The sequence below is a fragment of the Pan paniscus genome, chromosome 10, assembly GCF_029289425.2.
Source record: "Pan paniscus chromosome 10, NHGRI_mPanPan1-v2.0_pri, whole genome shotgun sequence".
NCBI lineage: Eukaryota > Metazoa > Chordata > Mammalia > Primates > Hominidae > Pan > Pan paniscus.
Window position 1 is genome coordinate 10,926,356 of NC_073259.2, and position 135,823 is coordinate 11,062,178.

The 135,823-nt window shown below is 44.5% G+C and overlaps 1 protein-coding gene across 1 annotated transcript; it reads left to right on the forward strand.

Annotated features, from left to right (window-relative positions):
• Nucleotides 1–55,820: 55,820 nt before the first annotated feature.
• On the forward strand, nt 55,821–120,124 carry NTF3 (neurotrophin 3). Its single transcript, XM_003820329.5, has 2 exons — nt 55,821–56,130; nt 119,019–120,124. The coding sequence occupies exons 1-2, from the start codon at nt 56,113–56,115 to the stop codon at nt 119,811–119,813; spliced, it is 813 nt and encodes a 270-aa protein (XP_003820377.1). The 5' UTR covers nt 55,821–56,112; the 3' UTR covers nt 119,814–120,124.
• The last annotated feature ends 15,699 nt before the right edge of the window (nt 120,125–135,823 follow it).

Genomic DNA, 135,823 nt, shown 5'->3' on the forward strand with positions numbered 1-135,823 from the left:
GGTGATTGTGTGCAAACCACAATGAACACAACCGTTGAAAGAATGAAAAGTTCAGCACAAACTTCAGCATGGAAGAAATATAATCCCAGAACAGAATCAAAACACTTGTGCTTCACGCTATTGAAACATTTACTAAGAGCTGGAACAAAATTTTAAAAATAGTTTAAAGACCAGGCTGGGCACAGTGGCTCACGCCTGTAATCCCAGCACACTGGGAGGCCAAGGCCGGTGGATCATCTGAGGTCAGGAGTTTGAGACCAGCCTGACCAGTATGTTGAAACCCCTTCTCTACTAAAAATACAAAAATTAGCTGGGTGTGGTGGCAGCTGGTGGCAGTAATCCCAGCTACTCAAGACGCTGAGGCTGGAAAATTGCTTGAACCTGGGAGATGGAGGTTGCAGTGAGCCAAGGTCATGCCACTGTACTCCAGCATAGGCAACAGAGTGAGACTCCATCTCAAAAAAATAAATAAATAAAATAGTTTAAAGACCAGATGACAAAACAATGAAATGAGATGTTTGCAAATTAGGGCAAAATTTGAGGCGGAAAAAAATAATACTATCATGGAACAATAAATAAATAAGACGCAGCAAGGAAAAGAACAATTTTAGCCAAAAATCAAAGTACTAACACAGAAAACGCTCAAGATAATTCTAGCAAATACGGAAGAAAAATACAAAGTTTGAAAATCAGTTGGAATATAATCAATGTGGAGAAGAGAAAGACAATTGAACATATGACTAATGTATATTATTGATTTTCCGGAAGTAAGGAATTCAACAAATATGCCAGAGAAAGATTACATATATAATATATATATAATAGGGGGAATTTTCCCTGAAATAAAGGAATCAAACATTTGATTGATTTGAAACTTTCTTGAAACCTGAGACAACAGATTTAAGTGTGGACAACAACAAAACCTGGTGACATCTGTGAGGAGGGGTTGGTGGTGTAAAGAGACAAGTGTAACCCAATGCCACCCAGCATCCCCGATACCCACAGAGCCATGTGCATCTGAAGCTTTGTGCAAGGCTGTGCGGAACATCCAGGCTGGAGAGGAGACAGACCGCAACTTGGACTTGGCAATGAGTGGGGGTGCAGATGAAAGAGGAAAACACCAGTTCCAACTCTCAAGATCATCACCAGTTCATGGAATTTTGTCACTCTTTCTCTTGCAAGTGACATAAACCCAACCCAACATGGCTTAAGTAAACGTATGAATTTATTGGCTCACGAAGCAAAACTTCAGGAGAGGTTTTGGCTTCAGGCCCAGTGGCTCCAGGTGCTCAAACAATATCTGTCTCTATCCCTCAGCCCTGCGGTCTTCTGTGTAGGCCCCATTCTCAGGCAAGGTTTCCCCACATGATGGAGATAAGAAGTTCACCTACTAGTAGTACAGGCTTTGGATCAAAAGTTCTGGATTTGAGGCTAGGAAGGTTTAATTCTCAAATCAGCCAGAGCTGAATCACAGCCCTGAAGGAGATGGGGTCAGCTGTGAGAGTGGGAGAGAGATGGTACCTAAAGAATACCAAAGTGTTCAAAGAAGAAAGGGAAGTAGATGTTGAGAGACCAAAAACAATACAGGTCCACAACACTGAAGAATAGGACACACGCATACACACTCACGGTTACACAGTTTCTCATACACCTAAAACTATAACATACAAAGAACTACACATTAATATGATACAGAACAATCACCCAAGGCTTAAGAGAAAGAGGAAAAAAGAACCATCATTCAAGTGGAAAAGATTCCGACACCTAAAGTTTCCATATATCCACCACCACTACTATCATCACTGTTAATAGAACAAGTTAAATCTCTTTGTGTTGCAATGGGCACCATGCTAATAGGATGCACTAGAGACAGTTTCCTCCCTTTAAAGACTCACCCTATAAAACAGGCAGAGCATGGAAGATCAGGTATAAACAAGTAGAGAGCAGATAGAAAGTCATGGAGCTAATATGCTCATACACTCATAGAACATTGAACCATTCCCTCTACAGGTATTCACGTTGTACCAGCTGAGTGCCAGTACTGCATGCTCTGGGGATTCCATCCCTGCCCCTATGGAAGAGGGGTCAACTTTTCCAAAACATCATCTTCTAGAGGAAGAAGCTGAAGCCCAGCACGGAAAAGTAACATAACGAAGATCTCAGCAGAATGACGGTCATCTGAGCATCTACACTCTGGGGTTGCAAAAAGAACAAGAACGTAGGGGTCAATGGACCTGAGTTCCAGGCCTGGCTCTGTCACCAGCTGACTGCTAGAAGCCCACCCACCTCCACCTTCTCTAGATCACATGTTTTATGGCCGCCTCAAAGGCGTGAAGCAGGTGAGTCGTGCTGCCTCTGCCGACATCTGCTTTGTGAGCCTGGGAGTATTTCACGGAGATGTTTCTCTCGACAGGTTTATGGCTGGTCTTGGCTCAGTGCCTTGAAAACACTGATCATGTGATGAAACGAGAATGTCATGCTGCGGGCCATCAATAAACCACACTGGCGTTCCCGCTCCCACCCCGACACCACTCCACCCATGCAATATTCCTCCCCTTCAGCCTCCTCCCTCCCCACCTCCCAAAGATATCCAGACCAGACCAACTCATTAGGAAGTGACATCCACCAGGATTCTTGGCCCCAGTCAAAAGAGGGGCCAGAGCTTGTCTGTTGCTTGCGGATACTTTTCTGTTTTGTGTTAAACGTTTGAGTTTGGAAATGAGCAAGAGCTATGTCTAAGGGAAACCAGACAGCTTGTTTGAAAATCCACTAAATGGCCATCGGAGGATCATGCCAGATCCTAGAACAAAGTCTCAGTTATTGCCTGAAAGCATAAACTTTCAGGCAAGGCATCTTCTCCATGCTCCTCAGCATCTGCAGAGTAGCAGACACTTGAAAGAGATGTGTCCTCTGGATCCCACGTCAGATGATACATCTTGGGATTTCCCTACCTGGGGGAAGAGTGGGTTTTCCTGAGGAAATTGCAAGTGGGCCTGAGTTTCTAGAGTGTGAGGTGAAATGGATGCCACTGTACTGAATTCTGACCAAAACTCTGGAAAGATGCTGCGAAGGAACTCAGCTTCCACTGAAAGGGTCAGTGAAGGCTTCAAGGACAGTATCACAGCACTTTCCTATCACTTCTATAAAAATCACATCCACTTTTCCCCACCAACTTGCCCATTCTCCTTGTCTGGGACACAGGCCCTGGTACTTTACATTCAGGTCATTTCCAAGGGATAGAGAGAAATAGACAGAGGCTGAAAGAGTGATGGGGCCGGGAGACGCTGAGATCATTCAACTGCCAACGCCATTCTGAACTAAGACTTTTTTTTTTTTTTTTTTTTTTTTTTTTTTGAGATGGAGTCTCACTCTGTCACCCAGGCTGGAGTGCAGTGGCATGATCTCGGCTCACTGCAAGCTCTGCCTCCTGGGTTCACACCATTCTCCTGCCTCAGCCTCCCAAGTAGCTGGGACTACAGGCGCCCGCCACCAAAGACTTTCTTAAACTACACTCTCTCCCTGCCAAGAAAATGGGTATCATGTCCTTCATAACCCATCCTGAAAAAATGAAACCGACATGATGGCAGAGTGGTATGAAAAAGACTCTGAATTTGGAAATGAGGGACAAGAGCTCAACTGCCAACTCTCTTTATTCCCCCTGGGACATTGGGCAACTTAATCTACTTCTCAGTGAGTTGATCTGTCACTTGGGGCTAATAATACAACTTCTTACGACTACTTTTTAAAGCAAACAAAATAATATATTTGAGAGAATGCTTTATTAATTGCAAAACACTGCCCAAATTTCAGTCGTTATTATTTCCTGTCTGTCTATTTTCCATCTATCTGCATCCTGTTGACGTAACAAGGTAGCTATCTTCCATATGGTCTGTCTCCCATTTAGATTGTAAGCCTTTTGAAGGAGGGCTGGTATTTACTTTTGCATAATTGGTACTCAATAAAAGTTTTTGAATGAATTAGTGGAGAAGGAATGATGGGCAGTCATGGGTTCCTGCCCTCGACCTGTTGTTCCCAGCACCTGGGAGCACTGCTCCATGTGTCTGTGTCAGCTCAGGCCTGGCTGCCCTGGGTCAGCCCTAGGGCACCAACTGGACAGGGCCAGGCTTGGCTAGAGTCCAGCAGAATGCCTTTGCCCTGACTGCCCACCTGTTCTGTGACTGAAGCCAGCACTAAACTTAGCCATGGTGACTCATGGATATAGGGCTGCCCCAGGCCTCACAAGTCATCCTAACAACCCACCTGGCTGCAGTCAGCTACTCTCTCCCTCCCTCCCCCATCATCCCTGGGAAACGTGGCCCAGTCAGCCCTGGGCCAGGCCCTGGGGAGCAGGGCTAGAAGGCGGAGCTCACAGGGGCAGCACCCCCATGTAGACACTCTATTCCCCCAAGTCATGGTGCCAAAAGCAGAGGTGCTCACAAAAGTCATGGCGCAAACGCTCAGAGGCTCCTGCGGGGAATCACTTCTCATGGGAATGGTGGTGCTGATTAGTCACAGTGAAAAGGGGAGGGGACGGCATATGGGGCATGACGGAAATACTTAGTAAGGGCTGTACAGTTGTTCGTCCAGTGTTTCAGTTCTGCATTCAATGCATCTTCTCCGTGCTCCTCAGCATCTGCAGGGTGGCAGAGCAAAATCTCAAACAAAGAGAGGCCACGACTCCTTAAGTCAGAAACTAGACATTTATTCTGGTTCAATTCACTGCCAAGTGAAGTGGAGCTTCACCACTTCATACACTCACATGAGCCGCACAAAGAGGAGCTGGCAAGTGGTCTAGCCTGGGTGCAAGCAATAAGAGGGTTCATCAGGAGCAGAGAATTTAAAAATAATGACAAAATGAATGAATTTTTGGCCTGCCTTTTATTATCACAATGAGCTAAAAATCCTAAAGATGTCAGTGATAAAACAATCCTTCCCTCTGGGGTGGACGGCTCCCTCAGCTCTCTAGCCCACGTTGATATGCCACTGAACCACACTTTTCACTAATTCATGCTTTCTTTAATACATTCAGCCAGTTGGTTATTCATACAGCAAACATTTCTGGAGCATATTCTATGGGAAAGACATTGTGCTCTAAGCTGCGGAAACAGACATGACCCACTCTCTCTGGACATCCATCGGCAGCTCAGTCTCACTTCTCCAGGCTGTTGCCCCTCCCTTGCACTGTTTTGCCCTGAATTCTCCAAGCCAGAACTGACTCTGAGCTGTTACACACTTATCTGGAGAATGAAGGAGAGCATAAGAGATTACAGTACAGAAGAGGAAAACCAAACCTTGGTTTGGATGATTGCAGCTGCTTGGGCACACCAACCATGCTCCTTCCAGGGAGACCTTGACCAGATGCTGACTTCCTGCAGATGGTGTACCCCTCTTCCCTGCCCTCATTCCTGAGCCCTGGACTCAAACCCCCTCCTCTGTGATGTGGCCAGTGAAAGCAAAAACGATTGACAGTATAATAATTTTTTCCTCTCTGGACAACCTATGCTGTATGATTCAGTTCCTCACTGTCATCACCTTTCCATTCCAGAATACTCTTTGAGCTTTATCTTTTTATATATATATATATAACCAAAGGTATAGTAAAGAGTTTTTTGCAATAGAAACACAGCCTTGGTGGGACTTCCCCAGACCTCTGCTGTCACGTCTCTAAGAGGAGCAGTTCTTAGAATTTCTTTGTGTATGGACCTCTTAGCAGTCTGGTGAAATCTATGGACTCGAAAAAGTCTCCTTAAGTGCACAAAATAAAATGAAGGAGATTAAAAAGAATACCGGTTTTTAAAAGATACAGTTGTCAACATAAGAAAGAAACAATTTTGTGATCAATAATAATTGTGCTATTTTATAACACATTAAATATTAATAAAAAGCTGTATTAGTCAGGGTTGTCTTAGAGGGACAGAACTAACAGGATATATACACACACACACACACACGCATATATGAGTTTATTAAGTATTAATTTATATAATCACAAGGTCCCACCCACAATAGGCTGTCTGCAAGCTGAGGAGCAAGGAGAGCCAGTCCAAGTCCCAAAACTGAAGAACCTGGAGTCCAATATTTGAGGGCAGGAAGCATCCAGCATGGGAGAAAGATGTAGCCTGAGAGCCTAGGCCCATCTCTCCTTTTCACATTTTTCTGCTGCTTTATATTTGCTGGAAGCTCATTAGGTTTTGCCCACCAGATTAAGGGTAGATCTGCCTTCCCCAGCCCACTGACTCAAACGTTAATCTCTCTTGGCAACACCCACACAGACATGCCCAGGATTAATATTCTGTATCCTTCAATCCGATCCAGTTGACACTCAGTATTAGCCATCACACATGCTCTACAGGCAGGTCTAATAATCACTACGATTTTGAAGTAGGGAAGAGTTCCAACTATTTGCAAAATCTGTAACATACATAATAAAAATATAGTATTGATTACACTGTCACAGGGAAGTTGCTCATTCTACCTTGGCCTTCTGCCTATTTCATAAATGCTAAATTTCAATTAGAGTTTAGTGAAAACAAAAATGTTGTTTTTACCAACCTAAGTTCACCGATCCCCTGAATTAGTCAGAAAAGATTAGGAACTTCTACCCTAGAGCAGTGGGCACTAAACGTGGGCCGCTTTTAGGATGCCATTTTTTAGTGGAAACTGCTGCATGTGTAAGGGCAAGGATGGAGGTAAGCGAGGGGCCAGGTGTCCTGGACAGCCTGGATCCCATAGATCTGCTCTCTGCCCTTCTCTGCCTGTCCCCGCAGCACCCGGACTTGTTTGCCACAAGCTTCCTAATGGGTTCAGGCAATGGAGGTCCTTGGAGAAACAAGAATGGAGAATATCTTCCCCACTAGCGGAGTCTTTCCAGTTTGAGAGGACTCACTGGGCTCTGGTAGCACCCTTTTCCAGAATCAACCCACAGATTTAGAGTCAGAAAACTCAGGTGGAGTTCCAGCAATGAACTGGATAGGTGGCCCCGGCACTAATCTCAAGTTCCTCATCTAGAAAACAGGCACAACAACCTCTGTCCCACCTATTTGCAGGTGTCTTCTGAGGATTAGTTTAGTGCACAAACACAAACGTTATTGTAAAGAAGTCAGGCAAATACAAGCGGCAAAGGCAGGAGATAGTGCTAGCCCTTGTGCAGTAGAAAGGCCTCTCTCTCTCCAGGGAGAGGGGAAAGCTACAACATAAATAGACTGGCCTACAACATAAATAGACTGGCCTTCTCACATCTCTTCTTTGTCTCTGGTGGAGCTGCAGGTGCAATGAAGAAATTGCGCACAAGAACAAGCTACGGTCTGTCCTCTATGCTGATGTTGGCAGCCTGCTTCTGCAGAACATGCTTAACTGGCTATCTGAGGACCAGAGGGGAAGACAGCCGACCCCACCACTTCTGAGACCCTATCTTGCAGCCTTATGAAAGGAGAAGTTATGCTTAATTCTTGGGGAAACAAAGGAATGGCTACACCAGTAAGTTAGCCTTACCATTGACTTGGAACTCTGAGAAGTGGAGATGGGGACGACAGTAATGGGGACAGATGAACAATGTCTCTTGCTTTAGGTTCAGCAGTCAGAGACCCAGGCACCAAGCGAGAAGGAACTCAGCCTACTGAAATAACTTCTTAGGTCAATTCCTGGATCCAGTATTTCCTCAGTGCCATCCATTCTACAGTCCAGATTAATCCTCCCTAAAAACCTTTCCAACATGCCACTGAAGTACTCTAATTGGCTCCTCCTGATATCCTATCAAAATGGGCTTCTAATTCGACCTAACTTATTTTACAGAAGAAGCTGAGGTCCAGAGAAGGGATAAGATGTGTCCAACGTCATTGTGGCTGTCAGTACAAATGAAGTCTAGACTCTTTAGTCTTAGATTCAAACTTCAACTATTTCTGCCTTCCCATCGAACTTAAACAATGCACTGCAGTCAATCTACTCTCTTTACCACCTCATTTGTCAACACAATGTAGCTATCCTGTAGGCCTTCTATTTTTCATCCCCTTATAGGGTGGTGAGTTGAATTAAAGTACATCTCCCCAAGCAGGCATTTTTTACAATAGGAATAGAAGGAGCAGTAGCAATGGCGATCCCTGGAAATCGTCTGTCCAGCCCCTTGGTGTCTCACCATGCTTTGTGGATGAACAGTGCATGGGAGCAATTCAGAATGACCTTAGGGAAGAAAATGTCAAAAGAAGAAAAAAAAATGCAGCTGACCAAAGACCATAGGAAGTCACTTGGTAACAGGCAACAACAGGTGTAGGAACAAATATTTCCTTTCTGAGTCAAAGAAAACTTTTTATGGGGCATCTGGGTTTAATAACAATGGCGTGTTTCTGCATGATGGAGCTGGGACTTTCTATTTTCTTAATTTTCTCCAGATGTTACACACTACACACACACACACACACACACTTAGATAATCAAAGCAGTTGTATGGTTCAGGGTTGACCCTTGGATACTAACGTGCATTGCACATCCATAGTAATCATGCAACAGCAGGAGGTTCTGAATATTCAAGGCATTGCTATCTGCAAGTTCACTGGCTAAAGCAGTGGCAGAACTATTATCATTCAAGATTTACAGGGCCCACTGCCTGGCAATGGGAGAGATGATTGTCTATAATGTAAAGAAGAATTCACCTTTGAAAAACTTCAATTCTAGAGCACAAGCCAATTAGAAGAGTGAAATACTGGATCCTATCTCCCCTAGGAAGAACTGACCTTTGCACACCCATGAGTACTGCTGTGACTCTACATCGCACATGTTTCTCCCGTCCATCTCTCTTTGGAGTGCATGTGCAGTCCTCGCGGGGACACTGGGCCTGCTTCTGTCTGTATCCCATGCTCAGTACCATGCTTCATGTAGTAGGTACTCTAAAAGTGCTGCTTAAATGAATGAGCAGAAACTTTAGTAACTCCATGGCTGATTATCTGGAACTATTTTCTTTCTAATAATCTTTGGGATCAGTTTTCTAATAGTCTTTGGCATCTTTTTTTAATTAATTTGTCTCCTGGTAGGGGAAACATGAACAAAGAAAACCTAAACTCAGTCTATTGGTTCACAAATCTCATCAAAAGTTATAAGGGGCAGGAACTGCCCATGGTTATATGACCCTACAGTTATGAGATTGCTGGTGAGTTTTAGGTTTACAGTTTACCTCCTCTCTTCCTCTACAGGAAACACGCAGATAATTATGTGTTTTCTACTGGGACACTGCCTCCAAGGTGAACAGATATTCAAATAGATTGATAATTCGTTTATGTCAAAAATCTCTTCAACTAAAAATTCTGATAAACAGAATAGTCACAGAACCAAGTTTTGTTTAGTCCTGTGATGTAAGAAGCAGTATTCAGAAGAATGCCACTTGGTAATAATAAGACCTTTCTAAATCACCAAAGAAGTCTTTAGCCATTTCATGTAATTTTACTATCACACATTCTTATTTGCTCTTACAATTCTTTAACTAGACTGGGCACAGTGGCTCACTCCCATAGTCCCAGCACTTTGGGAGGCCAAGGTGGTCAGATCTTTAAGCCCAGGAGTTCAAGACCAGCCTGGGCAATATGGTGAAACCCGATCTCTACAAAAAATACAAAAATTAGCCAGGCATGGTGGTGTGCACCTGTAATCCCAGCTACTGGGGAGGCTGAGGTGGGAGCATTGCTTGAGCCCAGGAGGTCCAGGTTGCAGTGAGCCATGGTTGTACCACTGCACTCCAGCCTGAGTGAGAGTGAGACCCTGCCTCAAGAAATAAAAAATAAAAATAAAAGATGAATAAACTGTCTCTTAATGGTATAATATAGATAGAGGCATCTAACACTGTGGCTGACACATGATAATTGTTCAACAAATGATTGTAAAAACAAACCCTTGGGGACAAATGGCAGCATTTATACCGATTGATTAATGGTTCTCATTTTTGCAATAATCCAAATACCCTGGAGGGTTTTTTAAGGCATCTCCTGCTAGCTCCCACCCGCAGCATTTCTCATGCAGTAGGCCACGGTTGGAGCCCAAGATTTTACGTTTCTAATAAGTTCCCAGGTGATGCTGAAGCAGCTGAGTTTGTGCCCACACTTCCGAACATGGCTGTTGACTTTTCTTTCCTATCTAAAACCCCCTCCACCTTTGGCTCATTGGTGGAGACTGCTACCGATTGCCTATCCAATATCAACTGCCCCTTTTCCTTACTAATAGACTCTGATTTTCTTCTAGGCAGCAATGCAAACACTGTATTTCCCAGCCTCACTGCTGTGAAATGCAATCAATAATTCAGATGCAGGAGTTGTTTGATGGGACTTATAGGAGAATCCCTAAAGGCACTGCAAAATGGTAACACAAGTTATTTTGCCCTTTCTCCTTCTTCCATTTATGGTAATGTGGGCATGATGGTTGGAGGTACAGCAGTCATCTTGGATCATGAGGCTCTACATGAAAGATCATGGAACAGAAACACAGAACGAGCCAGGATCCTTAATGACAAAATGGGGCAGACTTGCCAGCCCGTCGATTCTTTACCTCAGATTTTTCCTATGTTAAAAAAAAAAAAAAGCTCAAAAATTTTAAACCACTGTTATTTTGTTTTTACATTTTCTACAGAAAACCTAATCATATGTGATTTAGCTTCTAATGCATTGTAGCGTTCTTTTTGTCCTCTGGCTTCTCAAATTACTCCTCTCTGTCCCTCCTCCCCTTCCTCCTCCTCCTTTTCCTCCTTCTTCTCCTTCTGTCCTTCTTCTTTTTAACTTTTTTTTCTTTTTTCTGCCTTTGAAAACACATCTTCTCCAGGGATTTGACCTAATCATTCTTCTTTTCTCTACTCCATCTTCCCTCTTTTCTCTCCAAACTTGTTCTTGACAATCTCAGCCAGCTTCACAGCTCCAGCTATAACCTTTATTTGAGGACTCCCAAATTTGAATCTGTAATCTTTCATTTGCAGAGAAAATGCTGCAACTGTGCATCCTCACCCAGGTATCCTAATGGACCAGCACCTGCAAGGTTTCCAAACTGAATTTCTGATCTTCCCTACAAAATCAACTACTTTTCTTCTGTTTCTCAATAGACCACCTTACTTTTTATTTCACAACATGGAAACTTCCAAGTCATCTTGAACTTTGCCTTCTCCCTTGGCTTGATAAATGATCAATTACAAACTTATCTGTAATTGATTACCCAATTTAATATCTATAATAGAAAACTCTCCTCTCCATCCCAACTTTGATTTTTGCAGCTCAGGTATTTGTCATATTCTGGGCCAGTGAAATAGCCTTATACCTGTTCTTTCTCCCTCACTTCCACCATTTTATGTGTGTCTGTCTGTGAGTGTGGGTGAAGTACTACTGTAATCAGATTCAACCCCCATGCAGCCACAGTAATACACCAAATACAGCCTGCTATCTGACACCAACATAGCTTTCCAAATATAATTTCCACTGCTTCTCATCATACGCTTTTTCTCAACTTCATTCATCCCATACTGATATGGTTTGGATCTGTGTCTTCACCAAATTCTCATGTTCAGTTGTAATCCCCAGTGTTTGGAGGTGAGGTCTGGTAGGAGATGATTGGATCATGGAGGTGGTCTCTAATGGTTTAACACCATGCCCCTTGGTGCTATCATCATGATAGTGAGCTCTCATGAGATCTGGTTTTTTGCAAGTGTGTGGCACCTGCCACCATGTCCGCTTTGGCCATGTAAGACTTGCCTGCTTTCCCTTCACCTTCCGCCATGATTGAAAGCTTCCTGAGGCCTCCCTAGAAGCCACTATGCTTACTGTACAGCCTGAAGAACCATGAGCAAATAAACCTCTTGTCTTTATTCAGGTATTTCTTTATAGCACTGCAAGAACAGACTAGCACATATATGATTTACTTCTTTTAGTATTTGACCTATAATTCCCATTTGCTAAGTCGTTCATGCAGTTTCATTTGCCAGTAATCCCTACTACTTCCCACTTCCTCGTGCCTGAATCCTACCTATTCTTTAGGCTCAAAAAAATGCCATCTCAAGACTCTACAAAGCCTTTCATGAGCTCTTGAGCTGAAAGTTCTCTCTCCATGCTTTCAAATCCTCTGTCATTGTACATGTATATCTTAAGGCACTAACTTTTTCCTTCCTATTGTAGTAATCAGGATACATACTTTATCTTGTGAATTAAACCTGTCTTGTTCACCTGTGGGTCCTTCAGATGATAGGTTCTCAGTAAACATATTTGAAGTGAGTAAACACTATTTTTAGTTGTTGAGTGCATGAATAAATACATACGTATTAGATGTTAGAGTGTTCCATATAATCTATCCTCTCACCACCATGGTGACTACACACTCCACATCCACCTTCCAGCCTCCATTACTTTGGACAGAATTGGCAATGAAAAGTGAAGAAAACAAGAAGGCAAGAAAACTCAGGCTTATGTCAATATATTCCTTTCTTGAAAAATACGTAAAACAGAAAAGAAAAGGTTAAGTTTAAATGGAACTTTGATGGGTAAGAAAAGGATTGTGAACGTTTTTTGCTGCAGGAAAGATATTTTTGCTCCTTTAAAAATATTAAGAATCTCATTGAAAGGGGTCAAATGTACCTTGTTTGAGCGTCCAACAATAGGGGCTTTCTATTCACAGCACATTTCATACTTGCTCTATTGCAACCCAACTGTTTTTCAGTAAAGCCATGTGCCTTGATTATATTATCACTGCCTTTTGAAGACTCTCCTGAGGCTTTTTTTGAGAGCAAAACCCCTTTCAGTTTCACTCCAACATGCAGGAGAAAAGGTAAGTGATGTGAATTCCATGTTGGGGTCATTAATATCACGTGCTGCACTGAGTGGGACTTCACATCCCACTCAGGGACTTCCCTTGGCTGTGTGGACAGAGGGCTGCACCCCTGCCTGACAATCTCCAGCCCCAGAGACCATACAGGCAGGTCCCAATCCTCCTCCTAGCAGCACAGACAGTCAGATGTGGGGGAAGAGCACAGTTACAGGATTCTTGGTCATTTACTGAGCCTGTAATATCCTATTTATTTCACCAAGATGTGGTCAATACACTCCTCTAGTTCTCTTATCTCAGTTTTCTCATCTGGAATATAACCTGCATGGAGAATCCTTGTTTTCCATTCCATAGAGTATGATACAAATTATGAGGATTTAACTTACTTTTTTTCCAGTTGAGTCACCATCTGAGATACTTCTGCCACCTCAAAAGCCACAAAGAGGGTGTGGTTCATCCCTATTAGATGACCCATTAGGGATGAGGGTCATGTCAGGGGTATTCCTTTATTTTGTTATTTCTGTAAATATTCCCTTGCCTTCCTCCAACTGAATGTGCTGTGGGTCTCAATGAAGCAGCTCCCTACCGGAAGGGTCTGGTCACTCTCATTGGCTTTAGGAGAAGGGATGGGAAGCAGAAATCATTTTCCAACCTTCACCATTCTAGACCAATGACTGTACACCCAGGATAGTCTGCAGAAAGCTATTAAACTGATCATTTTTCAGTTATTTTCTAAGCATCTATTAGCCCCTGGCCTTGCTACCTTCTCCTCTAGGTATCTCCCAAAGAAGTGAGGCATCCCATGCACAATTCCTCTTTTCTCTTCTCTCCAACTTGCTGTGGCTCTCTCCCTTTAAAGCCTCCTCCCTTTCGTGTCTCACCTCCCTTTTCTTGCCTAGGATGTGCCATCTTCCCAGTGATGAACCCCCATCCCTTCAGGCTTCCTATGCCTGAAACATCCACTTAAAATCCCAGTGACTTTGTCTAATTCCTCCACTTCTGTTGCTTCAGTAAAAAGGAGGAACACCTTCTAATCTCAGTGCTGGCCAACTCAAAATGGTGAGATGGGTGAGGTGGGGATGGAGTTCTGGACTCCGTCCAGAGTATGGGGGTCAGAGGAAGAGAAATTGGGCCAAAGCAGGCTTTACTCTGGACTGTGCCCATTTTTCTCCAGAAATAATCTGAAACCAGTACATTATACTTTCATGAGAATTAATATCATTCTGAAGACCTCTGTCTGGTCTTCATGAGAAATTTGTATTCCTTTTATTTAATTTCAATTCTTGCAAGATAATAATCCTCATCTTATTATGTTAAAGGAGTATTTGCCCCTTCCCTACCCTGTGCTTTATTCCAGTTTCATCACATTTGCTGGCAGGCAATGGTGCCTTGCCCAAATCAATTTTATTGAACACGTCATGGTCCTTCCCCAATTGTGATAGGGAAGCGGGGGCATCCCCTCAACTATTCACATGTAAAACGCAGCTCTGAGCTCCAGGAAGGTGATGGATTTTAAACCTATAATGCATCCATCAGCATTGTTAACGAGCACCCAGATGATGGTCAGGTTGCCCACACGTGCACTGTGCTGTGAGTACTGATGGGATGGGCTTCCCCAGTCATGTCACCGAGACTCAACCCCTGAGTCTCAGAGGGGATGGAGGAGAGTGCAGAGGTTTGCTGCCATGACACACTTCATGAAGAATGTATTTTCCAACCGTCACCATTTCAGGCCAATGATCGTACACCCAAGAGAGCTTGTGGAAAGCTACTAAACCGATCATCACTCAGTCATTATCTAACAGTCTGTTAAGACTCACCATGTGCCAGAACATATTAAAGTGCCTTCATGGGCAGTGCAGACAGGGAGAGGCACTGGGTAGTCTTCCTGTCACAGAGGGATATGGGGTTCTGTTCAAAGTAGGAACAAACTTTATTTCCTCGATGTTATCAAGAGCCTCACCACTGACGGTTCAGGTATGTTTATCTTTCCTTGGCTCTTTGTCCTGAGACACCTTGTTGAATGCTTTCTGGGCTTTAGACTGTGAAGAGGCAGCCAGGCTGGGATGATGAGAGCACTGGATTGCAGGTTTGGATCAAGGCTGTGGCCCTGGCCCTGCCACTAGCATGTTACTCTTAGGCCACATCTCTTTACCTTTCTGGACCTCTGTTGTAACCAAGGTGCTTACATTCCTTCAATACATATCAAGAGCCAAACCCAAGGACCACAGAATTCCACTCCCAAGATTTTATTCTACAGAATGTTTTTCTCAGCCTCATCATTACTGATTGACATTTTGAATCGGACAGTTCTCTGTTGTGGGAGAGGTCTTCTGCCTTGTAGAATGCTTAAAAGCATCTCCGGCCTCTACCTATTAGATGCCAATAGCAACACCTCCTCCAAACTTAAGACAATCAAAGTCCCCAGACATTGCCAAATATCCCCTGCAGGGCTACATCATCCACAGTGGAGAACCATTGTCCTAGGGTATCAAAGGAAAGATGGTTGTATCTGCAATTAGGTCTGTGGCAGCATTGCATGAAAACAATTTGCATTAATAGCAGGAAAAGAGTTAATAGAATTATGATACCTTCATTTGATGGCATACCCTATAGTCATTAAAGATAAAAATAAGAAATTGCATATAAACAAAATTCATATATTAAATTATCTTATATATATAAGCAGAACATTACAACAGTGCAGCTGTGTAAAAATACTCTGGGTTGTAAAATCTGAGGATTGGAAAGAACCTTAAAGGTTAACTTACCAAACAACCTATTTTCTGATCCCCAGGTCCCTTAGGAGATGTTTTCACTAAGGGGGCATATATCTCCTGCCTAAACCCCTCTATATTCATTGCCTGTGGCTGCCACAAGAAATCACCACCAACTTGACAGTTTAAAACAACAGAATTGTTTTTCTTCCCATAGTTCTGGAAGCTAGAAGTCTTCAGAAGCCACGCTCCGTCTGAAGGCTCTAAGGGAGAATTCTTCCTTGACTCCTACACCTTCTAGTAGCTCCTGAAATTCCTTGGTTTATGGCAGCATCACTCCAGTCTCTTCCTCTGTTTTCACATGGCTTCCTTCTCTGTTTCTGTGTCTCAAATCTTCCTCTCCTCATTCTTATAAGGTCGTCAGTCATTGGATTTAGGGCCCTCCCTAAATCCAGGATTATGTCATCTCCATATCTTGAACTTAATCACATCTGCAAACACCCTGTTTCCAAATAAGGTCACATTCACAGCTACGGGGGAGTTAGGATGTGGACATATCTTTTGGATAAGGGAGTCTCAGTTCAATCCGCAACATAGGCTGTTGTTGATGATTAACTTCATTCCTGAGGCTGCATCTTCTACTCTTGGGCAGCTTTGAAGCAGAATGTTCTTCACGTTGCATAGACATCCTTCCATATGCATAATTATTACACATCTGAAGAAATGTCAGTAATTGGAGTGGTTGGGTAGAGAGATTGAAATAGCTTGTTTTTATTTAGATATACATTTTTTTCCAGCTAAAAGTAAAAACCTGCTTTATCTTTCCTCACAGGATTAAGTCACATAGTACATGTGAAAGAGCTTTGTAAATTTTGGGCCGCAAAACCAATATAGGGAATCTCATTGATGATGACATCTTCATTTGGCAGATGTGTATCTGTTTGGTGTATAATACCTGAGAAGCCTCTCTTTAAGCCCAGGCTTGGAGCACCTGCAAAGGAGGATCATTAAAAATATACATTTTTTGGAAGATGAGATTTGCTATTTTAAAAATATTATTAAGTAATAATTTCTACTTTTAAAAAGTCATCATAAAAATCAAAATTGGTGAATTTACTTTTAACTACTATTATTATTATTATTATTATTATTATTATTGGAATGAAGACTTTCCAGCAGGCATTTTTCCACGTTTTCACCAACCACTTTTCACTGCTTAAGGCTTCGAAGAGCCCTCTCCCAGTCAGGGGGATGCAATGATCAAAGCAGTCTGTTCTTATGAACAAATCAATCAAGAGTCACCCCAGCTTCCCATCACACAGGGACCAATAACTTTTTTCCTGTCCATTCATTCTTCTTTCACTTCCTTTTATTTGTCTTTCTCTGCCTTTCCCCCAGTCCTATTCCCTCATCAATTTCTTTCACTCTCTTTCTCCTCTTCTTCCTTCCTCTCCTCTTCTCCCCATTCCCCTTCTCTGCTCCAATTTCTGTCCTGTTCTTCTCCCACTTCCCAGCAAACAGGTGTCAGACATCTGAGTCAAGCACAGAAAAGCAGCTCCTCAAAGTTATAACAGGTAGGGCTGGTTCAACATCTCACTTGGAACCTTCAGAGCCTCAGAAATACTCCCAGATCCCTCTCCTGACACATAAAGCACATTCATGCTAACGCGTGCCTCCTTCTCCACCCCCCAGACCCACCCAGTGACTACTTCCCAGGGGTCTTGAGGTGCCTCCTGCCCTGTGGCTGTACGGAGGGCAGCACTGGAACCTCGGGTTCAGGGCCTGTGTGGGTGGTTCACTTATGTAAGACATCAGCTGCCCTGAAAGAGAACTGGTGAGCCCTGAAAGTGGCTGGCAAGGCCAATCTTCAGGCCTCAGCAGCTCAGCATTCACAAGTGTTGCACCAGCCAGCCAGGGACACCTGGAATACGGGAGAGTTGCCCCCTTCACTCTCTTAAGGCCGGTAACCAAAATTTTCTTATTGGCCAAGTTTATTCAAACATTCTTCTTCCCTTGCAGACATGTGACTGTAGACATTTGCTAAAGGTCTTTTAAGTTAAAGGTCTCTTACCACTGGGTGCAGGGTCAAAATTTGGGTAACAGGAAATTGGTCTTGACAGTCAGAAGAAACGTTGCTATGACTCTTCTAGATAGTCTGGGACCAGGAGCTGTTTCAGATGTTAAGGAAATCCCAGCCTCCCTCATCTGCACTTCCCCAACACACACACCACTGGAACCTCTGGACCACCAGCTGGAAGTCTAGTTCGAGTATTACTGTGAACCTCTGGAAGTCTAGTTCCACACTGCTGGAACCTCTGAATCACCAACTAGAAGTCCAATTCCAATATTACTGTGAACCCACAAGATAACTCTTCAGATGTGGGACCTCATTTCCCCATTATAGAGGACAAGCACCATCCCTTCTTTCTCCTTCCCTTGAAAATAAGCCCATAAGAAGACAGCAAGTTACAAGAAGACAATAGAACCATGGATGGTGGAGCACTAGAAGATGCCTTGGCCACACAGCATAAGAATTCTGCGAGTGACAGGAGGGAGCATGGCTCAGAGCCTCCGGTTTCCATGTAATTTTCACCAAGCTCGCTATAGCTGAATAGTGGCCCCATAAGATATGTAAACTCAGTCCCTGTGAATGTGACTTTAATTACCAAAATGGTCTTTATAGACACATTAAGGTTAAGGATGTGAGTGTGAGACCATCCTGGATTAGGATGGGCCTCAATTCCATTGGCAGGTGTCCTTACGAGAGAAGAAAGAGGCAGGTCCATAAGGTATGGTCATGTGAAGACAGGGGCAGAGACTGGTGTTATGCTGCCACAAATCAAGGTGTTCCTGAAGCCACCAGAAGCTGGAAAAAGCAGAAGGAGGAAACCTTGATTTCAGACTTCTGGCTTCTAGAACTGTAAGAGAATACATTTCTGTCATTTTAAACCACTGACTTTGTGGTCATTCATTATGGAAGCCACGGGACACTAATACACTCATTAAGAAAATATGACCTATCGGCAGACAATTTCTGTATTACTAAAACACCCCAACTCTTGTCACAGAAACACACAGGTTTTGGAGTCAGAGAGACCTGGGTTTGAATCTCACCTCTACCACCTTTCAACAGAATGTCCTTGGGCAAGCTGTATAGCCTCACAGCCTCTTCTTGCCTAAAGAAAGGAGAATGTAAGACCATCCTTCCCAGGGGGTTCTGGAGAGCAGATGTGGTGAGGCCCAGAGTCTGGTTTATGGCAGGCTTTGATGAAACGCTGGTATACAGCTGGCATGGAAGAAATGCTGGCTTTCTTCACCCTCCCTCTCAACTTCCTCTTCTCTTCCCCCCTTCACAAAATACTCTGGTGGTTCTTCCTAGAGATCTATAAAATCACATCCAAACTTTGTAGCAAACGTAGAAGACCGTTCACATTTTGCCCACCACTCACCCATTTTCCTTTTGAATCAAATTTCCATCAATGTTCCTCTAAAAACCTGTACTTTAGGTACTTCCTTATCCCAGAACCAGCCTTCTACATACTGATCCTAAATCTTTAGCCCTGCTCCCCACCCATGCCCATTCGACACCCCCCTGCACCTCCCTCGAGCATCCTTCCTGCGTCATGTCTGTTTCTGTTAGGGCACTGAGCCATCCAGATTCAGCCACAGAGCACCAGGATTAGGATGATAAAATGATCTGTTTTCAGGGTCCTTGATCCCTTCACTCCTTCTTATGCCTTCCTTTCCTATCCCCTGACTTGCTTTTCCCCAGTATTAACTAGCTCCCAACACCCTCCCTCTCCACTCCCCACAACTCATTCACACTGTGGTATAAAACAATGGCAACAGCCTAAAATATTGCCTTCCAAAGAGGACTCAAAATCCTAAACCTAAATAATGAATTGAATGCATCATCAAACTTGGAAACACAGGGCCTTTCCAATGGCACCCAGCCATCCTGCCATCCAGGTGTGTCTGCCCTTAGGCAGGTGAGGCAGCCCTCCCCCACCAACCAACCAGTCCCACTGTTGCTGCCTGGCTTATCTGCCTGACTCTGAGATTTGAACACCACTGGGTCTTGTCTCCCTGACTCCTGGTCTTCTTCCCCACCCAGCCTTCTTCCTCATGTTTCTTCCTGCTACTTCATGTTCTAATTGCTCTCAGGAGTGGGGGACCGGGGGTCATCCATCTTGCTCACTGGGTATTCAATTAGAGCCGACTCAGCGCCCATCTTCTTCCCTCCGCCCTCCCTCCCTCCCCCAGATGTCGCCCTTCAGGAAGCAATATATAACACCCTCCTTCGACGGCAGCCTGCTGGCCACCCGCCATTTCCAGCCTGAGTCCCCATTAACTACGCCAAGGCAAATGAATAAATAAATCTCTAAGGAGGGAAAGAAAGAGGAAGAAGTGCCGGTTCAGAGCTAATGAAGGTCACCTCCCAGCCAGGCCTCCCATTCCCCCTTCTACGAATTGGAGCCCAGGACTGAGGAGGCAGCTTCCTCCTCAGACAAGAATCCTGCACGTGTCTGTTAGCCTGTGAATGTGTGTCCTGGGTCAGTTCCAGGAACACACCATATTATCACAGCTTTACTGTTAACTGCTTAGCTTAATTTGTTCTGCACACGTAATGACAGCTTAGGAGCAGAAAGGTACCGTGGTTCCTGTTGAGACAGACAATGCCTACTCAGATGACCAGTAAAATAATGTGCAGTATTAGTGGGGCACTGAATCAGTGGTCACTGAGGGCTTGATAGATGCGGCAGTATTACCATCGTGTCAGGGATGGGAAAACTGTCTCACCCAAGATCCGAGATGATGGTGGAGCTCGATCTACTCATTCCTATTTGAATTTTCATTTATTGACAATATTTCCCAGAAAAGGGGACATACACAGCTGGGAATGTTTGGCTTTGTGCCAGAAGGTGCATGAAACCATAGTATACATGAGATACTTCTTGGATGGTCAATTTTACTTGATTATAAGTAACGAGATAATTTCATATTAACAATGGTAATATGTTAGATTGATATATGATGTAATATATTCATATACATACATATGTTATGAAATAGAAAAAATGCTCATGTTAGCTTTCATGATTAAGCAGATGACATCACAGTAATTTCTAGCTTGTTTTCTCTTTAACACTGGTTCCCACGGGGACACTATCACTCTCCCCTGATTTAGCAATGGCTCTTGATAGGTGCAGTTTGAGATGCTCTGTTCCCAGCATCCCCAGGTTGATCTGATGAACTGACTCTAACCAAAGGATCCACCACCTCATGTAGGATTTGTCATTGAGCCCTTGCAACATGTGAGTAGAATGTTCACCCAGAGCAGGCCCAGCCTAAATCTGTTGTCTTTTAGCCACTGTACTTGTTGAAATCTTTACTAAGCCCCTTGCTTATCACCTTGATTCATTACTTCATTTTTTTTATTAATTTGTTTTTAATTTTTGGGGGACAGAGTCTCGTTCTGTCACCCAGGCTGGAGTGCAGTGGCACGATCTTGGCTCACTGCAACCTTGGCCTCCCAGGTTCAAGCCATTCTCCTGCCTCAGCCTCCCAAGTAGCTGGAATTACAGGCATGCACCACCAAACCCAGCTAAATTTTGTATTTTTAGTAGAGTTGGGGGTTTCACCATGTTGGCCAGGCTGGTCTCGAACTCCTAACCTCAAGTGATCTGCCTGCCTTGGCCTCCCATAGTGCTGGAATTATTACAGGCATGAGCCACCACACCCAGCCCAATCCATCACTTTAAACTGGTCCTTTTCCCTAATTCAAGCCACCATCATTTCTTCTTGAACTATTGCCAACAGATCCCTAACTTTTATTTCCTTTTCACCCTCGCATTTCCCCTATCTCCTTTCCATACATCAACAAGAAAGATCCTACTAAAATATAAATGGATGGTTTCACTCCTGAAAATGTCCCATTGCTGTGAGATAAAAATGAAACTCCTTCATACAGCCTCCAAGGCCCTAGGCGGCCTACCACTGCCTTTCAAATATCCTCAGCTCCTCCTGGCTTCCTCCACCCACTAAGCTCCAGCTAGTCTCTCTCTTTATGATGCCTTGAACATGCCAAGTCCCTCCTGCCCCAAGGCCTTTGCAGAGGCTGTGCCCTCTGCCTGGAGACCCCCTCCCATACTCTTTTCATGCCTCTTTTTCATATTTTATAGCATAGCTAAGAAGCTACTTCTTTTCAAAAAATATATTTTTAACATCATTTTAATAGCACTACTTTCAACTCACTGAGAAGAAATATGATCTGTACTAGTTATGACATCTAAATTATACACAAATTTTAATAAAGGCACATTTTAAAATATTTAGTATACAAAAATAACTCAAAAACAGTGGTTGTGAAACTTTGTTCCCTGGAGCCCTAATTCTTCTGAAAAGTCTTCCCAGATCACTCAATTTAAAAGAAGTGCCGTTTTCAGTTGTTTTTTTAGATGGATTTTTCCATATAGCAATTAGTAGTTGTGGGATTATTATTATTATTAGCAGTAGTAGTAGTTGTTGTTAGATATTTAATGTCCAACTTCATCTCTAGTTTATAAGCTCCTTGAGGACAAAGATCATGTCTATTCTGCTCAGCATTGAATACGCAATGATTAGCCTAGGACCTGCCACCTCAAGGGTGCCAAACATTGTTTTGCTTTATGAATAAATGAGTAAATGAATGAACTGTCTATAAATGCCACTTTGGATTGCATGGGTTTAGTCAGTGGGACGGCAATTCTGATTCCTTTTCTAGATTAAGTCTATTTAACCGTGGAAGAACAGCAGTCAATGGATATTTTCTTTCTTTGAGTTTTGTAGGTTACCCAAGCCACCCTGTTAAACAGGAATTATTAGTTTTGAATTCAGATTTTAAATAATAAGTAAATATAGCGTGAAAATTAAGACTGTGGGCTTCGGAGTTAGCTAGATTGGAATACCAGTCTTGATTCTGTCACTTACTAGCTGTGTGAGCCAAGCCTCAGCTTTCCTATGCGTAAAGCAGGACTAATAATAGTACACCAGTTACAGGGTTTTTTGAGCATTAAATAAAACAGTATTCCTAAACTACTTAGCACCGCATTTGGCCTTCAGTATGTGGTCAATGAAGATACACTATTCTTATTTTTCTTATTAGGCTCAGAGCAGTACCTGTTTTTTCAACCATCGTGCTAGAGACTGCTAACTGCTCCCTAGGATTTACTTTCTTTCTTTTAGTTGTATAATCAACACCACTATCCCACCACCCACTGTCAGCACACACACAAAAGTTAGCTGGACACATTCCCACATAGTTACAGACTATATTTCTCAGGATTTGCACATAGACATAGTCCACGACTCGAAGTTCTTGCCAATGGAATGTAAGAACAAGAAAGGTGCAATTTCTATGTCACTTGGTTAAAGGCAACTGCTTGTCTTCACTTCTTATTTAAAAGAGAGACTTACTCAAGACCAAGTTTCTATCATGCAGAGGAGGACAACCCCTGAGGGAATGAGGGAGACACAACGTGAAAGAAATCTGGGCCCCTCTACGACCTCAAGGAGCAAAGCTGCCGTGCTCTTCTGAGCCGCTCGCCTCTGGACTGCTATAAAGTAGAGAAAACACTTTATCTTATACAAAAGATTATATCTCAGGTTGTCTTGTTATTGCAAATGCTGCAATTTTTATGGCCTCTTCTTGAGAGTCTTAGGAAAAAAACTGATTGCATCAGTATTAGAATCACAATTCTCTCACTCAAATTCTCTCACACGGTATGGTGTTAAGGAATGTGTGAAAAGTGAAAAGTAGTGGCTGTTCTCTGTGATGTCAGCTTTGTAAAATGAAAATATGCATCCACTTTACTATCTCATCCTAAACCCATCAATCAGACACCAGTCCCCACTCTATCGCAGTAACCACAAGACTTTGGCCAAGTCATTCTAATTTCTGAGTCTCAGTTTCCACATCTTTAAGAATGGGTAATGTATTACCCTGCCAACCTTACAGACCTATGAGTATCATATAAAGTAAGCAGTAAACTGGAATGTGCCATGCACTGAGGAATGCTGCTGATGCTTTTCACCTCATTCCTTGGCTCCAGTACTCAGCAACTCTGAGGGAGTCTACTCACCATGTGTCCTAGCTGGGCTGGGGTGGCCCTTCTGGTTAGAGGAATAGGCAGATGTTTGTCTCTCAGTAAAGGAGATCATCCGTGCTTTGCACACTTGCCTTTCTTCTAGCTATTTAAGCTTTTTCTGATGCAGATGCCACCCTGGAGCATACCTTACTGTGAGCTTGTGAAGTGGCTCCTAGAACATATTTTCCGGCTAAGGTAGAAGATGTTTCCTGGGGAGGACACCAGAACAGGAGAAATAAAGTCATAGAAAAAAACAGTTCCTGGACCGGGAACCCAGGCCCAGCCCTGACACTGAGTCTCTCTGCTCCCATGGACCAGGCACTTTTTCTCTCCAAACCTGTAATCTAGAAAGTTTCTTTTCTAGTTCTAAAAATCTGTGATTCTAGGTACTGTGAAAACAAAAAATAAGGAAGTAAAGGTAAAGAAAATGGAGTGAAATTCTAATAGATGGGAATTCATTCATTCACTTACCCATTTATTCATTCATTCTTCCTTTGTATCTTTTAGCAAGATGTCATGGAGCCCCTATTAAATGAGAAGCAGGGACTGCTCACTCTCCCAGACAAGGGGGTGAGGAAAAAGGATCACTATTTGCTAGCACCAAGTAAAGCCCACCGTTGTCCACTGTGCAGTTAATTCGGACCAGTGCAGGTAGCCAGATGACAGACTGAGAGCTGGATTCACAGGTTCCATTCACTCATCTCTATCTTTCAATGTGACCCTGAAGCAAGAGAGGCTAAAATAAGAGCAATAGGGAAAATCAGCCCTGTTTAAAAATAAATGATGAATACAAACCTCACACCATATTGGATTCCAAAGACCACAGAACTGCCATGCCAGAACCAAAAAGATAAGGCAGCAACATATACAGGATAGAGCTTGAACTAGAAATCTGGGTTGTTGCCCGTGATCTGTCACCAACGACAACATTGGTGTAGCTCTGATCAAGGTACCTTCCATCTCTGAGTCTTAGTCTCCTGTTCTTTAAAGTCTGGCCTGAGCTTAAACTGGATTTTCTCCAAGGCCTCTTCCAGGTCTAATGTTACATGATTGGTCGCTGATATTATTCCATAAGGTAGTATTCCCTTCTAAAAACAGCAAAACACAAATTCCTCAAAGCCAAAGGCAACACCTTTGTTTCCTTTGCATGGCTGATTAAATTAATGCAAACCAAGCAGGCTTTCACCGGAGAGCCTGGGAAATTGCCGGATATTTGGGGAAGATTACTGAGGTTAGTGCACAGTTGTCTTTGGCTAAGATGTGCAGTCCTTCAGAGTTTTCTTGGAGTTTTGATTAAGCATAAAATAGAGAAGCTCAAGCTATGTAGACAACAGGCCTGAGTTTTTCTCTAACCAAAAATGCTTCTCAAGAAGGGCTCTTTTATCACTTGCTATAAGGGAGGTATATTTATTCTTTGAATCATTTTTTATATCTCCATTCCATTCTTTGTGGTCGCATAAAGCACACACATCTATTTACAGCCCTTCAAGGTAAGTACAATCGTCCCCCTTTTATAGATGAGGAAAATAGGACTAACAGACATGAGCTAATTGGCCCAAACTAGAAAATTGAAATCCAGGTCTTACTGATTCAAAAGCCTGAGCTTTTCCACAAAATCAATGGTTCCCAAGTAATTCATTCTAAAACTAATGCTTGAGACACATATGAATTTGGAGGAACCTTAGGAATCCCTGTATTAGCCACACAAAAGAATAGCAGGGCTTCCTGGGCCCATGGAAGAAGGTGACAAAGAATAAAGGTGGAATATAATGTCCGTGCTACATCACATATGACATGCTCTGACTTAGGACGCTTAAAATTGGGAGCCTAATTTTTGGTCTTGCTTCTCTAGCCCATTATTTCTAAAAATAACACATTTTTACTTTTCTATATTTCACAGGATATGGCAGAGTCTCCTTGAGAAAAACAAAGCAAAGATGCTTTGCAAGTAAATATATGCTGAATGAATGAATTACCGCAAGTTATTCATTCTCTGTTCATTAATTAATGTTGCTTCATTCATCAGCTGCATTGTCCAATTTACTTTAGCAGACCGGCTGTCATCAACTCCAGAGAGCTTATGAAGGGTTGAGATAATTAGTCTCAATACCCTTAAGGAGGAAGTGGAGGTACAGTCTTGCTCTCTTGAAGAATTGCACACTAAGAAACCACAAACCAGCATCTAAGTGAGTTATTGACTGAATATGAAATGATCAGATTGATGCATACTTAAATGTTGCAACTGCATAGATCTAGAAGAGAATGTGTTTTCCAAAGTAGATGGGATGTTCCTTTTGCCATGCTAAAGATGTAGGTCTAATCAGTCTTCTCTCTGAACTCTTAGCGAGATGGAAATTCTGCAGCAGGCTGCCTGCCGCCCGATGTGCCCAGCAGAGCCAGCTTAAAATACAGGAAACACCTGTGGTATATTCTAAGAGGGCCCCTTCCCCTTAAAATAATCTCTTTCCCATTAGCCTCTGGCAATACTTGGCATGCTGCCATTCATTTCTTGTGCCGATAATTGTTTTTTTCCTGGAATGGGAGCAATTGACATGACAAGAACTGAGATGGGGCAGTTCTGATACAACTGACAAAGAATTAGCAGTACAGAGCATGAGACCCTGCATAAAGACAAATGTGAGTGAAGACACCCTTGTCAGACAAGTGAAAGTTTGGCAGCCCATTGAGCCTGGTGTGCTATCAAGAAAAGAGTAAAGAATGGAGAATTACTTGTGTGCACACATGCATGTATGTGCACAGGGAAGGAGGCTATTTGAGAGAAGTTCCCCAGCCAGGCTGCCCAACAGAGCTTTAGGAGGGCCAGTCATTGTTACCATCTTCCCTGTGGTCTGCTCTACTTCTATATTTCCTCTTCCCCCAACCCTTTGTAGAATTTATTCAAAGCGTGTTAAATAGATCTCGGAATCGCTGAGCAAGCTAGCAAACCAGCCTCCCTAAGCAGGCAGCCTCAAATGATGGCTGGGCTGCCAGTGCTTAAACAGAAGTGAAGTCAAGAGGCCTTGATTCCATTCTGGCTCTGTCAGTAGTGGGGAATGGCCTTAATTTCTCTCCAGTTCTATCATTCAGTGTTTGACCTTCTAAGTTCCCTGGGAGCATCACAATTCACTGTTTTCCCCTGTGTCTTAAAGTTGCAGACTGAGCCAGGTTGGCAGGCTCTTCACCCACAATCAACCAAGGTTGTGTACAGAGAGCTAGTCAAGGGGTGTGTGTGTGTGTGTGTGTGCATGTATGAACAGGGTGGGGGTAGGGAAGAAAAGCTTAATATCCATCTTTCATTCATATAGTACACAAACATTTATAGAACCCTATTGGGCATCAGACACTAAGCTGGACAGTGATATCTTAAAACAAAAGCTCTGTGAATATATTTTTTAAATATCCAGGAGTATAAGTTAGAGGAGCCCACAAGATTATGCACGTGAAAATGGGATAAGAATGTAGGTGAAGGAACATTACAACAGGTAGTGTGAAACGGGAAAGTTAACCCCAGAAAACAATCTGAAAATGTTGTGGTTTGAGGAGAAAGAGAGGGAAAAGGTCACCCTGGGCATAATTTGGCTCCAAGATAAATTTTCCCTCTAGTAGAAGTTGGCTAAGGAAAAAGCAGCAGAGTCCTCACTCTTCCCCTAAAAATGGGCTGGGATCTTTACCCAAAGCACTATTATGCATTCGAACATTCTATTACTATATTTATATGGGAAAGAGAGAAAACAATTCACAGCCACCACCCGCCCCCACCCCAGTTCTTTTTCTTGCTGCTCTCCATTTGTCTTTGTTGCTGGCATATTATTTCACTAGAGAAGAATGTCCTATTTTGAGGGATAGAAGATGGTATGTGGGGTGGAGGTTATACTAATAAATTTGACATGAAAAAAAGGAGACCACCTCTAACTTCTTCATGATAAAGGAAAACCAAGCCCACACTCCTGAAACTCACTGTCATCTCAACGTGATAGGGAGAACTTCAGGAGAGAAGGGAGCTCTTCAGAGGGTAGCTCAGCATATGCCAGGCTGGTGGGGATGCACAGCAATGCCTTGAACCCCCTAGGATTTTATTAGTGCCCTACACTCTCAGGAATTTCCTAGATCTCCTCTATGGCTAGATGCCTCCTTTTACTCAGAATGTGTTACCTACATCCAACTCCCCTTGGATAATGCCAGTCCCAGATACCCTGTGTCATTGAATACACACTTATTGATTATCTTCTGTTCCAAGAAACTCCAAATGCTAAGAACTTAAAGATGAATAAAATTTTCCCTCTTGCTAGACTATTCATTTGCTAGGACAGCCGTAACAACACACTGTAGACTGTGTGACTTAGACAATAGAAATTTATTTCTCACAATTCTGCAGGGGAGAAGCCGTAGCGCAAGGTGTCAGCAGGTTTCGTCTCTTCTGAGGCCTCTCTCCTTGGCTTGCAGATGGCCTCCTTCTCGCTGTGTCCTCACGTGGCCTTTTTTCTCCATGTGCGTGCATCCGTCGTGTCTCTCTGTGAGTTCAAATTTCCTCTTCTTATAAAGACACTAATTAGACTGGATTAGGGACCATTCTAAGGGCTAATTTTAACTTAGTCACCTCTTTAAAGGCACTTTCTCCAAATGCAGTCACTTTCTGAACTACTATGGGTTAGGACTTCAACATATAAATTTGGGGGAGACACAGTTCAGCCCAGAACAGCAAGTCATCTCCCTTTACTGATGATAAAACAGGCATCTTAATCCAACTCACATGAAAAAAAGCCTCAATTTGTTTAAAGGTCCAACAAGCTGAATCACAGTTGAAGCACTTTTGGTCACACTAGGTACTTCCTACAAGTCTGATGACTTGACCTTCTCTCAGGTGTATGGGGAAACCTCTACAATTTCAGGTTCTGTAGAGGTTTAACATGCAAAGAGAATTCTAGGCAGAGGGAACAGATGAAGCAAAAGCACAGGCATGGGAAGATCCTAGTGAAAAAGTTGTGTGTGTAAGGTGTTGTCTTATGGGGGAGGGTTAGGAGAGGAGAGAAAAGGTGGGTTGGACCTGGAGTCTAAAAGGCTGGACATATGTGCTAAGGATCTGGATTTCATCCTACAGGCCTCCAGTGGCAAGTAGTCCTTTTTAAAGGCATATGATTGTAGGTGGCTGTGTGAAGAATGGACCAGAGAAGGCAGAGACTCGGGGATTCCACTTACGAAATGACTGCAGAGGTTTGGGGCATTGTGGAACAGTGAGGAAGCCACAGGGTCGGGGGTAGAGGTTGCCCTCACCGCAAAGGCTTGGGGCATCCCAAAAAGACTTCCAATGCCCTTTTAATCTCTCGGAACAGATAAATGCCAGTCAAGTCAGACTCAAGGGAAGGTCATTGGCCAGACCCTTTTTGTGAATGCCAGCACAATGCCATTGGTTTCCCTTGTACTTGAACTGAAACCATACTGAGGGAAGAAAGGAATGACATCAGAAGCTCCCGGAAGATATGTGGGGAAACTTGGTGGCCATGTTAGCTGTTGGATAACTTAATTAATTCTTAGAAAAGTGAGCTATAGCTTCTCTTTCTCATTACGTATTCTTGGAAGAAAAACATGTGCCTTCTGCTAACTATCTGGTGTGTCCAGTTCTGAATGTCAAGACCAAGTCCTGAAAATGGGTACTGGGGACGACTTAAGAGGTGAGTCAAGGTGGGTCTCACCCGCTGGATCAGAGGGGGCTTCTCCACCACTGGGAGCAAAAACCTGTCTTCTACAGATGGCAGAGCAGAGAATGTTCCCAGTTCAAGAAGGCCCACTTAACTTGATTTTTTTTCTTAAAGCTTTTCATTCCCTCACTCAGCATTTGTCAAGCACCTTGTATGTGTCAAGCTGATGATAGGCATTGATGCTACACAGGTGGTTATAACCTGGTCCAGCAAAATCTCTTGCTATCTGGTAGGGACCAGGCAAATACAAATGGATGAGTTAAAGTACTGCATAATAGATACCTCATTGGAACTATGAACCAATGACTCCAGAGAAAGAGCCACACCTGACTGCCTGTCATCTTCTGACAGAGGATGTCATGTTGTATGTGGTGTGATCATCTACCAAGATCCTAGGACAAATTATATGGCTCATTGACCTGCACGGGTACCTGGAACTTCAGCTCAAACATTTACGATAACCAAGCATCCAAAAGCTATGAAAACACAGAACTGGCAGCCAATCCATTAAATCACTCAAACATCTATTAACTAGCAATTGTATAAAATTTGCTGGATTTGAGCACTGTAAGGGTATAGAAGGGCAAATGAAGATCAATAACGGGAGAGGAAAGAGAAGAGTAAAACAGTTTGTATCTGTTGATGACCAGGCATCATGTTAAGTATTTCATATATATCATTTAATTCTGAAAGGATCTTTTTGTAAGTTAAGTTAATTCTGAAAGGATCTTTTTGTAAGTTAAGAAGCTGAGGTGACATGAGTTGCTCAAGTTCACACAGACAGCAAGGGGTGAGCCATTGCAATGCAAAGCCCATGTCCAATTCCTCACTCCTTGCTACTCTAGCAAGAGTTCTGGGGGTAAGTTTTGTAAGGAGAGAAAGAGAAGAGAGAAAATCCTTGACAGTAAGTGAAGCAAAAGCCTGGATATCTGAATGGGAGGAGACACCGTTGCAGAGCCCATCCGTCCTGATTTTCCCAGAGGCACGGGAGCAGAGCACGTCCCCACTGCACCTAAGCACGCGGAAAGATGCCCACAGATTGCTGCATTTGTATTTTTACTGAGCCAGCATTGAGGAATTCCACAGACACATATGTTGTGTACATACATGGGCTATCACTTTTTAGGTGGATGTACGTGTTAGGATTATCGAAATAAGCATGCATTTAAAAGAATGATTTGAATTTGTACCTTTCTGTCATCATGAAAATTCTCAGTTAATGGATGTAATAAAGTCAGTCACTATTCTGTGTAAAGCATGATGACATTTTTGGATCTTGGCATCAAATCAGGAAACTCATTTTAGAATAGGATATATAGGCCAAAAGACTACAGAAATCTTATGGTTTCCTCTGGCTAATCTCTATCAAGTTCTTACAAAGTGCCAAGACACTATGGGAAGAACTTTGTACATGATTTTACTTCGGCTTCACAGCAAACTCTAAAAGTAGGTAACATGGATCATCCCGATTTTACAGACGAGAAAATCAAAGATCAGAAAGATTAAGTGACTAGATCAAGGCCAGCTGTTTCTATGCACTTTAACATATTAGCTCATTTAATACTCATAACACCTCTATGAGGTAGGTACTATTATTGTAAGCATGCTCTGCATTTTACAGACAAGGAAACAGAAACACAGAGAAACCCAAGATCACCCAGCTGCTAAGGCCTTGAGCTGCTCTTTGTCCCTGTGCTGGATTTGACCCACAGAGCCCAGCTCTTAACTACCAGCCTCTCTCATCTCTTTGATAAGCCACAGTTCTCCCCTCCTTGATGCTACCTCAGAGAGAGATATGACTTCCCTGCAGAATCCATCTTCATCCTGTGAGTGTAAAAAGACCCTTGAGCACGTCCCTTGGGTAATAAAGCAGCTAGCTTCCACAGCTTTTTTTCAGCTGCTGCTAAAATGCTTTTAAAGGAACTACTCAATAAATTGGGCTAATTTCAGTGGTGTTTATTTATCATTCTAATGGGGTGGTGCTCTGGGTATAATTATGTACAAGATAAACTGTCCAGTAGAGAGAAAAGGAAACTCCTGCACTCATAGCCAAGACAGGGAGATGAAACTCTGCCCTGAGACTCATGGGGACCCTTTCATTCATTGGTTGTGAGAGACTGCAGGCTTTAAGGACCTCTGCCAATTCCATCTCTCCCTACCTCCAACACATCTGACCAGTGCGGTTCCCCGGGATTCACTTTCTCCAAATGGAATCTAGATTTCTTCCAGTGCAGTCTCAGGTTGCATTTGCTTCTGCACAGAAGCCTCTCCATCTTTGCCTCTGTCTGCATTCCACTGAACCTCTGCTCACTCCTGCAGAACTGCTCACTGTTAAGCCACATCACTGCATCCTTAATCTGGCCGCATGGTCTTTTGAATCTAAACACAAGACTTGAAGTTTTTGTCTTTTTCTTTCATTTTTAATTTGATATTGCTAACTTTTACCCAGCTTTACAAATCTCCAACTTCTGAATGTTATTTCTATCATTTATTATATGAACAAATATTTCCAAGAATGGAGAAATCCAAGTCATTGATGAAAAGTGTGGAACGTGGATGCAGCTCTCTGTAAATTTCCCTTGTGACCTGACTACAGGTTGACTTCAACCTACTGAGACAGTCAAATTCCCTATTGGCCAGTGCAGCTTCTGTGACATGTTTTCAGTGAATGCTTCCTAGACCCTAGAGACCATCACTTTCCAGTCTAAAAATTCAGAATCACCAATTCAATGATCTATTCTAAAATATAGGCATAAATTAGTAGTGTTTGTAACTTTTTCTCATTATAAATGGCCTCAGCATATTTAAATATTTTATAGATACTACATATTCTAATATTCAATGTTTTATAATATTCTAGAATATTAAATAATATTTAATATTGAATTCTAGAATATTCCATTTAATCTATAGTATCCCAAAGTCATCTTTCTCTCCTGTTTTGGAAACTAAAACATTTGGCCATATCCAATATTTAATCCATTTTTCATGATATTTCAAAGATTATAAACAATTGTCTAAGATCATAAATGATAATTCACTTAGTGGTTTAGTAGAGCCAGGAGATTTGAATTTAGAAAGTGCCTCGTGTCCTCTTGACTCCGCCTATTCTCCCATGGAGGCCACCAGTAGAAAAATTTGGAATCTATTTATTGCACCATAGACACACCCGTGAAAACCCCCCTCACTATCTGTTTGTCAAGAGATCAGAAAGTTCTAGTTATTCACTCAAGATCACAGGACAAAGAACAGGAAAGATGTCTCCTGAGGTCAGCTGGCAATATCATGTAGTCACAGCATGTCTCCAACACATTCTTCATCTCAGAACTTGAAACCGACTGGCAAATTAAAAAGGACTGTAAGATTTTAGAACCTGAAGGAATTCAGAGATTATCTAGATAGCGCCCTCATCTTGCTGATAAAAAAAATGAATCTCACACAAGGAAAGTGGCTTAATGAGTATTACATATTGTATCCATGATGGAGACAATTTTAAAACCTCTGTCTTCTGATCCTAGTCCTGGGCTCTTTCCATTTTACTGGATTACTTTTCTAAACCCTGAATGGCATATCAGATGAAACAGTTATCAATGGTGCAACGGATTTGGGCTAAACAATAACACAATTTTGAACAATTTTATTCAAGAGCACTATTTAAGTAAGGAACCAGAAATAGAAGAAAACACAATTCTCATAGATATTGCTTAGAACGGTCCCTATACCCTCCTCTCTGACATTCCCTTCACCCATCCTAGTTCTTCAACATAGTAATAACTGCAATTCGTGAAGCACTCATTTTATGGCAGGTGCTGTTTCAAAGTACTTTAGCATACTAATTCATTCAATACTCACAAAACCTTATAAAACAGGTACTAGTATTATCATCATCGTATTTATTTTATAGATGTGTAAACAGAGTCACAGAAGAGTTCAGTAATTCCTCTAAATTTGCATAGCTGCTAAAATGATTTGAACCCAAAGTAGCACTCCAGAATTTGTGTTCTTCACTGTTAGGCAAAACTCTCTCTCCTGCTCACATATGGCTCTTGGGGGACATCATCCAGACAGGCATCTCTAATCAGGATAACCGCCTCTTTTCAACAGCCTGTACCTTCCTTTCCTGCCCTAGTCAATCTGATAAACTGATATGTGTTAATGAGCACAAATGAGCTACCCGTATGAGTTGATATCTTTTTATCAGGGGACTTCTGGAGACAATGCCTTTGCATGAACTTAATTCAACAAACATTTTTCAACTACAGGCTCCATAAAGGATATATTAAAGATGTTCTCAAGAAAGTCAACTTTGCCCTTCCCATCACATGATGATATCATCTGCCTGGTGTGTGGTGAATAATTAATTACACTGTGCCTGAGACACACAATATACCTTGAGATCACCTCTTCCCTCCTAATCCTTCAGCTGAAGCAATTAAATATTAAGACATTGCAGAGCTCATAGCTTTGTGGTGCCCACATTGCAGGCACACTACCAAGGGCCTCACAACTTTTATCCTATTTAATCATCACAGCAATTTATTTTACAGATGAGGAAACATCGGCTCAGAGAAGCAATTACATGCTATTAAAGATCTTGCCCAAGTTCTCCAGCTGGAAACTGGCTTAAAAATGTTAAGATTCCAAACAAGTTTGTTTGGTTCTATAGCCGTTGTTTTCCCTTTTTTTCCTCTTTTTTTTTTTTTAAATCATCCTATGTTCTCTCACATCTATTAGCCCATTTCAGGATAGAGGTCATCCAAGAGGGAGTGTGGGAGGTATTTTGTGGGAGCAGGATGGGGTTATACGCTAAAGCCACCAAGCTTTATTGGAAATCAACTGGAATGAAGGCTAGATTTAGAGATGGGAGACATGTAACATTATTTGAAACTTCTCCTGCTTGTGAAGTTAGAGGGTTTGGACAAGATGCTTTCTAAACTGTGATATGGCCCTAAGGGCAACATGTGAGGAGCAGGAGATAACTAGAGTCAGGACAGGCTCTCTTTGTCCCCAGCCTAACTGGACACCAAAAAGATGCAGAAAAAAACATGGGCTATGTAGAACATAAGTTGCTAGAAGGTCAATATTTCCCAAATGTTTGATTTTTGCAAACCACATAGTGATTTTCCCAAATAAGCATATCTCTGGGAAAATAGGCATCTTTCTGGGCTATGCAGAACATAACTTGCTAGAAGTCCGATATTTCCCAAACTTATGTCCTTTGCAAACCACATAGTGGTTTTCCCAGATATACATATCTCCCGTTTTACTTAATTAAAGGAACATTTTCTTTTATTAACAAATTGTTGAAGTCTAATAGTCATGCAGAGAGGTACCCCAATCACAAATGTATTACTTGGTAAATCTTCAAAAAGTAAACATTCCTATGTAACTATCACCCAGATCAAGAAATGAGTACCAGTACCCGAGAAGTCCTTATTCTACCTCCCTCTAAACACCTCTTTTCTCCTCTTCAAAGGTAATCACTGTCATAACTTCAAAAACCACAGACTAGTTTGGCTTCTTATAGAAATTTATTAAAAATGAAATTGTATATATGTATATCTTTGCATGCATATATATATACACACACATACTTGTATGTATACATATTTCTGTTTTTAATATGTGTATATATGCATGTGTGTATATGTACATGTATATATGCGTGTTTGTATATACACACACATATATACACACACACATAGATATGTATTATATATAATATAGGGTCTCACTATGTGGTGCAGGCTGGAGTGCAGTGGCCACCGTAATCATAGTGCACTGTAGCCTCAAAGCCCTGGCCTCAAATGATCGCCCTACCTCAGCTTCCTGAGTAGCTAGGACTACAGGCATGTGCCACCACACCTGGCTTTTTTAAGTTAGATATTATGTAATCTTTTGTGCCTGGCTTTTCTGTTTCAACATATTGGTAGTCGGATTTATCTAAGTTTGTTGCATGCAGCAGTAATTCATTAACTCATTTGCTGTAGAGTATTCCATTGTATGAATACACTGCAATGTATTCATTCATTCTACAGTTGAGAGCGTTTAGATTTTTTCCGAAATACTGCTACTACAAACATTTTTTGCATATTTTTTGTGTGGAAGTATAACATATTTCTGTTGAGAATATATTTTGGAAGGGATTGCTGTGTCAAAGATAAGTGTATGTTCAGCTTTAATAAATACTGATAAAATAGTTTTCTAAAATGCTGTGCCAATTTATATTCACACCAGTAGTGCATGACAGTTCCAGTTGCTCTACATCTTTATCAACACTTGCTATTGTCAGTCTTTTTATTTTTAGCCATTCTGATTTGGGTGCAAGTGTATTGCATTGTAGTTTTAATTTGCATTCCCATTTTGGCTATTGAGGTAGAGCAGCTTTATATTTAGATAATTCTATTTAGTGAAGTGCTGGTTCAAGTCTTTTGCCCACCCCCTTTTTTTTGCTGGATCATCTTACTTTTTTCTGATTTATTTGTAGTAGTTATTTATATGCTCTGGACACAAGCCCTTGGTTTATAACATGTATTGCAAATAGCTTCTCTCACTTTGGGAATTACTCTTTCACTTTCTTAATGGTAGGTACCTTTATATAAACATCTTTAAGTTAATACAGTCCAGTTTGTCAATCTTTTTATGTTTAGTGCTTTCCTTTTATCCTAAGAAATATTCTCTTATCTCAGGGTCATAAGTAAATTTTCCCAATATGTTATATATGCTTTATTATTTTACCTCTTACATTTAGGTTTACCATTCACCTGTAGTTAGTTTCTGTATATAGGGTGAGGTAGGAGCAAGATTCATATTTTTTCACGTGGGATATATACTTTACTCAACCCAATTTAGTTTAAAAATGTATCCTTTCCCCTTTCTCTGCAGAGTCGTAAGTGCCCACATACTATGTGTTTGCTCTGGATTCCTTACACTGGTCCATTAGTCTATTAGCCTATTCTTGTGCAAATGCCACAGTCTTAATCAATGTAGCTTCATATTGATGCAGAATATCGGGTAGTGAAAGTCACATAACTTTGCTATTTTACAAGATAGACTTGGCTTAACTTGGTGGTTTTCAGAATAAATTTAATAGTATAAATTTTAGAATCGGCTCATCAATTTCATACCTCAATGCACATACACATACAAAAACCTTCCTGTGATTTTTGTTTGGCATTGTAATGAATGCATAAATCAGTTTGGGAAGAACTGACGTATTTAAGATATTGAGTCTTCCAATTTATGAACATGTTGTATCTCTTATTTATCTTCTTTGATTTCTTTAAATAATACTTTGTACTCTTCCAGGTAGAGGTGCTGTACTTCATTAACATTATTCTTAGATACAAAATGTTTTTATTCTGTTGAAATGGCATATTTTTAGATTTAATTTTCTAATCATTTGCTGCTAATAAATAAAGCTGATTTTTGTGTGATTACTTTGTATGCAGTGATCTTACTAAATTCACTCTCTAAATACATTATCAGGAGATTCTTTTGACAGCTTTATATCCATGAATAATGGCAAGATTATTTCTTCCTTTTCAACCAATTTATCATATAGGTTGGTGCAAAAGTAATTGCGGGTTTTGCCATTATTTTTAATTACTTTTGCACCAACTAATATTTCATTTATTTTGCCTTTTCATCCTGACTAGGATCTCTAGGTTAGCCGATGTCCTTGTCTTGTTACCGTTCTCAAGACAAAAGCTCCCAATACTTCATCTTTAAGTAAGATGTTTGCTGTAGGTTTGTAGGTGTTGTGTGGGAGGTGGTATGTATGTGTGTGTGTGTGTGTGTGTGTGAGAGAGAGAGAGTAGATAGACTTTATCAGACTTGGGAGACTTTTTTCTGTTTTTAATTTGCTGAGTTTGCTAGTTTTATCATAAATGAGAATTGAATTTCACCAAATAATTTTTCTGCATCTATTAAGATGATCATATGCTTGCTTTCTTTTGTGCTCTTCATGTGCTGAATTAAACTGATTTTTTCAATGTTCAATCAATCATGCATTTCTGGAATAAACACAAATTGAACATTATTTTATTCTTTCTTGTGTCTCGGATTTTGCCTACTAATAATGAAAAATTTTGCAACTACATTTATAAGAGAGACTGGTATGTAATTTTCTCTTCTTGTATGTTTTACAGGTTTTAGCTTCATAAATAATTTGGAATGTATTCCCTCATTTTATTCCCTAATAGACTGTGTGTAAGGCTGATGTTATTTCTTCATTAAATACTTACAAGAATTCATTGGGGAAGTTATCTAGGCTAGGGAATTTATTTCAAGAGGATTTTAATTACAGACTCAATTTCCTTAAAAGTAATTTATGTCATTTTTAAGAATTAATGGTTGTTTTCTAGGAATTTGTACACTTTATACACATTTTTAAATATGATATAATTTTGTTCCCAGTATCCTTTTATATATCCTTATTTAAAGTCTTTAGGATCTGTGATTCCCCTTTTTTTATTCCTGATATTGTTAATTTGTGCCTTCTATATTTTTATTGATTAGCATTGCCAAGATCAATTATATTTAATATCAATTATATTAGTCATTTATAAAGACATCTGAAAAATGTTAAAATTTGTGAATTCCTCTATGCTGTTTGTTTTCTCTTTCGTTAATTTCTGCTCTTCTGTGCAGTGTTTCCTTACTGTTGTTTTCTTTGCATTCAATAAGTTCTTTATTTGCTAAATTTTTTTGTGTGATGAGGACAGACTCTTGCTCTATTGCCCAGACTGGAATGCTGTGACATGATCATCACTCACTGCAACCTTGAACTCCTGAGTCCGAGCAATCCTCCCACCTCAGCCTCCCAAAGTGCTAGGATTACACTGTGCCTGGCCAACTTGCTAACTTTTTGAGATGGTATTTAGTTAAATAATTTTTAGCTTTTATTTTTTTCTAATATATACATTCAAGGACATACCATTTTCTTTAATCATGGTTTTAGTTGTATGTCACAAGTTTTTTTTATATCATATTTCATTATCACCCAGTATGAAATGTTATTTACCTTGTAATTCTTTAACTTATGCATTATATAAAAATGTATTGCTTAATATCCAAACACTTAGGAATTTGATTGCTTAGTTTAACTCAACTGTAGTCAAATTAAATATTTTATATGATTTTAAACTGTAGAAAAGTTTTGATGCTTGCTTTATGAACCAGTGTGCAGTCAGTTCTATTAATTGTCACTTGTGCACTTGAAAATGATTGTGAGATTCTATATTAGTCAGCTTGGGCTGCCATAACAAAGTACCATAGACTGGGTGGCTTAAGAAACAGAAATTTATTTTCTCACAGTTCTGGAGACTCAAAGTCTCAGATCAGGGTGCCAGCATGGTCAGGTTTTGGGGAGAGTGTTCTTGTTTGCTCACATAGCCGAGAGAGAGAGCGAGAGTGAGACAGCAAGAGAGAGCGAGAGTGAGAGAGCGAGCAAGAGAGAAAGGAGTGCGAGGTCTCTGTTGTCTCTTCTTACAAGGGCACTAATACGGTTCCAAGGGCCCCCCCTCATAAGGTCATCTAAACATAATGTCTCCATCAGTCCACTTTTTGCTGCTAGAACAAAATATCACAGACTTGGTAATTTATGTAGACAAGAAGTTAATTTGGTTTATGATTCTGGAAGCTTGGAAATCCAAGAGCAGGCACCAGTATCTGGTGAGGATCATTCCATGGCAGAAAAGCAACACCTAGCAAGCAAGCCTAAGTTATCTTTTCATCAGAAATCCATTCCTGTGATAACTATTTCACTCCCAGGATAACAGCATTAATCCATCCCTGAGGGAGGAGCTCTCATGAGCTAATCACCTTTTAATGGATCCACTTCCCAATACTATTACAATGACAATTAAATATCAACGTGAGTTTTGGTGGGAAAATTCAAACCATAGCCCCTAATTAACTCCCAAAGGCCTCATCTCCAAGTACCATCACATTGGGTGTTAGGAATTCAACATATGAATTTGAGGGCACCTTAGGTTAGTCCATAGAAGTTGCAGTATTTTAAATATTTGTCATCAATAAGTTCAACTTTATTTATCATATTGTACAAATATTTTATAATGTTATTAATTTTTTTCTACTTGATCTGTTAGTTACAGAGAAGTGTATATTAAAATCCCCCACTATCATTAGGGATTTTCCTATTCTTGAATGTGTGTCTATTATATCATATATGTAAAATGTATGCATGTTACTAGGTAGATGCATATTTAGATTTTAAGTGTATTGAAACTTATTGTTATTAAATAGTCTTCATTTCTAGTAATGAGATTTGTCTTACTATTGATTTTACCTGTTATCAGTATAGTTGTACCACCTTTTTAAATTTATGTTTTAATGGTATATGTTTTACAAACCTCTTGCCTTCAACCTTTCTTTATGTAATGACCATGTAGTAGTCTTTTTAAAAACTCAGTTTGTATGCTTTAATTGAGTTATTTAATTACTTTATTTCTTTATATTTATTCATTAATATATACATAACTAATATGTTTGGGTTTAATTCTCTACTACTTTATTATTGATTTTGTATGTGCTTCATCTGTACCATATTCAATTCTCACTCTTTTCTGGCCTTCTGTGGAATTAATTAATATTTTCTCATCTCCCACATTAGCATCTTAAATAAACATTCTTTTACCATTTATTTTGTGGTTATCACAGAGACTACAACATGCTACCTTGAATTTTTTAAGTCTACTATATATTAGTATTTTTATTACTTCCCAAAGAATGAAAGGTCCTTAGACTCCTTTTCCTACTTACAAATTACTGCCTTTTGTGCTATTTCTGTCATTAATTAATTCTACAATATATTTAGTGATTTTGTAAAGTTAATATTCATGCATATTTGCCACATATTTAACCTTTCTGTTGCTTTCTGTTGCTTTATTTCTCATTTCCATACTTTTATATTAAATTATTTTTCTTATGCAGGAATAACTCTTTGTAATATTTCCTTTAGTGCACATCTTCCAATAAAAGTTACCTCAAATTTTAATGATCTGAAAATAACTTTATTTGAGATATTTTTAAAGAACATTTTACTGGATGAAGAATTTGAAATTAACAGTTATTTTCTTTTGCACTTTGACATTCTCTTGTCTTTTGACTTCCACAATTTCTGTTAAAAAGTCATTAGTCTTCTTGCAATTGAAAGTAATGTGTTTTTTTCCCTCTGGTAATTTTTTTTTTTGGTTTTGTCTTTATTTTCAGCAGATTTATTGTGACTCATCAGATTTAGTGTGGTTTTCTATCTATTTATCCTGTTTCAGGCATGCTGAGCTTCTTGAAAATCTGGGTTAGTATCTTTCATCGATTTTCAAAAATTCTTCACATTATCTCTTCACTGATTGCTACTCATTATTCTCTCCCTTTTTTCCTGGAATGCTAATTATATATGTATTATAACTTTTTTATGTATCATATGTCTCACATTCTTTTATGCATTTTCCATTATTTTTCACTCCACATTTCTGCCTAGATATTTTCTACTAATCTATCTTCCGGCCTACTAATCTCTTCAGTTGCATTTAACCTGAATTCTTAAGTTTGTTGTAGGTTTTTAGTTCTAACATTTACATTTGAGTCTTTTAAATATATTGTTAGTCTTTCATGAAATTATTCCTTTTGCTATGTATATATTGAACATAGTGATTAGTTATTTAAAAGTCTGTGTCTAATAACTTCAATATATGGATATTCTTGGATTTTCTTTCTATTGTCTGATTTTTTTCATTTGTTTCTCAATCATTTGGACATATTTCCTCATAATTTATTATTGAATGATGGAGATACTGTATGGAGCATTGTACAAATAACTTGATGCATGGTATACTCTTTCTCCATCTTTCCTTTTCTTCTGTCAGGCTAAGAAAAAATCATCTTAAACCTATTGATTGAGTTGATTGAAAATTTTTTTTTATTATTGCAAAAGTGATTCTATTTTTGGTTCTCTCTTACTCCTAAGAAGTAGCCATTTGATTGTTTGCAGCCAAACAATCCAAATGGAAAGCCCTTCTGCCTCAGTGAATCTTGAGATCCAATTTTTGTCTCTGAAGCCTGGAAAGATTACTAAAAGTTCATCTCCATTTTTTATCCTCTCAGCTTCCACTTACAAATCAGCATATGCCTCAATAGGAACATGGAGCTGAAGATCAGTCTCACTCCTCTGTACTTCCCCTTTTCTCTGGGATCTTATCCTCACTTATTCATGCTGCTATGGATGAATTACTTCAAAAGTATGTTTTCCTTTTTACTCACCATTTTATTATGGGAACTTTCAGATATAAAAAATAGGTTAAAGTGTGTTACAGTGAACAGCCTTATACCCACAGATCAGATTCTATAATTTAAATTTCATCCTGATTGACTTATTATATGTCTCTCCCTCTATCTGTCCCTCTGTCCATCTGTCAATTAATCTTACTTTTTGATGAATTTCAAAATACATTAAGGACATGAGGACATTCCCTTTTAAATCTTTCAGCCTGCATTTCATTAACTAGTGTTTTACATTGCTTTACAAATATTTTTCATTAGATACAAAATTTAAATAAACAATTTGCATGAATCTTAAATGAACATAGACAGACAAGGGTATACGCTGTACAATCCAAACCTCTATCATTCTAGGAAGTCCCCTAGTGCTTCTTTCCCATTATTCCTCACTCCTGCCCCATCCCCACAGAGGCAACTGTTATTATAATTTTTTGTACAATAGGTTAGTTTTGCCTGTTGTAAAACTTCATAAAATGGAATCACATAAAATGTATAATTTTTTGTAAGTCTTCTTTAACTCAACATAACATTTTTGAAGTTCATCCATAGTACTCTATGTATCCATAGTTTATTCCTATTTCATTTTAAGGAATATTCTATTATACAAATACACGACAGCTTGTTTACTCATTCTCCTTTGAGGGATACCTGAGATATTTGTATCCTTTGCCCTGTTTCTGATCTTAGGGGCAATGAATTCAACATTTCACTAGTAAATATTATGTCAGTTTTATGGATGCTTTTTATCAGATTGCACCTTTTATCAGATTGTGGAAGTTCCCTTTGCATCCTGCTTTGCTCTGTGTGTGTGTGTGTGTGTATCATGAATAGGTACTGAATATTATCAAATGCTTTTCCTGAATCTATTGAAAAGATTCTATGATTTTTCACCCTTATCCTATCAATAGGGTGAACTACATTGATTGATTTTCAATGTTAACTGACTGCGTTGCTGGGATAAACCCAACTTGGTCTATATATATATGTATATTCTATTCATGATATTCATGAATATTTTGTGATACAGTTCGGTTGTGTCCCCTCCCAAATCTCATCTTGAATTGTAGCTTCCATAATCCCTATATGTGGTGGAAGGGACCTAGTGGGAGGTAATTGAATAATGGAGGTGGGATTTTCTCATGCTGTTCCCATGATAGTGAATAAGTCTCATGAGATCTGATGGTTTTATAAATGGGAGTTCCCCTGCACATGCTCTCATGCCTGTTGCCATGTAAGACGTGACTATGCTCCTCATTCAACTTCCACCATGATTGTGAGGCCTCCCCAGCCATGTGGAACTGTGAGTCAATTAAACCTCTTTCCTTTATAAATTACCCAGTCAGTCTCAGGTATGTCTTTATTAGCATTGTGAGAACAGACAAATATAGAATTTCAGCATTTGTTTATAAAGATGTTGGTCTGCAACTTTATTTTTTACTTATTTTTCTTAAGGAGAGTAATGTCTTTGTCTCTTTGCCAGGTTTTGGTATTAGGATTATACTCGCCACATATAACAACATGGGAGTTGTTTCAAGACTAATGCTATTTCTTCCTTAAATTTTTGGCAGAATTCAACAGTGAAAACATCTTTTTCTACTGTTCAATTAATGGGAAAATTTTTGATGATAAATTAGTTTTTTCTAATAGATAAAGGCTATTCAGATTTTCTACTTGATCATGCATAAGTGTAAGTTGTATTTTTCAAATTATGCTTCCATTCCACCTAATTTGTCAAATTTCTTGCCTGAAATTTTTCATGAAAGTCCTGTTTTCCTTTTAACCTCTGTAGGATCTGAGGTTTTAGATCTTTTATTGCTAAGTTTTTTCTCCTTCATATTTGTAGACCAGTCTAGCTAGGAGACTATCAATTTTGTTGATCTATCTAAAGAACAAATTTTAGTTCCTATTTTCTATTTCATTAATTTCATATCTTTGTTATTTCTTTGCTCTACTTGCTTTTGGTTTGCTCTGTTCTTTTATATTTATAAGCATTGAAAGCTAAAACTTTTCCTCTAAGCACTGCTTTAGCTGGATCACATAGATTTTTCTTTTCTTTTTTTGTGGAGACAGGGTCTCACCACATGGCCCAGGCTGGTCTTGAACTCTGACCTCAAGCAGTCATCCCACCTCGACCTCTCAAAGCTCTAGGATTACAGGCATGAGCTACCATGCTTCACCTGAATCCCATAGATTTAGATATACTGTATTTTCATTATCATACAGGTCAGGATATTTTCTAATTTCCTATGTGAATTCTTCTTTCACCTATGTAATGCCTAAATGTGTTGTTTAATTTCCAATTACGTTGGGATTTCTGGATCTCTTGTTCTCATTGATATGTAATTTAACTCCATTGTAGTCAGAGAATATACTCTGTGTGATTTCATTTTTTCAATGTACTGGGGCTTGTTTTGTGGCCCAGCATATGGTCTATCTTGGTAAATATATACCAGGGGTCCTTGATAATAAAGTGTATGCCACATTTAATTACTATTCTACAAATAGTGATTAAGTCAAGGTGGTCAATAGTGTTGTCTTTACCTTAACTGATATTTTGATTATTTTTTTCTACTAACTTCCTAAAGAGAGCTATTAAAATGTCAAGCTTTATTGTAAATTGTCTATTTCTCCTTCTATATCTGTAAGTTTTTGTTCTCTCATGTGGTACCAACTGTGGTCTGCCCTCAAGCTAAAAAATATTTTTAAAGCAATAAAATCATCTCTATACCCCTCCCTGCTTTGAAAAGCCAACTCCCCTCCAGAACCTGCCTGCATTTGTTCACTTTTGGGCCCCAGCATATACTTTTTGTTTGAAAGAGAATTGGTCTAGAAGAGCTCACTCAGCTGTACTATAAGTGGAACCTTTGCATGGTTTTTAAAGATATTGTTTCCAGGCTGAGCATGATGACTCACACCTGTAATCCCAGCACTTTGGGAGGCTGAGGGGCATATTACTTGAGCTCATGAGTTCAAGAGCAGCCTGAAAAATATGGAAATACAAAAAAATTAGCTGGATGCGGTGGCATGCACCTGGGGAACCAGCTACTCAGGAGGCTGAAGTGGGAGGATCACTTGAGCCCAGGAGGTTGAGGATGCAGAGAGCCACGATTGCATCACTGGACTCCAGCCTGGGTGACACAGGGAGACCCTGTCTCAAAAATTTTTTTTCTAGCTTTTTAAGGCGTTTCTGTTGGAAGAATTGATATATTACAAATTGGCCTGTATAAAAGTAAGAATCCCTAATAAATATATTTTTAAATGAATTTTTGTATCTCCATAAATAAACTTGATAAAGTAAAACAAATTAAATACAACTATTAAAATGTAAAATGCTTATCCATGTACCACCAAAAATAGTTTTCCATGTCAGTGGCAGAAACATTATGCTTTGGGAAAGTACATACTTGCTAAAGTGACCAGATCACTGATATGTGCAATCTCATGTTTGGAAGGAATCTTGACTACCACCTATCCAAATCTGAAACCCCTAAACAACAATGTTTCAAAGTGGTCTCATACCTAAGCTCATCCAGTGACAGAGAACAGCTCCTCAGCTGTGGAGGCAAAGGATTCTATTTTTGGAAATTCTGTATATCAGAACCATCAACTTTGTCTTAACTTGAAATCTGCACCCCTGTAAATTCCATCCATCAATCCTAGCTTTACTCCTTGGAATCTTGCAGATTAGTCACACTTTCCATTTACTTCATGACCCTATAGATACCTGGATCTTTTCTACTCCGATTTGATTTGGATGTTCCTAGGCTCCTGGGATCCACAATGCTAATGCTAGATATTGGTGTCAGTTTGTTTATGAAAAAGTAATTAGCAGGTAGATACAAGAGTTAAGAATTTATCCCAGGACTTACTGATAGCTTTATCACAGGAAAATTAAAATTAAAAGTTCTGGGGGCCAGGCGCAGTGACTCACGCCTATAATCCCAGCACTTTGGGAGGCCAAGGCGGCCAGATCACTTGAGGCCAGGAGTTTGAGACTAGCCCGGCTAACGTGGCAAAACTTCATCTCTACAAAGAAAGAAAAGAAGAAAAATACAAAAAATTAGTCGGGCATGGTGGTGCACGCCTGTAATCCCAGCTACTCGGGAGACTAAGGCACGAGAATATCTTTAATCCAGGAGGTGGAGGGTGCAGTGAGCCAAGATCATGCCACTGCACTCCAATGTGGGCAACAGAGTGAGATGAATCCGTCTCAAAAAAAAAAAAAAGTTATATCAAAGAAACATTTCCTCAGCAAAATAGATCCTTTCATTATCTTTACTACAAAGCAAAGAAGATAAAAAAGCAAGAAAGATATGGAGAAAAAAGATTTCCTCAGTTGGGAACCTTAAAAGGTCATCTATAATAATATTATTGAAAAAGAGATAGAGTTCATCTATTTAATCCTGTTTCTTCAGAAAAGACCAACCTTATGTCATCAGAAATAAGAAAGTAGTAATTACACTTTTTAAAACTGTCTTTTAATCTCACCTGTGATTAAAATTCTTTTCTAGCTCCTACTAAAACCTTGCCTTCTTCATTTTAAGTTAATTTTCCCTTGTGTGACCAGTTGTTCACAACAGGAACAAAATAAAGGAAATATTAAAATACACTGAAATAAGAAAGAGAGGAAAGAAGAAATGGAAGGGAGGAATTGGAGGGAAATGAAACGCTTCCAGAAGGAAAGCAGATGTGCCTATTTCTTGGGGGCTGTATGAACACAGTAGACAAACAGCAGCATCCTGGGAATCAGGTGAGTGGGCTCCACACTCTCACTGATGAGTCTGATTGTCTGTGTGGTCTCTGGCAGGTGTGCTCATTTTCCTGGGTTACAATTACGTCCTCTGTAAAATGAGGGGATTGACTAGGGGAATCTGAGTTACCCCCCATTGAACGCATGTCATTCATTCATTGCGTCTACCTGGCAGCTAGTCTGTTTTCCAACTTGAGATATGGGGTGTGGACCAGAGTTCACACTGGGCATCTCCTACCAGTTGTGATTTCATTCTCAACTTAACCACAGACTCCTTTCTAACCATGGGCAAAATCATTGTTTTTAGTTCATTAATTTCTTATGTCTAGAAGGTTATCTGCAACTTTCTTGTGCACCTCTTTTATTTGCTTTATTTTTAAGGTATCCATACAGTCAGTTAGGAGAGATGAACGTAGGTGGAAAGATAATAGTTGTCATCATTTGTAAAGTTATTCTCTCTACTCACTCCAATGGAACTAATTTCTAGCTTTTGGACTCATTGTTGAAAACTTCTGATGAAAATTATTTTATATAGTGAGAAAAGGACCAATGGAATTTTCTAATCTTTGTTTGGAGGCAGAGGCAGATATGCTGGAGTAGTAAAATGCAAATCCGGGCTGGGCGCAGTGGCTCCCGCCTGTAATCCCAGGACTTTGGGAGGCCGAGGCGGGCGGATCACGAAGTCAGGAGATCGAGACCATCCTGGCTAACACGGTGAAACCCCGTCTCTACTAAAAATACAAAAAATTAGCCGGGCCTGGTGGTGGGCGCCTGTAGTCCCAGCTACTGGGGAGGCTGAGGCAGGAGAATGGCGTGAACCCGGGAGGCGGAGCTTGCAGTGAGCAGAGATAGCGCCATTGCACTCCAGCTGGGGCGGCAGAGAGAGACTCCATCTCAAAAAAAAAAAGCAAATCCGATGCCCATAGATACTATCTTGACAGCAGCTCCAGATTTTAAAACTCATTCAATGGCAGGTTTTGAACGCTGGCTTGCCTTTGGAGTCTGAGGTCTAAATGACAGTTAAGTCTATGTCTGTGTTAAAGGAAGAGACATCTGCATGAGTAGACATTTGTGCCTGGATGGGATTCAAATGAAACATAGGTAACAGAACATCAATTGCCCATAATGTTCTAATCCAACATCCTGTAGTTTCTGAGCAGGCATTTACAGAGTTAATACTTACTAGAGACTCAAGGCTCAACTTTTTTCCTGTATATCTTGATATTGCAAACCCTGGTAGTTTTAATTAGCGGCCTTTTAATCTCTGGAGCAAAGCCAATGGCCTGTTCCCTTGGACAAATTTCTTAACAACCTGGCACTGAGTGGCTTTGTCTGCTTGTGGGAGCTCTCGTACCCAAGGCTGTCATAAAGAGTTACATAGGTTATGTCTGCATGAAGGAACCAGCTGAAGAGATGGGTGGGTGTTGGAATCAGTTCTTCTTCCATGTGCCAAGTGAGTGTCCTGGTGTGAGCTACATTCACCTAGAAAGGTGTGCACACCTAGGGCACACAAAGGCCTATGGTTTCACCTGATCCTATCCTACTTTCAGTCTCCATTTCCTTCCTCGTTTCATGCCCTAGGACAACCTGGGGTCCAGGAGGGCTGGCTCTGTGGGTATTGCAACCTTCCTACTGCAGGTCTTGGCACTGGACTAAGGAACAAGAGACCTGCCTCATGTCTGAGCTCCTCTGTGTAATCTTAGGCAAGTTGCTTATCTCCTCCTATGACTCAGTTTCTTCATATGTATAAAGAGAAAAATGTCACTCTATCAAGGTTAGATGGTGCAGAGGGACAGACAGCTGGGGTTCAAACCTCTGTTTGCCACCCATTCACTACCTATGTATCCTTGGCCAAGTTATATAAACTTTTTATACCTCGATTTTCTTAATCTGTAAAGTGGAGCTAATAATAGCACCTACCTATATATCATGAGTCCTTACAAAAAAGCCTACAAAGTAGGTGCCATTATTATTTCCACTTGACATATTTAATAAATTGAAGCCTAGGAGAAGATACGTAACTTGCCTAAGATCACACAGAGGAGCTCAGACATGAACCAGGTTTCTGCCTCTTAGTCTAGTGCTAAAACCAGTGCATGTGTGCATGTGTGCATGCTTGTATAGCTACAGACATAGATATGTATGCTGGCATGGATAATACAGATATAGGTATAGATATAGATATCTATATGTACGTGTGTGTGTGTTGGTTTATGTATATATATGTATATGTATCTGTATGCACACACATATGTGTTTGCATGTGTGTGTATAGATACCTTTATATATACATATACACACACATGCACATGTTGCTTAAAACAGTGCCTGGCCTATAATGCTAAGATTATTAAGTACCCAGTGCTCAGTAAGTACTCAATAAATGTTACCTATTGCTATTATCTGTAGAGAAAGTTTCCACGTGCTAACGTTCCCTCTCTCCTGTGCTGGGAGTTTGTGGTTTGAACAGACGAGAGCCCAGCATGGGCACCCTTGGCTTTTTGAGCATTATTTGCATTCTGAACTGGGGCCTGACGACAGCCTGCTTTCAGGGTGGGGACAGGAGCAGAACCGTCAGCGAACTGACTGGTAAATATAGCAAATCATCCGATGGGTTGGCTGCATGGGGTGTGTCTGTCTGTATATGTTTGTGTGTGTTGGAGATAGTAGTGGTATGTAAGCTTATTTTAACTGGAACTCATATTTTCTAGCCCCTCCAAGAACTAATACCTCTTTTTAATGTTTCATGGGAACACTGGACAGAGGGTCTTTAAAGTAAAAACTCAGTGACTCATTCTCTTTCTTCAGTTTTTCTGAACTGCTGAGTAGAGAGAGGAATATTTTCAAGGAAACACGAGGAGATTAGGATGAACCTTCTTTGCCCCGCACCCCACCTCACCTGCTTTGTACCTATCAGTGGAAGGTGAGGGCTGGTCTTGGGGGCAGGAAGATGGATGAAGTGACATTTGCAGGATCCCCTGGGGGCAGGTGTATAGGAGGTGAGTACTCGAGGGGCATTTCATCACGCATTGCTCTTAGGCACGGCTAGCCTGGATGGGTCTCAATTAGGAGTAAGGAGACCTAGGTTCCCATCCTGCTTGGTCTCAAATCCCTGCAAAGGCTGCACCTTGAGTTGCTAGGCATTTACTTCCCAGACATTCCCTGCCCCTTACTACCAGTAAAAGTGGTAAATGCAGGGTGTGGCCAGAATGCTTTTCTAATCCCTAGTGCCACTCCAAGTCCCCCTACAGAGTTAAAGCCTAAAATGACTTCAAACCCAATGGAAGACATTGTGTGATGGAAACAGTTCTAGTTTTCCAGTTGGCTTTCTAGCCATGAATTTGTGTCCTGTGTCCTTTCTCCAGCAGGTCAGGGAAAGTGCAAAAGGCAGGCTTTACTCTACATTGACTGCCCAGTGCTAATGGGTAGGAGCACGTCAGCCATGGGACTCGCAGGGAAACTTGCCACACTTTGAATATAGGAGTCACCTGGCTGTGTCTTGTAACCAGTTGGAGACTTCACTCACAGATGTCACTCTGGGGCTACTGAAAATAGAAGAAATCAGATAATACAAAATTTCTAACTGTATTCACATTAGTGTGTTCTTTGTTTTCTTATTTATATTCACAGTCATGAAAGAAAATGAGGTTAAGTACCTTTACACATGGTAAAACCAAGAAACTGAAAAGTTTAGTTACTTCCCTGAGTTCACAAAACAGTGACAAGACTCTGGATCTCGTTTCCCTATCTCCCTGTCTCTAACCCAGGATAATTCTCTGGATTGCATTGCGTGTCAGAATTTCTCTGTTCCTACAGTGTAAATTTCAGCCTTAAGCTCCACCTACAACTTGCCATTTTCGTCCAAAGCATTCAAGATGTTCTTTTGCATCCAGACCCTCCTCCAAATGAAGAAAGCTGCAGCGAAAATGCCACTGAGTTGAGGGGTTGCAAACCAAACCTCCATTCCCATAATTCAATTCTCAGGCCCCAGCCTTCTGCTAAGGCTAACAGATCCGCTCCAAAATTTTAAGAGTCCACAGTGATCAAAAGCATCTGTATATTCTGAAACATGCAAATCAACCCTGTTTTTCACATTCATCTCAACATTTGGTGGAGGGCACAAGAGTCAGCTGGCTGCTGAGTGGACGCAGCTTAGCAGATGAATGGAAGGGTCAAATCCCTCTCAAGATTTGTAGAACTGGATCTGAAATATGAAATGCCAGCATACGTGATGAGAGGGATAGTCTATCGAGTATTTTATCATCCAAAGATGGAATTAATGGCTATGCCATATCTGTGTCAGACCCCGGCAGTAAAACTTTATGGGTTCTTCCCCGTGAAATATTTTGTTTATGTCACGTGGGTCTCATCGGATGTTTTTTTCTCTTTTCTTCACTTCCCCTCCCCACCCTTTTCCCTGCCCTCTTTGTCTCCTGAGACCTATTCCCTTTGGAAATGCATTAGTTACCTAGGAAACCTTAATGTCATTTTTTTATGAGTGGAGTTTGGTGCAGCATAAAGTTAATTTATAGGGTGGTTAGGAATTCATGTCATGACTGGTGAAATAGGAGACTTTATTATGATTTCTACATCCACCTGTGTGGTAGGAATACATACCTTCCCTCTATCATTACGGGTAATTTCTTGAAACATAATTATGAATATGTATGCCATGTCACAAAATAAGTTGATTCACCGTTGTTCAATGCAATTCATTATATTGTTCAATGTAAGCCCTAGAACATAATTAGCAATAACAACAAACCAATAATATACAAGGCAATCTGTTAAGAGTTGAAGGATATGGTGGAATTTCCTTTTAAATGATGAGGTGGTTCTGGGTGAAAGGCAGAGAATGAATAAGACGAGATTTTGAAATCCTTCAATTCTGTCTTTCATGCACGTTGAGGTCCACGTTGGGAAGCTATATAAATTCTAAATATGTCCACTACTTCATTCTGCTGATTTATTTCTGTATTTGTCCAAAGGGGAAAATATACATCCATAAAATTACATTGATGAAATGTGTAGTGGCATACAAATAATAATACACAGGCCATCCCAGAGCTAAGCTTCTTTCTAAAGATAGCTCATTCCTCCAGTGGTGTGACAGTGTTTCCTGTGTAAGGACTAGCAGATTGGGACTGGCATTCACATTGTGCCAGGCACTGTGTTGAATGTTTTAAATTAATTAGTTCCTTTGGTCCTCATATTACTTCTATGAGATTGGTGTTGTCTTCACCAATTGCAGATGGGTTCTAAGAAGTTAAGAAACCTGTACAAAAGCACATGGCTACTGAGTGGAGAAGGTAGAGGGGAACCTGCTTTTCTCAGGCACCAAAATCTACTCTGGCAGTAAATTCTAGGTCGTGGTCTGTTATTATGTTTTTGTTTTTGTTTTTTGTTATTCTGAGTTTCCTCAGTTATTAAATGCGGAGTGGGGGACATAGGGGCTGATAGAAGTTTATCTCTGATGTCTGTATTCTGTGTAGAGAGATCAATGCTAGTCCTTAGAGCAAAGCTGTGCTTTCTTAAAATGACAGAAATTTGGGGGAAGACCTGGGCTTGTTAAATAAACATAAACAAGCCACTCAGTTTCTGTGGACAAGTGCATGCAAATTGAAAGAAAAGAATAATGTCTCACAGGTGACTCCAGGTCATCTGAGAGGAATTGCTATATGGCTTGACAGCCTGTAGCTCTTGGTGAATAATGCTGTTGCCAGTATATAGTAACGGGTGGGCAGCCAGGAATCTTTCAAGTGCGGAGGCACAAAGGTAGCATGAAGCCGCCTTTCCTGACCCTTAAGCTCCCAGTCCCTGTGCAAACACCTTTTGCATTCACTTTAATTGTTTGAAAAACGAAGACTTCCAGACTCCATCAGCTCTAGCAGCTGTCTGGGTGGATGGGGGCGGGGATGGAGGGGGTAGGGCAAGACCTCCCCACAGCGCCCTCCAGCAGCAGAAGATGCAACTTGCAAATACTTCAGGATCAGTGAGAAGTGTGGTGTTTATTTTAGTAACCTCAAAAGAGAGAAAAAGAAAAGCAGTGGAAGAGGACAGACATTCAAGGCTAGCTACGTGATCATGGGGAAAAAAAACAAGCTTGTCTTTGACACGGAAAGGGTCCTTGGAGGCCATTCGGTCCACTTCTCTCATTTCCTGGGTCAACATGTCACAATGAATTAACCGCATACTGCCACTTCACAAGACCCCCTCCCTCACCGCACGCTGAGCCCCCACCACCAGCATTCAGTCCACTGAGCTCAAACATAGGGAGATAAGTGCTGTTTTCACAAGATAAAGGCAAAATTCAATCCCACGTTGCCGTTTTGTTTCTGTTCAGTGTTCCAACCACAGAGTGGTGCTATTGCAAAAGATAAGGGTAACCAGAAGGCACGCTCTGGAAATTTGCTTTAGGAGAGAGTTTTAAAGGGGGTTTTCAAAAACAAGATCTGATTCCTGCTCTCAGAAATCACTTCCAGGAGTCAGGGCCTTACTCTCAGATGCAGCAGGGAGAAGAAGAAAGTTCAGCAACCTAAAAATACAGTCGACAGATGGACAGCCAAAGTCATGGCCACGAAGTCAACTTGGAGAGGAGCACCTACCTAGAGAATCCTAAAAGATCTCATCCTGGATGCTTCCTTAACCAGGCCTATGTACAGGGCACAAGCTCGCAGCCAGCTTACTTTCCAGTCCTGATCTTTGCTTTTGCTATCCATACCAATGGTATTTCTATAGAAAAGAAAAATCTCTATTTAGAAACACGGATTTACTTAGAAGTCGCAATATTCTAGTTTAAAAATGGCTCTACATAGTAGAGAATGATCTTTTTATTCTGTCTTCTTAAAAATACACCTTTCTAATTCCTTTTTTCTTCCCATCTTCTTCATTCAGCACCTTGCCACTCCCTTGGAAGCCACAACAGAGAGCTGGGGGGTCAGTCCCTAGTCTTAGAGGGAAGAGATCTTTAGGTCTGAAGTCTAAAGAAAAACAGTAAAGGAAAAGGCAGTTGGCGGTGCTCAAGGTAGACTGTCTCAAAGAGGTCTTCTACTCGGAAAAGGGCTGAGGCTCTCCCTTTGGGAAGCCAATCCTTCTGAGAAAAAGTGCATCTTTCACCCTCTGCCCCGGTCTGGGTCTCTCCCTCTTCCTCCCTCCTTCCCTCAGTCCCTCCTCCCCTCTCTCCACAAAGACACAGCACATATTTGGCAAGATTAAGGTGTCACCTCTCATATTACAAGGCCTGTTGATTGCAAGCAAAGACAGACCCACCAGCTTAGGACAAAACCCCTTGGAGTTGGAAATAATACAAACTCTTTCTGGGATCCCCGAAAGTCCTGGCAAAATGACGCGGCCAGCCAGTGCAAGGCATCTGCAGAACAAATCCAAGTCCTAAACGCACTGCTTGCTGCCTTTTCTTCTCCTTCCTTTCTTCTGATTTTTCAAGTTTGTTTGCCCCCCTTCCCCTCCTCCCTCCAGACTGCCAGGGACCTGGGAGCTGCCTGCAGATCAGCCCGCACATGTATTTAACCCCTTCCCTGCTGCAGCAGGAGCCAACCACCTCTTTCCTTGCAATCTTCAGGTTCCCAGAGGACCTGGAGCTTGAGAAAAGAACTCTGCCAGTGGATCTGAAACTGGGGCCTGAATCCCTCCTTTGACCAGGGCGAGAAGCTGGAGGAGGGGGGCAAGTGCGGGAAGTGGGGGAGGGCAGGGAGGCGGGCCAGATGAGAGGGAGAAAAGCAGAACCCGACAGAGCACGCCCAATCCAAACCTTCATGGTGCTGTGTGGCGGGGTGGAGGGAACGACTCGGCAGCCTCTTCTGGCCCTGAGGAAGACGTCGATATTTTGGCACGAGGGGAGCCACTGAAGGACGACCCTACCCTTGCGAGGGACCGCAGGAGGTGACGCCCCTGGGCCTCGGTGGGCGCTTCTGGCGGTTTTCGATGTGGCAACCCCCATCAGCCAGGATAATGATGAGGCAGGTACAATCTATCTAGTACGCAGCCCCAGACTCCCCCCTCCCTTCCCACCTCCCCATCCAACCCCCCAGCTACTCTCTGCGGCCGGTTGGTCCTGAACTGGTGGGTGCAGTTCCGATGTTTAACCAAATTCTCAAGCAATTTCAAGGTATTTGGATTTTTTGAACCTGGGCCCTAACCGAAACACGGAACGGCTTGCTTATTAGACACCTCGGACGACAGGGCAGGGAGGAAACGGGATACTCGCTGCCCTTCCCAGTCGCGCGTGAGTCAAAAGGTCCTGGCAGGAGATGATGTGAGGAGCGGCTGAAGTGGCAGGGAGGAAGGGATGAGGGGCTTGGAGCGGAGGTCCACCACGCAAGGACTCGGGAAGGGGGCAAGAGGGCAAAACTCTGCTCCCGGGCTCTCGATTTCTCGTTGATCACTAGGTGGTATTTTTCCCCCCTTCTCTCGATGGCAAATGGGCGAAATCAAGATGACTTAACTTGGTAAATTTAGAGAGAACGGCTCGGAGCAAGTGAGGTCTAACGGGCAGCTAAAATTATCTCCAAATAAGAGATTTTGACCCCCTCCCCCTATCCTCTCCTCGAATGAATCCACCGGTGGGGAAGTGAGCGTCATTACTTTCGGGGCGCCACGAAGAGGTTTGTTTGTTGCTCGCCTTTCCTGCTTCTCGCGCTGTCCCCGCATGCAGACTGGTGGGTGCTGGGCGAGTGATTAGCTGCAGGGCCCCATCCTAGTTTGGAAGGAAGGGGTTTAGAAGTTGGAGGATGGGTGAAATGGGAGGCTGCGATCCATCTCCCTCTCCCTTCCACACTCAAGCTCCCGCAAACACGCGCGCGCACACACAGCCCCTCCCTAGTCCCTCGGACCACCCGCCCCCACGCCCCTCTACCTTGACCTCCCTTGACCGCCGACACAGCGTCCTGGGTGCGGGTCCCCGGGAGCGGCGAGTTCGCCGGGGAGCGATTGTCCTTGGGCGTGTTCGTGCTGTGGGGTGGGGGGAGGAGTGGCGGGTGGGCTTGGTAGGGGGTGGGGAGAGATCTGGAGCTGGAAGGGTCTAAGGTTTGGAGGAGGAGTTTACGCCTCAGACCTGATCCTCCTGAGGAAAAAGGCAGGAAAAGGCCCTAATGCCTTGTAAAGAAAATCTTGAAAGAAAAAAGATCAAAAAGAAAAATTTCAAGAAAAAGAACAACTAAGAAAGGCTGAAGACACTAACATGTAACCTGTTACGATACATTTAATGTTTCGTTTTTTCCTGGATCTCCAAAAGGGAACTCAGGGGTGGGGGTTACTGAAGAATACTACAGATTTGGAAGTTTTTGTTGCTGTTGTTGTTTGGTTTGGTTTTGTTTTTCAAGAGGGGCCAGGAGAAATGACCCCTTCCCCGCCACGGGTCCCGAAGTGAGGTCGGAGGGGCTCTGGGGCGCGGGCGTGCGCGGCGCGGCGCGGGCTGGCGGGGGAGGGCGGCGCGGCGCGGAAGGGGTTAAGGCGCTGAGCGCGGAGCCATCTGGCCGGGTTGGCTGGTTATAACCGCGCAGATTCTGTTCACGGGACTCAGAGTTGAAGCTCCTCTCCCTTCCGAACAGCTCCGCGCACCGCCCCGCGACGCAGCCCGGCGCAACTACTTTCTTCTCTCTCCTTTCTTTCTTCCTCTCCTTTTTCCCCTGCTGGGTAGTGGCTGCGGCGGGGTGGGGGAGACTTTGAATGACCGAGCTCGCGTCCACCTTTCTCTTCATGTCGACGTCCCTGGAAACGGCCACACGGATGCCATGGTTACTTTTGCCACGGTAAGGGGAGGCGGCGGGCACCTTGGGTGGGCAGGTTTGGGGATGGGGGTCCACGTGGGGAGGGATTTTCCAGTGGACTGGTGCGGGGGGCCCCAGATCCGCATCCCGCCCCACCCCCATCGCGCCGCGCTCACTCACTTTCCCGGGCTTGTGTCTTCCCCAAAGTTTGCGCTGGGATCTGCTCAGGCCGAAGCGCAACCGCAGCCACCCCCCTACACACACACACACACACACACACACACACACGGACACGGACACCCTTCTCCACCTCCTCCCCTCTTGTCCCTCGGCTGCCCAAGAAGCTTCCCTCAATCTGGGAAAGTGATCAGGTTTAAGGGACCTGGATTGGAAAGGGTAGGGGCAGGCGAGGGGAAATGGGGACGACGAAAGAGCAGGAAAGAGATTCAACAGAATCAACCACCCACCACCCCCAACCGACCCGCCTGCTCCTCCGAGAAAGCTCCTAGCGCATCCTATAACAAAAGGGGGTGGCAGACAGAACTCCGGGCGGGGAGGTGCCGCGGCAGCTCCCCTGCACACGCCCTGCACTCTGCCGGCCGCTGAGCCTGATTCTCAGCTCGCCCCAGCACCACTCTGGCCCGGGCGTGGGCTGGGGGGAGGGGACGCGCAGCTCAGGACCCGGAACCTCGCGTTCCAGTTTTGGGAGTTGGGACTCACTGCCGCGCGCCGCGTACCTGCGTTGGAGTTCCCCGAAAGGGTTTTTTCAGAAAAGACCTCGCGCCCCGGGCTCCTCTTGGCCAGCGCCCACCCGGTGGCCACCCCACCCTGGGCCTTTGCGCAGATGTTGGAGCTCCGTACGCAGCCCGCACATCTGGGACCCCTCCGGGGAGCGGCGGGCACCCGGGCCCGGCCATCCCCGGGGATCTCCTTGCGGTATCGTCCAGCCTGTTCTCGGACTTTGAGCGGTGGCGTGGGAGGCCGGGAGACCTGGGCACCCGCGCAGCCAGCCAGATCGGAGTTTAAAGGTCCCACGACGGACCGAACTGCCCCATTGCCCCAGAGCTGTACTCAGTGGTGGATGCTCCTCATGAAATTTGGGACGCTTGGGAGTTGAAGGTTAGGGACAGGAGGGGCGAGGGGCGAGGGCCGAGGGCATGGGATGGGGGAGTAGGATTCTGCTTGTTGCTCTCCGCGGGAGTGGGTGCGCGTCCAGGAGGCGCTGCTTCTTTGCGGGAGTTTGGCTGCTGCGTTCATTCGTCGTCTGCGCTTCAGATGCACGGCACTGAGACCCCTGCGTCCGACGGTGTCGGGGCTGTGGACTAGAAAGGATCCCTTTTGCTGGCATCGAGGCTGGGGTGGGATTGCCGGTGGGGGAAACACCGAAAAGATCGTCTGGCCTCGGCCTCTGGCGGCGGGCGGCGGGTTCTGAGTCCGAACGGAGGTTGCTCCCGGGAGCGCCGGGCTCAGAGCTGGAGAGCTCGGGAGACTGTGCGCCTGTGGACTTGTTTATGTGTGTGAAGAGGTGGGGGCGGGGGCCTGCTGAGAGGGGAGGGGAGCCTGGAAGGGGTGGGTGTTTCTCCTGGAGCCTGATGTTTGTAACTCAGCTGATTATGGAGTGCACTGAGCGACCTGCTTTTTAAATAAAGAGGTGCCCGCTCCTACCCCGCAAAACAGCGAGCGAGGAGAACGTGGAAGCGCTCTGTCCTAAACGTCAGGATGGGAGAAAGTTGTAACATAGAGGAGACTTTTCCAGCGGTCCTGTTTTCACAACACTCAGAAGTTCTCCAGCATACTCAGCCTGCCTCCCGCCTGCCCTCAATTCCTTTCTGACATGTCACACAAAGAAAGCTGAGAGGTAGAATGTGGAGGATAAACTCCAACCCCCTCTGCCTTGGGCGCAAACACGCAGACTTAGGTATCGTGTTAGGAGGTAAGGGGGTTGGAAAATAATGCAGGCTCCGGTAGACAGTGTTGAAGGGAGATAGAAAGTCTGGGGTATTTCCCCTAGGGAGAGTGTGTGGGATTTTGTGTTGGTGAGGACTGGAGTGTAGCTGGACTTAGAGGGTTTGGTTGTGTGTGAATGGGATATGCTTATCTATGGAGTGAGATTGTGACCATTGAGTGAGTGGTCAGGGAGGGATGGGGATGTTTTTCCAAAGTGTGTGTGTGTGTGTGTGTGTGTGTGTGTGTGTAGGGGAAGGTGGCAAAAAAGCTGGAGTCCTATCCCTCTTTGGTGCCTGGGAGGTGTGTGTTTCTGGGGAGTCTGTCGGATGGGCATCTGTGTGCTTAGCGGGAGACAAGAGCTTGCAGGAACATAGGTGTAGCTAATGCGAAATCTGTGCCTATGAAGGGTGTCAGAGCAGGAGGAGAGGTGCAGCCTGTTGAAGACAGATGGCTTGTGCATGCCTGCACAAACACATGGAGTGGGTGTGGTGTAGGAGGGCGGCTGTGTGTGTGAGGGAAAGGTGGATGCATGTGAAAGGTTGGGCGCCTGAGGATTACCAAAGGGATGTGTGTGGGGGGTGGGGAAAGATTATCTGAGGAGCACCGGGTTTGAACTTCATGAGGGTGCACTGGGAAATTTGGCTGGAATGGTACTAGGGCATGTAGGGGGTAGAAAAGTGTGAGCTCAGATCCTCTTTATGGAAAGACAAAGCATTTGCAGGGAAGGACACCGGGTTGGAGTTGGTGTTTGCCTCCCCCCTCCTTCCTCCCCAGAGAGAAGAGAATTGGAGGAGGCTTAGAATGAGGGATGTACATTTAAGGGGAAAAGTCCTTGTGCATTGGCACTGGGTGGGAACAGGAAGAGATGTGTGCATAAGACTGAAGTAAGTAGAGGAATGCACTATCCGTGCCTGGTGTCAGGGATGCATGTTGTATAATGTTTTGTAATGGGTTTCTTATGTAATAGGAGAATTCACTATCACCAGTTCATATTGATAATCAATTAAAGCTAATGGAGTGCCTACTGGATGCTCAGCCCATTGCTGGGTACTGGGGCATGGCACACTGCCCTGGAAAAATTCCTTCTCCAGGCTCAGTAAAACTGACGCAATTTTGCCAGAAATAGACAGAGCTCGACGCTTGTTGAGGTTTCTTCAAGGTCTATAATTCAGTTTCTAGAGATGTTTATGGATCTTGGGGGCCAAAGGGAAGCTGACTTGAAATATATCTCTGGTTTTGTAAAAAGTGGGGCATAAAGAGAGGGATGATGTAGACTTTTGTGTATTGGGTAGGGAGCTGGGCGGTGTTGTTGTTTCTTGTGTGGGGTGTGGGCTGGGAATTGGAGGGTGCTGCACTTCAGGTCAGAATGCAGGTCCAGATCCCTTTGAGGATTGAGTTTCTAAGAGTACACAGAGCCTCCTTCATAGCTGGAATGACACTTGTTATGTGGAGCTGGAGAATGGTGAAGTCATGATCAGGGAAGAGATGGACTGGGAGCGTTTGTTCATCTTTGATGTTTTCTGGGCTACGAGTGTAAAGCTAACCTGAGTGTGTGTTGGGGGGGTGGGTGTGCGTGCAGGTGCGTGCACATGCACTTTGGCCTGGAGTAACGTAACTGGGAGAAAACTAGCGAGGTGGATAGGAGGGGTGGATATTCTGGCTCTTGTGAAGGGGGTGCCAGTATGTGTTTTTGCAGGAATTCTGTGTGTCTGGGGAAGGATAAAAATTGTCTTGGATACTCAGATGTGCATCTTTAGCGAAAAAAGGTGTACACAAAAGAAGGGCCGTAGACTTTGGGGAATGAGACAAAGGTGTCGTTGATCGGGTCCATACCCTGAGATGACTAGTGAGGCAACTGGATAGGAACAGAGTGAAGGCTGTGCTTTTGTGATGCACACATCTGCCTGTCTGGAGCAGACGATGGGGATCCCCATTTGATTAGGTTCTGACCACCGTTGGGCATATGTTTGGGAGGACTTTATTTGACTCATGACATTTTTGAATTCATGAAGTTACAGCTGTGCCATTTTAAGGGTCTACCTTATTTTTGAGAGGGAAACTCATCTGTGTAAGAGATAGTTTATATAGGGCTTGACTATTGGTCAGAAGATCCGGGGCAGATATTTCTGAGGGCAGGGTGGTGAAGTGCAAGACTGGATTGGGAATGTCTTAGTTCTAGTCCAGTTCTACCACTTGGGAAAAGTGTGACTTTGGGGACCTTTTTAATCTCTATAACTCTTCTGTTTCTCTTTTTGTAAAGGGGCAATATAATGACTCAAGGAGGAGGAAAGTTCACTCCTCTTTTCCCCCATCAAAACTTGGTGTGTTTAGTTGTATACAGCTATACAAAGATGAAATGTAATTAAATACAGGTACTAGCACGTATGTAGGTCATGGTGAAAATAGGATCTGGACCCCTTTCTCTTTACAATGCAACTTAATCAGTAATCATGATGCCCACAGCATCTCTACTGCCCACTCGTTGTGTAAATAAAACTTTTTATAACTGCCTCAGTTTACTCATCCAGAAGCTGGAGGCAGCCAAGCCTAGATTATAGATGATGGAAATCTTTAAGATCTTTGAGCTATTCAGAGGAAAGGTAGTCTAAGAATCAATGTTATTAATGATCAGAGACAGACATTTCTTTATTTTTTAACATCAGCTATGCAGACCACAGCACCAAAAGAAATGTGACTTGGAGAACAGCAAAAATAATAATTGCCCTTGACATAGGCACCATTTGAATAAAAGAAGAGCAAAGTCTAGCCTGCCTGGTAAGAGGAAAGCCTGGGCTTTGGGTCTTTGAAATTCTTTGTGCCCAGTGCAGCAAGTTGGGTACAGCCACTTTCCCCAGAGATGAAGATGGAGACGTAGAGGGGCATGGAAACACACTGAAACCTCCGATTCCTCCCAGAAGTCAGTACATGCTGTCAACTCCTGGCTCAGAGTCAGGCTCCCATCCTTGAGTTCAGTGGCCATAAATAGTCAGGAGCTAAGCTATTTCCAAGAGGCACTAAACTAATTCTGTTGCTTTTCTTGGCGAGATTGGGCCAATTAAGTTGATTGGAAGAGGTCACTGCTGATGGGTCTCACATTCCCCAGGCGGGACAGGCCAGCAGAGTTTAATTACATAACATTTCCCATCTCTTCACTTCCACTCCCAGATATATCAGATGTTCAGGCCTCTCCTCTTTCCCTACATTCAGGATGCCTGACGGAGCAGGCGGCTTCTGCTACAAGCTTCTCCAGACCTTTTCCCGAGCAGTTACAGCACTCCCACCCCAACTGGAGGGAATGTAAGTCTGTGCATTGCCTGGAAGTGAGAGAGGGGATGCAGGCTGACACAGAAGATCTTTAGAGCCCACCACCCTGCCTCAAGCCTCACCCGCTGCTGTTTTACTCTTTAACGAGGCAGGCAGTTTCTGGCGTTGGGGATGTTGAACTAATGACCGTTGCTAGGGTTTTAGATTTAGTTTTATTTAAAATTGAGTTTGTTGGAAAAGGACCAAATCTTGTACTGGAGACAAGCCTAAGCCCCGTGTGGTGCTGCTGATAAGGTCTGTGGATGTACTTTGTGCGTGGACAGGCGTGTGTGGAGTAAGAGGAGAGCACAGGATGTGCGTGCGTGCGTGCTGGGGGACATGTGAGCGTAGGAGCTGCCCTGGGTAGACAGGGGGCATTTGTAGAGCTTATGTTATGGGTGGCAGGTATCTGGATGCTTGGCTCAGATTGGATTGTCATTGGATTGCTTCTTACAGGTGGGCCAGCCTGAGAAAAAAGTTGAGGACACCTTCCTTCAGATCGTTTTTATATGGGCATGTTGAACTTTGAAGTATGACGCCAGTGTAGATATTACCTCATTCTTGCCTGGATGGATTTCTAACAAGATTGAGGCTGGACAAAAAAAAAAAAGTCTTTCAGAGGACTCATTTTAGAACCTGTGAGAACATATGTAGATGGCCCCAGAGCGTTACAGTATTTTTTGTTGTTGTTAATAGTTTTCCATAACTCAGTCTTTTGTTTTACCTAAAAATACTGAGAGGCTAGAGGTTGCACACACCCCCACATGGTCAGAATGCATTTGCTCTTCATGTCCTCATCTGTGCCATGGTCCTTCTCAAATAGGATTAATTGGGAACTACGGAGAGCTTGCTGCAGCTTTGGTTGTCCTCACAGGACAAACCTATGACTGACCGTGATGTCATTGAAACAGAACAGATTTTGACGTGAAATTTCGTGTGGTCTGTTGTGATTGCTCACTTTTTAGTAACATCTCCAGAGAAGACATTTGTTGAGCCCCATTTATTTTGTGGGTTTGTTCAGTCAGAGATTTTTTGGAAGATTTAAGGTTCTCCAACATTCAAGGCCAGAGATTTTGGAGGAAACAGTAGCTAACAAGAGCCCAGGCCAGGGTGACCTTCAGTAGCCTGAGGCAGCAGGTAGCTGCCTGACTTAGAAGTGAAGGACCAGGTTCAGTGACTGGGCTCTGTCACTAATTAGCTGCTACTGTGTGACCCTGGACATTCTCTCTAGGACATGACTTTGCCATCTGTAAATGAAGGGCTTGAACTAGAAGATCTCCCAGTCCCAGTCCAGCCCTGCCACTGTAGGATTCCACAGTAGCCACATCCTCCTACCTAATCAGTGCTAATTACCTCACTTGGAGTGCACCCTGGCACGCCCTTAACGAGCTCCTGTTTTTATCTTTGGGGAATGGCTGAGTCAAAGGCAGAAAGGCGTGCAAAAAATTTGCCAGAGTGTTTCCTTTTGGCCAAGAATGCTCTAAACATTGGCTTAGCCTACACAGGGTGTGCAGAGCTGAAAGGGGTGGGATTTGGCTTTCTGGTAGGTCTGATGCTAATCATTCAGCTTCCCAGTGAATGTCTTTCAGTGGCAATGTCTCTGACCAAGGTAAGCATCCATCTTTAAGATGATGGATGATGATGATGATGACAGTTAATATTTGAGTACTTACTGGGTGCCAGGCATTTTTACAGCTATTACATGGCATTATCTCAGTACTCAAAATAATCTCATTTACAGATGGGGGTACTGAGGTTATGTGAGGTTAAGGGGTATGCTGATGTTCTTGGCTTTCCAGCCTGAAGTCTGTGGCATCCCAAGCCCATCACCTGCTAGTCAGATTCTGTTTTTTATGTTCTGTGATGTCATCCAGATGGGAGCTGGGTCCATCTTCTTCTGCAAAGTTGGTCACCCCATAGGGTAACCTGCTCCCCGCCCCCGGAAGCCTCCTTGTCATGTGCAAGACAAATGTTTAGGTTTTCTAGCCACCTGCTGGCAAGCATGTGTCAGATCTGTCTCAGCTTCCATTGGCCCTCTCCCTTTACCTCTTGTTCTGTTGACAAGGGAATCTGCCCTTACAGAATACGGATATTGATTTAAGCCACAATTGCCTCCTTGTAAACTCTATAAAATTGGAGCTGGACATCTGGTTTTGATCCACACGCCCACGAGAGGTGGTAGGTCCCAGCATTCTTGAGTCCTGGAATTGCACAGAATCAAAGTGAAAAAGAATATGAATGGAGAGCATGAGGTATCTTTAGAATTTGGAAGATGGCTTTCTTTGATAGGCTAGGGAACTCACACCATTTAGACTGGGGCCAAAGTTAAGGTAGGTTTCTTGCTGGGAGGTTGGGGGGCAGGGGTCACTGCTAAAGACTGAGGTCCCCAGGTTGTGTTTGATGCAGAGCAGAGCAGCTGTAGAGCCCTCCAGCTGAGGATTTGCCACTGCACACCATTCTCTGGGCAGTACCAGAAGTAGAGAAGCCAAACAGGTTCTTGGGGTGGATGTTGCCCTGTTTGAAGATTGTGACTAAAGGCTCATTCCTTCTTCCTCCGCTGATTTCCCCACCATCACTACCACATATACATCATCAAGACAGTTAAGGACAGGTGACTTTGTTCTGTTGCTTAAAGATATTTGCATGTACAAATCAATGTTGAACACTAACCTAATGCCTATTATACCATAGGTACTCAAAAATTATATATTTACTTTGCTTAAAATAACTTTTCAAGTGTAGGGTGATAATTTTTTTCTTTATATGGAGTATATAGCCTTTTAAAAACTGATAGCCAGGTTCTTGCAATTTACTTCCCCCTTCCCTCTGTTTCTAGATCTAAGACCCCAGCATTTAAAAATATCCTTCTCTGGCTCTAAGTGATCCCTCAGGGAGTTTGTTTCGAGTTCTCAGTCTGAGATTAGTTTCATCCCACGTCTAGAGGACCTGCTTCTAATGGTTCATAAGGTACTTCCACTGGGTTCAAGAGGAAGACACAGCTCTAGAAATCACCTGCTTTCCCAACAGGTGTGTCCCATGGTGGGGAAGAAGCCCAGTCCTCCTAACACCCACCTGGCTACCTTAAATAGCTTGCCACAGTCTCCCTGCAGAGAGCCCAGACTAGCTGTGTGACTTTAAGCAAATCACTTTCCCTCCGTGGGCCTCTTTTCCTGGAAAAGGGAGGAGTTGGACTCACTAGAGGGTCACAAGGACCCTACCAGCGTGACAGATCACATCTTCCATGACTCCGCTGCTCCCTCGGCCCCACACTGTGGCCCATGCCTGGGATTTTCAGGTAACCCTGCTGGCCTAGAGGACTTACATAGAGTGATTTGGAGGGGGTGGAGGAGGAAATTAAGTTATGTGATGCCAGATAAGTCATTGAACATATGGATGAGTGCATGTTTATGAAGCACTGAAGAAACAAGCTTGCCAGATTCGTGGTGGATCTTGGATTGGAAGTTGGGAGTATGCGAGAGGTTTATGTGGGATTAAAGTTGTCTGTGGGTAGCTGAATTCAATAAGCTAAATCAGAGAGATCCCAAACTCTGCAGAGAGATCAGACCCCGCCTCTAACTCCAACAGAGGCTAACTACAATTTTGGGAAGTCCCCGAGCCACACTAGGTCTCACTTCCTCATCTATTAAGAGCTACTGACTTTGATTATCTCTAAGGTCTTTCTTGACTTATCATTAATTAAATTGTGAGAATTGGGAGCTAGTAGAAAAATCTGGACAAATGCGCGGATGGAGAAGGGGATACCTCAAATGGCCTAAATATAGAGGGAAATGTTCTGTACAACTGATACGTTTATTCTTGAATCGGAGATAGCATTGGAGGATATATTCTGTAGAAATATTGTGCTTCAAATGCTTACCCCTCCATCATCATCAATGATATTAAAATCCTCCTTCACATATTTGCTTAACCTGGGAAGCCTCCCTGCATTTCCCCAGAGAGCCTGGGGCTCCCTTCCCAGCCTCCTGATGCCACTTAGCAGCCTGTGTTTAATTTGCATTCCTAGAATATGAACTTCACAGAGAAAGGGATCTGTTGTTTTCATTTTTGTGTCCCCCACCTTGAATAGCGACAGCCACAGGAATGTGTTGAGTGAATGAATGCGTGACCGGTCATTGTGAGCTCAGAATGTGCAGTAGCGATTTGACAGTGCCAGGAACTTGGCTCAGAGAGGCAGTGCACCTTGCCAGGGCTTCAAAACAGTGTTACCTTTATCCCCCTTTTGGCCTGTCCCAAGGCTAAGGTCATGAATGCTCAGTGCTTGGTGGCCAGAAAAGGCTGTTCTTACTCCCTTTTAGAGACCTTTCTTCCCCACGTCTTAGCCTGCTTAGTTCTCCTGCAAATTGGGGCTCTTGGTCACAGGGAATTGGGTGTCATTGCATACGCATTAGGATAACTCCTCGTTAGACACTCGGAAAGCAACTCAAAACACACGTGTACAGATTATTCATTAAGCATTCTGTTGGTGGTCACGTGCTAAATGTTGGGGAAGATGCAGAGATGAATGTAGTGCTGCTGGCCTTGGGGTCTGGAAACCGGTGAAGGAGGCAGTCAGGTTACAATCATAGTGCTCCAGGGAGAACAAGGGAAGCAAGGAAGATGGAATACAGGGTTCCCACTTCAGGTGTTGTTTTTTAGCACAAACCATGATTGAGAATCCTCTTGGCTCAGGAGCAAGCTGGAGGGTCCAGGAATGGTCTCCACTTCCACATGACAGTGGTTTTCTTGTCCCTGAATTCCCAGGGCTAGGGTGATGGATGCTCAGAGACCATTGTGATGGGAGCCCTTGGTCCTTGTGGGGAGAGTCGGGGGAACACGCATGTTGTACAGGTGTTGGGGCTTGGGGAGGTGTAGGTGTGCATGCTCACCAGGGTACTTCTCAGAAGTATCCCTGCTCGTGGCATGGTGGGGGTGAGTCCACCTCAGGCCCCTAAGCTGTGCTTCTACTTCCTTTCTAATTATACAGCATGTATTGTCTCTGTGACCACTTCTGACACAGGAACAGACTGCCATCTACTGTCCACTTCTGTCCTGAGTCCCTCCTGCTCAAGGAGGCATTTATTTTTTCTCATCCTGTTTTTAATAGATCCGGACACCAGGAGAAACAGACATGGAGTCCTATTTAGTAATTTTTTTAGAATTTAGAAGGGAGCCTTTAAAAAACATAGCACATCTGTCAGATGGTTTCCGTATCTGTTTACAAAGTATTATTGTAAGGGGCCACTCTGCTGCCACTGAGTCTTGCTAGCCGCTGTGCAAGGTGCCGTGTGGGATACCAAGAGATACAAAGCAAGGCCTTACCTTCAACAGCCTTGCAGTCTACTTGGGAATACAGGGTAGATTTGCAGAGAAGCAGACTATAGGACGTGGCAGTAGATATTTGGTAAGAGGCATCTGGGTGGTAGGGACTACAGAGGTTTTGGGAGTTTGGAGGAAGGAGGAGCCCTTATAGGCTGGGGGATTTGGGAAAGACCAATATGGGTCTCCTTTTAGCAATCCCAGTGTTTAGGAAGAGGCTTCTAAGAGCTGCGCGATGTTGTGGGACAGGCTATGAACTGGAAACTCAGAAACCTGGAGGGCCTGAGGTCTAGTCCAGCTTCTGGCAGTCCTGCCCTGTGACCCAGTGCCTTGGGTTCCGCATCCTCAAAGCAAGGCTGTTGGTCTTCTTGTCATGTAAGGGCCCCCCCATCCCCGACCCTGCATCATGTACCACTCCTGGATGCAGTGGGAGGTGGTTTCCTGGTTTCCAGCTTGTCAAGAGCAATAGAGTCAATTGGATCCCATGCAGGAAGGATACCTGGATGCAGGGCCCTGTGCTGATGACCCCACATGCAGCAGGAGAGAGAGAATTTCCCCAGGGGAGTTTTGGGTGCTGTTAAAATACAAATGGGGGAAATGTTCCATGCAACCTCTGCATGCTACTCCTCTCCAGAGCTTTCCTGGACTTTCCTTCCAAAAATATATGTGCATGGTGCTTTGCGTCCAAGATAGCTACCCCAAAAGAAATTGTATTAGTATTCTAGCATTGTTCATAGCTCAAATCTAAGATTCCTTCACATTAGAAATCATTCCATGATTGTTTTTATGGAGGTTTTCTTTGAGTATTTGAGACTTTTGGTAGCTGTGGATTAAAATGAGGAAAAGATTGTTTTCTATAACTCTTTTACTCCTTGTCTCTTTTTCTCTGTCTTTCTTAGCATTTCAACCACCACCAAGGAAACCTCCAGTGTATTTATTGCATATTCTTGCCTTTTGATGTGTGTGTGTGCATGAGAGAGAGAGAAAAAAAAAAGACAGGGAGAGAGGAGAGGCAAGAGAGAGAGTACAAGAGAGAAAGATATTTTAGACTGTGGTCTATTAGCATGCCTAGGAAATCAAGTTGAATTTGGATTGGGTTACAGGTTGAGAGACCTCAGCTCGTCACTGTAATCCTCTGACATTTCCCTTTTACTTTTTGGCTCTTGTCTGAATCAAGAATACATCTTCCCATTCCCTCTTCCACGTTTACATCTTCTTTTGGGGCAGCTGTATAAAGTTACTGTCTGTCTACAGCAAGTCTCCTTAGTTCTTTTGGGGACTGCTCGACAGAGGCACAGTCAAGGATAGAGCCATTAGAGACGGTCAGCTTTTGGACAAAGACAAAAAAATATGTTGAGGAATAGGAGTAAGTTTCCAATTGTCGATTATGTGTTTTCCTGTGGTATGCTGATGTCTGTGACTGTTGTCCACAGAAAGAGAGCGTGAGCAGGGGCTGGGACAGAGATAAAAGGGAGATTCTCCCCAAACCAACAAATGTGGAGAGAGAGCAGGAGTCCCCAGCAACAGATATGGAGCCAAACAACCCTGGGAAGTAACTAGGAAACTTCCTGGTGACCTGAGATGTGTTTTGTAATCACTGGTGAAAGTAGGAGGAGATGGGGTAGAGGAGAGTTACAGGTAGAGAAGTTCCGTGGGAGGAGACCCCAAGGTGAGAGAAAGCAGGGACTTAAAGAACTGAAAGAAGCCCAGGGAGGGGATGAACAGAGAACATCCCACCTATCCCATATCCAGTGTGGTGGAGAGGTGGGCGGGAGCCAACTGGGAGCTTACTTTTTTTTTCCCAGGCGCATGGGAACTATGGAAAACTCTGAGGGCACAATTAAGCTTTTGTTTTTAAAAAGATCCCTCCGGCTGCAATGTGGCTCTGAATAAAGAGTTGTTCAATGAAGAAAGGAATGGCTGATGGTTGGATTGATGGAAGAATTAATGAATGAGCAAACGAATGAATGAGATGCAGAGGGAACGCAGCAAGCCTGATTTGATCTCTGGTTACTTTGAGCAGCAGTGGCTCCAGGGGCGAATATCTCAGCCTGGGAGGCCAGGGAGTAATGCATTGATTAGAATGTCTCTGGACACATGGATTAAAATATCTGATATTTTAGGGTGGTTGATAGTGGGGAGGACTTCTGAAACTTTTTCCCTGTTCTATGCATTTCCACCCTAATTTGATTTCATTCCGGATCAAAAAAGAAGATGGCTTTTGAAATTACATCCCAGAAAATCTGAAACTGTGGCAATGACTTGCTCCAGAGAGGGCTGCTTGCATGGAAGACCTTTTCATAGGCTCATCGTGGAATAGGGACAGATGATAAAGTTTCTTGGGCATATGAAGGGGTCCCAGATTTCTGGACGTCAGATCCACCCATAGATGATTCCTGTGGATTAAATGATGTGTGTGTGTGTGTGTGTGTGTGTGTGTGTGTGTGTGTGTTTAAAGTTTTAAAGTCTCCTGAAAATTACCAAGTGCTACTGAACATTTTTTTTGTCAGTAGTGGATATCTGGATAATTTCTTTCAAGGCCACATTGCTTAGCATGTATAAGGAAAGTGTGTGCGGCAGAGACCCAGATGGACAGCCGGCATGCCATCCAGTTGCTTGGGGAGTGGGAATACTCCTTGGCAAAGCCAAAGGGAGCCAAAGAGGACCTCTAGTGTCTTTGCTCTCCCATGTCCTGACTATTCCAATCTCACTTTGCATTTTGAGATCTTTTAACTTTTGCTAACAGTGATTGCTCAGGATGTCATTCAGGCCAATTAAATTTGAATGTCTAGGGTTGGGACAGAAGCTCACGAGGTGAATGCAATGTGCAGCCACGTTGAGAACCACTAGCTGACACTGCTAATCTACTCTGCTCTCCTCCCTGCCTTTTGGCGGCTTTGCCATGATATCTGTCCCATCCTCACCTCAGTTTACTGAGAACTCCTCACTTAGTTAAGGAAGTTCTTCTAAGGATGTTCAACTAATTTGGGCTAAGGCCTCCTATCCCCTAAAAATCCAGCATTTGCTAGAGAAATTGGACGCTAGGAGGATAAGACAGGTTCTTAGTAGATTCTAAAACACTCACCATCTCTCATCTGCTGAAGGGTGTATTGAGGATGAATGATGGGGAACAGCAGGGAGAAAGACCAGCATCCATAGGGCAGTAACAAGGTGCAGACACCTATTTATATGTGTCATCGTAGTTCCCCTGACAGCTCCCAGAACCAGATATTATACCAGGCAGATATACCAGGCTTACAGGCACCTATTTATTTGTGTCATCTCCTTAGTTCCCCCAACAACTCACAGAGGCAGATATTATACCAGGCTTGAGGGCACAACAACTCACAGAGGCAGATATTATACCAGACTTGAGGGCGCAGTTTGCATAATGCATTCATAATGCAAAGTGGTTTGTGATCTTGGAATGATCAGACTTCCTACACTGGTTCTCCCCAGTAATTTGCATATCAGCCAGATACCCTCCTCTAGGGTTAGCTATGATCAGGGCTGCTGATTTCTGGCACTGATGGCTCAATGGGAAGGAAAGCGCCTATCCCCTCTGTTCTGTGGGATTCAGCAATCTTGGGCTGGTCCTTCCAGGAGGCCCAACCTGAGGACATGCTTTAACCAACAGGCCTTTATATTGAGAAAATAGTAGTTCTCTTCCTTGCCATTTCCCTGTTAGGAAGCCATGGCTTGCAGGACAGCCAGGGAGTAGAGGTTCAGAGAAGGAGGCTAAAAAAATCAAGACCCGAAAAAGTTAAGTTTCCAACCATATATTCCCAAATTGTAGAGTGGACCATATGGAATCATTGCAATCCCTGGGTTTCTCATTTACAACTTTTGCAAAAGATATTACTATGTATGCTGTCAGGCATGCTGGAGCCGGATGTCTAGCACCCATTGCTAAGTGCATGCTTCGGTAAGAGCTTTGGACTTGGGATTCTCCAGACTGCTGAGTGACCTACGTGTAGTTTAGCAACATAATGCTTGGAATGAGCCATGCCGACCTGATGTGAGAACCGGATGGTAGCTGAAGAGAGCAGGCCAGGTAGTGAGACAACCATGATCTGCAGAGGTGGGCAGCGGGGTGGAGACAGGCTTCTTCTGCACCAAGTACTGCTACCTGAACTGTACATCACGGAGACAAGCCCTGCCGAGAGCAGTGGAAGCAGGAAAACACAGGCCTATCTCTATGTCTATCATGTAAGTAAGTCTCTCTTGGCTATGCGTACCTGCCACCATCACCCCATCCCACCCCAAATATACAGCATCACCTTCAGCTATAGCTTTTGGTTTTTGATTAAGGGACAGTAATATTTCCAGGAGGGAGAAGAGTGATGAACAGAAGCATTTATGTATGGACACTGGGCAATTTATTGTTTTTCAAAGTCTAATCTAGAACATGTTTGCAAGAAAGCGTGAATTGAGTAAAAAGTTTACTATCGTGTTAAGGACTGTTAGGTACAATGACTGAAGGAGGAGTTAAGAGTGATCCTTCAATAATTCCCCTGTGGGATTATGCACATTTAAGGAAAAATGTTCTTCAGGCTATTTCTGCCTTAAAGCTAGGCATCATTACAACGAAATAGAGAACTAACCTTTAAGCAGGAGGAACCAAGTTCTAGTTCTATTTCTGTCAATCACTGTACGCACAACCTCTCAAAGCCTTAGTTTCCTCTTTGCAAAGTGGGATAATAAACCCTACCTACTTAACACAATGTGGGGTTTCAGGTGAGATGATGCATAGGATCGTGCTTGGCAAGCTGTAAATCTGTAAATTACAAATATATATTATGGTTTCAACTGGTACATTCCTAAGCGAATAGCACATTGCTCTGTTGGGAAGACGGCTCTTCTCCAAGTCAGGCTGGGATAATGTTCCCTGACAAGACACTGCCATACCTAGGTGTTCCCGAAACATTGTTTCTGGGAACCTTGAGGAAGCACCATAAGACATGGGAAGAAATGTTACAGCGCTGGCTTGAAAGAATAACAATGTATCTGTCTACTTATTTCTGATAATGTCATCTTGGGATAAGAGACTCAGGGTAGCTTAGTGAGGGACATGGGCATGCACTGCACAGTAAAAATGGTGTCCAGGAAACCTGGGTTTATTTCAGTATGGGTTGCCCACACTTCTGCCAACCCAGTCACCTACTTCGCCCCCGGCTGCTCTTGATGAACTCTCTGCACACACTTGCACCTGTATCTGTGAAACAGAGCTCCTCCTCTTACATGAGAATGGATCTGGTTGCAAATCTAATAGATTCCCCTACCACAATGTCCCCTGCCTTTTTTGTTTACTTCATTTATGAAAATACCCTTGAAACATCCATATTCCCATTTTGTAGATATGGTGCTTTATGTCTTTGAGATTATTAAATACTCACGCTCCTTTCTGATTGCTGTTTTCACCTCTTCTTTAGGCTTGGGCTTTTCTATTGGTGGAATTTGCTGTTCCTTTTCATGGTGCTGGCTTTCCTGAGTTGGGTGGTTGCTAATTCTTATTGCCAGTTTGTCTTCTGTGACAGATTCTCCGACATGCCTCGGATGTGGCTTCCGTGCTTGGCTTTAGCTTTTTATCTGGGCTCTCGTGTCCTGAATGTTTACCTTCTTTCAGGAATTTCTCACAGCTTCTAGCCAATGAAAGTCCCCCTTCTTATTGTCAAACCCAGACAGTTATAATTTTATTTTAAATGTACTTTTTGTTACATTGTTTTGGGAGTAGGGCTGGAAGGACTTGCTAGTGGATGAGTGGTGGAAAGTGAGAGAAAGAAAGATACGATGGAAGAAGGAGCAATCAAAGCCCCAGAAGGAAGCTATCCCATTGTTCTTGGATTCCTAAGCCTGCCAGAAAGAGCTGACTTACTTTACAGTTTCTGAGAGAACTATGTGTGCTATTACTAGAAGCACAAGAGAAAGAAAAATAGAATGTTCAGCATGCTTCATTTATCTAATGTGAAAAATGAACTCTGCCCAGTGACTTAATGGGCATAAACTCTGTTTCTAAAAAAGCCACTCATTCGGCAACGCACTTCTGAGTTCTTGATATGGTAAGGTATTGTGTTCTGTGCTGGACAGGAATACAAAAATGCATGGTTCCTCACCTCCAAGAACTTATAGTACATGTAGGGAAATAAGACAACCCCTACTGAATATCACTCAAGATGGAAATGACTAGGGCCATGGAATGTAACACACAGAGGGTACCTGGAGTTCCTAAGACTTCTGATGGATGATTGAGGAGAGCTCTGGATCAGGTAAGCAATTTGAAGGGATAGGGATAGCACAGACAGCACAGGGGTGGAAACAAGCGTGGAGTGTCGAGAACTTGACCAGTACGCCTGAAAGGGAGGGAGTATACACAGAGCATTAATAGGAGCTCTGTCTCGAGGCAGCTTCCCTCAGCCCCTCCCAGGACATCGAGGTTTTGGGAGAAAGAGCCTATTGCTCACTCTCATGGCTCTTCTCCTTTTTCTCTGCTTTCAGTTTGTTCTTTGAACTTTTTGGAAACTTCCCCTGTTCTTTGTTTAACACTGTGCTTCATCTCTTGGGGTTCTACGTTTTGCAGGTTGTAGTGCTTGAGAACCAGCCTTCCCAAACGATTTCTCTGAATTTAGTATTTGGTATGGGTTTTGCTATTTTGCTGCCATCCCAGCCCTAGCAAAGAAACGACTTACCCAGAGTATGGACAGGGCTTCAGAGAAAACCCCTAACATTCCTGACTCCTGAGTTTACAGAGCTCTGCCAAACCTGGCCTTGCGGGAGTAAGAAAAGTGCTAACAAGCCATCCTCTTTGGTGTCAAGTGCAGACAAATCACTTAGCCCCTCTGAGGTCCTCCAGTAGTAAGCTACTGGTTTGTGAAACCCCAGGATAATCCATCTGATTTCAGTCCTGCATTTAGTCACTTAGAACATTCTCGCACATGCATTTGCTGGCTCATGTACATACGAATATACACATATCTCTCTTTGTGCCCTTTCTTAGCCTCTGATGATTTCTTCTCCTCCAGGAGGCAGGAATCCAAGGCTTATAAACCATGACTTCTGGGAAGTTTTTTCTTCCGCTTAACCAGGGTATCATTGTTTTTTCTGCCTTCCCCTGGAGAATCATTGGCCACTGGCCTAGTGGTTGGGGCAAGGATCAGAGGTAGCTTGCATTCTGGGGTTTGTCCCCAAAGCCTCGGTTGGACTCTGCATTGGGGTCTGTATTCGGGCTCCACTCCAGTACCTTAACTAATCTCTTGACTCCCAGATGGTCCAAAATACGTGGATTTAGAAGAGCAACAGACAGCTGTTCCTCTGGGCCTCTCCAAGAACACAGTTTGGTGTCTAGACCACCTTAGAGAAACATGGCAGAGGAAATCATGGTGGAGCAGCATGGAAACAGGTGAAACCCAGACTTAGTACCTTGTTAAATTCCATCCTGGAGTGGAGATACCAGAGGAGCAGATATTACCTTTATTAAGTGATAGAAATGTTTGGGGATTTCTCTGACTTCTTGTAGGGTTGGATAAACCCTAAAGTGAAGAGAATTTTGCTCCTTGTTTTAGCCATTAGGAAACTCAAGACCCTGCTACAGTGCTATTGGTTTAATTTTTCCCTATCACATTGCCTCTGCAACTTCTGAATGGTTGCAGCCATTTCTTAAAATTTCCCTGCATTGTCACTCAGACAACAAGAATAGATTTGGCCTTCTTCTTCTCAAAATAATGGTCATGATTAATAGTTATTGGACTGGGAACGGTGCTCAGCCCTCTGTACGTGATCTCAGGAATCCTCACAGTACTCAATGAAATAGCAATTTTATTATCTCATTTTTGCAGACAAAGCAACTGAAACTTCCACACATTTTCTACATTGCACCTAAGATCATCTGAGAAACTATGTTGTACTTATTTTTATAATGTATGATCTGATTTTTCTATTATAATGTAAATTCTATGAGGACAGGACTTTTTGTATCCTTGCTTCGTTGCTGTATCTCCAGCACCTGGACTATTGCATGGCACCTGGTAGTTACTTAGTAAAGGTTTTTCAAATGACTGAGTAACTCATCCAAGGTTAAATGTCTAGGAAGTGGTGGCACCAAGCTTAGGACGACTCTTTTCTGATTCCAGAGTCCAGACAGCCCTAACCACTATCCCACACTACCTTCTTGTTTATTTTTAAATCATTTTCCTTCTCTTCAATCCCTCTCCAGTGCCTTACACCTTCTTGCTGTAATTTTAAGCATGGCTGCAGTAAGCTACCTCAAGTTTCTCATCTGTAAAATGGGGATAATATAATGAACTACCTTATGGGATTGTACCCCTCTGCATGGTAGCCTCATCCTACTGTGCCTCCTAACCACAGCCTTTAAATCAGCAGGTATAGTTAATATATTTAGTTCTTTTAATCTAATCTGAAACACAAAGCATTTGCTTCCTTAATTCAAGATTTTTGGCTTTGCCTAGACTAAGCTTAAAACCAAAGAAGTACTGCAGAACTGACTGAGGCTGCCAGAAGTACCACACTCTTTCACCCAGCCAGTGGGAAGTGGAAAGATGACAGCTAAGTCTTTGGGGGTCCTTCTAGAAGTAGTGATGACACACAGCATTCTTTCTGATTATGAAGTAAATATCTGTTCTAATGTATGTTCAACATAGAGAGTTAAGAAAATGGGGAAAGAATAAAGAGTAAAACAATGACCAGAAATACCATCAATACCCTTTGACATTGTTTCTCTGTGTATTTACAGAAGTAGATATCTGTTCTAATGTATGTTAAACATAGAGAGTTAAGAAAATGGGGAAAGAAAAGAGCAAAACAATGACCAGAAATACCATCAATACCCTTTGACATTCTTTCTCTGTGTGTGCGTGTGTTTGTGTGTCTTTGTTTCTGTGTCTGTATATGTGTATTTCCTTTATTTTTGTTTTTTTACTTTAATGTAATTTGTAGAGACAGGGTCTTACTTTGTCTTCTAGACTCGCGTGCGGTGGCGTGGCAATCATGGTTCACTGCAACCTCCAATTTCTGGGTTCAAGCGATCCTCTTACCTCAGCCTCCTGTGTAGTTAGGACTGCAGGCATGCATCACCATTCCTGGCTAATTTTTCAATTTTTGTGAAGACCGGCTCTCACTATGTTACTCAGGATGGTCTCAAACTCCTGGCCCGAAGCAATCCTATCACCTCAGCCTCCCAAAGTGCTGGGATTACAGGTGTGAGCGACCATGCCCAGCTCCCTTTTATAAATAAGGGGCTCACCATACAACATAAACAGTTTTTACCTGGCATTTTCCAGTCATTATTGCATTGTACGTATCTCCCCATGTCTTTTTTTTTTTTTTCACGGAGTCTCACTCTCTTGCCGGGCTGGAGTGCAGTGGCGCAATCTCAGCTCACTGCAACCTCCGCCTCCCGGGTTCAAGTGATTCTCCTGCCTCAGCCTCCCGAGTAGCTGGGACTACAGGTGCCCGCCACCACGCCCAGCTAATTTTTGTATTTTTAGTAGAGACGGGGTTTCACCATGTCAGCCCAGGATGGTCTCGATCTCTTGACCTCGTGATCCACCTGCCTCGGCTTCCCAAAGTGCTGGAATGACAGGCGTGAGCCACCGCGCCTGGCCCTCTCCATGTCTTTAATTATTCTTGCATAAGATGACTTTTCACTGCATAATATTCCATCACGTACCACTCTTTAACCATTTTGCTTCTGTGGCACATTTTCATTTTGGTCACACTTTTTATACTACAGTTGCCATCCTTTTACATACATTTGAATACACATATCTGGCTATTCTCTCAGAATAGATTTCCAGACGTTACCTTTCCAAGCTTGAAGATGTTAACATTTTAAAGAAAGATGGTTATTCTTGAAAGCCCTGACAACTCTGAGTGGGGAGCCGGGGCTGATGGTTACCACAGGATAGCGGAAAGGCACACTGGCTGGCCTGTGTGTACTCACGCATCCCCCCACCTAGGGCAGCCTTGGGAAGAGCACTCAGGATTATGAGAAAGACTGTCACCTCCCCTTTGCTTCATTAGCTGATCCTCTAAGCATATGTGCTTTCTTGGTCTAATTTTCGGATTGGTCTTCTCCTATTTTCTCTTCCTACTCCCCACCCCGACCTTACAGCTAAGTGCACATCTCATGTAGTACAGTGGGAAAGAACCGTAAGGCAGAAGCCGGGCTGACTTGGCTGTGAATCCCAGCTCCATCACTTGCTGGCCAGGTGACTGAGTAAGATCCTTTACACATCCATCATCCTCAAGTTTCTCATCTGTAAAATGGGGATAATAATGTAACTGCCTTATGGTATTATATAAGGATTGTATGACCGAACACATGTAGAATGCTTAGAACAATGCCTGGCATATATGGAGCATTTAATACATGGTGTATTAAATTAATTTTGAAAAGAATAAATTAATAACAATGATGAACATTTTTGATACCTATTTTCCTATTGTTTTGACTCTCAAAGCCAGTTGCAAGCATATTTAGCACTGTGATGTATGTGTGACTTACTGCAAAGACTTTTTTCCAGTCCCTGATACCAGCTCTCTCTTCACCTTCAGTGTTTCCTACCCTCCTGCCTCCCCTTCCCTAAGAATATTGCTGTTTCACAGAGTGTAGGCTTTCCTCTGGCTTCCAGATCTGCCCACATACGCACACTTCTCTTTCCCATCCCTGTTGGACTCTTTCTCCTTATCAGTTTATTTGTTCCAGTTGGGAAGAACTGGAACCTGGTCGGCAACTTTTCCAGTTGGCTTTATCTGTGCGCTGCATTGTAAAACTGTTCTCTCTTGCTTAGAAATCTCTTTGATCCATGTTTAGCTGTATTTATTCTTCCAACAGATGTTTTGGGTAATGAGAGGATTTTCTTCTCGCATTTGCCTAGTCTCATGCTCCTTCATGCTTCCCACTTGTTCAGGATCTTTTTGCCAGCTGACCACAGACAGGGGCCATCTGTCGTGAAGGTCTCCCTGGCCCAGCAGACCAGGAATGGCCCAGCAACCAAGACTTAGTGAAGGGCTTAGTGAGGGGGAGGTGGGAGGAAGATGTTGGAGAACTGTGTAGGGCAGAGTTTGAGTTTCCCAGACACATTCCAGGAGCTCTTTTGATCCAAGGTATACATGATTTGGCTTGTGCTCTGTGGCAGGTTAACAAAAACACAACCTTCCATTGTCTCCTGTAGACAACAGAGTGAGGCCCTTGGGCATGGCAGGTAGCCTAAGACTACCCCTGAGAGTTGGGAAGTGTATGAGTCTCCTGGGGCTGCCATAACAAAGCACCACAAACTGGGTGGCTTAGCACAACAGAAATGTATTGCCTCACAGTTCTGGAGGCCAGAAGTCCAAGATCAAGGTTGCGGTCAGGGCCGTGTTTCATCTGAAGGCCCAGGGAAGCAGCTGCCCCATGCCTTCTCCTAGCCTCTGGTAGCCTCTGGCATTTCTTGGCTTATAGATGCATCTGTCAAATCCTGTGTCTTCATATGGCTTTCTCCTTTGTCTCACACTGTCTTCCCTCTGTGCATGTCTGTGTTCAGATGTCCCTTTTTATAAGGATGTCAGCCCAATTGGATTAAGTTCTACCCTAATAATCTCATTTTAACTTGGTTACCTCTGTAAAGACCGTATTTCCAAATAAGGTCATGTTCTCAAGTACTAAGGGGTTAGGACTCCAGCATATCTTGGTGGTAGACACAATTCAACCCATAATGGGAAGGAAAGATGTCGGGCACCTGTAACTCCTCCAAACACCCACAGAGTGCAGGGTGAGCTGTGTGCTAACACATAGTCAGTTCTCTTTGGGGTGAGGAGGCCTAGGGGCAGGGCCCCCATGTGGGGTCTCTGTCCACACCAGCAACAATAACAACCAGGGAGGAAAGCATCTCATTTTCCTTGGCTCAATTCAGCTTTTTATGTTTTTAGCACAATGCCTGCCTTGCTCTTACAACAATTTGGGAATCTCTGGGAGCTGTGCATGGAAAGCAAGGAGGACAGCGGCAAGGAAAAGGGGGAGTAGATGGAGGGTCTTGGAAAGCAGAGGGCCTAGGAAGGCAGAGAGGACAGGAAAGTATAGCGAGCAGAGCGGCACATTGGTGGGGAGGTGCAGAAGGCTGCTTGGCAGCCAGGAGTTCTTGCCCTGGCCCTGCCATGAGGCTGCATGTCTGTGGCCTAGGTATTTACCTTCTCCAGGCCTCAGTTTCTCTGTAGGCAAGATTGGGAGGTGGATGGGTGCTCTCTAGGATCCCTTTCTGGCCAGAATATCATTCTCAGCAGGAGCCTAACGTGTGGAGCAAATGGGAGCACTGAGCTCCGGCCTCCTGCAGTGAGCACAGCCCCTGTTCTTGTGGAAACATCTTCCAATGGGGCTGTCCTGCCCACAGGGTCATGCGGCACGCATCTGCTGCCTGCCTGCGCTCTTGAAACAGCCTCCACTGCTCCCCTCCCAGATCCTGTCTCTCTGCACACGCAAGCGTGCTACTCCTTTTCATGATCCCCATTAGTATTCTTTGACGATGGCATACATCTGTCTTCGATCGTTGTCAGCTCTGGGAGGCTTATGCCAAGCTTCTTGAGCATAACCCATGACTGCCTGGGTTAGGTGTTGTGAGCTGTCCAGGAGGCAGGAGGACGATGCATGCAAGTCAGGGCTTAGGGCAGAAGTGCCTGGGCCTGGCCTCCCCTTGGACTCCAGGAGTCCTGTCCTAACAGAGCCCACAGCCCCCTATCCATCTGGCCTCTGTAACCCCTCCCCAACACACACACACCACACACACACACACACACACACACACACACAGCCCCTGTGATTGAAGGGGCCCCAATTCCTGTTCATATCCTCCAGGATAGCCCACCTGCACCCTCGACAGTGAGAGACAAAGGTCTATTGCCTGTGTAGATGAGTGCTGGGGACAATGGAAAGGAGGTGTGGCTCAGAGAAGTTCATGTCTTGCTCGGGGCACACAGCAGCTGATCGGGAACATGCTGCTGACTCCAAGATGCTGCCTTGCAGGGAGCTGGCTCTATCCTTCTTTTGGCTGAAGTGCCTTTCATGGGTGGTGAGGGATGCACAGGGAGAAGTGTCAGGAGTGAGGGTCAGTGGTTAGAATCAGGCAGTCCACATAGTCTGAGAAAGCAAGACATTCTCTGGCAGGCTGGGGGTCATGATCGTCCACCCCAGCCCAGATAACCCTCACAGCTGTGTGGGCCACTAGAGAACAAGCAGGGCATGTTTGGGGCAGGAGAGGCAAATGTTTGCTTGTCTGTGACTTCTTCCTCCATGCATGTCCGGACCTCCAGTCAATGGTGGGCTGTCAGTCGTCAGCTGAGGTTGAGCTTTCGCTGAGGTTGAGCTTTCCTTAGCAGGAGCACTGGTCACTTGGGCTGGGATGGTTCTTAGTAGTACAGGATGCACTGCAAGCTTTAAATGCGAGTGGCATCATCCCCTTCCGGTCACCATGGCAACCAGAAACACCTTGACACGTTTCCAAATGCCCTTTAGTAGGGCAGTGACAGCCCTTTTGAGAATCACAGAGAATCGCATTGATTGATGAGTGAAAAATAAATGGATGGTAGCCTCCTTTTGTGATTTTTGCAGCGGCCTTTAGCTTCCTTTACTCACCCCAGAAATCAGTGGGACCCTGGGAGCCGTGTACCCCTCAGACCCAGTTGGAACCCAGTCAAGAATATTTAATCCATCCCCACTTGTGGGGCCAACGGCACCTAACCACCTCAGGCACGGTGGACCTGGCTCCTCAGAGAGCTCTAGGGACAGAGGAGAGAAAGGGTCTGCATTCTGTTTGCAGCCCTGATTGTGAGCTCTGGGGGTCCTCTTCCACCCCCACCCCCACCCCCAGCCCCTGGAGCAGGCACTCGGGGTCAGAGCTCTGCTGAGTGTCTGGCTCTGGGAGGGGAGGTTTGTGTAAGATTCCCTCCCACGGTTCAGCACAGATGGGATGACAAGGACCAGATTCTGTTTCTGGGCTCTGATATTTGCCAAGGCTTTTACCAGGCTTCCTGGAATAGACAGGGAAGCAGAGCAAGCTCCCGTAGGTCAAGTGATTTGGGCCCGAGTTGACCCAGAGTCCCTAAATGACTGCTGTGTAGCTACCATGAGTGTGCTGAGTGGCCCGCAGTGGCAGGTATGAGAGAGGTGCTGAGGGAGGCAGGGGGCCTGCAGAGCGGCCTCCCATCTCCACTGCCCGTCCCCAGGTCCACAGGTTCACAGAGCAGACATGGTCTGTGCCTGGGTTTGCTCACCCACAAGAGGAAGAACATAACATCTCGCTCCTTTTGCTGCACAGGATAAAACGAGAACAAAGAGGAAATAGGAAGTGTTTTGCATTCCAGAAAGAGCAGCAACTGTATAAAGTCATGCATATTAGGATTTGAGGTATGCATGGTCAGAAGTTAGAAACTAACCGAATCTTGTCATTGCCAGGAAGTTTCGGGGTTCTGTGACTGGTGGCCACTGATGTTCCTGTGTTCCTCCATTCCAGCTCCTACCTTGACTGTGTCCTCCTCTTCACACCTAACTTCTTTAGTGAAGGCTCCATTTCCTCATTTCCTGTTCAATGCTTAAACCCCTTGCAATCTGGCTTCTACCATCGCCTTATCACAGACCCTTCTCTGGCTTTGCCTTGCCTGGCCCTTCCATGATGTCTTCTTTCTTGAAACCCTCTTTCCTTGGTAGGATACCACGGCATCCTGGTTTTTGTCCTACCTCTGTGGCTGTTTCTGCATGCTTTCCTTAGCTGACTTTTGCTCCTTTATCTGACCTGGGCTCTCCTCTCTCCATACACTCTCCATAGCCTATTCTAAGTGTCCCAGGTCTCTTATATCTTATATCTCAAATGCACAATTACTTTGTGTTAGCTTCAGACCCATATATCCAGCTTCCCTATAGATACCCCAAATGACTTTGTAGGCTCCTAAACTCAGTGTATGCTAAACTGAATAGGGGCTCCTTTTGTGCCCCAAACTTTCCCAACTCCAGTGAGTCTTCTCCATTGCCTTTCACCTTAATAAATGGAACCACCTGCGACTCTAGTGTGTGGTCCAGAGACTTGGAAGTCACCTCAGCTTGTCTCTCTGTCATCCGCAGGATCGGGCAGCCTCCAAGTCCTCATCATTCTAACTCTCATAATGCCTCTGGAGTTTGTCCAGATCTCCTCGTCACCACTGCCACTACGCTAATCAAAACCACCATCGTCTCTTGCCATCCTCCATACTTTGCAAAGCTAATTGGGTCATTTTTCTACTTGAAATCTTATAACGGCTCTCCAGTGCCTCTGAGTCCTTGTTTTTTCAACACTGTTCACACTCTCCCCACCTCTCTCTCACTCATACCCCATGCACCAGCCATCCTGGGTTTTGCTGTTTTTGTTTCCCAGAATGCACAATGCACCTTCTGGCCTCTGAGCCACAGCACCTGGGTATTTGCTCCCACTACTGCAGCTCTCCTCTTCCCTGCCACCACGCCTTTCTTGCCTGACTGTTAGTATGCAGCAGTGGCCACTTGAGCATGACCGCCTCTGGGAGGCTGTCCCTAGTCCTCTGTCGCATTCTGGGGCTCCCTATCACACACTCCCATTGCATGCTGCAGCATCCTCAGCACCCAGCATTCCTTATTGTAGTTCCTGATTCAACACCTTTCTCAGGAGACTCTGGACTTCTTGAAGGCAGGAACAATTCCCACTTGTTCCTAGTAGCATTCCAAACCACACGTGACAGTGTCTGGCTTATAATAAGCAGCCAATAAAAAGTTGATGAATGAATGAATAAGTGAAAACAAAAGGTGTTTGCCTAGCAGAAATCTGGAATAAGATCAAAGATCAGAGCTGGGATTAAGGAAAAAACTTCCTTGGGGTGGCACTATGAATTCCCAGAACAGGTGACTAACACTCATTCACTTTGGCAAATGTTTATCCCATGCCACGCAACCAGGCAAAAAGTTGAATGAGGTTTAATCCCTTCCCACACGGAGCTTATTCCTTCTTTGGAAGTCCTTTAAACAAGCTCTGAAATGATTTTGGCAGGTAGACAAACTGGTCCTCATTTCTCTGTGACCAGTAAGTAGGGAAAGCAAGCACACATACACACACACACACACGTGCACACGCACACTGACAGACAACCTTGCTCACTCACATAGGCATGCCCAAACCCTTCTTCTATTTTATAGGATGGTAACGCATTCTTTAGTTTAGACTCTTGACGTGCCATGGAAAATCCCACTCGCCCTAGAACTGGGGGCCAGGCAGGTTTGACTGTAACAATGAAGCCTGGAGCTTACTCTTTGCTGATTGGCTTTCCTTTCTGTCTCCATTTTTCCCCTGGTGAGCACTGCAGTTGTGTTCTCCTTCCTCCCAAAGGTAATGCCTGGTTTGGCTCACTAAAACCTGTTCTTTCTATACTGAGAGCTCATCTTCTCTTCCTCTTCTGGATTCTCAAATGAGATGACGTCAGACGATGGAGGCCAACCACACCCTTCCTCCTTGACCCTGATAAAGTTTCTTGGAAACCCCTATACTCAGAGGCAGCCAATTCTTGCCAGCAGAAGAGTGAGAAGAGGGCTTGGGAAGCTCAAGGCTCAGTGTCTGTCCCCAGGTCCCCAGTTAAAGACACATCTGTCCTTCACTCTCAAAGATGTTGCCATTGCTCCCCTGCTAGAGTGACACACTGCACTCCCTCCTTCCCTTCACACCCCAGCAAGAGGCTATTTCCCAGGGGTCTTATAAGCAGATTTCATCTTCTCTTGTGCTGTTTTCTTATTTCAATTATCTTCAGGGAGGAACGTGCATATTGCATCATTGCCTGGCTGTGAAATTTCATTTCCATTTCTTTACACCTGCAGTTGCAATACGAGAGAGAAAAGGCCAGAGCTTAGCGGATGTCCTAGACGCAGGTTATCAAGGTGCTGTGGCTGTTGTTTCCCGGAAAAGGCCTTGGTCCCAGAGCACATTTTATCAGCAGGACCTTTGAGGGGCTGCGTTCCTTCAATTGTTTTCTCTTTGGGGTCTCTGGTCTCCAGTTCTTTCTTCTCTAGCATGTGAGATCTGTGCTTTTGATTCATGCCTTTAAGTCTGACGTCGAAAAAATATCTGATTTGCCATTCCAGATGCTTGTCCTCATTTGCAAATTGTCCTAAAGGGCCAGATTGTCCTCTGGCCTTTTCCCTTTTCCTGGTCCCACCTCACCACCCTCCCACTGGGGCTTCACAGAGGCAGAGCTAGTCTTCTTTCATTTTTTAAAATTAATAGTCTTCAATTTTTAGAACAGTTTTAAGTTTGCAGAAAAATTAACCAGCTATTACAGAGTTACCATATAACTCCTCCTCCTCACTCCCCAGTTTTCTCCATTATTAGCATGTTGCATTAGTGCAGTACATTTGTTGCAGTTAATAAGCAAATATTAGCCCATCATTATTAACTCATCTATAGTTTACATTAAGGTTTATTCTTTGTGTTATACAGTTTTATGGGTTATGACAAATGCATAATGTTATGTATCCACCATTATAGCATACAGAATAGTTTCACTGCCCTAAAACTCTCCTGTGCTCCACCTGCCCATCCCTCCTCCCTCCTCTGCCACCAATCCCTGGCAGCCACCAGTCTTTTGACTGCCTAGAGTATCACCTTTTTCAGAATATCACAGTAGTTGGAATAATACAGTGCGTAGTCTTTTCAGACTGGCTCCTTTCACTTAGCAATATGCATTTTAAGTTTCTTCCATGGAAACTTTGCTTTCATCCTTTTATCACCACAAGGCCAGTCATCCAAGGAATTTCTCCATCTCTGTCTGTTCCTTTCTAGTTCTATGTGTGCCACTGCTTGGCATAGAATAGGTATCCATTTAATGAACATTCCCTTTCACCACCTGGGACACCTTCCCAGGGATAACAAAAATAAAACCAGCTAGGTCAATAGCAGAGCCCCCATCCCAGATTTAACCTCATTCTCCCCTCTTTCCACAATAAACTGGATCAGAACCAGCAGCTCTGTAAGACTGCATTTCTTTCCCTTAATACCAGGCCCCAGAGAGCATTTGATTCCTTGGCAGAGAGGTGTAGGCTTAATTAATTTTTCTACTTTTTTCTTTGAACATCTTGGAACACACACACACACATTCGCATTTATGCACAATTGGGTGTATGAGAATTTTAATGGCAGGTGGTGTTAGCAGTTCTTTTCCTCCTGATACAGATCAGGGTTTTTCCATCTGGGCCTTTTAGCAGGGCCTATGAATATTGACTTTCTAACCACTTGGTTTTGGGTGGAGTGTGCAGAGTGGGATTGGGGGGGAAGGTTCAAGGGAGAACTATACTTATGTATAAATCACATGTGAAGGGAGTTTTGAAGTCATTATTGCTTCAGGATGTGCGAACCATAATTATTTTTTAAGGTCTTGATTTGCCCAATGAGCATTTCCCAGGGTTGCTGCTCCAAGCATGACGTCTGTGCTGTCAGGAGGTGCAGCATAGTCTGATTCGAGTTTAATCGCTTTAAAGGAGGCCCTGGGTAGGATCTGGTCTCTAGGTTCTCAGCTGTGGTCAGTCCTCCATGCAGCAAAACATCCAGATGACTTAGATGATTAAGACAGCAGACTTAAAGTGAAGAAGAGATTTTTTCCCTTATTCTTTCCTTTTATTATTAGTTTTTAAATGGTTGACTACATGGGCTGTTGGTCATTCTCCATGTTCTCTGTGCTCTCCTCAGCTCTCTGCTCAAAACAGGCTGCACCGGCCTGCCTAAACCCTGAAAGCAGCCTCTCAGCTGACTACTTTCTGCCTTTTGACCCCCAAGCCAATCCCCATCTCCTTACCACCCTCCCACCATGTCCTCATACACCTGCCTCTCCTTGACTTCATTCTTCATGCTCCATCAGCAACAGCCCTCTGTCAATAATGATTGTCCCAGGGAAGCGTATTCAAGGGTCATATAAAATGTGCCCTCTCTATGTGTTGAGAAGGTTTTCTGTCCCCAAAGGAGCTCTCTGGATAATGAGGAAGGTTGAACTGGGGCAGCCTACAGGAAGAAGCCCTTAGAAGGGAAACCTGTGGCATAAACCATGCTGATCCACGACTCTTATTTTGGAATAGCTATTTAAAAAGAAATGTGAGACTTGGAAAAGAAAACTAGAGAATGTTGAAAATGTCCAAGGGTTATGTGTATGATGTGTATGGGGAAATTTTAAAAGAATGTGGTAGAAAACTGAATTTGTGGTAAAATGTTGTCACAGGACAGCCTGTTCTTTCATTGAATTATGTCTTAGTGCAGGGATGACAAATAAATACAGCAACTGTGCTGCCATTCTCACATCTTTTCCTACAGTAGTCATCACTAATCAATTACAACATTCTTTTCCACCATCATGCCTTTGCCTACAGCAGACATCACTAGTCAATCACAGCACTCTCTCTCATTGAGTTTCAAAGGTTTTTTAATCCTCCACATAGGTCTCTAAGTAGCTATATACCAATTACTTTGATTTAGAACTTGGATTACCAATTTGCCATCTCTAGTTTAATGGGAAGAACATTAGGATTAGAGTCAGAATACCTGAATTCAAGTTACTGACCTACTACTTAATAATAATTAATTTTAATAATTCTCTAACCTCAGCTTTCTCCTCTATAATAAGAAATAATGCTTACCACAGAGGCTCGAGGTAAGGATTAAGTAAGATAACATATAACATGTAAGATAATTTGTGTGATGGTTCCTAGAATAGTACTTGGTGCATTGTAAGCACCCAGCAAGTGATAGCCAAGTATGAATTTGCAGCAGCATGGACACATCATGCCACACCCCAGCTACGGAACAATAGATAGGATTCCATTCACCTTTGCTTCTTTTAACATCCTCAGTGAAGGCAGATGGAGAACAGCTGGACCCTCTAATTCTACCTGACTTTAACTTCACATTCTTAAGATGCTTATTAAATCTCTCTTTCCTGAACTAATATAATGCTTCCTTGTTACCCTGGAAGGACAGAGTTAGCACCCATGTATTATGACATGATGGATGTTCTTTTTGCGCACACTGCATGCATAGCCATGTGCCAAGGCCAGGCCTGCCTTAGCTTTTTGGTTCTCCAGAGCAGCTTCACTGTGACTGAAGAGAGCCAGGGAAGACGTCTTGGTAGAGCTCTTTATATGACTCTTTTCAGAATGTTTCTCACTGATGGAGATGACAGAAAGCTAGGATGATTTGCAGGCAGGAGGACGGGCTTCTTTGGAAAAGGTTTCACCATAGATTACCTCAATCCAGGGTTGGAAGACTGGAAAGTGGTCTGCAGGGCATCCCAGGGGATGCCTTCTTCAAGACAATATTAGACTAGCATTGGACCCTGCCTCCAGACTAGTAAAGGGTTATTTTCAGAGCAGCAACACCAGAGAACATGTTTTGAGCAAATCAAATCCTTAAAATCATGATTTCATACATCCTGAGATATTAGTGACTTCAAAATGCCTTTCTCAAATTATACATATAGTGCCTTCTGAATCAACTATCTTTTTTCTGTCCAACAGTATAAACATAATCTCTGCCCTCACACAGCTTAGAAACTGTCATGAGAGGTAAACAAATACACAAACGACAAGGTAAAATAGAAGAGCTACAAAAGAGATCATGAAAATATCCAGGGAGTTCGAAGGTGGCAGATAACAAAAGGCTTCGTGGAGGAGGTAGCCTTTGTGGCATTTGAGATCAGTCCTGCAGCAGGGTTATAGGTGGATAGGCAGAGATGGTTGGGGGTGAGCGGTAGGAGGCACAGACAGAAGGAACCACAAGAATGAGGATATGGAGAAAAAGAGCACTGAAGGGTGCAAATTATTAAGGATGGATTTATGTAAAGGATGTGGCCTAAGAAGAAGGACTCTTCTTTATGATGAAATTAGGTTTTAGAGGCAGAAGTTTGGTGCTTCCCGGTACTAAAATGACCCCAGTATGGTGTCTGCAGAATACTTAGATAACTGCATAGATGGTTCGGCCTTCTTTCCATTATACCACACTACTGGGTTACCAACTTGCTGTGTGACCTTAGATAAGCAACTGCCTCTCTCTGGGCCTCAGTTTTCATATCTATGAAATTAGGAGGTTGAATTATGTCTTGGCATAATAATGAAAGAAATAAGTGATTTATTTTTATTTCTTTATCATTCCTCTTTGAAATGGGAGTGGGAATAAAGTGGTATTTGTTTCCACCTGAAAATAAAAGCCAGGGGGCCAATTCTGGACTTGGCTTGAGCTGTGCTTTGTCTGTTTTTCTGCACTGGCCCAGTACCCTTTACACTGGTGTAACTAACTCCCTGGAAAGGGATGCAGGTAGACAGCGTGACTGTTCCTTCCTATCTGAGAGGCCCCAACAGATTCTATACTGCAGGACCACCAACTTGGAATTTCAGCTCAGTTCAGCAAACACTTTTGACTGGTTCGTGTGCTAGACATTGTGCTGGGCTTATGTGGGGTAGAGATGCCTGCCAATCCAAGGCTAACAGGAAGACAGGGAAGTGGTTTCCAGACCTGATGCTTATCAGAGTCACTGTGGAAGAACTTTTTAGAATGCAGACAGCCCCCAACTTAACAGTGGTTGGACTTTCAATTTTTCAACTTTATAATGGTGCAAAAGTGACGGGCATTCAGTATGCTTCTCAACGTACAATGAGGTTATGTGAAATAAACCCATCATTAATTGAAGATACTGTCAATCAAAAATGTACTTTTGACTTACAGTGTTTTCAACTTAGGAGGGGTCATAGGTTGAGGAGCATCTCCACAGATTCCTGAGCCCCATCCCTTGATGATGATGATCCAGTGAGCCTGGGTGGGGCCTGAGAATCTGCATACTAACTGCTGAAGGTGAGTGTGATGCAGGGCCAAGCTTCAGAACCTCTGATCCAGAGAAGATTCTGTGTCATCACGGCTCAGGGTGACCATGTTCTCTCTTACTTGCACTTACATGAATTCATATGAATTCAGTATTACATGAGTAAATTATGATTATATGAATTTATTGAGTATCCTATGTGCTTGATATAGGTGTTTACATCCCAGGGTTGGGGGGTAGAGATGAAGAATATAAGCCGGACTATGTTAAGATCTTCACTTCTCAGCACCTGAACAACTGGCAGCCTCATTAGGAAGGCAAGTCATTCACAGGTGAAATGACATCATTGTCGTCTTCTTCATTCTTCTCTTCAGCATCCATTTAAGACTCACATTTTATCACCAGAGACTGAAAAGAGCCACCTAAGGCAGGCAGGTCAGGTGGTGTTATCTCTTTATTTCCAGATGTGGAGGCTGAGGCTCAGAGAGGTGAATCCATATGTCCAAGCTCACATCTCCTGCCCTCAGTCCAGGGCTTCTCCCCACTTCATGGGAGAAGCATCCTCCTTCCCAGAGCAGTAGGTTCTGGAGCTGGGAGAGGCCACTGTGGGCTGGATTGTTGGGGACAGCTTCAGGGAGAGCCCGATTCAAGGCAATAGAGAACTTTGGCTGCAGGCTGTTGCCTAGAATAGGGCAGCTGACACACCTTTGATCTGGAATGATTCCTGCTGCTGAGAATGAGGTTTTTTATATCTGGATTCTCAGGTAGTAACACCACGACAACGTGTGTTTGTGTTATTTCATCTGCACAGCATTCACGTGTAGCGGAGAGAAGGTAGTTTATTCCCCAGAAGTTTACCAGTGGGAAATTGAGGTCAAAGGTAGGACTTTCCTAAATGAAGAGAACTACTATTTATTGGATGCCTCCCATCTGCCAAGCAGTGTGCACAGCAGGCATATATCATGAAATGCCTCATTTATTCCTCATAACTGTAGCCTGATTTTACATTCCGCAAACCTGAGGCTTACAGAAATCATGTGGCTCGCACTCAGACTGCTGATGGCCACGCAAGGCTTTGAGCTTCTCTGATTTCCAGGCCCCCATCCCCACCACACTGTGCTGTCCAGCTCACCTGGTGGAACTGGATCCTCTGAGTTCCAGGCCAGGGATCCTACTGAGCTCTTCCATCAGGGAAACCATAGCAGTAGCAGCTCCACCAAGGACTTGGCATCTATCTTACTGCAGCATCCGTGCCTGTCTAATGGAACCATGTACCAGGAGTAGCTACCCAGGAAACATTTCCACCAGAAACTTCTCTTTATAGCTCCCCATCGAGCCTCAGAGAGCTGATAGGAATTGCTCAAGACCACCCAACTTGTAAGTGGTAGAGCTGGGACTAAAAGGCAAGTCCCCCAACTTTCAGCCTCACTCGTGCCCAATGTGTCTCAGCCTCCCTGAAGAATATCAGACCAAGATGGCCAGAAAAGGAACCTGCAAGGGATGTGTGGGCGTCATGCAGCCCTTGGCACAGTCTTCAGGCTGAGCTGCCTCCAGCTTGTCATCTCATCAGAGCTTTACATCCATCCTTGGGAGAGGCCAGCTCCATGACCTCTCAGTGTCATTTAGGAACTTCTTCCTAAACGGCTAACCCAAGTCTGTCCGCTGCATCCTACAGTGAGATGCACTGTGGTGAGAGCAGCTATTGGCATTCTGCTTACGTGCTGTTTCCAGAGGTAAACTCAGTATAAATGGAACTACAGCCTGTCCCATTTTGTACAGTCGAGGTCTAAAACCAGCCTGCAAGGATAATGCTATAAAAATGTCCTGCCAGCCCCAAGGGTGTCTTCTACAACAAGTTCTTGTTCCCTCATAATTCTTCTGACAAATTCTTCTTTTGATCCAGACTTTCCTAGCCATCATTTCATTCCAGAAGTGGCATGTGTGTGCAAACACTCATGCTTGAGGGCGGGACAAGCAAAGGGATAAGAGGGGAAATGGGAACTCGAAATCTGCTCAAATGTGGTAAAGAAATATATCCAGAAAGTACTGCCTACTCACCAAAATACTATTTGCTTTTTATATTCTTTCCTGAGTAGAATTTCCTGTTCAAACTTGAAAATGAAAATTCCTCCACTTCAAAATGAACAGGCAAGAAATGCTGTAGGCTGGGTTTCCCGGGGAGGGGGGACTGACAGCCATCTGCCCTGAGACTGACTGTCAAATCTGAACTCTGTGTACTTGTTAGTGTTGTTTATGGGAGGGGTGAGGGAAGGGAGGAAGCAACAGGGACCTGCTAACCCTATGAATTCTCCCTCATACCCTTAAAAAGTCGGGTGCTTGGCCGGGTGCAGTGGCTCACGCCTGTAATTCCAACACTTGGGAGGCCAGGGCGGTTGGATCACAAGGTCAGGAGTTCAAGACCAGCCTGGCCAAGATGGTGAAACCCCGTCTCTACTAAAAGTACAAAAATTAGCCAGGCGTAGTGGCAGGCGCCGGTAATCCCAGCTACTCGGGAGGCTGAGGCAGAGAATTGCTTGAACCCAGGAAGTGAAGGTTGCAATGAGCCGAGATCATGCCACTGCACTCCAACCTGTGCAACAGAGCGAGACTCCGTCTCAAAAAAAAAAAAAAAAAAAGCCGGGGGCTTGCCAAGCTCGCTTTTTGGGGCAATGGGAGGGAAATTTTAAGAGCTGATTTCTGTGATCTTTATCAGACCTCTTCTTCTGTCCTGCCCACAGGTCAGTGATGGGAATGATAGCATTGCATTAAAAGAGAAGTGATTCCCCAGATGTGGACATCTTAGTGCCTGGGAGGCAGACGTCTTTAGAGTGCTTGGTGTTCCTCCCCATATCTAACTTACCTGTTCTTAGGACATATTCCCTTGAGTGTCTTTTATTATTTCGTTGATTGATTAAGGGTTACAAATTTGTTACAAAAGCAGCAGAAATTTTGAAAGATAAAACAGGTAGAAACTGTTATTTAATTGGAGGCACAAAAGCCAGTTCCAGCTTGAGCATTAACTGGCTGTGTGGCTTGGGCAGCTCCCCTGCACTTTTGGGACCATGGTTTCTTCAGCTCTAAAGTGAAAGCTGAGAGTTCCTCTGAATGCTAAAATCTTGCTTCTCTGTGATTATTGTTTTTTAAATGCCGCTGTCATTTCAAAACACATACATGGGGATCCCCCAGGTGAGTGTGGCCTCATGCTGTATCTGAGAGATTTAGTCATGCCACTCAGAAAGGCTGTGCTTCCTACAGCTGCCAGTGGCTTTGGCTAGCTCACGAGGGTGGGATTCTGAATGTGCCAGTTTCTTCTCCAAGGGATCGGCCAAATGCCAGATGTTTCCATCTCCTCCTCTCACCCCTCCTCACATGGCTGTGTCTAAAGAGATTCTTTTGATGCATCCTGTTAGACCTGTCCATTAATCTTACCTCTTTCAAACCTACACATGATGAACGCCCATCCTTGAATTCCGACAAAGATGAGGTATGTTTCACTGTTCAATTTCCAAATCGGAGTGAATGTATTTCCCAGTACTGCAGCACAGACACATCAGCCCTCCTCAGCTGCCTGTCCTGTTCTCCTCCCTCCTTCCCTTTGTGCCATCAGCGTCTCCCCTGGATTTATCGTGCTGTACTCCTTGGACACCCTTGAAAGTGGAGAGAGAATAATTCTCATTCCCTTTCCCCAAACTCTGTCCTGAAGCACCACTCCCCACCTCCCTACCATGCCTGCCCTTCCACCCCCCACATTTTCCCTCTGATGAGATTTCCTCTCTGAGGGAATATTTTGGTCCTGTTCTCTGTTCCCAAACAAATTCCCCAGGTCCTTTAAATCTGGTTTCAATCAACATAATCACAGTCTGTTCGATGCTATCAACTCTGCCTTGATTTGGTTGTGTGATTCATGCTGTGTCCTCCACCTCCTCAGGCTGTTTTATATATACACACTTAAGTGCTCATATATATGTGTATATATTACACAGGATGTATGGATATGATGTATTGAAAGAGAGAGATGTTTTCCACCGTGCCTGTAATTACTTTTTATCTTCCTCCAAATCAGTATCTTAATGCATATCACCTAAACTGGATTCATTTTGAGAACACTAGGGCCTTTTTTTTACTTTTCAAGAACAGCTATCTAATTCTGGGCCAAAAACTAGTTATCAAATGAGGGCAGGTAATGGAGTTGTATCCAGCGAGGGGGCATTTGCTTCTCCATATGATACACTCCTCACCAGTACCAAGGCGTTTTCTCTTCAGTCTTCATGCCTATGCTGTTACAAGTCCTTTCTCCTATTTGAAAGAAAAGATACGAGGCAGCCCAGGGAAAGCTCTGATGGAGGCTATAAAGACAATATGGTTGTAAACTAAAAAATGGTAGCTTAGAGCTTAATGGTAGCCTCTCAGGACACTCACCACACACTGAATTCTACCAGCCTGACGCCGATGCTGCCCCGCTTATGCTGGGATGTAGTGACACAGGACACTCTGCTGGGGGATAGGGATGATCTCCCCCCACCAAGTGGGTCATCAACACTCATCACTCAGAGGGGAGGCGGGATACCACCTTGAACAGAGAAAGCGGCTGGACATGGTGGCTCACACCTGTAGTCCCAGCACCTTGGGAGCCCGAGGCAGGTGGATCGCTTTAGCCCAGGAGTAAGAGACCAGCCTGGGCAACATGGCAAAACCCCATCTTCATTAAAAATAGAAACATTAGCCTGGCTTGGGGTTGCACACCTATAGTCCCAGCTACTCGGGAGGCTGAGGTGGGAGGATCGCTTGAGCCTAGGGGGTCGAGGCTGCAGTGAGCCGTGATTGTGCCATTGAACTCCTGCCTAGGAGACAGAGTGAGATCCTGTCTCAAAAAAAAAAAAAAAAAAAAAAAAAAAAAGAGGAAGAAGTTGCTGAATCCGTCTTATAAATCTGTAACAGAAAATTATGGCAAGTTGTGGCTTTTAATTGCCAGAGCTGGGCACTTAAGAGAGAAAAGGGTTTTTGTGAATTCCAAAAATGTAATTGTATTCATTGAACACTGAAGTCAGGAGAAGTCAGACCATAATGACATGAGAGCCATTTTCCCAACCAGCAGACTAGAAGGGGAGGGTTTGGAAGGGTGGCGGCAGAGCTTAGACACCTGCTGCGAAGGGAGAGAAGTGGGGGCAGAAAGGTGGCCTGCGTAGAGTCCCATGAGAAAGACAGAACTGCACTGGCAGGCATCTTTAGGGGCCCAGGTCACCATGATGGGGCCGGTGGACAGTCTCCAGGGCACTGTGATTGTCACAGTGCACAGCCTAATGGGGAAAATTGCACAGCTTCACTTAAATATAGGTGACATATGGACGTAACAATTCATGATTAATCTAGAACTAACCCTGACCAGCAAAGCCGAATGAAGAAAAAATGTAGAAACACTGACCAAACCTTCCTCAAAGGTCACAGATCTTAGGGAATGTGTCTCTCTTTCACATTTCAAAATAACAACAATTTTTGAAATATGTATTTTTTAACATTTAATTGTTTTATTTGGGGATAATTTTAGACTCATGGCATCCACCGTTTTTTTAGTTACCCACATATTTGATTCAGTAAGATTCCCTGTATTGATACAAAAAAAGAGGGAGAGGGACCCTGTTTCCCTTTGACACTGTTACTTTTTCCTGAGCTCATTGTTTGTTCGTATTTTGGTTTGGTTTGGTTTGGTTTTTGAGATGTAGTCTTGCTCTGTCACCCAGGCTAGAGTGCAATGGCGCGATCTCAGCTCACTGCAAGCTCCGCCTCCTGGGTTCACACCATTCTCCTGCCTCAGCCTCCTGAGTAGCTGGGACTACAGGTGCCCGCCACCATGCCTGGCTAATTTTTTGTATTTTTAGTAGAGATGGGGATTCACAGTGTTAGCCATGATGGTCTTGATCTCCTGACCTCGTGATCCACCCGCCTCGGCCTCCCAAAGTGCTGGGATTACAGGCGTGAGCCACTGCACTCGGCCTCCTGAGCTCATTTTAAGAGAGACTTCTGGCCTAGAGGTTTGAATGAGAAGAAGTTATACAGCTGGGATTCTTCCCTTTCTCTGATATGAGGACAGGAGTTCTCTCTCATCTCCGCCAAGAGCAGGAAGCTGGAGTAACTGCCACAAGCTCCAGGAGGGAGTGTGTAGAACATCCACGTTTTGCAGCAGGAAAACACCCCCTCACGCTGAAGTTTGATTCCTGAATCCTGTGTCGCAGTCTGAATGCTGAGGCAGAAGTGGGGACATCCGTGTTCCTGGGGCATTCCACTTGCAGTCCTGGCTGTAACCCGAGTGAGCCATCCGTGTAGTTCCTGTTGCTAAGTCTCCCCTGCCACCTCTTCTTCCCATGGCTGCAGGGCAGGGGGCCATGCCCTCCTCTTCATTTCCTGTCCCTGGGTGAGCGTGCCCCCTGCCTTCTCCCAGATCTCTGCTGTGGCAGCTTCACGTGGGATTCAGCACTGTGTCTCCTTCCCCTCTGCTCGGCCTGCCCATACCTGTCCAGCAGAGCTGTAAGACCAGAAGACAGAGCATTCCCCTTATCTATGAAGTCAAATGCATGTGTGGAACATGCCACCCAGCCTGCAGGCTCTCTACTATAAAATACTGCTCATAAGACAAATGTGTGGCCCAGATGATTTCTGATAAAGTCTATTATTTTGAAATACATATGTATGTCTCTCAGCCACTGATACCCGCAGAAGCTGCACATGTTGTCAACACCTGCTTTGAGCTCCTTTCCTTCCCACCCTTCCTTTTGGCAATGCAAGTTTCCATTCATTTTCTGCATTACTGGTCTCCTCTCTTCTCCCCTACTACTAGATCTTACAATAAACATTTGAAATAGTTTATTTGTCCACAGTGTGATTTCTGTTGAGAAACATGGGCTCACCGACTTTTGGGTCTCTTCTAACACTAGAAATTCCTCTGGTTTTTATAGACTATTTCAAGGGCTATTAATGTGGAACAGACGGCCTTTAGAAACAGCAATCCACAGGGGGCCCGGAGACCTGGATTAATATTTCTCCTAGCGTCAACTAGTGGGTGACCTTAGAAATGTCATTTTCCTTGTCGGGCTTTAGTTCCCTTATCTGTCACACAGAAGCACTGTGTGAGTTTGGGAAACCAATACTATGTCGAAATGTACAAAATAATATTAAAGCACAGATATTCTGTTCCCTCCAAGAATACATCAAACAAAGGAACTGACATTGCAAGAAGATTTTGAGGAGATGGCTGGATGCACTGGAGCAGGGATTGCTGAGGGGAGCCAGGCCCTTACCTGGAGCGTCTCAGGAGAGGCAGCTTCGGTGCTGGCTGTTTATTGCAGGCATCTCTTTCTGTGTCTGTGCGTTTAGGGGCTCTTCTTTGGAGATAAGAAAAGGGTTCTGGATGGAGGGCAGTGAAGAACAGTGAGAACTTGACATGAGGATGTTTGTATAGAGGGGAAGACTTCTGGACAGTGGCTTGACTTTGCTCACTGGGCATTTCCTTCTGGATCTCTGTAGAAGTCAGGGACAGATCTCCTCGTGCATATCTGTCTCCCAGAGACAGATCTCTTCCTAGCAGAAAGTAGAAAGTGGGCTTCAGGCATCCTGGAAGTTTTCTTTCTTGGTGGGTGATAAAAGGGCTTGCAGAGAGAGGAGAATCAAATCTCCCACATGTGCATCATGCCTGCGAGTCTCATGCAGAGATGTCTTATGTTCAACATAGAAAGCAAGCCTGGCAGCCCCAAGACCTTCCTCTGCACACCGTCCATTTTTACTTGGTTTCATTTTGATAACTGTGCAGTCTGAGGTCCTGGCCAAGAAAGCATCACCTGGCAAGAAGTGTATTTGGCCAATGGTAAGGTTACCATCTCTGTGTAATTAGGCTCCGTAAAGCTTTGTTTTTAAATTTATTAATGGGAATGATTTGACATTCCTACACACTGACATTACCCTCATGGAATGGATAAGAATCTCAAGGCTTGTTGGGTGAAAGAAGGGCAGTGGTTGGTGTGACGGGAAGGGAAAGTATAAGCAGGCAGCTCGTGCGCATGAGCATTTGGGAAACAGAACAGAAATCATAGAATGGCAGGCTTAATTCTAGCTCTGTCACCTACTGGCTGTTTGTCATTAGAAAAATTATTTACCCTTCGTGAGATTCAGTTTTCTTACATTTAAAATAAAGAAAATATTCGTCCTCATATTGAAATGAATTGGGCTATCATGATCAACTTCAAAATACAACGAACAGTATAAATGTCAGGAATTATATGACATTCGGGACCTCCACTGCCACCCTCACTTTCTCCCTCCGGTGGTCACTTGCTCTCTGTCCCTCTTTCTGGGTCAGAGCTTCTGTTACTCCAGCCTGGGCCTGCCTCAAGTGGGGACATGTGCTGATCCCTCACAATGCCGGGTGACAAGGAGGGTTTTCAAGGCTGGCTTGACTGCCACTGCTGGTCTCTCTTCTCATTTGCACCTGTCTTCTCCCCGCTGGGCTCAGTGTTCCTGGGAGGGTGATGCTGAGGGAGAAAGCTGTGGCAGAGGGACGTGGCAGGGTCAGAGACCACTGATTCGCAGGAGCTGGCCTCAGAGCTAGCCTTTTTGCATTGATCTAGGGAACCAATGATCATAGATATCTATGTTGACGCCAGTGTCAATTTATCCCGAGAGCCATTATTCAGTGAATTTCCTAAGGGGAAAAAAATTCTCCAGCATTATTTTTCTTTGGGCCAGGAGAGCACTTTCTCTGAGTTTTACTGGCAAGCTAGATATATTCTTGAAAGGCTCCAGCAGCAGAGTTCCCGTCTTGTTTAGTTCAAAAACAGCTCCTGGCCCGTCTCTAAATGGTCTTGCTAAAAACATCTCCTCCCACCCATAGACCTGAACTTAAGCCTCAGACTGCTATCCTCTCTTTCTGCCACTGTGAGAGACCTATGCCTCTTTTCTCGTTGGCTTTTGCCTGCCCAGCCCTCCTCAGATCCTTGTACATCCCTAGGAAGTACATTCTTTCCACTCCACACACATAATCGTGCAACTTGTGCTAGGACCGCATTAGGCACTGGAGCTGCAGATAGCAAGGAAATGTGGGCCCTGCCCTCAGGAACTTGAAATTCAGTAGTTACCTAGAGCTACACTGAGTTCCCTGACATGGTAGGAAGCCCTCCCAGAGCCTTGTCCATGCTTAGACGTTGCCTTCACAGAGGTGGCTAAGGGGCATTTTGTCCCTGCCCTAGTTTTTACAAGTCCCCTAGATGTTAACTCCTACTTGCTTTTATTTGCAGGTTCTCCAGTCTTATGCATTCTCTCTTATTCCTAAAAATTTCCAATCCAGTGCTGATCGTATGTTAGAACTGTAGGGCCAGGAAGCCCTGCTGGGAGAATCATCGTCTAGTAGGTGGAGTGTGAGAGAGAGGAGACTCAGGCCAGAGGGGCTTCTGAATTCTGGGCAAGTCCCTTACCATCCTAGTGCAGCTATCCTTCTCCATGTCCTACTGAGCTGCCTTCCTTCTTGCCTCTCCTTCCCAAAGAGAGGCAACCATGCCATTCTGGGCAGTGGGCAAGGGCTGCTGGAATTGAGATTTTTATTTTTCCCTTTGGCATCTGAATCCTTCCTTTGCAGTTGCTGACATGCAGTTTTGTGTGAGATCACCCATGTCATCCATCATCTTCAGGACACCCAGAAACTCCTCCTACCTCTCTCAGCCTCACATGCGCATCTTCAGTCCCCTTCTGATTCACCCTAGTTGGTCTATTGCTCTTGGCTCTGAATAAATATCTTTAAAGGGTACAGGTATCCATATGGAAGGCCTTCAGAGAAGAGAGAGCATGGAATTTATTATCCAAAGTGGGACACTCGAGAGTGAAAGGGTGAGCTGACAATAATGATGCCAGGACAAAAGCATATTTCAGGCTTCTTAAGAGCTTCATCCCTTTGATCCAGTGACTTTGTTTCTAGGAATCTTTTATGGAGTACCTACCATGAGCCAGGCACCATTGCAGGTGCTAAGGATATCAAAACACATCAAAAGAGAGCATACAGTTAAGTGGAGCAGACAGGCAAGAAAAACGATGGTTGTAAAAGAATGCGGTAAGTGCTGAGAAGTCTTTCTCAGAGACGTGATGTATGAGCAGGGTCAGACAGTCAAATAGTAGTTAGCCAGGGAAGGAAAGGGAGAAATTGCCTTCCTGGCACAGGGAGTTGTCAGGGGAGCCCTGGCAGAGGTGAGAGTATACATGGTGTGTTTGGAAAACCCAGGTCCCTCGCTGAGGCTGCTGTGCACAGGGAGAGGAGGGCTGGCAAGAGATGAGGCTGGCAAGTGAGGCACCCAGGAGCCAGATGATGAAGGGCAGACAATGCTGAGGAATTTTAGCTTGATCTTGGAGGTTATAGAGAAGAACAGAAATTTCTCCAGCTGAGGAATGACCCAATTCCATTCCAGTGCGGGGAAGAAATGATAGGGAAGGCTGGGAGAGGGCAAAATAGGGTCTCGGAAACCATTTAAGAGTCTATTGAAGTAATCCAGGCAAAAGAGGTAGCATGGACTATAGAGAAAAGGAGGGTGGATTTTGAGAAATAGGAGGAGGCAGAGTCAACTGGAATTATTAAAGATCAGTTCAATGTGGGGGCAGGGAAGAAAGAGGACTCAAACATGATTTCTGGTGCTGCCTTTTCCCAAGAGAGAAAATCCGAGAGGCTGGAGGAGGAGCAGGGTTTGGGGGAGGATGGTGACTTCAGCTTTGGATATAGCACCCTTGAGATTCCTCTGCAGTTCAGGTGGAGATGTCTAGTAGGCCATGGATGTCCCATGGATGTCTATGGGTTTGGAGTATAGGACGGAGGTCTGTGCCTGGAGATGTGAGCATAGACGTATCTACACATCAGCAGGGTGGATGAGATTGCACAGTCATATCCTCAGATGAGAAGGGAAAGCAGAATGTTGGAGAAGAATATGGAAATAATGCAAGGGAAGTGCTGGTGGTGGTAGGAGGAAGACCAAGAGAGGTGCCGTCTGGAGGAGGGATCGGAGTGTCCAGTGATTCAGAGAGCATGAGGGAGGAGGGGCTGTGGCACACCTGCCTGACGTTGAAATGAAGAATGGTATTCTAGGTGGGGCTGTTTTTTTAGGGACCTGGTACAGGTGGGGATGATGGACATAGGGAATTCTGCTCTCTGGGAGACAGCATGTGGCTGGGATCAGATAGTTACAAAGTTAGATGACAACTATTTTATTTCATTTCTCTAATACTGGCAACATCTGAACATTATCTACAGAGGAAGGAAAACCTTTATGGAGGGGTAGGTTGAAATATGTCTGGGCCAGGCATGGTGGCTCACACCTGTAATCCCAGCACTTTGGGAGGCTATGGTGGGAGGATCGCTTGAGCCCAGGAGTTTGAGACCAGCCTGTGCAACATGGCAAAACCCCATCTCTACAAAAAATACAAAAAAAATAGCTGGGCTTGTGGCGCATTCCTGTATTCCTAGCTACTTGGAAGGCTGAGGTGGGAGGCATCACCTGAGCCCAAGAGGTCGGGGCTGCAGTGAGCTGTGATTATGCCCCTGCAATCTAGACTGAGTGACAGAATGAGACTCTGCCTCAAAAAAGAAAAAAGAAGAAAGAAAGAAAGAAAGAAAGAAAGAAAGAAAGAAAGAAAGAAAGAAAGAAAGAAAGAAAGAAGGGAGGGAGGGAGGGAGGGAGGGAGGGAGGGAGGAAGGAAGGAAGGAAGGAAAGAAAGAAAGAAAAGAGAAGACAAGAAAAGAAAAGAAAAGTAAAGAAAAGAAAAGAGAAAATACGCCTGGGATGGAGGCCCTGATGGAAGAAGGTTTCTGAGGAAATGGGTGTGGGTCCCAGAGTGTCAGTATAGGGCCTGTTAGAGAGCGAGTATGATAAGGTCAGCCCTGCCACTCAGAAGAAATTCTGGTTATACTCACAGTAATCACACTTCCTGGTTGACCCAGGGCAGTCCTACCGTGCAACCATTACCCCAACAAAATTATTGCTTACACCCCTTTTCACTTTTGAAAGTTTAGGTGATAAAGTATCTGGTCTCCTCAGAGTATACATCTACAGAGATTCGCAGGTGGAGTTAGACAGCTGAAGGAGCTCCTACCTGAAGGACTCTGTGCAGCAGGAGGCAGGATTCTCTGTATGATGTTCCAAGAGGCTTGAGGAGATAGGAGCAGCTGTGAGGGGAGGGAAGACCTGAAATGAGAAAAAGAGCAAATTGTTGATCTACAGTAAGGGCTGAGCAGAGCAGACCCTTGAGAACATCAATTTGCTGGGCACCGAGTAGTTCATAGTCCGCGTTTCCCCGTCTTTAGCAGCCTGCGTGTCTGCTGGGAGAATAGATGTATAAACCGATCTGAGGTTGGAGCTGCACAGGGCAGATGTGGCCAGAGGGTAAGGAAGTGGCTGGAGTGGTGGATCATGAGAATAGCACACCCGTAGTAAGCTCTGCACATGGAGATACTTATTGCAGCACTGTTTATGGGAGCAGAGGATTCAAAATAGTAAATGTCCAACAAGGGGGTGTCATCCAGTAAATTATGGCAAATTAACGTGATAGAATATTATGTGGCCATCAAGATTTTGTTTAGGTAGAATTGTAATATAAGGAGAGAAAGCCTAGATTGTAATAGTAAGTGAAATAAGAGAGTTCCAGAATGATGTATATTAAACCATCTCGCCTATAATGCATAGAGATTTTTTGATTTATTTTTAAAAGGTTGGGCACAAATATTCCATAATGATACCTGTGGGAGCTGATAGATGATATATTTTTGTATTTTAAAATTTTTCTTCAATAAGTTCATTATATTACTTTTATAATAAGGAAAAAACATCTCTCTAGGAAAAATTATTTAAGGAAAAAATAAACATGAAAAAGGGTGTCTGTAATCACAGTTTAATTTGGCCTTCTCAGAAAACCATTGTAGGGAGTTTTTATTCTCTAGTTTCCCCAGGGTGGGGAAGATGAGCAGCATGGCCCTAGTGTTTGAGAACGTGGGTTTTGATATCAGACATGCCTGGGTTTGAATCCCAGCTCCGCTAAGCTGAGCTATAGTATTGCCATGGTGTGATCTCAAGCAGGCTATCCTTATTTATGAAGTGGAATAATACACATCCCCAGTCTCTTCTTTATAATTCCGAAACCCAAAAAGCCCTGAAAACCCAGAGTCGTTTCTTAAAGTGACAGCAAATTCATTTGGCTATAAAACCTAACCTGAATAGAGCTAGTCTTTATTTCACTTCAGTGAATATAATTTTGCAGTGGAAATATTAACATGTTTAATCATTGGATGTTTGCCCAGATCTCACGGAGGGTATGAGGTAATACTCAGGGTTCAGGTAAGTTGTGAACTACAGGATCTGCGTCATAGGGTTATTGTAGAATGAAGTCAGGTTGTGATTGCAGGGTTCTTAGCACAGTTCTTGCCAGAGAGTAAGTACTGAGAAAGTGAGTTATCATCACTATTGATGCTATAATTATTCGTGAGCCTTCACTAAGTATGGAGTGCATGATTTCTGCTTGCCCCTCTTCCCTCCATTTCCTTCTTTATTGGGATGTTTGAGAAGATTAATGTATCACATATAATGAGAATTTAGGATGGCATTGTTTAGGACACAGGACTGCAAAAAAGGGAAGTTCCAGCACAGATATTTTCCTGCCTCTTTTCTTATTCCAGATTTCTCACTTTCTGGGGAATTAGCTGTAGGATATAATGCACATTAACAGGACACCCAAATACTTGAAGAGCTAATGGAGAAGTAACCCTTACTCCCTTGGTGACTGCTTTCGTCTCAAAGCACATGTGTTCATTATAAAATGTTAATGTATTTACACCATAGTTGCTGTACATTTAAAGGTTTACTGTGCTTTAAGCTAAAACTAGCTGGATATCAAAGGTGCTTTTAATTGAAAAGTGGTTATTTACTGCTTTCCGTAGGAATCCACAATAAGATTTTTTCATTGCAAACCCTCCTAGTATCTTTAAAATGCAGTTCAGTTCACAAACATTGATTTGCATTCAACGTTTTGCAGAAGCCTAAATAGAGTGCAAAACGAGGTCCACCTGCAAGACTACAGTTATTACTTCCTCTTTTTCTTGGAAGCATCCATGCATTGTAAATTCTGTTCGTGTGGCATCAGCCAACTACATTATTAACATCACCAGGAGGAATTAAAATGTATCATGTTATAGGATCAAAAGTTTCACATTCTGAATCAATGCCAGTATAAAAAGAATGTCCAGACCCTTCCGTCTGACTACAGTCGGCAGGGATCCCCGCCCCAGCAGCCATGTGACTCACTTCGCATTGTGGTGAGGGTCACTCGTGGCTCATACGGGCCTGCGGCCCGATAGGCCTCCCCGTGGGGCAGCATTTAGCCTTTTCAAAATCAGCTTAGGATCACAGACCCTCAGGTCTTGAAGGAACTTTTTGGAGTTTCCTCTATTAAACCCAGTTTTAATCTGGTCATTTAGACTGCATGTCTAGAAACACTACAGCATTTTTAGTAGTAAACTGGAATAAATCTTCAAATAAACGACTTTAACATTTTGCACATGGGTCCAGGGGCAGAAGAGCTCGTCTGTTGCCTTTTAGGAGGGCTCTAATCTTTTTCTGTTTCAGCTCATCGGGTCCTCATTGTCCCCTACTGTATGTGCCCGGCACAGTGTCAGGGCACATTTCTACACAATGTTGGATTCCAGCTGATCCTCCGTGTTAATCCATTCGTTAGTGCCAAATTGCAGGGTTCCTTGCCAAGCCCGTCAGCACAATCAGAGCTTCTGAAGTCAGATACCTCAATTACATTAGTTCAGTTGTCTCATTAGCCCTCATGCATCATCCAAACTCATCATCAAACGTGTTTTCCTTCATTATTGTTGTCATTTTCTTAATACCAGTCTTGTTGAAAAAGGATTGTTTTAGATACAATTTTGCCTAACTTGTTTGATCTCCAGAATACAATCCTAAATAGAGCCAAGATTTGCCAGAGAGAGGAGATAGTGGTTGAGGCTGGTGAAGCTTCCCTCCGGTTAGAATTAGAGAGAAGTGGATGCAGAACTTGGGCTAATAATGGACCCGTCCATCTCCCTAGTCAAGAGGACATTCTTGCAGCCAGAGGTGGTTCCACTTTGGAAATGATCTACTTTGTGTAAACCGGTGCATCACAGATACTGTTAGAGTATCTCACAGATACTGATACAGCATGGTCTGCATTTTGTAGATATGAGGGCTCTCCCTTAGGTTTACAGCCGGATGAAGGAGCTCCACTTACCTGGTGATCACAGGCATGTGGTCCACCCTGCTGGGCTCTAGGACTTTGAACATAGAGAAGGCTATCTTTTAGGAAGACTGCAGGATCAGGAGTCGGGAAGCAGGGATTCTGCTTGTAGTTTTACATCTAGCAGTAACAACTTTTAGCCCATCCCTCACCTACTCTGTGCCCTGGATTTCTTGGCTTTAATATAGCAAAAGCCTCTCTTTATGGTTTTCCTAACTCCATCTCTCCCCAAAAAGCTGGAGATGTAAGTTTTAAATTCCAGTCCTTGGCACATAGTAGGTGCTCAATCTCTCATCCTTCTGTCCTTCAAGATAGCCGATGGCTTAGCCATATATGTTCCAGACAGGTCTCTCCGTGTCTTTTGGGAAAGCCTTGTTGCTCTCAGACTGGCCTCTAGGCCTCATGTTTTCCCACTTGCTCTTGCCTTCAGTGTTGGGTCGTGGGCTTGCCTCATTACCTGTTTCAAGGAGGCCTCTATTTGATCCCTGGAGCATCCCTGGGAGTCTGAGGCCTTTAAGGACTCCTGTGGTCTCAAGGAAAAAGAACTATAAGTAGTTCTCAGGCTCCCTTGATCAATTCAAAGTCATCTTCAGCTCTTCCAGTGCAGCCCCTCCAGAGCTGTTGAACGCCACCTTTTTCCTCTTTCGGGAAACCCACAAAACCTTGCATGGGGTTGTGCTCTGTGTGGTTTTCCAGCATCAAATTCACTCATCAAAAGATGCATCAGGAGGGTGGAGGGGGTGGCGCCTGGGGTGAGGGTCAAGCAAGGAAGGCCAGAATGCCTGTTTGCATTCGCAACGGGAACATTGGAAGTTAGGGTGGAAAAACAATCCCACCGGCCTTTATTTACCACAGTGGGTAGCCTCGGGAGGAGGGGGAGCTGGGTGGGAAAGGAAGACAATAGAATGCTGTGTTGCCTTGCTGTAAAAGCTTGCTCTAAGCAAATAAAGTGGCAAGCTCAGTCCGAGCCCTGCTCAATTAGCCCCAGTGCTTAAAGGGGGGTCTCCCTGCAGCTGTTGGCGGCGGGCGGGCTGGAGCAAAGGCAGGCGCACTCTGGGGCACTCGGGAGGCGAACCGGCAGGAATCTTGCATGGGAGCTGACCCGGGAGGGAGACCAAAGGACCCTCCAACCTGATCCCAGTCCCTGCTTCTTGAACAGAGGGCTACAGAAGGGGTTGGTGGGGCCACTCTGGGGAGAGGCAGTGTGGGGAGACCACGGAGGAGGTGACCAGAAAAGTGAGTGCAAACGTTTCATGCCGAGAGTGACCGACATATGGAACATGTTATCCGGAAGGGTTACAGGCTGGAGGAGCTCCTAGAGTTTTTCAGGGGGTGGGGTGGGGGAGGGGGAAGCCTTCAGAAACTCAAGGAGGTTTCTAAACAAAAGGAATTTGAGAAGGGTTGGAGAAATAATGAGAAATGCAAACTTGACCCAGAGTTTCTCCTTCCATCTCACGGCTTCTCCCCTGCCTGTCCTCACATGTTTCCAGTTCATGGGGACCCAGGAAGGCCACTGGAGCCCTGTGCCTGACTCCACGTGCACCTCACTGGGGGTGTGGGTGGCGGGGTAGGGAGGACCCGCAGAGCTGGCTCGCTCCTCTGTGCTGAAAGGGACCCAGAGAGCGAGAGCCCTGCCTGGCTTTAGACGCCTGTGGACTAGCAGGCTGCTAGCGCCGGGATGGTCTCTGGATGATTTACTCCGGTTCCTGCCCTTGCTGGAGGAGCAATTTGATGCCGGACTGGGAGTGAAAAACAGACTTGCCCAGGGACTCACAGTGGCCAAAGGGGAGCCTGGGAGTAGACGCAGGCTCTTGATCCCTTCTGCTTTTTGGCATCTCCCCTTCTCAGCATCCCTTGCCCAGCACACCACGCACACATGTACATACGCACGCAGACACACACACCAAACAGATGCACACAGAATAACACCACCACACCTACATGCACACATACACAGACATACATGCAGCACAGACACACACAGAATAACACCACACATACATGCACATACAAACAGAATAACACCACACACGCACACACACACCACAGGCACAGACATAACACCACACACACATGCACATACACACACCACATACACACATAATAACACCACACACACATGCACACACAGAATAACACGATACACACATGCACATACACCACAGACACACACAGAATAGCGCGACACACACGTGCACACATAAACATACACACACCACACACACAGAATAACACCAGAAACATGCACACACAGACATACACACACCACACACGGAATAACACCACCCACACATGCGCACACACACAGAATAACACCACACACACGCGCATACACACACCACAGACACAGAGTAACACCACACACGCACACACACAGACATACACACACCACACACAGAATAACACCACACACACATGCACACATGCATACAGACATACATCACACACACAATAACATAACACACATGCACACACAGTCACACCACACAGATACACAGAATACCACACACACATGCACACAGACACATTCACAGAATACATATATGCACACACACACATACATACATGCACCACACAGAATAACACCACACACACATACAGACACACAAACATACACACACATGCACACACATACACCAAACAGACACACTCACAGATATACTCACAGAATACACACACGCACACACATGTATAGACATACACCACACAAGCAGAATAACACCACACGCACACACACCACACACACACAGAATAACACCACACACATATGCACACCAGAGACACACTCACACCTAGACATATACACCACACACATACAGAGACACACGCACACACATGCATACTACACACATGCACATGCACACACAAAAACATACATACACAGACATCACACATGCATACATATACACAACACACAGACACACCCACGGGCTTACACAGACACCACACACACATAGATATGCACACAGCACACACACACGCAGAGAAACAGACACACTCGCAGGCATACATGCATGCATACACACACTACACACAGACACATCTGCAGTCATACACAGGCACTACACACATAGAGACATACAACACACACTCACACACAGACACACAGACACATGTTGTGTGCTCATGCGTACATGAGCACGCACACACACACACTGCCTGACTTGTTTCCCACAAGACGGGTACTGGCCTGTCGCTTGTAGCCCTCCTGTCCCAGCCTGTGTTGGCCAGGGTGCCAGGCACTGCCACCCCTCTTGGGACAAGGTACAGGTGGCCAGTGTGATCACGGCCTGTTCTGAGAGCCTCTTCCTGAGCCAGGAAGCGCTGTGTGATACTGAGTGCCCGTGCCTTCGTCTTTCCCATGGTGCTGGCTCTTGGCCACCTGCTGCATCGATAGCACCCGCATGTCACTTCCCTGGCAGTAGAAAGAAAGGTAGGTTAGTGCAGGGAGGTCACTGGCTTTGGAGATGGTGGCAGGGTGGAGCGGTCTCTAATGTGAATGGAAGTGCACATGCCCTCTGGACCTGCAGCAATGCTGGCTTCAGAGGGGCGTTCTCTGGTACCTTTCCAATTTTCCCCAACCAGGTAGAAGAGCCACCGCCCAGTGTCTTGGGCTCAGCTGAAACCCCCTGTACAAGAAAGAGACCCCCCTTTCCACTGTGTCTCTCTCCTCCTCCCTACTCACTGTCTCTCTCTCTGTCTCCCTCACTCCGTGTCTCTCTCCTCTCTCTGTCTCTCTGCCTCTCTCTCTGTTTCTCTCTGTATCGCTCTTTTTTTTCAATCTCTGTCTCTATCTCTCCTCCTTTCTCTTTATCTCTCTGTCTCTCCCTCTGTCTTTCTCTCTGTGTGTTTTTTTTTCTGTCTTTCTGCATCTCTGTTTCTGTCTCCCTCTCTCGGTTCTGTATCTTTGTCCCCCTCTCTCCCTATCTCTGTTTCTCTGTGTCAGTCTCTTTCTGTCTTTATGTCTCTGTTTATCTCTCTCAGTCTCTGTATCTCTGTCTCTTTCTCTTTTTATTCTTTCTCTGTCTCTTTGTTCTCTATCCCTCCATCTCTCTCTCCCTCTCCCTCAGTCTCTCTCTGTCTCTTCCTTTCTCTGTCTCAGCCTCTCTCTGTCTCTGTATCTCTATCTCTTTCTCTCTCTCCCAGTCTCTCTCTCTCTCTCTCTCTCTGGCACTCACTCACCCACTTACTTGAAGTCTCCATGAGCAGTGGGTGGCTTCACCTTTCTGTTTCGCCACTTTGCAGTCCGACCCGTGGGGCTTGCAGACCCTCCGCTGGCGCACACCTTCAGGAGACCAGCGGTGCCAGGCCACTCCCGTGTTCTTCAGGGTTCCAGCCCCAAGTAGTTGGTAAACATCAGTAATTGTCCTAGAGATCCACTGTAGATTCCTCATCCAGGTACTGAATCAGGCCCTTCTGAGCAAATTTAATGGAATGACCTTGGTGACATTACAAGATGACGGCTTATCTCCTGTAGTCTATTATTGTTGGGCATTTAGGTTGATTCTATGTCTTCACTGTTGTCAGTAGTGCTGCAGTGAACATATATGTGCATATGTGTCTTTATGAAAGAATGATTTATAGTCCTTTGGGTATATACCCAGTAATGGGATTGCTGGGTTGAATGGTATTTCTGTTTTTAGGTCTTTGAGGAATCGCTTAGGTCTTTGAGGAATCGCATTTGCGTTTTCAAACATCATGGAGAACACAGGTCTTGAGGATGTGCAGGAACATGGAGACCAAGGAATGAAAAAGCCATCAGGTTGGAAGTGAAGTCACCCAGAGTGACTGCAGGTTTATGGACAGAAAGGAAAATGCTCTGATTCCTGGTGTCCATGAGGAAGGTGGATGCCAATAGATGGTGCTACACAGACACTTGTGAAAGGAAGAAGGGAAAGAGTCTGCCTCCATGGGCTGAGTAGGGCTGCTGGGGCCTCAGGCTTCACACATAGTGTCAGACATGCTGTGTTGGTCAGGTTCACCTGGGACCCCTGTGCCTCCCCCAGGAAACCCTATTGGTAGGTGTGGGCAGGCTTCCCTCCATGTGTCCTTAAATACACTGACTGCTCTGTGTGTGACTGTGGATGAGCAGCGTAGGGCTGGTCATCTGGAGGGCTGGGCTTGGTTCCAGCTCTTGTACTGATTGATTGATTGGTTTTGGGCAAGTCACTTCCCCCCATAACCTTTCCATTGTACCACAATCCTAATAGAGTTGGATGCCAGTTCCTGGCACCCTGGGCTTCACAGAGACACAGAGAAACAGAGAGGACCAGAAAATTAGGCTGATAATAATCATTTCTTCTCTATTTGGTCTGGAGAAGAAATGACTTAGGGTTGGCACAGGTTAATAGAAGCATAGGGTATGTCAACTAGAAAGAACCTTTGAAAATCTTTAGTTCAAGAATTCTAAACCTAAAATCTGTGGGACACTAGGATGATTTTTATGGACTCTTTGAATCACCCTGAAATTTTTAAAAATATTTTTTCTTTATGGGCACATGTGCGGTTTTTTAGCAGAAGGATTCCTTAGCATTGATTACATTGTAAAAGGGCCAACGATCATAAAACAATTAATTCCCCAGCATCATGTTATGTGATTCATAACTGAGGGGTCTCCACAGATGGCATTTGGAAACGTGCGGGTCCTTTTTTTCAGTTGTCACCATGACTGGGGTCACGATGGATATTTAGTAGGTGGGGGCCTGCGTTGCATGCATGGGGGATTAAACTTAACAATAAAAAACTGTCCTGTTTGAAATCCCAGTAGCACCCCTCTGGAGAAACACTGCTCAGGAACTGAGCCCCCAAGATGCACAGTGATTGTCCCGTGGCCACAAAGCTCATTAGTGGCAGAGTTGGTTTTTATTAACAGATCAAAACAGGGGATGTGCCAAGAGCCTACATTATTTTGTTTCTCATCATCAGCTGCAAATGTGCTGCAATCTGTGAAAACAAAAGAATCAGAAATCTGTCCCACCTTCAATGCTCCAGCCATTTTTAAAAATGAGTCTTTGGGTTCTTGGTTGTTTTTTACCATCAAATGAGAAACGAGGAAAGGAATATTTTACATTTGGAGAAACTAAACCATAAACAATTGATCCCACTAGCGCCATATCACATAGATACGTTCTTCAGCTACTGTGAATTGGTGACGCAAGCCTTAGACTGGAAATTTCCCCTTTATGTTTCAGAGGATCTGTCTTGAATGTCTCTTACTCTACAAAGAAAGAAACATTAATATACCAGCATGCTGCTTGCTACCTAGTTTACTGCAATGAAGTGGCAGGTGCCTTAGACTTTGGAGTGAAATTGAGAGATATTCCACAGTATTAGCTAAGAGTTAGGCCTGTGGGATCACAGAGACAGGGGTTTGTTCCCTGGCTCTGCCTCTCAATTGATGTGTCTTCTTAAGAAAAAGTACTTAATCCTTCTGAGCCTCAGTTTCCTTGGCTGAAAAGTGGGGATAATAATCGTATCCACAAAGATTAATTGAGATCATCCATGTGAAGTGTTCCGCACAGTCTAGCATATGGGGAGGCTCAATAAATGTGAGCTGTTATTACAAGCGATTATTATGACTTGTGTCTGTGATTAAAGACAGCCTGGGGTTCAGAGTGTTTGTGCCAAAATTGCTTTCAGAGGACAAGCTCTGGGTTGGTTTTTCAGTCTTCCCCAGCTGCCCAGAGTCACTAGAGTGTTTGGGGCTGGAGTCATAGTGTTTATTAAGTGCCTACCACACACTCCAGTTTTGATGGAAGATTGGTTTTCTTCCTGTGTGCACATCCCCACATCACTACATGAGTGGGTGAGAAGAGACTCAGAAAAGCACCAGACACATGTTTCTTCTGCCTCAGTTCCCTAGTCTGTAAAAGTACTCAAGAGCATGATGGCAGCCACAGGGAACAGAGGGGAGAGACACCTGGAGGAGCAAAAGACAGTCCCAGCTGTCAGTCTTCAGACACCATGGTTTTCTGGAGAAGGGATCCAGACCAGACCGCCAATCAATATAGCCGCAGACCGCCAGTCAATATACCTCATCCTTGTGAAAGGCGGTTGTCTGTGTGGCAGCAGGGAGACATGAGGGGCCATATTTGACACAGGCCTGCTGGCCAAGTCTAAAGGAGTCTGCCTGCCATCTGACCACACTTTCTGCAGCCAAGTCCTCTGGGGGCCAAATCAGTATGGTTTGAGTTTATCCCCGACTTGCTGCTATGGTTGATGCACACAAAAAAGGTTTGGCCATTGCCAAGCCAGCTGTGGTCTTGGTTTGGAAGAGGCAACCAAAGTAAGAATTGAATGGAAGGCATGCTTTGGGATTTCCCTTAGCCTTCAACCCTCAAGAGGAAGAAGAGGAAGCCAACTTCTTTATTCTGCCATTTTGAGACTCATGCTTGTCTGGGTGGATAACATAAATACTTTCATCATTATCATCATTATTATTAATTATAATTATTGAAAATCAATTACTCAGCAGCCCCTACCTTGTAATGGTATCACTTACAGTTGTATAGCATTTTGCAGACAACATATACACTTGACCATAAACTCAACTCAAACATAAGCGTAAATTTAAAACAAAAACATTGACTTGGGCAGCTATTATCTGAGGTCAAAGTTATTCTTTAATTCCAGCTGTACCTTCAGCTGCCTATGTGGCTGAAGCAACTTCCCCTTGTGTGTTTTCACACTTAGAGATTGGAGTAATCCAGACACAGAAAATGATACCAAAATTGAAATGTTTCTGAACGTTAAATGATTCAATAATTTGAAAATAGTTTCAAGTTTTTCAAAATTCAAAAATTTGAAAATAGTTCGACTAGAGCCCATCCTCACCTCAGGTAGCTATGTGGTGTATGTGTGTGTGTGTGTGTAGGCACACAAACCCATGCATGCACACCTGTATGCACAGTGGTGGCTGAGTGTGAATTACCAAAACAAATACCACTAAATGCAAGATAACACCATGAAGGCTAGTAGCTGGATTGACTCAGATTTTCTCTGCAGATCCTTCCTAGTCCACCCTCCTTCCATGACATGGGAGTTTGTGATATTCAAAGGATAAAGTAAACCTGAGTTTCCTGGGGCTTGTGTCGGCATACCAAGCTCCTTTAAGATCTCTCTTTGCCAAGACGGGGCTAAGCCAGAGGCTTCCTTGGCCTGGGGAATAACTGTCCTACCTTCCTCCCTGGAGCGGCTGGCACACACTGTTTTGACGTGGGCCATGCCTTCCATCTTTCACGGCCTCGGGGCCAGAGGAGGGTATGCTTTGAACAATGTGAAATTCCTCTCCTAACAGCTGTGCAAAGGAAACTCACAGCTTTCTATCTCCATCTCGGTCCACTTAGCTTTCTTTTGGGGTATAGGTTTCTTGTCTGTTCAGGGGTCCCTGTTCCTCACTTTCTGGCCTTCAGAAGGACCAGTTTCAGTACTTCCTTTCTTAGGGAGGCAAGTCAGTCTTCTGAGGTTCTCTGTTTTATTTTATTTTATCCTAGAGTATGCCTTCACTGTTGACCGTGTCTTGCCTCATTTCTGCTGAGAAGCCAGCATCTTCTGAAAATTGAGTGTCTTGTCCTGTTTCAGATCTTGGGCCGAGGATTGACCATGTGTGTTAGTCAGTTTCAGAGCCCTGAGTTTTAAGTGCTAAGTTTTAAGGAGAGGAACAACAGTAGAATTAGATATCTTAAAGAACAGGATAGGAATCCACTTCCCTGCCCCTTCTCTCACCTGGTTTGACACTGCATAGATACAGACCTGTCCTGAGTTCAGGGATTGTCTAATGAGGCCTCACCAAATACCGACAGAGAGACTAGCTGTTTCTTCTCTAGCTCACTGACTGCTTCTAGTTTCCCATGACTTTAGAGCATGTGCGTCAGCATGTTTTGGGGACCACCTCTGGCCTGCTTTCTGATCTTGGCTCTGTCCCTCAATTTATGTCTTTTTTGTGCTCCATAAGACAGGGAGTTTCATGGTTGCCACTACCCGAGAGGTGTGCTAAAGTGAATGAGGTGGAGGACGCAGAGCTAGCAGGGAAGAAGGTGCCGTGGAAACCCACACAGCTTTATTCATGTGAGCTCATTTCTCATTTACTCCTTGTAGCAATTCCAAGTCACCCTCTCCCTTCATCCCTTTCCAAGCATTTCCCTCCCTTGTTGGTTTTGGATCCATTGTACCCCCGGTGAGTTAACCTACATGTTTTAGTTTGAATCTAATCATGCTATTTCCAGGTTGCCAACCCCCAGGGGTGCTTCAGCCTAATTGGTCTGTCCTCACTGGTGTCTGCAGCACCTTCCCTTTGAGCGTCATCTGTGCATTTTAATTAATCTGCCACTTTTTCCTCCCTCCTGCTTCCGGATCATTAATAAAGAGATTAACCAAAACCAGACCAATCCCCAGCGGAGGCTCCACCAGGATCTCTCTCTCCCAGCTCTCAGCTTTGTCATGGGTCAGAACATCATCGTGTGGCCCCACTGACTAATTTTGAGGCCTCAAGACCTATGTTCAGAGAAAAGCCAGTGTGAATTAATTTTTCAATTAAGATTTGGGGAACAAGCATAGCCAGTCTTTTATATATGGCCTTAGTTTAATATTTCCACCACATTCCTTTCCCTTTTGTAATTCTACTTTAAATCTATCACTTTCCCACCTCTCTCCCTTTCCAGTCCCTGAACAAGACATTAGGGTTATCTGGCAGGATGTCTCCTGAGCCTGTAGCATTAGTCAGAGACCATGTCATAGCCGAAGAAATTCTCCAAAGAATCAGGCCCTTCTGGACACAGCTGGCCAGCGTCCTCTTTGACCCCAGCCAGAGAATGCAATTGCCTCCAGAGAATATGGCTCTACCAGAAATAATGAAATCTCTTGAATTTGCATATTAAAAATTTGGCAAATTAAAAATTGCTTTCACCTCTGCTCTCATGACTCCTCTCTGAGGAAAGCTAAAACAGAGGCTTTCTGCTTTCTTTGTAAGTCACCCAGATTTCCAGCGCTGGTCTCAAACCCAGGATGTGAGATGGTGCACTCCGTGTTCTGTCCACTACAGCACAGGGCCTCTGCAGGCACAGGTGACCTGCAGATGGGCTGCACTGGAGAGCATCAGGCCCAGGAGGGACTAGGGTGAGGGAATTGGACTGTGTTTACTTTTGTGGGGAATGCTTTCATAGGGAATACAGGGAGGAGGACACAGGATTGATGGCCTCAAATCTCTGCAAACTCTGCTTAGAGCTGAGGCTTCTTGGGGAAGGGCACAGCCTGCTGACAGCAGCCGTCCTGGCTCCAGGCTTGGAGCTTGGGCTTCCCCTGGAAGTAAACTCTCTAGAATGTTTAAGAGCAAGGACAGACGGAGAGGCAGCCGAGTATCATCATTAATAACATGAGCTCTAGAGCCAGAAGGTGCAAATCCTGGCTCTGTTGCTTGTTAGCTGGTTGTGGAACCCCTCTTTGCCTTGGTTTCCCCATTCAAAATGGGAAATATAATAGTACATACTTCAGGACGGTTGTTACTAGGATTTAAGATTTATGTAAGCCAGTACCTGGCACTTTGCATTTTTATTCTTGGTGATCTCACCCCTAAGCAGTCTAAAAATTTACTTCACACATGTGCAGCAAGAGGCGTCTTTAGGTACACGGTCAGGAGGTGCTCCTGTGTAGGGAAGCTGGTCCCGGAGAGGTGAATTGGATGAAGGCTGCAGCCCAGTCTCTGCATGTGACAGGGCAGACGCAGGTTGCTGGGGGCTCAGATTCTGTGCCACTGTCTACCCCAGCTTCCTTTTCCATGTCAGCTGCTTCTTGAATACCCCCAAACCCTCTGTGGATGCTGTAAACTGAGCCAAAAAGAAGGAATCAGAAATTGCTCTCTTTTGAGTATTTTGAGGGATGGTGAAACCTTGTAGGAATGTTGCTCCAGGGACTGAGAAAACACCATATGTGGGAAAGCGTTTCTAAGTGAGGAAAATCGCACATGCACGTCGGTCAGGATCTTGGAAAACTCTGAGCAGGGGAAATGGGCACTGGGGAGAGTGTAGAAAGGGGGTTTACTAAGGTCTTTAACAGGTCTTTTTCTAATTATAGCCAAGAAGAGCCTGGGGACCATGGCCGACTTCAGAGCCAGGGCCTGTATTTTCTTTGGGAAAAGAAGGCAGAGTTGATTGGCTTCCAAAACCAGGCTTGGCAAAAGCCCATGCAGGCTCTCCAGCCAGTAAGTGGTGCCTTGGGTGGGTCTCGATCGTAGCAGGCGCTCATTCAGTAAATAGACATTGAAACTCCGCAGCATGTCCAGCCCTATGCTGGGAGTCAAGGATGTGTGGATGGAAAGGACATGGTCCCTGTCATCAAAGAGAAGGCACACCAACAATAATAGCACAATATGACAATTGCTTAAATGAAGCTCTCTGCAGATGACAGGGACCCCTAGAGAAAGAGCATAGACATAAGGCACACCAACAATAATAGCACAATATGACAATTGCTTAAATGAAGCTCTCTGCAGATGACAGGGACCCCTAGAGAAAGAGCATAGACATCCCCCTAAATAGAAGAACTCGCTGCTGTGCCTTGCCCGGATGGAGCTGGCACTGCCTTCCTGTTTCCATTCCCCACTCCAGGGAACTGGCCCACTGGGGGACTCCCACCCCAGACATGGAGTGAGAAATGAAGGTATTGGTGGCCAAAAAGTGACCAGAGATCAGAATGCATCTATTCTTGCCCCCAGCAAATTCAGAAACACCACCTCTCCCTTGCCCGTGTTTGTTTTCGTCATTTGTCTGTTCTCTGGGCTTCCAGTTCATAATATTCCTTTCTTCTCCCACAACCAGTGTAACTGGTCTGAGATCCAAGCAGTCGGGCACCATGGCATCTGGGGGAAAGCCTTGTGAGGACCGTGTTGGTACAGATTGCTGTGAGCCAGATGTAGAGGAGGGAGCTCTCCAGACGCTGGGTCCCTCGCCCGTGTGCGTCAAGGGCAGGTGTGCACCATCTCCCGTGGCCACAGGCCATTCAGCTTCATGTTCTCTAACATTTCTAGTGTGCTCACTCTGTGCCTGATGCTATACTAGGTGCTTCCATGTGGATTTCATTGTTTACCCCTCACGATAACTTTCATGGTGCACAAGCCATGTGATTTTTGTTGAGCCTACGAACCAAATGCCCCCGTCACTCTCTGCCATTGTTTAGCAGTCTGACCTTAGACAGCTCACTTCACCACAACTGCAGGCCTCCGTTCCCTTATCTGTATAAATGAGGAGGTTGTCTAGGGTCCTTTCCAGCTGCAAACCTCTGTGTTTTGGGGAGTTCTGTTAGCAACATTCTTGGACTTGCTCTCTACGAAAAAAGCTAGAAGTCGATTATTAAAATGGAGTCCACAGGAAGCCTGCAGGGCTTTAAGACAGCCTTCTAAAGAGTTTAGAAACACTCACCAGCCTGCAGATGACTTACTCCCACTACTTATTACAAAGTATCACGGCAAGTAAGAAAGAAATGGTCAGCCACTGGGAGAGCAGGCTGGGGTTGCAAGGAAGTGGCAGGTGCTACCGTTGGGATCTTGGGGGAGCATTGTAGAAAGGTCAGCTTTGGAACCAGGCAATGAAAAACGGGTGAAATTTCAACAGGAGAGGCAGTGCACATGGGTCGTGATTTGAGTAGCAGTGAGTAGTGAATGGGGTTGGAGCAAGAGGCCTGTGAGCCCAGTCATCACATGGAAAAGGGAGGTGAGGGCCAGAGTGCAGAGAACCCCTCTCACTTTCCTGTGGGTCTCTCCTCTTCTTCTTTTTTTTTTTTTTTTTTTTTTTTTTTTTGAGATGGAGTCTTGCTCTGTCACCCAGGCTGGAGTGCAGTGGCGTGATGTTGGCTCACTGCAAGCTCTGCCTCTCGGGTTCACACCATTCTCCTGCCTCAGCCTCCCGAGTAGCTGGGACTACAGGCTGCCACCGTGCCTGGCTAATTTTTGTATTTTTTTTTTAGACGGGGTTTCACCTTGTTAGCCAGGATGGTCTTGATCTCCTGACCTCGTGATCCACCCGCCTTGGCCTCCCAAAGTGCTGGGATTACAGGCGTGAGCCACCGTACCCGGCCTTTCTCCTCTTCTTTAAACTGCATTTAGGTTGTCCTCATCTATAAGATGAAGGAATAAGATGAGATGGCCTCTTTATATGGCTTATCTACTTCTAATAAACTTTGGTTCCATATTCCAGCCACCACCCATAAAGACTCCTACTTTTTCCTCCTCAATCCATCAGCATCAGCCAGCATTCTCCCTCTCAGTTCATCCTGGTCATTACCTCACTAATCTGTACCTTGACTCTTATTCTACCTGGGACCTCCCTTCACTAACCATACTTGATTTATTTCCTTAAGAGCGGATATTGTGTGTACTCTTAGCTTACAGTGGCTGAGCTTTTGGGAGGTTTAATAAATTGTTTTTCAATAGACTGTCAGTCCTAAATGATTTTATTGCAGCTGTATTATTCTTTTTGAGGGGAGTAGGGAATGTAATCCTAGTTGTATGCCATATTTTTTGTATTGTTCAAGTCGCATTTTGTTGGGCCTGTAATATTGAAGAAAATGTCACTTGTATGCAGAATAGGAGGGAGATTCCTTATGCTGTAGAGGAACCATTTTCCTAGGATAGTACAATTCCTTAGAGTCATCTCTAAGGGTGAGCAGCAAAGCTAGAATCCCTCTCTTGGCTTTGACCTTGAAGGAGTCAGTTTTCCCAAAGACTAGTTCCCATGGAAAGAAGATGGTCTCCTTATCACAGCAGCAAGAGGAGGCAGTATGAGCAGAGTGCCTCACTGTTGTTGACCTCTAGGGACAAGTGGGCCAGCAGTATTTCAGACAAGCTGGGAAAGAGGCTGTCTGTGAGTCCTGGGAGCGAGTGAGCACTGGCAGGCTCAGACATAGGTGCTGGTTAGCAGGACTGCTTTTCTGTTTCTTGTGTCGGCTTTGTTTATTTCCTCTCTATTTTCCCCCTGGACTTAGTAAAGTCTTTCCGAAAATACCAAAGGTGAACCAGGGGAAGAGTTTTTATTTTCCATGTTTGGACAGAACTTTAAAGAGGAAATGATGTACCCCCCTGGGAGCCAGTGAGGTGGCAGCGATGGTGATTAAGGAGTGAATATCTCAAGGAGGTGGACGAATTGGGGGATCACTAGCTCAGCTGCCCCTCTCCACCTGGAGCATCTCCTTCCAGTGCTACCCTCAGAAGATCTGGGCTTTGCTCTAGTGAGGGAGACACTAGCAATAAAGGTGTCTTGAGATCAGCACTGTAATTCCACCAGGACGCCACCGGAGTCCGGTGTTAAGCTTCTACTATGGCAACAGAATGAGAGCATGGATGGGTTGAAATGCCATTTCAACAAGGAAATAGTAGAATTAGAAGAAGCATAACCACTAAAAGGAACATTTTGTAGCAGAAATGTTAAAAATCTAAAGGAGGCAAGTGAATCAACAATGACTCTTCTATTCTGGGCAAGTCCAGCCCATTTATGTAAGGTGGTTATTCTGCATCTCTGTCTTCTACAAGTAGTGCTGTGGCAGAGCTGCGTTTTGTGGAGAGGGTCCCCGGGGATGGAGCAGATCAGTTGGTGATGCGAGTCTATCAGAAAGCTCGGCAGAGCACCCTGGAACGTAGGCCCTCTCACGGAGTGGGTAGTGGCCCTACATGTTCATTTCCAAGGGCAGGAGAATAGACCGTTCCAGCTGCGGCCTGGCCAGGGATGACCCCACATCTGACACTGCAATATGGGGGCAACTGAACCAGTCCTCAGCCTCAGTGTGTTCCAGGGGCTGCAGCTAGGGAGCAGTCGAACTCTTTCTTGAGACAATTACAAGGCCACCGCTGCTGCTGCTGAAGGGAAGTTACTCCATGTTTACAATTCTCAGGTTTGAAGTTTTCATGCTTTGCCAAGGTAGAGTGAACCATGCGTCTTTGCAGGCTCAAGGGATGTTTAAAGAAGCGGTAGGACATCGTCCACCCACAAGCAGAGACTGCAGGATAAAGCAGACATCGAATGTAAATACAACCCGTGCAAAAAGCAGAGTCAGCAGACCTGGAGTGCATTCTCAGTATTTCCCGGGGGTGGGGGAAAGAAATCACCTCTTCAGAATGTCCAGAGGGGAGTTGCGTTGCTTACCTGGGGGGCGGTACCCTCTCTCGTGCCCTCCCAGGGCTACTCAGCCTCAGGTAGCTGGTGCCAGAATAACACAGACTCAGCTGCCACAGCCTGCTCTTAACACCTGTGTTTCCTTTTCAGATCTTACAGGTGAACAAGGTGATGTCCATCTTGTTTTATGTGATATTTCTCGCTTATCTCCGTGGCATCCAAGGTAACAACATGGATCAAAGGAGTTTGCCAGAAGACTCGCTCAATTCCCTGATTATTAAGCTGATCCAGGCAGATATTTTGAAAAACAAGCTCTCCAAGCAGATGGTGGACGTTAAGGAAAATTACCAGAGCACCCTGCCCAAAGCTGAGGCTCCCCGAGAGCCGGAGCGGGGGGAGCCCGCCAAGTCAGAATTCCAGCCAGTGATTGCAATGGACACCGAACTGCTGCGACAACAGAGACGCTACAACTCACCGCGGGTCCTGCTGAGCGACAGCACCCCCTTGGAGCCCCCGCCCTTGTATCTTATGGAGGATTACGTGGGCAACCCCATGGTGGCGAACAGAACATCACGGCGGAAACGGTACGCGGAGCATAAGAGTCACCGAGGGGAGTACTCGGTATGTGACAGTGAGAGTCTGTGGGTGACCGACAAGTCATCGGCCATCGACATTCGGGGACACCAGGTCACGGTGCTGGGGGAGATCAAAACGGGCAACTCTCCCGTCAAACAATATTTTTATGAAACGCGATGTAAGGAAGCCAGGCCAGTCAAAAACGGTTGCAGGGGTATTGATGATAAACACTGGAACTCTCAGTGCAAAACATCCCAAACCTACGTCCGAGCACTGACTTCAGAAAACAATAAACTCGTGGGCTGGCGGTGGATACGGATAGACACGTCCTGTGTGTGTGCCTTGTCGAGAAAAATCGGAAGAACATGAATTGGCATCTCTCCCCGTATATAAATTATTACTTTAAATTATATGATATGCATGTAGCATATAAATGTTTATATTGTTTTTATATATTATAAGTTGACCTTTATTTATTAAACTTCAGCAACCCTACAGTATATAAGCTTTTTTCTCAATAAAATCATTGTGCTTGCCTTCCCTCAGGCCTCTGCCATCTGTTAAAACTTGTTTTGTGATCCGGCTCTCAGGAGTCACTCTGTAAAATCTGTGTACACCAGTATTTTGCATTCAGTATTGTCAAGGCCATGACTGTCGTTTTAGTAAACTTGTTAAAATCAGATGATGTCAGAGTTGTGTATAAACACAGTTGTATCCCTCTTCTGGTACATTTAATGTTGGGTTAATGAATTAAAAGAACTGTTATGGCCTCCACTGAAAATGATACCCTGTAGCTCTGGCCAGCAAGTTCTATACCAAATTCTCTGCTGTTAGCTTGGAAAATTAGAATTATGATTTGCTCCAGTGTTATGGTCCTGGAACAATAACAACGACCCTGGCAATTTTAGTTTTGGAAGTTTCTTTGCAGCACATTTGTTGTTTTGGGGTTTGGGGTTGTTTAAGGGTTGAATTTTTTTGTTTTGGCTTTGGTTTTTGTTTTGCTTTTTGCAAGTGCTTTCATCTTTTTAGGCACATAGGAATTTTTTAAAACTATTTGTAACAAAATAATTGCATGACTACCCAGAAGCAAACTGAAATGGATCATGAATCATCTATACATAGAGGATAAATTTATTTATGGCCGATTCTCAGCCTGTGACCACCCCTCCTCATCTGCCAGCCCCTTCTAGAGCTGTGAGCAGAGTTGGAAAGTGCTAGGGCTTTGGAGTCGGACCTGGGTTCAAGTTCCAGCTCCTCCCCTGTGAGCTTGTCCAGGTTTTAGAGACTCTCCGAGCCTGTGCTTCCTAGGGTCAGAGTCAGACAGCGGTCCTTGCCTACGTCCGAGGAAGGTTATAACCCCTGAAACTTTCTAGCATAGCGCAGGCATTCAAGAATGTTAGTCCCTCACCCATTCCCTTCCATCCCCCCGAGATGTAAAATGCCGAAATGGAAGGGAACTTCTTGGTGCCTTCTGAGTCCCAACAGGAGTCCATGACAGCCAAGGGGTCATTGTGGTGATGGCCTCACCTGTCATGCCCAGGCAGGACTGAGGGGACACCAGGGATGTCCATCAAGGAGTTTGTTGATGCCCATTTCCCATTGAGAAGCTCATCCTCTTGGGGTTGGAACATAAGGATGCTCATCTCCCATCTTGGCGGAGGTACAAGGTGTCTGCTAATCCAGCACTGCCCTGAAGCCCCGCCCTCTGCCCAACCTGGATTGCCCTGCATTCATTAGGGCCCACCTGTCCTACACACTGACATCTCCTTAGCACACACCTGTATGGAATGTGTCCTTTATGGGACATGAACTTTTGAAATAGACTCAGCAAATAGCAGTAGCCTTAGTTAGGAACATCATGACACTGCACTTGATCTTGGATGCCTAAAATATGGGGGAAGGAAATAAGGAATTGACCATGTGCCCATCATGGGCCAGGCATATTCAAACCCTGCCACCATTAATTGTCACAAATCCTTTGAGGGAGCCAGTATCATCTCCAGTTTACAGGCAAGGAAACTGAGGCTGGTGGGTTCAACTAGCCCATGGTCTTTAGTAAGTAAGTGGCAGAGTGAAGATTGTAATCTACGTGGCAATGATGGCACAGTCTTGAACCCTCGGCACTAGTCTCTCCCTCTCCCACATAGCAGCATCACATTTCAGAGTGGGTATTATAGTCCTAGATATATGAAAAGCACAGCCCTCTGCATGGGAACCTTTTGTCCTATTGTTTCACTGAGCCTTCATCAAGAACACAATAAACCAGCTGATAGGACAAGGAGAGTCTTAGGACTAGCCCAAGCCCAGTTATCAGGAGCTCGTCATTTCAAAGTGACCATTTCCCTGGGCTTCTAGTAAGCCCTCCACCCCTAAAACAGCAGGCTGAGGGATACTGCAGCTGACGCATGTCTATAAAGCTTGAGTCTCAATTGTTTAGCCAGCACTGCAGGAGCAACACAAGAATGTAAAGAAGCAGTTTTATGGCCCTGGTTAACAGTGGATTCTAGAAAGTTGGAGAAACCTGTTGAGTTGCCACAAATGCTCCCTCACCTGCCTATCATATGGCCTTTCTTTCTATCCTCAGGCCTACAGTTGAGGTGCCTTTAAGTTCCTCTTCTGGAACTTCGGAATGGTAGAAGGTGGTCTGGTTTATTAGGGAGGTGGTCTTCAGTGACAGGACCCCAGAGCCCAGCCTTGCGGGGCACTGACCCTAAGGAGTAGAGCTGAGTCCTGAGCTCTGCCTGGAATGCAAGGAGTTTGCTGGCTTGTCCAGAGCAAGTCTGGAGTAGCATGCTTCTGGGCAGGTGCAGCTCTGAGGAGAAGAGACTTGGGGATGAGACAGAAATATTCCCAAAAGGAACTCTGGGCTGCAGGCCATCTGACGGCTCAGCCTCACTCATTCGGAAGGCCAGGGCAATGCGGCAATACCCGGTTCCATGTCAGTAACTTTATTCAGATGCTGCCAGAGTCAACGTGTTAGCTCTGGGCCCAGGGCAGAGCCTTCTTGAGGTGGATAGGAGGCCTGTTTCTATCTAATGTACACATTTGCCATTGGGGTTAGTTGAAAATTAAACCCATCTCTGAGATAGGAGAGGCTTGGAGGGCTAGTATCTGGCTCCTGGAAAAACTCCACTCTCTCCTTATCTTCCCTTAGTGCTTAGTTTCTTGCAGGGGCTTCATTAAGCAGAGGTATATTGCAGTGTGAAGAACTTGAGTGCACAGGAGAAAATGGGTTGTGGGCCAACTTTATTGCCAATAGCTGCATGGCCTTAAATAACTCCCTTGTCCTAACTGGGGCTTTCAACATCATGAGATTCTATTGCAGAGAGGGGCAGAGTCCAGATGGATAATCTTCACTTCCTTAATGAATGCTAGGGTGAGAAGCTCTGTTGCCTGTTGATGGGACTCCTTTCTGCCACATGTGAGACTCTAAAATTCTCCCCTCTTACAGACTGCAAGCTTGAGCTTATTACCTAGTCTCTCTGAGCCTTTGTCTACTTGTCTGTAAAGTGGGGATAGTGGCTACTTCATAAGACTGTTTGGCAATCTAATAAAATCATCCATTTCCTGGCACATAAGAAGCCTCCTTCAGCGTTGATGATGATGTTTGCAAGGTTTGCAGGATCCCTCATTCTGTAATTTTGGTGGGACTTTCCAAGCTCCTTAGTGGAGGATTAGTCATAATTAACATGTATTAATCATGGACCTTACGGGAGGTGGACCTTAGGGTGGCATTTGCCCATTTCCTTTCTGCAGGTCTCTTCAACCAAACTACTGGCCCAGTCTTACTGACAAGGCCTTTAATCCTCAGTTGACAAACCAGGGAAGGTATTTCTAACCCTTCCAGGCAGTGAAATGTAACTTTTTGCTAGAAGTTCTGCCGACATGCTTCTCTGATGTGTACATGTGTGAGTGTGTGAGTGTGCATGCATGTTTTGTTTCCTCCTTGCAAATTATAGCACGGCTTTTCTCTTGTGTTTCTGCCTTTCAGTCTCTGTCTCTCTCTCATGTTCAACAATGCTTCCTCTAGGCTGGTGTTGGTGTTTTAGGGTTTGGTATTTCTGAGGACTTTTCTGTTGCTGTTCCCTTTCCTGTGTTGTGTGTGAGCACATGTGTGTCTATATGTGCTTTATAGTTCATTTAGTCAATGTAAAAATCCTCCACTGAGGCTTGGAGAAGCCATCTGCATTTATTTTATCGCTTTTGAACATGTGTTCAGGAATGAAGGCTGTGTAGTCAGTTTATTGCTACCTGGAGATTTGTCTGGCTTCACCAGGAAGATGCACCCCCTGCCCAGGCTTCAAACTCTGAAGGACCTGGCAAAGCCAATGCCAGGTCCTCGGTGAAGCCTGGCTTTGCCTCGCTGACCTCCTGCCCTGCTCAGCTGCACCATAGGCTCTGCCTCAGTGAGGGTGCTCTGAAGCCTGGGGAGCAGCCAACTGTCCACAACAAACACTCCACCCTCCACAGCCCTGGCCCCAGGGCCTCGCACATGCTCTGTTCCACAACTAGGAACAGCCGCAGTCACTGAAGACCACAACCAGGAACAGCCGCAGTCACTGAAGATGGATTCAGCTGGAAACTTCTCCAGCCTAACCTTCTTTCTCAAAGACCCCACCCCCAAATCTAAGGAGACCCAAACTCCTCACATATGCTCTGCCCACGTTACAGTGGGCGAGTGGGCTTCTCAAAAAGCACACTTGTTTCACAGCAAGCTGAGATGCAGACGTCTCTGTGCTGACATAGCCCCCTGGGTTTCTGTTTGGTTCAGATGGAGATTGGCCCAGCTTGAATGGGCAGAGCCACAGAGCAGGTTAGAAGCACTCCGAGGGACTATGGGTTTGTTTCCTACAATCCTCAACCTATGTTTGGTTGCAGGGTATGGCAGGCCAATGAAACAAGCACAAATATGCCTGTTGTAGGGGCCAGGGATGGGAGAAGCAAGGAAGTGTGGAGAAGGGGAAAACTCCAAGGATGTCAGAAGCCTTTTCTCCTAGGAACTGGCTACCACCAATGAGTTGGGCTGGGTTGAATTGTTGCAGAGTTCAGTAATGCCGTTGCCAGGTGAATTATAGAAGTCTCTGTGGCAAGAAAACGTGAACGTTTATTGGGAAATTGTGAAACACAGCCTAATGAGTTTGATGATTTTCACGTGAGACATACAAATGGGTGGGCATGCATGCGTGTGTGTGTGTGCATGGCTGCTTTGATATCCTAACCAGAGAGGCATTGCATTTTTTTAAGGAAAGGTAATGGCTGCAAAAGAATGCTCCTGAACACAAGGTTGACCTCTAGGAGATTGCACTGGTGGCCAGCTGGGGAGCATATGGAAAGTGAACATTCTTGGGGCTTGAAAACAGGCTGATGGGGTGGAGGATTTATAGACAGAAAAGGCATCCAGCAGACTCCAAGCAGCCTAAACAGAAGGAGCTGGGTTTGTGGGCTCTCTGACTTGGTGGAAAAGCATTCAAAGCTGGTGCTGGGATTAGGGGTGGAGATGAGATCAGACCAAGGAATAAATAATAATAAACATTCTTATTGGTGGCTGCTTCCTCCAAGTTAGGCACTGTGTACACATCTCCATGGGTACGCAGTGACAACCCTGGTAGATTTAACCGTTTTGTGCAGTTGAGGACTTTTGACTGAGGACTTTGGCCTAAAGTTGTACAGCTGGTAAAAGGAAATGCACAGATAGGAACCCAAGAGGTCTACATGGCTTGGAAGCACATGCTCTTAACTATGTGAGTAAGACAGCAGTGGAGAGGACACTTAAGTGCTTCAGAGGGCCCTGACAGCTGAACTGCAATGGGCTGGAGGGAGCGAGGAGGGTGACATGCACTTGGCACACAGGAAGAGATCATAGGTTCAATGCCGCAGTGATACCGACAATTGTTCTACCTGAGGGAGATGCCAGACTCATGGGTAACTGGCTTACTGCAGCAGACATTTTCAGGAGGTTAGGGAGGAGGAGTGGGTCTCTTATCCCAAACCCTTCATTCGCCACCTGATGACTGAAGAATCACTGTGCTAGGGGGAAGGTGGTTTTGCTTCTGCCTAAAATATAAGGATCAGCACATCTGGAATATCCCTTTGGGGCTTTTGCAAATAGATAGAAGGCAGAAATTTCAAATTTGGACAAAATCTTTGAGATCCAGTAACCTATCCTTCCTTACAAGGCAGAGATCTATTTTTATTCATTGATACTGTTTTAAAAAAAAATTGTCAAGTCCCTACTAGGCTCCAGGCTTTCTTCTCAACTCTATGGGCTCTGCACATGAGAAGCCATCACTCCTAGAGGAGCAATGAGTAGAAAAGACGGGACCTTAAGGGAGAGCCGCTTAGACAATTCCCATGGCCTCTTGATAACCACTTCTCTCTCACCAGGCAGCTTGCTCTAATTTGAAACAGCTCTTACTATATAATAGAAAGCCCCTTCCAATGTTAAAGCCACATCTACAGACAAAATAGCTATAACTAGATTGTCAACCAAAGCTCAACTAACTAAATGCTCGCCTGAGGCAGTCAAGGAAAGCCTCCATGAGGAGGTGACCTCTTAGCTGGCTATTCATGGATGAGTAGGAATTTGGTAGGGAAAGATGGCAAGAATATTCTAGACAGGAACAGCCTCGGGGAAAAGTGCAGAATGGGGAAAGGGCCTAATGTATGCAAAGAAAAGTGAAAGGTTTGGGGTAATGAGGACTTTAGGACTGTGGAAAAGGGGAATTTGAGACCAAGTAATTCAAGGCTGAGGGGAACAGCTATGAAGTTGGATTTGATTGTTTGGGATCTCCTAAATTGAGCTTGCACGAGAGTCACATGGAGGGCTTGTTCAAACCGATTGCGGGGGGTGGGGGGGCCCATCACCTGAGTTTCTGATTCATCACGTCTGGGGTGGGGGCAGAGAATCTGCATTTCTAGCAAGTTCCCAGGGATACTGCAGCTGCTACACACTTGGAGAATCACTGATTCATTCATCAATGAGGAGTCAATAAGGGTTTTTTTTTCCGGCATTTTTTAAGAAGATAATTTTGGTGGCAGTATAACTGATGGATGGACTGGGGACAGACTGATCAGATTGATCACAAGTGAGGGCCTAGACTAAAGAGAAGACAATAGGAGTAAGGAGATATATTGGATTAGAAAAGCATTTTTGAGATGCAGTCAACAAGATTAGGTAACCAAGTAGATGTGGAAGGCGAAAGAGGAAGGCATTAGGAAGATGACTCTAGCACTTCTCGAATCATGATGGTTCTAAATCAAATGCAAGAAGACAGCAAGACAGTGGATTGGAAGACAGGAACTATATAGGAACTATAGGCACTGGGTGTGAGGTTCTCAGAGGACATCAAAGTAATGGTATCCAATAGACAGCTGGTTATTAAGATAGAAGTATGCTTGAAATTATGAAAAAACACCTCTTGTTCATTTGGAAGTAATCCAGCATAGGTGAGCCTCTCCATGTACAAATGGTTCTAGTCTAAGCTCAGTGGAAGCCCAAATCATAAGCTCATCAGCGAATCAGGGTGTGGGAATCTGGACTCCCAATGGGGATCTATGGGTCTGGCCTCCATTTCAGAAGGGTTATGTGCTCACCCACTTGATCACTTTGGAAGTTGGGAGGGAAAAATGCTTGGAGATTGCTGAGGAGAAAGAAATGACCATTTTGAGACTCACACCATCTGCATCTTCAGAGAAGTGTCACAGCATGGCCGTAGGCCTTAGCAGCCAGCTTCAGACACCACCATCAGAGACATTTCAGGTTGTATTTTAAAGGAAAAAGCCAGCTATTGGGAAGCTGAGATCTAAAGATTCTTGTCAAAAAAAGAACTTATTGTGGTTGTATTTTCTGGGCTAGAACTTTTCTCAGTTGTTAATTTGACTCCTTGAAAGCCTCTTGGTCTATTAGGAAAAAAGATTCCTTCTTCTTAAGAAAATCCTGGAAGTGGGCAAACACCTTTCTGCTGCAGAGCTTTCGGGCAGGAGTTCCCTCTGCCTTAAATGCTCTTCTTTCCTGCTAGGCTCTGTTTGTCTGATTCCCACCTGCTCAGCCTTCCTTTTCCTCAGGGGATCTTTCCCGACGCCTCCTCCTGAGTTACTTATGGTCGACCCTTCCTCACAATTTATATGATCCTATCACATAACACAACTGAAATTACAGCTGTGGGATTATTTGTGTCATTCTTGTTTGCCCTGTTGCCCCATTTGGCTGTCATCTACATGAGTCCCTAAGTCATGCCGAATTTCGTCAGAACTTTATCCCAAATGCTGAGCACAATGCCTATGCCATCAGTAGGCACTCAATAATGTTTGTTGTACAAATGAGTGAATGAATCCCCTTCATAAACAGGGATTACAACAGGAAGAAGGACTGGAGTCAAGCCCCAGGGAGAATGGATTAGCGAGGAGGGAGGTTGGTTGCTGTTTACTTCTTTAGACATCCATGGAGAGTCAGGGCAGGCAAGAGGCTCAGCAGTATAGAATCATGATGTCTGTTCTAGTCCAAAGATTGGTGGCTCCATTATTCCATTGGCAAAACGCTGGGGAAAGGACTCAAACTGAAAGAAGACTTTTAAGTGTAGTTATGGGAAACAACATACAGGATCATGAACCAGGGCTGTGCTTATACTTCTTAGATTAAGAACATCATGTCTTGATTGAGCTGTCATTCATCCACTCAGCCATGCATTCGTTCAACTAATTTATATCAAAACCTACTATGCACCAGCTCTCTTCTCAGGTATTGATTAGTACGATGACAAACATGGGCAGATGAGGCTCATGCCTTAATGGAGCTTACCTTGTAGAGGGTATGACAGGAAAAAAAAAAGAAGAAGAAGAAAGAAACAAGCAAATGTGTAGATAAAATGATTTAGGTGGTGGTAACTGCCTAGAAGAAATACAATACAGTAAAAGGGTAGAGAATGAGTGAGGGGGGCTGGGCGAGAGCGGTGCTGGTGTTGCATGCTGTATATTTTCATGGTTGAAATGCTTGCTCCTGTGAAATTCGAGGCATGAAATCTCAGTATGCCTAAGGGAAGTCAAACACATTTTCATAAACTCTGAGCAATTAATGGTTGTCATTAAAGCAGAGGATTTTTAGCCAAAAATCAAAAGCCAAGTTTCAGCAGTAGCACACACAGGGCCCAATCCACAAATTATTTCTCTGTTCTTCAGCACTAGGTAACATGTTTTATAGGAGACCTTAGACGTTACACCACATTCTCCCCATAACAGAGGCGGGCATTACGCAGAGTATTGCTTCTGTCTCTCCAGGGACTTTTCACCCCGTCAAACCTGTTTCACTCCAGAGGAACAAGATGCAGTCACTCTGTCCTGCTGTCAGGGGTGGGCCCTCTGATTCCCCTCCAGATGCCAAAAGGCCCGGGGGCTGGGGTGGTGGGGAGCAGGTGATGGGCAGGGCCACTCCCTCTGAATTCTAGCGCCTCTGGCTCTTGCTGGCAGCTCCCCAACAAGGAGAGGTGGGGAGGTTTGCCCAACCCAGGGCTGGGTTTCTGCCTCTGGCACCCCAAGGGCACTTTCTTTTCATCTTAGGCATGCATCAAGAAAACTACTCTTGGGACTTTTCTTGGGACTATAATTGAGTCATTTGTACTCTACAACCCTCCATCAGTTTTTCTTCTTTAAAAGAGGATATAAAAACATTTCTAATTTGACAAAATGTATCCTGGGATCTCACCCCGGCTACCTTAAGAATGAGTGGCAAGGATGAGAGCTTTGCGATTGTACAGAAGGGGAGTCAAGTACAGAATCTGTACAGTCAAGTACAGATTGTACAGACGGGGTTCCGAGAATCCCCCCAAAAGGCCACTAGAACCACCTCCAAACCCAACCTACTAAGCCAGCTTGACTTCAGAGAGGTTAAGTAACCCAGCCAAGGCCACACAGCTTATATGTGGGGCAGAGCTGGAATGAGAACCAGATCTGTCCTCCAGTCCAGAACTCCCTCCATTATGCCACACTGCCACAAGAGACACCCTTGTACATGAAACCACAGGAGTGAGTGATGTGAGGTGTTCAGACACCTCCCCTGGGCCAGCAGAAGAGCTTCTGCAAGTGCCCTGCAGAACTCCCCTGGCATCTGCCAGCACGTGCCTCTACATTCCCAGGGACTTCTCAGAAACCTGGATTTGTGCACATGGAAGGCTTAATTCATGGCTATCAGACCCTCAACCTCTGGAGGAGGTTGCATTCACACATTGTTAATCCATGGAGTAAGCATATTGTGATGTTGCGACGCAGTGGCCAAAGTTAGGCAGACCCAGGTTTGAACCCTGATCCCACCACTGATAATCATGTGACCTGGGGCAAGTTCCCTGGTTTCGTTCCTTCTCAAGTTCACTATGAAATGGGGATAATAATATCTATCTCCAGGGGTGACAGTTACATTGTCTGTAGCTGGAACAAGTGACCTGGACACCAGCAGAGCATGGTAGGCTATAGCAGGTCCTGGGGTGCCTCCTCTGGGCCTTCATAAGGAATTCCTGAGGTCTCCAGGGGAAGGGCCAGGGCAGCCAGGTAGTAAGAGATCACTTAAGGGTTTTGGAGAGCAATGATTGCTAACTGGCCCACCTTCCAGCCTGACATCCGGTCTGCCTACTGCACAAGGAGGTTGTCAGGATGAAGGACAAACACGTAAGGCCGTTGGCACAATGCTTGGCATCTAGGAAGTGCTCAATAACATTGGCCTCCTCCCCCTGAGAGACAGGGTCTGTGCCTATAGTCCCCAGAGGAGGAAATGGCCCGCTGGCCCCACTGTGCAGACACATGCAATACCTTGCTGCTCATGACACCTCCACTTCTAGGGAACTTTCTTGCTTTCTTGCCAAAATTCATTACACTGTAGCCCAAGTCAGTTCTAGGACTTTTGACTTTTAAGTCCAGGCTAAATCTGGAACTTTTCTTAAATGCTTGCAAAAATACCCTCTGCTCCAAAAGCATGGCACCAACTGGATGGGAAAGGAGGTCGCGAAGCAGAAGACTATTGATTTCTATGGGTTTCCTTTGCAACATCAACCTTGCATCCTCCTGGTGCTCTGGCAGACAGTGGCCTCGGCAGGGTGCAGGCTTGCCCTTACCACTGGGTAGGGCAGTGCCCCCTGCTCTCGTCCTTTCAGTTCAGCTTCTCATGCGCCCAGTCTGTGCCAGCCCCTGGTGAAGACTGGGTGAGCTGATTGCCACTGGACTCTATAATTTGCTGACTGCCCACAGACCCCATCAGCCACTGCAGGATAGCGAGAGCTGAGAGAAATGTCATGTAGACAAGCGGGAGCCTGGTGCCCAGCAAGTGCCATGGACGTGAATCCTAGAACCCCAGTGTCACTGCATGAGCTCACGTGAGTCAGGCATCTCTGGGCCACATCTATTTCCTTCTTCCTGGGCACCAGCTGTGTGTCAGACCTTCCCACCCTTCCCTTTGGGCATACAGATTGCAGCCCAGTCTCCTGGAGAGAGAGACACAAACAGTTATAATACAATGTGATTGATGCTTTAATTCCCTTCATGAAGGCTTGCTATTAGGGCACAGATAGGGGGTTCTTTGCCTCACCTAAGCGGGGCAGGGGAGGGTAAGTCTCCCTGGAGCTAATGATGCCTGCAAGGAAATAAGAGAAAGATATTCCAGATACTGCAAAGTACAAGGGAGCCAACAAATATGTTTATATTGTTGGAACTTAAAGAGTGAAGAGAGCAAGCGTCAGCACACAGAGGCTCATGTGCCGTGCTAGATAGCTTGGACTTAGTCTTGCAAAAGAGAAGAAGCCTGGGCCATGCAGGAGTGACCCGGGAGAGTGGCCTTTCATAGACAGGTCACCATAGGCACCAGTGGCTCTTCTGTCCAGAAGGGCTGTGAGCTTCTCTCTCCACCCTCTGGTGTGCTGCGTTATCTACACTTGCTGCTTGTTTGTGGCCACACCAATCCAGGTCTGCCTGAAGACAAGGGAGAAGATGTGGCAGCTCCAGTGCAGACCTCAGGATCCTCTGTGACGTCTCCTCTGGAGAATGGACATGCTCAAAGTCAGATGGAAGGGAGAGACCTGGACAGGCATGCTGCTGCGTTGAAAGGCAGGTTTGGAGAAGGTGGGGCAGCTTCATCACTCCTCCCCCTCATCTGGGTGGGACTCAACACTCAGAACCACCTTGAGCATTCACTCATCCCCTTGCCCTGGTGGAAGGACCAGCTCCGGTCCCTGCCATTTCTGGTCTTTTGCAGCTGGAAATCCAGATGCTGGATCTTGGTCCCAGGATAATTGAGCTGTCCACATTGCTTCCTCTCCCTCTTATCCTGTCACGCTTCCTCCTGAACTTTTGACACAAACCCTGCTTCGTGTCAATGTGACTGTCAACCCCCATGAAGTCAGCATCCCCAGGGTGGGTCTTGCGGCCTTGCTCAGCCTCCAAGCCCCACAGGCCCTGTTCCAGGCCAGCAACCATAATTGGCAACAACACTGCAATTCCTGAGGCGGCTGGGAAGACAGAACAGGGCTGCTGGCCTTAGGAGCACAAGGTTCCTTGCTGCCCTCTGTGGGCCTTTGTGTTGCACGCCTGGTGGGGCTGGAGGTGGGATCTCACCCATCCTTCAGGAGGCCCCGGCATAGCTGACTTTCCTCTCTCCAGACCTGACTTTCTAAAGGAGCTGAATGAGAACATTCCCACACAGGGATTTTCATCAAAGACCACTTTCATCAGGCCCCAGCCCAATGCTTTCAGGAGTTCCCCACTGTCTACATACAGTCCTGGCTTCCTGGCTGGGCACTTGGGGTCATTGACAAAGTAGCCCCAGCCTCTTTTCCAGCTGTTTCTCCCTCACCGACACTGAGAACAGCCCCACTGCCTTTCTCCATATTTCTCATACCTGACCTGCACATCCCCACTTCCAAGCCTCAGCATGGGCTGTTCCCCATCCTCCAGGGATCCTTTTCTGACCACAATCTTTAGCCCACACAACTGCTTCTCCTTACTGTGACTCAAAAGTGACGCACACCTACCAATCCTGAGTCTTGAATGTACAACTTTCCTCCCTTACAGATGAGGATGCTGGACTCTAGGGAGAGTCAGTAACTTGCCTGAAGGCACAGCTGGGAAACAAGAGAGCTGGCATTCAAATCCACGCACTCCAGCTTCAGTGCTCGAACCTCAGAGTGCTCTCCATGAAGAGCATGTTTCCTTTCCCTCAGTAGAGGGAGAGAGCGCTAGATGACACGTGAGCAGTGCTCCCTGACTCTTGCCTGCGTGTCTCGTCACATACTGTTCCTCTTCCTGCTGGCCCTCCCTTTCTCTGAAGGAAAAGCCTTCTATGGCTAACTTGGGCTGTAACTAGAAGTTGAATCAATTCCCCTCCTCAGGACCAGCTATATAATTTGCAGGTCCCAAAATGCAAATGCAGGCAGGGTCCCTTGTTCATAAATGATGGAGAATTTCAAAATGGTGGCAGCAAACATTAAAGCCCAAGCTCAGGGTTCTTCTACACACAGCACCCAGTGGGGCCGCCCAGGTCCCATACCCATGAAGTGGCCCCGCACCTTCCTGGGGCTTCGCGGCCTGCACTCACCATCCCTAGCTTTCCTTGTGAAGCCCCAGCCTCAGCAATGCCTAGCACACAGTAGGCCCTCAATAACGTGTGTTGAATTGGAAAGATTTCTTGTAGACGAGAGACTGTAAATTTCAGAATAGGTGATTTTAAGAACAAAAGAGATACCCTTGTGTCTAGGTCTAAATTTTCTGGTGCTTGAAACAAGCAAACAAAAATTGTGGACTCCTCTTTTTAAACAAAATACTAGATTGGATACCGTGATGGGCTGAAATTGTGTTTCTCCAAAATGAGTATGTCGGAGCCCTCCCCCCACTACTCAGAATGTGACTGTATTTGCAGGTAGGGTCTTTGAAGAAGTCATTAGAACGAGATTGTAAGAGTGGGCCCTAATCCAATAGGATTCATGTCTTTATAAGGAAAAGGAGGTTAGGACAGAGACAAACACAGAGAGGCGACGATGTGGTAACACAGGGAGAAGACGGCCATCTGCAAGCCAAGGCAAGAAGCCTAGAACAGAGCCTTCCCTCAGATCCCTTAGAAACCAGCCCTGCCAACACCTTGATCTCAGACTTCAGCCTGCAGAACTGTGAGACAATAAATTCTTGTTGTTTAAGCTCCCAGTCTGTAGGGCTTTGTTAAGGCAACCCCAGCAAACCAGTACAAATACCTAGAGATAAAATAAATCACAACCAATTATAAACCTCAAAAGCTGATAGATACCACTGAAAAATCTGGAAATATGGAAGAATAACATGATATTCATAGCTGCATTAACTGTCTGTCATACTTTACTTCCCATATTTTTGGCTGAATAATCTTCATATGTGACAATAGTTTTATAATATTCTTTTCCATAGAGAGAAGAGAAAGATAATTTAACTTCTCTTGTAACATGGTTGATCAGATTTTTTTCCAATATGGAAAAGTCTGAAGTTCACAACTTATCAGCGGTAACATCACATACATTTTCAGAATTGGTACCAAATTTGGGAAAATGTCTATCAAGTTTCTTTCATAGATCGGCTGATAAATGTCAGGACATTTTCATTATCTATTAATGCAGTGACTAATCTTAAATGCTCTTTGAATTGCCAACACTCATTAACCAGTCGGTCACCAATGTCTGCACCATAGTTATGCTATCCTGGTCAATGTTCTGATTTTATGTTGAGTCAGCAAAAAAAGGAAAATCTTTTTTCTGACGTGAGCTTATAATTCATCCCTTTCTTTTAATTGGGTTATATTATAATCCAAGAGCCTACTTATTACTTCCATTGGAAATGTATCATAAAGATTGGAAATGTATGTCTTCCTCTTAATGAACTAATACTTTTAGTATGATCTAAGATTTTTTGTTACAATTTATTTCTTCATATGAGAATAATTTTAACCTTACTTCCACAGAACTGTTAAAACCGTATAATAACCACGTGAATACCTTGCTAGGATGCCTTGCAGTCTTTGTAAGGACAGGGGCAAGTGAAGAAACCTGAAGCTGAAGCTCCATTAGCTTTGTGGCGAGTCAACCCTGGTCAAGGTTGGAGGTGGGGCTCAGAAGAACTGAACCAACAGATACTTCCAGCTGTACACACTCATCCCAGCCAGCGACACCCACTCTTCAGGTCCATGGTCCCAGGCCACAGCAAAGTTCTGAGACTAAGGTGAGAATAAGGTGAAATTATGCACATTTTCTGTTTGTATGTAGAGAAAGAGAGAAACAACTTCCTCAACCCGAGATGAGGTTGTCTCTGGGCGACTAGCCATCTGGTTCACCAAAACAAGATTTTCTCTGATTTTGCATGTAAGCTGTTTTTGTTTGTCTTTTTACCACTTTGGTCCTAAAGGGTTTATTTTCTGTTACCCACTCCCCACAGAACCTCTGCATTCTGGGATGGAATGTAGGGTGATGGAATCCTTAGAGGTGGGTGAGAGGAATCCCACTGGGCCCCCCAGCATGGCCTGGGGCCTTCCTGGGCTTGGCAGTGGTTAAGAGTGTGAGCACCAGAACCAAACAGCTGGGCTCTGACACTGACTCCCTCCAACCATAGTCCCGGGACAAACTCACCCCTCCGTTCTTCCCATTATGTATCAGTAGAGCAGAGGAAAAGTGATGAGCAGCACGTGGGAGTTGTGGGAATTGAGTCGTTGCTGCTCAAGTGCTTGTACAGGGCCTAGCACTTCATAACTGCTCACTACGGGAAAAGGAACAGGGTTTATTAAGGGTTTGATGCACAGAACTGGAGGAAACTGGGAGGGGGCAAGGGCCCTGTCCTTATGCCAGGAACTCCTCCCTTCCTTTCTTCTCCAGGCCTCACTGGGAGCTGCACCCTCTGCTCCTCTGGCCTGGGAAAGAGCCAGATGTCTTGTCTCCTGTTTCCCATCAGAGAGGGTTTCCTCTGGCTCCAACGCCTTCCTTGCAGTGTATGAGGCGGCTTTACCTGCCTCAAAGGTCAGCTAGCAAACACCTAGAGAGTATTCTAGACAGACCCTGGCTGCAATTCCCAGGCTTTCCCTGCTAAATCTGGCAAAATCTGCCCTGGGGTGTGCCAAATGTCAATCACAAGAAGGACAGGTCACACTGCTTCTTCCGAGAAGCCTCTCTAGATTTCACTGCCCTGCCTTGAACTCTGCCCATATCCTGTGTCTCCTGTAACCCTGGGCTCAGCTTGTCCAAAAGCTGTTCCCTGCTAACCATGGCTAGTGTGTTTCTCGAATTGTGAGCCAAAAGCAAATGTTCAAAAGCACAACCAGAGATTTATATGGCATAGGGGTGTATTTTCCCAGAGAGCTAAAAAAAGATTGTAAAATCGTAATTATATCCACATTTTAT